This window comes from Carassius carassius, chromosome 42, assembly GCF_963082965.1.
Source record: "Carassius carassius chromosome 42, fCarCar2.1, whole genome shotgun sequence".
Taxonomy (NCBI): Eukaryota; Metazoa; Chordata; class Actinopteri; order Cypriniformes; family Cyprinidae; genus Carassius; species Carassius carassius.
In genome coordinates, this window is record NC_081796.1 from 20,539,249 (window position 1) to 20,668,941 (window position 129,693).

The window sequence follows — 129,693 nt, forward strand, 5'->3', positions numbered from 1 at the left end:
GGTGAAGAAGTCAGCTGCCTACTAGATACGGGTTCCCAAGTAACAACAGTTTCCCGGTCATTTTATGAACAGCACTTTCCAGAGCAGGAGATTAAGCCACTACATGATCTCAGATCACTACATGATACTTCTCAGAATGAGAAGTTTGTAGTCATTGAGCAGCCATCATTACCCTCCTTGCCGGGTGGCTTGCTGGTAACAGCTAGCTTAGTCGACATTCCCCAGCAGCGGCCCTATAAGCTACCAGTGGTCATCAGTAATGAGTCTGACCATGATATAGTCATTCCTGCTAAATGTGCGATTGCAGAGATAAGTGCTTACCAGAGCATCTTGTTACAGGAGCACAGTGTAGTAAAACAATCAGAACCCCTCTCAAAGTCACCAGAGGCACAGTCAAACAACAAGCATGACCTAAACTTCAATTTCGGTGAGTCCCCAGTTCCATCTGAATGGAGAGAACGCATCACTCAGCAGCTCAACAACATGCCCGACGTGTTTGCACAACATGACTTGGATTTTGGCAGAACAGATAAAGTGGCACACAACATAAAACTCTCAGATGAAACTCCTTTTAAACAGCGTGCGAGACCAGTACACCCACAAGACATCGAAGCTGTTCGCAAACACATTCAGGAGCTTCTTGATGCAGGAGTCATCAGAGAGTCAGAGTCACCGTTTTCGTCACCGATAGTGGTGGTCAGGAAAAAGAATGGCCAAGTCCGGTTGTGCATAGACTACAGGCGTCTGAATCTCCAGACCATAAAAGATGCATACTCTCTTCCAAAGCTAGAAGACACATTCTCAGCGCTCAGTGGTTCCCAGTGGTTCTCCGTCCTGGATTTAAAGTCTGGTTATTACCAGATCGAAGTTGAGGAAGCAGACAAACCCAAGACCGCATTCGTGTGTCCGCTTGGGTTTTGGGAATTTAACCGGATGCCGCAGGGAGTGACTAATGCACCGAGTACATTCCAAAGACTAATGGAAAAGTGCATGGGGGACATGCATTTAAAGGACGTTCTAGTCTTTATTGACGACTTGATTGTGTTCTCAAAGACTCTGGAAGAGCATGAAGCAAGGCTGATGAGGGTGCTCACACGCCTTAGAGAGTTCGGACTGAAATTATCACCTGAAAAGTGTGTCTTCTTCCAGACGTCAGTCCGTTATCTTGGGCATGTGGTTTCCAGGAATGGAGTCGAGACTGATCCTGAGAAGATTGCTGCTCTTAAGACTTGGCCAGTCCCAAAAAAACCTGCGAGAGCTGAGATCTTTTCTTGGGTTTGCTGGGTACTACAGGAGGTTTGTTAAGGGCTACTCTAACATCGTTAAGCCCCTCCACAATCTAACCTCTGGTTACCCACCTTCTCACAAGAAATTAAAGTCAGATGAGAAAGCAGGTCAGTACCGCAACCCAAAGGAGGTCTTTGGGAGTCGCTGGACACCCGCTTGCCAGCAGGCATTTGACCTGGTTATTGAGAGCCTTACCTCCGCCCCGGTGTTAGGTTTTGCTGATCCCCAGAAGCCCTATGTACTCCACACCGATGCAAGCACCACTGGACTCGGTGCTGTTTTGTATCAGGAACAGGAGGGTCAGTGTCGAGTCATAGGCTATGCAAGCAGAGGGTTGTCAAGGAGTGAGAGTCGCTATCCAGCACACAAGTTGGAATTTTTAGCACTCAAGTGGTCAGTGACAGAAAAGTTCAGTGATTATCTCTACGGTAACCACTTCACTGTTGTTACTGATAGCAATCCACTGACGTACATACTGACCTCAGCAAAACTTGATGCGACAAGCTATAGGTGGCTGGCAGCACTGTCCACGTTCTCATTCAAACTTCTCTATCGTCCAGGAAAGCAAAATGGCGATGCAGATGGACTGTCCCGCAGGCCTCATGGGAAGCTGGCTGATGATCTTAAATCTCAAAAAGAGAGAGAACGCATAAGACAGTTTACTCAGGGTCACCTCTCTGATCCAGAAAATATAGATGCAGTAGATCAAGCTGTTGTGCAAGCAATCTGTGAGAGACAGCTCATTTACAGTGTCAGTTATGATGGCCAAGATTCTTCAGATGGTGTTGCTTTAGTTGAAACTCTTGCCATCTCAGCTACTGCTGTGCCTGACAGTTATGGGCAAGAAGATCACCTTGGTGGGTTGCCAGTTATCCTCCACCTAACTGAGGCAGAGCTTGCGAGTAAACAAAGAGCTGATCAAAGTATAAAGCATGTCATTTCCCAGATTGAGCAGGGAGAAAAACCACCCCCAACCTTGCGACATGAACTCACTGAGCTTCCACTTTTGTTGAGGGAGTTAAATCGCCTTGAACTCCGTAATAACATCTTGTACCGGAGACGCCAAGTGGGATCTCAGACCTTTTATCAGCTTGTGCTCCCAGCTGAACTGCGTGACACAGTTTTGACCAGCCTACACGATCATATGGGTCATATGGGGGTTGATCGTACACTGGATCTTGTAAGGACCAGATTCTTTTGGCCAAAGATGGCTCTGGATGTCGAGAGAAAAGTCAAAACATGTGGCAGGTGTGTACGGAGGAAGGCGCTGCCTGAGAGAGCTGCACCTTTGGTAAACATTAACACCACCAGACCCCTTGAGCTCCTCTGTATGGACTTCCTCTCCCTTGAACCTGACAAAAGTGGGACCAAAGACATACTGGTGATTACAGATCACTTTACTAAGTTTGCGGTTGCCATACCAACACCTAACCAAAAGGCCCGCACAGTGGCAAAGTGTCTGTGGGAGAACTTTATGGTGCACTATGGAATGCCAGAAAAGTTACACAGTGATCAGGGACGTGACTTCGAGTCCCGCACAATAAAAGAGCTCTGTCGAGTGGCCGGCATACACAAAGTAAGAACAACCCCATACCACCCTAGGGGCAACCCCGTTGAGCGATTTAATCGCACGTTACTAGACATGCTAGGTACTCTTGAAAGCTCAGAGAAATCTCGTTGGCGTGATTTTGTAAAACCCCTGGTCCACGCCTATAATTGCACCAGGAATGAGGTGACAGGTTTTACACCATATGAACTGATGTTCGGACGTCAGCCTCGTCTGCCGGTTGATTTGGCGTTTGGATTACCAGTGCAAGGGGGTCAGCAAACATCACACGCAGAGTATGTGCAAAACCTCAAGTCACGACTTGAAGACAGCTACAAGATAGCAATTGAAAATGCTGCAAAAATAGCACTCAAGAACAAAATGAGGTTTGACAGGCGTGTGACTGCTTCGGACTTGGAAGCTGGAGACCGAGTTTTGGTCAGAAACGTTCGCATTCGAGGAAAACATAAGATTTCAGACAAGTGGGAGTCAATTGTCCATGTGGTGGTGAGGAGAGCAGGTACCCTGCCCGTCTATACAGTCAAACCTGAAAATCAGGATGGTCCTTTAAGAACACTGCATAGGGACTTACTCCTTCCATGTGGTTACTTGCCTACAGAGGTCAGCAAGGCACCTGGCCAGCAGCCCGCAAGACGCAAGCCAGCAACCCGTGCAAATCCTACTGTGGATGAGAATCATTTCTCAGACGATGAAGATGAAATCATTCCTGTTTACTGTTTCAGAGAACCCCCAAATGCTCAGTTTCCCACAGTCCATGACAGTCTAGTGCAGCCTGATCCAACTATGTCTACTGTGCAGGATAAGCAGCATTCTGAACCTCCGAGCAATTGTCCTGTTGAGAGTCCGGTAAATGCTCAAAATGTTGATTGCACTCCTGAAATTAACAAACCACCTGATATGTCCAATGGTGCCTCGGACAGTCCCCTCACACATAATGATCCTAACTGTCACCACCACGACACTGAGGACCTACTTACCGAAAGAGTCATGCTTGATGAACAAGTTCATGACATCGTTATGACCGAAAGTAACTTACCTGCTAGTAAAAACCCTGTGGAGGAACAAAACTTACCTGATGATGACATTCAAATAGAGCAGTTTCCAGTGTTCTCTGAAATGTTAGAGAGTGAAAAGGAGATGAGTCACAATGGAGGTAAAGAACCAGAAGAGGAAATAAAGGATACAACAGTCAGGAGATCAGAGAGAATCCGTCAGCCGTCAAAGAGACTTGATTATACTGAACTTGGAAACCCCTTTGTCACAGTTGTTAAATCATTCTTCCAGGGGTTAACCACAGCTGTGGCTGACGTTTTAAGTGAGGGTGAAAACTCATATCCTTCTGTCCTGTACCCTGAGATACAAACAGTTCAACCATTGCCATGTACAGGGACGTACATGAGTTCAAAGGGGGAGAGTGTAGCCAGGTTTAATAATGAGAAGCCCTATTTAGCTGTCTGACCCAGCCATGAAAGGGTTAACTTTAATTTTGTAGCTTTGATGGACTTGTAAGTGAGCCAATGGGTGAATTGTATGAGGCACTGAACTAACCAATCAGCTGCCAGCTAGGCTCCGTTACAGTTACGCCTCTAGTTTTGCGTCACTGCACGTTCTTTTGGCGCTTGCACTTGAGCATAGGAGGCTGCGTTATCTGCTTGGTAAGATGAGAAAACAATATGGAGTGAATTAAACAAGTTCTGTAATCATTATTGCTTATACTGACTATACCTTGCTGTAATATAGAGTGTAAACGAAAGCTGTGCCTGAATCCACTGTTGTCATGGAGCTAAAGGCAGTGAATTCCGTTAAAATGGTGAGTTGTTTACCTAGGCATCTGAGTTCGCTAATATTCATGCTAACAGGCCAGGCTTTTGATGCCCATTTTTGTATTTAACCTAGTTGCTGAGTTTATTAGTTCGCTAGCATCTATGTTAATCTGTGTTAATGGGTGAATCAATGCAAAGTTGCTCATTGTGTAAAGCTAAAGGTGTGAAGCCTGCTTTGTGCATATGTTAATAAGGTAATTAGCCACAATAGGCTAGCGAAATACTGGTTAATGTCTTTGAAACCAACAAATTATTTTGTTTGTGGTTTATAAAAAAAGAAATGTTAACTTTTCATACTGTTGTTAAATAGTTAGTTTGTTAAATACTGATGTTAAAAATTGTGGATTTAATTGTGGTCACTGAAGTTTAACGAGGTAAATTTTTTAGTGCATTCTTTCCACTGTTACCGGTGCAGAGGGGGATAAATAAGCACACTAATGCCTTAATGCCTCTAATTGAACGTGATACAATTTGATTAATGGTTACATGCAATTCATGCAGTTTTATTCTGCATACTGTTAATGTTACTACCGTAAGGTTTCATAAAACTTGGATTTGAAATGTCTCTTTATGAAGGATGCAACTTATGGAAATTTATTTTTGATACTAGAGAGAAATTCATATAGTTTGATACCTGAGAAGAAACATAAGAGCTGTTGTACAACGAGAGAAATATTTTTATTTGCATTATGGGTGTACTGAAATATTATCTCATTTTATTTTGTAGTATCCTGTAGCAGTCCATTTATTCACTGAATGGTAATTGAAAGAAATTATTTGGCCTTATTTATAGGTCAGGTTTTGGTAAGAGTTGGGAACATCGTGCAGAGATCCTTTCCGTGGAGTGATACAGATCCAGACGTTCCAGACGTTCTTCCAGAGACTCATTGATTCCCAGTCCAGGTGGCTGGGTGGCGAGCCAATCGTGTTTGACAACGAATCAAATCGCTTTAGACGAACTGCCCGGATCATCCTCTTCATCTTTGTTGTGGTAGGACAAACACTAACTCAAACAAAAAAAAAAAAAAAGAAAAAAGGGCCCCAACGGTGAAACTGAACTCTTGTCAACCAAGGCAAGTTGAACCGAGGACGAACTGAGCTCAAAGATACTGAAAAGGAGGGTTTTGTTTTGTTTACGTGCGCACTTTATTTTTTTTGTTTGTTATTTTTCATAAATGTGTTTTCTTTCTTTGTATGTATGTTCCACCCTGTGAATTTAATACAGGTTATCTAAACTGTCATTCTGGTGTGGCATTTTTTTCCATATTGATATTCAATTCTCAGGCTCTTAACAATTTAGCATCTTCTGATTCTGGTCCAAATCATATTCATGATAACCTCTACGACTTCTTAGACTATTAAACCTATGTACATTATTTCTACTACTTCGTAATAAGGGTTACATATGCTTCAGACACGGGTCACGACGAGGCGTTCCCCATAGTGTCCCCTCAGAGGACGCAGTTAGAAGTTCCCTTGACAGCGAACGGGCATTGCGTTGTTTTCATATGGATTACTTTATCACAGAATATCTGTTTTCGGCAGCAACTTGTTTAGTTTAAAAGTAGACATGTCAAGCTTTCTATAGATATCTCTCTCATGTCTTTTCGTTGAGTATTCACAGAGTTACAGTTCATTTTAATGACGTGTTTTTAAAAGAAGATCAGCGCAGACAAAGGCTGCAGACAGCACACCTTGTTTGTTATCTTTATTTTATAAGTGCACAAAGTTTTGTTGTTATTATGTCTGTATCCAAAAAAAGTAGACCCTTTACATTGATGTATTGCTCTTTTCTGTACGATTAAAACTGAAAGTGTAATTTAAGTTCTTTTCGGGGTTATCAGGAGAAAATGACTCAAAACGTGTATCCGCGTTAATCGACTCCAGAAGGTTTTAACTGACCTCTGTGACGGGAGGCGGCTAGCAGACGGTCGGTTTAGCCAGTCTGTTTGCTTCCTGACCTGGGCCCCAGTTAGTCAAGTATAAACACTAAGACTATTTTCCATATTTCTAGAGAGAAGAGTGGCGCCACCCCAGGAGGGATGAAGACCATCTCTTTTAAACAGGTCAGGTCTGCCCCAAAAGCTCGTCCAATTGTCTATGAAACCTATGTTATTCTGTGGGCACCACTTAGACATCCTGCCATTGAGTGATGACATCTGCTATGCATCTCATCACCACGGTAAGCAGTGAGGGGACCAGAGCATATTACAGTGTCTGACATTGTGCTTGCAAGTTCACACACCTCTTTAATGTTATTTTTAGTGATCTCCGACTGGCGAAGTCGAACATCATTAGCGCCGGCATGAATAACAATCTTACTGTATTTACGTTTAGCATTAGCCAGCACTTTTAAATTTGCCAAGATGTCAGGCGCTCTGGCTCCCGGTAAACATTTGACTATGGTGGCTGGTGTCTCTATATTCACGTTCCGTACAATAGAATCACCAATAACTAGAGCACTTTCATCAGGTTTCTCAGTGGGTGCATCACTGAGTGGAGAGAACCTATGGAGCTAGACGAGTCTCAAAAAAGATAAATGCACACACTACATTCACATATGCACACACAGGATTCATAAATACACACACAGGATACACAAATGCGCACAAAATTTACAAATGCACACACAAAATGTAAAAATCACAGAAGATTCACAAATGCATACAAAATTCACAAATGCACACAAAATTCACAAATGCACACAAAATTCATAAATGCACAATTCAGAAATGCAAACAACATTTACAAATGCACTCAAGATTCAGAAATGCACAGGACAAGATTCAGAAATGTATTTCTGATGCACACACAAATATACCTTGATTTACAAACTGCTTGCCATCTGTGAACTTCACTGCATTTGTGTGTGAATTTTGAGACTCCCCTGACTTGGCTCGACACACAAATGCATTTTTTTAAAACGGGGAATGATCAGCAACCAATCAGATATCTCCCTTGTTTTAGCCAATCACAAGAACGCACCCCACGCGGGGGATTGTTTACTTCTAAGCCAATCACATGAACGCGTTCACACAGCGCAATATGCCTGTGTCGCGAGCGCGAGCTAGCGCGGTGGAGTTCTTTTGTCTGTCTCTCGGCTGGTTGAGACCTCAACATGGCTTCTGGCAACGACAGGGGAGCGGTATAACTTCGTGTTTAGCTAGTTATCTCCTTGTTATGAAATGTTGTTTAATTGTTAATGTTAACCGGTTTAATTGTGCAACTATCAACATAAGCTAGCCAGCTGGCTAGGGTCAGGCTAGTATCTTTCCATAAAGTTGACATTCTTGTGAATTAAGTGACTGACAGGGTCTGTCGCCCCAATCCGAGGTAGCAGCTCAGGCTTTTGTGCAGTTATTGGCCCCAATTTTGTGTTGTAACGTTAACTTATGTGAAACAGGTGTTTCTAATTCTGACTCCCCTCGCGTGCACGTGCATGACGCCAGTTGCGAAAACAGACAGTCGTAAGTAATACATTGCAATTTGTGAATTGGGGTTTGATGGTGTTGAGGATGAGATGTGTCTCAAGAATGAGTTTATTTATGAATTTGGCAGTTGACAAATGTCAAATAATGTATTTCATGTAAATTATATTATGTTGTATGAAGCACACGTGCATACAACCATGTACATAATATCTGTGTATTTTATTTAACTGTCTGTAATTGGTTCAGTGTACTGCTGTTGTTGTATCTGTGTACTTGAAAGCTCTTTCTGTTACAAGAAATTATTTAATTATCTTTACAAACATATTTGGCAATAAAGGTCTTTCTGCTACCTCTGACTATAGACTGTAGTGTCCTGATGACCCTTATAAAATATTTAACTATTTAGAATTGTTTTCAGGCAAAAGCTGTTTTATTTGCTACTAACACTGATACTGTCTATCACAGAACCATTTACACAACCCCAAATCATGTTATGTTACTCTTCTGTTTGCAGTTATCCTAATAAATGTACTTTTAGTACCACCTTTTCATATTTTTATTATGATTTCACAGTTCTTTTGTGAATAACATGAGATGGGAAAATCATTAAGTGTTTTTATTTACAGTTTACACAGTTTTACAATCAAATAGAAATTACAATAAGTAAACAATATTTTCAAATAAAACTATAAAAGAAATAAAACTAAATACTTACATTACATTAAAAAAATGATTGCAATAAATCAACATGAGAGTGTGCACATCAAGGTTCACAAATGGGGCAGATTAACTTCGGTCTTTCCTTGAGTGTTGGACACCGTTGCAGTGAAACCAACGTGGGCACACATCACAACCAATCTATACATCTTGACAAACAAATATTGAAGTTAAGCATCAAGTTTACTGGGTCAGGGGCCAAATAAACTCATTCTGAAGACACATCTCATTCTATAGAATATCTGCAAAAAAGTGTTTAGATTCAATAAGCATTTAATAAAGGAAAGTATGAATTCGCTGAATTCATATGACATTCTATTGAGAAAACTCCTGAAATTGTTCTGCTCTCTAACAAACACATTTTGTTTCATGAAAAGGAATATTGCAATAGAAAAAATGAGCAGTTTTTTTTTATTGTTTTACTGCAGTAAAACACACAAACGACAAAAGCACAGCTAGACAGTCCAAGCTGTAATTCAGATACGTTTAGTTAAATACACGATCAAACACCGATACACAAATTGCAATGTATTACTTACAACTGTCTGTTTTCGCAACTGGCAACTTCGTATATGACGCCATGCGCGTGCACGCGAGGGGAGTCAGAATTCGGCACAACACCTGTTTCACGTTACAACACAAAATTGGGGCCAATAAATACACAAAAGCCCGAGCTGCTACCTCGGATTGGGGCGACAGACCCTGTCAAACAGTCACTTAATTCACAAGAATGTCAACTTTATGGAAAGATACTAGCCTGACCCTAGCCAGCTCGCTAGCTTATGTTGATAGTTGCACAATTAAACCGGTTAACATTAACAATTAAACAACATCTCACAACAAGGAGATAACTAGCTAAACACTTTAAGTTATACCGCTCCCCTGTCGTTGCCAGAAGCCATGTTGAGGTCTCAACCAACTGAGAGACAGACAGAAGAACTCCACCGCGTTAGCTCGCGCTCGTGACACAGGCATATCGCGCTGTGTAAACACGTTCATGTGATTGGCTTAGAAGTAAACAATCCCCCGCGTGGGGTGCGTTCTTGTGATTGGCTAAAACAAGGGAGATATCTGATTGGTTGCTGATCATTCCCCGTTTTAAAAAAAATGCATTTGTGTGTCGAGCCAAGTCAGGGGAGTCTCAAAATTCACACACAAATGCAGTGAAGTTCACAGATCGCAAGCAGTTTGTAAATCAAGGTATATTTGTGTGTGCATCAGAAATACATTTCTGAATCTTGTCCTGTGCATTTCTGAATCTTGAGTGCATTTGTAAATGTTGTTTGCATTTCTGAATTGTGTGTGTATTTATGAATTTTGTGTGCATTTGTGAATTTTGTATGCATTTGTGAATCTTCTGTGCTTTTTACATTTTGTGTGTGCATTTGTGAATTTTGTGCGCATTTGTGTATCCTGTGTGTGTATTTATGAATCATGTGTGTGCATGTATGAATCCTGTGTGTGCATATGGGAATGTAGTGTGTGCATTTATCTTTTTTGAGACTCGTCTAGCTCCATAAGAACCTGACCATGACTACGCTGCCTCACCGTCACCCAGGTTTTTACATCCCAGGTATTTACATGGCGGAATTTGTTGGCGGAAAAGCTGAACGCTTCTCAAGCGAAGAAACCGATCTGCTCGTGCACGAAGTTAAAACGCGTGAGCAGATCATCTACGGGACAAGCAGGAATCCACCAATGTTCCACTCGATGAGTCAGTTAATATATATATATCTATCTATCTGTATGTGTGTGTATTGGTACGATTGTTCAATTAATTAGCCAGTTTCATTCATCATTATAAGTTGTAATAGGCTGAATTGCAAATAGGTAGCCTAATTTTAATACACGCAATAACTATCCATCATTAAATTTTTATATTTATGTAGCCTACACAATAATATTCTTTTACACTGTAATCCTTTTGTTTTTAATATTTGGCATGTTTGTGTGATCGCATCCCTGTATGTAATAAGCAAAGTCAACGCCACTGTGGACTTGCCCAGAGGCGCATTTTCTACCAACGTGCTCTTTAAATCACAAAAAAAATGTCTATGGCCCAGTCTATTTCCAGCTCCTTAAAATAGCAATGCGCCAGCAATGCGTCTGAACACACCTCTTTTTTAGACCAACACTCCCATTGGTGCACAAATGGGCGCAAATGCATTTGCTAATTAAACGATGTGGCGCTGGACGGGAAAATGCGAATTGCCCCAGGTGTATGGCACATCCTGATTTTGCTGAGTTCGAGGTGTTCCTGGGTCAACATATTTTGTTGACCCTGGAACAACATTTTACTCCAAAAATCTATTCTTAACCATATCCCTACACCTAAACCTAACCTTAACCATGAGTAATCCCTAAAATCAGGGGAAATGATAGATGAATGACACTAATGTACAAGCACCAAACAGTGATTTTAAGCGTAAACTTCACAAAATCTATAAACTGGTTCTTCAAATCTGATTGGTTAATCACAATGTTGTTCCAGGGACAACAAAGATGTTGTCCCAGGAACATGTCTCACTTGGTAAAATCAGGTTCTGCCGGTGTATGATAGGGCCCTATGTGTCTGTCACGTGATGAATGAACGACTCAAAAAACCTGAAGACTCAATAGATTAACCAATCAATTCTCTTTCCAGCTCAGGACTGCATTGACTGAAACAGGTGAACTACTAGACCAATTCCAGTACTGAACCTATATAAAATTTGTGCATGCGTGACTGAACGATTCACTCCCCAAGACAACTCATTCTTCCCGAGTCATATTAAAGATTCATTCAAAATGACCCATCGCTAGTTTTAACACAGTTTTAAAGTATATACAGTATAGTGCAATATAGTTTTTTTAGTTGAACTTAATTTTTTAGAAGAAGTTGCCTTAAATCAAAAAAATGTACGCAAACTGTTGAGTTAATTTTTTTTTTTGTGTCCAAACAATATTTTTTTGTTGATAGTCTTGGAATAAGAGTCTTTATTCTGAAAGCTGCACTATTTGTTTGTTTATCTTAACACGTTAATTCGACAGCCCTAATAAATAAATAAATAAATAAATTTTAGCAGTTTTTTTTTTGCATGATTGTTTGTTCTGTAGCCCCTGTCCCCTAGCATGATGCATGAAACTCTCCACAACTTGGTTAAGAGAAGGTGGAGTAGAACACAGTGTGGGTTTTTTTTGTGAGAAAATGTGGGTGCTTCAAGAATAGATTGGTTGGTTATGTGTTTTCCATTAAGTCATGCTCGTTTCTCATGTTTTCAGAAAAATATAGAGACAACTCAACTTCTCTCCTTCACCGTCCATGTCCAGGAATCGTGGGTGGAGCTTGATGGGCTGGTCTTTGAAGATGTCCCCAAAGCCGACCCCCCAAACCTTTTTGAGATGAATCTCAGAGCTGGAGGACACACTGCCCCTGTGTCAGACCGCCAACTACTGGAGTCAACGACATCACTCTCTTTATGCCTGCAGATACACAAACAAGTTTTAAAGGAGGATTTGAGCATTTGCATGCATCATTCTCCCCAAGCTGAACTGTTAGAGTTGATCTGTCCAGGAATGCTCAGTGAGGGAGGAGCCATGGTGGAGATAGGGCTGAAAACACCAGGGGGCCAACTGACGGAGATGGAGCAGAGCAGCTGCAGAGCCAGGGTGACACTGAGGATCTGGAAGGCCCAGGCTTAGAGCAGAAGGCTTTGGCAACTGAGGCAGAAGCCAGAGGGACATGGGAGTCTGGTGGAGCTGGCGGTGGAGGTAGAGTCCAGTACTCGAAGACTGGAAGGGAAGACAGGGGATCCTCACAGCAAGGCGGAGCTGGAGACTGGAAGTCCCGAGGATGAGCTGAAGGACTGACCAGCAGAGACAGAGCTGAGGTGGGAGAGGGAGGCTGGGAGGGAATGCAGGAGGACTTGACCAGTGGCTCCACTGGAACCAGTGGAGACACAGGAGATTCAGGGCTGGATGGAGCCAGTGGAGACACAGGAGAACTGGGAATTATCTCACCAAACCAGTCTATTAAGTCCATTTGAAAAATGTCCATCAGTTCCTCCCTTTGATTACCCAGAAACCAAATGCAAGGGAAGTGAGTAAGATACGCCAGATCAATAAAGTCCCTGGTGTGGTCTTCCAGCGGATGGACCTGCTGCTCCAGGCAAAGCAGCTGGACTGCGGGCAGGTCCATTTTGGTAGAAGGTTGAAAGAAATAAAACAAACAAAAAGAAAGAAAAAAACGCCACAAAATGACTCACTTAGGTGGTCTGCTATTCAGTCATGTGTTTTTGTGCAAAACAAAGAAGTTTAATCAAAAGAGGTTTTTTTTATAATCCACAGGAGGCACAACCAAACACAAATCCAAACGATAGTAGACAAGGGAACATAGGGGAACACGGATTTAAGTAAAATATACTTAATTAGGGAGAACTGAAACAGGTGTGGAGCTAATTAAATAAAAAACCAAAAACAAGGCTAAAATTATTTTTTATATGATTATTATGTTAAATTATTGCCCATGTATCAGTATGCTCTAGTAATAAAGTAGCGGTGGTAGCGGACAGATTTTAATTATCAGTTCTGTTTAAAAAGATGCAATCTAATCCTGTACAATTGAATCCAGCTAACTGAGTTAGCGATGTACGAAGAACGGGACCACGGTCTGGGTTCAGTAAGATTTTTTAAAATTTAATTAATTCTTTTATTGAACAAGGAAGCATTTAAAATAAAACAGAACAAGGAAGCATTTTAAAATAAAAGCAGGTCAGTGAGGTATTTAAAAACCTGGGCCTCGTTTTTATGGTCTGGGATGACGGTTGCATATTATGATGGTTTCTGAAATAAAATGACATTGTTCATATGGCCCATATCAGAATTATCCTATTCTAAATGATTCAGCTTTTTATTACATAGCAAACAAATATGACAAACAATATAGGATAAAAATGGCTTTTCCACCAAATTTCTTTAATTATGCTACCCATCTCCCACAGTAAAGAGACTTTCACACAGACACATAAACACAACAGAACCTTTTATTAAAATAGGTTAATAGATTAGTTTGCAGCTGAAAAATGAAATTACATTTCTCAGTACTGTTTGCTTTTTTGAAGCAGTTCATCTTACAGCTTCATGTCCAACATTATTGAGAGTGCACAGACTCAAGTAATTCATCTCTTTCATAAGTATTTTAAGGACAAAAATCTGACAAATGTGTTGATGTGTGGTATAACCGTTAAATAAACGGACTCCGGTCCGTTTAATTATTGGACAATGGGTCAAAGGTAGTAATGCAGCCACGACTTGAAGTTTTATTATGTGTCTTTAATGTTTAGGAATAAGTTTATTTTCAACTGAATCATTCCTGACTTTTGCCTAATGTCTCTATGGCAAGGCTGCAACCGTGTCTTGAATGCTAGGGGTCCAATTTGTTTTATGAAGTACAGGTGCTGGTCATATAATTAGAATATCATCAAAAAGTTTATTTATTTCACTAATTCCATTCAAAAGGTTTAACTTTTATATTATATTCATTCATTACACAGAGACTGATATATTTCAAATATTTATTTATTTTACTTTTGATGATTATAACAGACAACTAAGGAAAATCCCAAATTCAGTATCTCAGAAAATTAGTATATTACTTAAGACCAATACAAAAAAAGAATTTTTAGAAATCTTGGCCAACTAAAAAGTATGAACATGAAAAGTATGAGCATGTACAGCACTGGGGCTCCTTTTGCCTTAATTACTTCAGCAATGTGGCGTGGCATGGAGTCGATCAGTCTGTGGCACTGCTCAGGTGTTATGAGAGCCCAGGTTGCTCTGATAGTGGCCTTCAGCTCTTCTGCATTGTTGTGTCTGGCCTATCTCATCTTCCTCTTTACAATACCCCATAGATTTTTTCCATAGTCCTGTTGGAAAATTAAATCTGCATCTCCATAAAATTGGTCAGCTGCAGGAAGCATGAAGTGCTCTAAAACTTCCTGGTATACGGCTGCATTGACCTTGGACCTCAGAAAACACAGTGGACCAACACCAGCAGATGACATGGCTCCCCAAACCATCACTGACTGTGGAAACTTTACACTGGACCTCAAGCAACATGGATTGTGTGCCTCTCCTCTCTTCCTCCAGACTCTGGGACCCTGATTTCCAGAGGAAATGCAAAATTTACTTTCATCAGAGAACATAACTTTGGACCACTCAGCAGCAGTCCAGTTCTTTTTGTCTTTAGATGCTTCTGACGCTGTCTGTTGTTCAAGAGTGACCTGACACAAGGAATGCGACAGCTGAAACCCATGTCTTGCATACGTCTGTGTGTAGTGGTTCTTGAAGCACTGACTCCAGCTGCAGTCCACTCTTTGTGAATCTCCCCCACATTTTTGAATGGGTTTTGTTTCACAATCCTCTCCAGGGTGTGTGGTTATCCCTATTGCTTGTACAGCTTTTTCTACTACATCTTTTCCTTCCCTTCGCCTCTCTATTAATGTGCTTGGACACAGAGCTCTGTGAACAGCCAGCTTCTTTTGCAATGACCTTTTGTGTCTTGCCCTCCTTGTGCAACGTGTCAATGGTTGTCTTTTGGACAGCTGTCAAGTCAGCAGTCTTCCCCATGAATGTGTAGACTGAGAGACCATTTAAAGGCCTTTGCAGGTGTTTTGAGTTAATTAGTTGATTAGAGTGTGGCACCAGGTGTCTTCAATATTGAACCTTTTCACAATATAAAATTTTTTTGAGATACTCAATTTGGGATTTTCCTTAGTTGTCAGTTATAATCATCAAAATGAAAAGAAATAAACATTTGAAATATATCAGTCTGTGTGTAATGAAAGAATATAATAAACAAGTTTCACTTTTTTGAATGGAATTAGTGAAATCAACTTTTTGATGATATTCTAATTATATGACCAGCACCTGTATAAAGGATTAGAACAATGAAAGAAATTATTGGTCTAATTTAAATCTAATTTCAGGGAAGTAATCATTTTGAAATATTTGCAAAAAATATTTTGAAATATTCTCACATTCACTCAAATTTTGTATTTAGTTAGGAATTGCACGAATCGTGTAAATGATAACCCACATTATTTTACATTTATAATGCTGAAATTTGAAGAAAAAACTTGAGTAGTTTACATTTCTGGATATTACATTTCTATTGTTCAACAGATGTTAAATATTAAAAGTTTTGCTGCTTCCTTCTAACCTCACTCTCGTCTCTTTTAACGTTAAACTGTACTGGAATTTGTGAATTTAGACAGCTAAGGCAGATAGCCTAAAATATAGCTTGATGTGATGACCATTTCTAGGAGGGATTTCAGAGTCTGTGTCTGGTGATTATGGCCCTGCTCTCTGGATTTTCTTCTGATCATGAAGCAACATGGTGAAGCATTACATCTGTAACATAAGTTGTAGGCACTCTCACGTGTCATAAAAGTAGTTTTGTTTTATAGTTGGGTATGTATTCTTGCAATGCAACTCCATTCATCTACAGTAGCTACCCATGCTGTGGCGAGTTGTGTGGGTGAAAGACCAAACCGACAGCTCATCACTAGCATCTTTTTCCACTCATCAGATAGTGGCTCATTCGAAAACGTTCTTTCACACACATACACTTTACCCATTTTGGAGGTTGAGGTTTGTGTGTATGTGTGCACAAAAGAGCAGAGGAATTGAAAGTGTGAAATATTAAAGTTGTGTAAGGAGTAGTTCAGTCAGTTTCTGTCTGCACAGCCATCATGAGGTCGCTCGTCTGTCTTCCTTTCTGCCTGGTGATGTTTCTGTTCTGTCTCATTGCAGGTGAGTCTCAATTTAACTTTTGTTACTCATTCCTGATTCCTGGAAAGGGTTAAAGTGTTGTCAATTTGAATGCTTGAATAAATCAAAGTTAAATTTGTTGAAATCTCTTTTTAGGAAGTTCTGAAACAGTTTAATGTTTCAACTGCAGTGTCTTTTTTTGTCATGCAGAAACAAGTCAACGTCCTTCAACCTGCTGTTTGCAGACGAGCAAAAAAAGAATACCCATAAACAGAGTGTTGAGTTATACAGTGCAGGAAGCAGGAGTTTGCCATATCAGCGCAATTGTGTAAGTCATCAGATTCTCATACTAAATGACCTTTAGTCATAGTTGTTTGTCATAAATTTCAAGATGTTGTAAAACCAAAGTCAACAGTGCTTTAAACAGTAATTAACACTAAACATGGAATTTTAATTTTAATTTTTTTGTTTTTCTTTGTAGCTTGTGCACTTTAAGACAGACAATTAGGTGTATTGATCCAGACTCGGAGTGGATCACAGATCTTATGAGAACAGTGGACCAGAAAAACGGACAAAACAAAAATCCTATTTGCCGAGCCAAATTGCCAAAAGACAGAAGAAAAAATAACAGAGGAAAGATACGCAGACAGAAGAATCAAAAGAAAATATAATACAATTTTTGTCAACGTTTATAATACATTGTTTGACATGTCCCAACTGACATAAACCTGAATTGATGTCAAAATAAGTATTACTTTTTTTTTTATGCTGACATCTCTTTTGTAATAAATTTATTTTGCTTTGCAAATTTTATAATCTCTTATCAAGAATGTGTTTTTGTATTTTATGATAAAAAAAATGTCATGTTGCAAAATAAACAAGATTTTTTAAATAAAGAAAGAGTTAACTGAATAAATAAAAGATGTATATTTATGATAATATTATATTTCAAATAATATATCAAATGTCGTAATATGAATGAGCAGATCTTTTAACCACAAAGCCACAGCTTCAGTCTGTTTCATGAACACCTGATACTCTCTTTTTCAATATGCAGTAATCAAATCCTATTAAGAGAGATTCAGATAAAGTAAAAAGAGGTATCTGTATCTATAATCTAAAACACAGTATGCATCCAGGCATTTAGTTACTGTCAGGTTCTTGTAAATCCTGAACTTGGTGCTTGCTTTTATGAAATGTTGTTTAATATTGACCACCAGGTGGAGATGTATGACAGAGGATACAAACCCCCCATAACTGGAGTCTTGGTATTTAGTGTTAAAAATCCTGCTATGTTTGCAGCAAGTCAAATCTCTTAAGTTCACTTACAGCTCACAAATAATAATAATAATGGTAAGTACTCACAGTTTGTCCAGCTGTATGCCTGATTTTAAATGGTTTCACTTCTCTTGTGAGAAATGCCTTTTATAAAATTGAAGGAAATAAACTATGGACATTCTATGAAATAATTACAATATTTTAATGCACTGATGTAAGTAACAACACCTAATATTTACTTTATACAGTTTTCATTTCTAGAAATAGACATAAAATAGCTTTTATGTAACATCCCCTTGAGACGGGCTTCTGGGCAGATGTCTTTCTGGACAGGAACTTAAGGCTTGACATGGTTTCTGCTTTTGGTTTGTGGTGAGTTTCTTTATGACTGTGAGCACTTCTCAGCTTAATGCACAACTTTCTAACACTTTTTCTTAGCTTGTTTTTCTGTCCAGTTGCTTGTCTTTAAATGTCCTTCAGTCATGCGAAATTGTGGGCTTGTTATGGAAGTAGTGTGTAGGATGTGTGGATGTGAGCGTATGTAGGAGAGAGGCCGGGTGAAATTAGACACCTTCTGCTTCGCTCTGCTCTCATCAGAGTGTGTGTAATGCAGTGGAAAACACACCTGCTCCCTGTCAGAGGGGCAACATGGACGCCACACTTACGACGCAGCAGATTCGTGATAGACTCCATTGGAAACAAACACACATTTGTTTTACAAAAGATTTATCATAATGTAAAATGTACCAGAAAGACTTGACAGAATAAGAGAATGCTCAAATAAACAAAGAGCTAAAATGGATGGCATCACTTAAAATAAAAAATTTAGCTTGATAACACCAATAATTAAGATATGAATAAGTTACCACAGTAACACCATGGTTTTTGGATCCAACCATGATTATATTACTTATATATGAAGTACCATGAGTGAATATGGTAATCCTGCAGTACCATGTTGCATTACTACCACATGCCACCAGTTCTTTCAGTGTAATTATTATTATTATTATTATTTCTGAAGAAATTAATCTTACATTCAGCAAAGTCACACAGTGATAAAGGCATTCAGATTGTAAAAAAAAAAATCTGGTTAATGCTTTTAATAAATTCCATTAATTAAAATTAAAACAAATTATTATGGTACCCCCCACTCCATCCAAAAAAGTAAGTTGTATAATCAACAACACTGATAATAATAAGAAATGTTTCTTAATCAGCATATTACAATGATTTATGATAGGTCATGTGACAATGAGGAATGGAGAAATGACTGCTGAAAATCAGCTTTGTCATCACAGAAATATATTTCCATATACAGTATTCAGATAGAAAACAGTTATTGTAAATTGTAATAATATTTTTAATATTACTCTTTTTACTTTATTTTGATCAAATAAAGGCAGCATTTTTAGCACAAGAGACTTCTTTGAAAATCATAACAATCAAACTTTTGAACAGTAATTTATATATTACCGTTTAATGGGTATTGAAACATCCTAGAAGCAAGATTTACCTGTATTCATTTTAACTGTAATTATAATATTTTATATGATATTAAAATAAATTAGAATAATAATTTAATGAAATATTACACACTCTCTCTCTCTCTCTCTCTTTTCTTTTTCTAAACATAAATATAAAAAACAATCATGTTTTCTTCCTCTTCCTTCCTTCCTTTTTTTTTTTTTTAATGACATACACTAAGAAAATAGATTTTGTGCATTTCACCACTAGACGGACACAGGCTGACTTTGTCCCTTCTGACATCTCAGGCTCTGGAGAGCCGGTGTTATCAGGGCAAGTTATTAATATCGACTATGTACTTTAGATCAATACAGAGACCTTTCACACAGACCACAGCTATAATACAGCACAGATGAGGCTGCAACATCATTCTCTCTCAGGACACTCAGGTCGAACATAGAGACTTAGAGGCGTCTGCGCTCTGTTCGACTGGACATCCACGTCTCATAAATGTCCTGGAGCTAACATTAGCCTTACTTAGACATCTTTATAAATAAAACACAGCACAGGTTTTATTCCAAAACAGCAGCATATTTTCTGCCTGAAAGGCCTCTTTAGACAACATTTTGGTGTGATTACAGTACAAAAGACTACAAAATTTAATCAAACTTCAGGGTCTGATTCACATCCTGGTGTCTTTTTTGTTCCTTTCATTCTCTTGATTCCTCTTCCCGAGGCTGGCCTTAAGAGGCTGCGCAGAAGAGATAGGAGTCTGGAGTTTGCTTTAGGGATTTTCCTGTGTTTTAAATAGAGAGGTTAACTGGGGTCATGGCGGGCCAGTGATTTTTTAGGGCAGAAAACGCAGCTGTGTGCTTCTGATTAGGAAATTTGGTGTGGATTTGAGGCTCCGTCACAGGACCCGGTGTGTTTAGGAAGAGATGGGGTTAATAAAGTCAACATATGGCTTAAAACATTGTCATCCCGATAGAGAGAGGAAGAGAGAGGTCAAATAATGTGTTAAAGATAAGACTTCATTTCACTAGATCCAATAAGAGCAGTGTAAATGCAACAGAAATATCTGCCATGCAAGGCAATATATCTAATCCAATTGCAGCAGCAATAAAAATATGATGTTCACAGTCCAGACGTATGCATTCTTAAAATATCCCTCGTTCTCTTGTGTATCTTGAATCACTGTAGTCCAAAAGCCTGAAGTTGCATAACTCTGAAGGAAAACCCTGCATCTTGACCTACTTAAAGACACTGTAAAAACTGCCTGGTACCTTTTTAATGTCGTCCCGCTCTGTAGCTGAATGCATGCTGTAAATCTTATCACTAAATATTGATTAAATTAAGTAGAGCAGCTGTTTGATAATGAGATCTCAAATAATTACAAAGACTAATCCGCACCAGAGCATTACGGATTGATCCGTTTCTCTGCCTCGAAATGGAGAGAAGCGGGATTCTTGTTCGGTACGTCTTTGACAGGGACGATGGAAGCAGAAACCCAATGAACCCGAGTGATGTGCAACATCACAGAGCCGACACTGAAAAAACATTCTCTCTTGATAATTACATAACCACGTCAGAGGGACGGGAGTCTTTTCTCTCCTCTGTGATCTAAGAGAGACACCAGTGCCCTCTAAAGCATTGCAGAAGAAGACATATCCAGAGACATTACAAAATAAACAACTCTGACAAGGTTTTGTTCTTCCAGGGTGTGTTGTGTAAGTGTCTGAGGAAGCACAACAGAGAGGAAAAAGTGATGGAGATACTGGGAAATGGTTTTGTTAACGTTTTAGGTGTTTTTAAAGAGGTTCGTATTATTAATACAAAGTTGAATTGTTTTCTTTTTTAATAGTTCAGTACATATTAGTAATACTTCCCGGAAATATGCTCTTTCAACAATGTCTGTCAGCTGTTCTTACATACACCATGATGCATTTATAATATAACATTTATTTGAATTAATTATCGAGAGAGGGAGAGAGAGAGAGAGAAAGACTTCAAACAAAAATATTTTATTGAAACCCATTAAAATGCTAATCCTGCTGCAAATAATAGTGAAAAATCAAAACAAACCCAGTATATACTGGCTTCATTGTTGTTGTTTTTAATTCCCTTAGTAATTTAATTATTCATTTTTTCAATTACTGCTGGCCTGTATTTTTTTTTAAACGCCATTAAAAAATTACATCATAAAAAATCATTCAGACTTTACCTTGCACCTAGCAACCACACAAAACACCCTAACAACCACACGCTAAAACTATTTAAAATACCTTATCAACCACATAGCAACACTCTAGAAAATGATTAAAACATTAAAATTAAGTTTTGGGCTAGTGTAGCTTTAAACATCCGTCCATATTTAAGAGCCACAAAATAAAATAAAAAAGTAGAGACGAAAGTCCTTTATTTATAGATTTCACTTTCATTTCCTGTTTCTTTCTAATTCAGATTCTCACAGTGTGACAGATAGTAAGCCACTCATTTATTCAGCCATACAATATCAACGATGCTTCAGGTAGTGCCAAGGAATGAAATAAACAGAGCACTGAACTTTACTCAGGCATGTTGCCTCACATTGTCTGCATTCACCGAACTCTCACTGTGTTGGGCCAGTTTTTTAGCTGTAAAAGACTCTAAACTAGTTGTCAACAAGACTTTTTTTTTAACTCACTATATACTTTACTAGAAGTAGCCTAGTGCATGCTCAATGTAACTTTACCACATAAGAAAAACCTTAGCAACTTCTAGAAACCTGCAGCAGACATGCAAGCAGTCCTTTTTCTTTCTTTGCACCAGACACTTTTATAGAGCTGCACAAAACCAAACAAAAACAAAAAAGCGCTTTTGTGCTGGCTTGTGGTGCATCAGGGACTGCATGCTGGCTGATTGACAGGGGTCCAGGCTCCACCCACCAGAGGTGAGCAGGAGTGTGGGAAGAGGCAAGTGCACAATGCTTGCTCTCCAGAGGGGCGGGAGGGACCTAAGACTCGGCCCCCGCTCCATGGCAGACAGGGCAAGGCTCTCTTTCAGTAGACAGAGCCCTAGGGTCAGTATATGGGGCCCAAAGCAGCAGATCTGTGTGGAGTGTCACGGCCCTCGTTTAACCTGTCCCAGATGGCTCTGTTCTGTGGACAACACACATCAGCCTGGATAGTTAAGCCTAGGAGTTGCCAAGTTCAAAGAATAAGTTCACGAAAATAATGTAGAAGTGGACTAAATTTGTGTGTATGTAATGGATGACATTACTAACTACAGTCATTGTCACGTAATTTGGAATCAGACTATTTGTGAGTAACCTGCCCACTGTGCCAAGTATATACATTATACATCTATAATAAAGTATATATGCAATTTATTATTTATTAAGATGAATCATATTTAACAATACTTTAACAATCTTTCTTTGAGATATTTAAAACGTTAAAATCTTCAGTGAAACCAGCTCATAGTCCAAGTGTGGGGGGCTTAGAGAAGGATAAAGGCTTTTTCTAAGAATGTATTCATCACAATTAAGCCACTGAAACCAATTCAGAAGTATTTTTCTCCATATTAAATGCTCTTCCCATATATAGCAGCAGCAGGGTTCTGGAGATCCAGAGGGGCCCCTTCTCAAAGTTCAAGAGCTCTGTTGCAACCCCCCTGCTATTCCCATCCACCATGGTTACACATACATGATAGACAAATATGAAAGCATGTGGCTCTCGGCTGAAGCTGAAATGATCATTCGTGCTCTGTCTGGCCTCTGGAGTTTGCCAGCGAGCCTCATTTGGTTCAAGCTATCTGTGCTAAACAACAGGAGGTCTTAGGTTAAAGGTTGATATGTATTTGTCAGCCTTGTTACACCTGTCAAAGTCCCTCTCTCTTTAATAATAAGAGCGGGCGTGAGGATCTCGGATCTGCCACAGCTGTTGGATTCTCTGGCTGATGGGTAAAGATTCTCACTCCTCTGTGCTAAACAATCAAACAGGTTTATGTTGGGGATGTGGTGCAGCGGGAGACAATGTGGAAAACACGTCGTGACCACAACTTCCCCAAACAGGATGGTTCATCTGACAAGTCACTAATGCATGCAGCGGGGTTATTTAAAAAATTCAGCATGCCTTTAAATATTTTTAAGTAAAGGGATACGACATTCAAAGAGAAATGAAAGAAGAAAATAAAAATCTGTCATAATTTATTCACCTTTATGTTGTTTTGGACTTTTTAGGCTTAAAATAGTTCCTGTAATTATCCCTGTTTTCTGGTTAATTCATAACAGAAATTACAATGTTTGAGTCAGTGGTTCAAAAAACAGTATAAATGATTTGTTCACAAATTGGACTTATTTGGTTCTTGGGTTCAACTCTGAATACTTAAAAAGGAAACTCCTATGAATTTTAAATTAGGGATATACAATATTTAAAAGAGAAAAAAATATATATTTATTCAACTTTATGTTGTTTTAGAGCTTTTGCACTTAAAATTGTGCAAAACCAACATGAAAGCATAAAATGATCCATATAAAATATAGGTCAATTCATGGTAGAAATTGCAATGTTTGATTTGTGTATGAACAGTTCTTGTGAGCCAAATTTGTCAATGAATCAAATTTTGTTAGCGATATGGTTTACATACAAAACCAATATGAATGATTTGTTCACAAATTGGAATCATTTGGTTCTCGGATTCAACTTATTGACTCGATCCAATTACAGGGTTCTCGAAAACATGGAAATGGAAAACTTAGTAAGTTTAGAGTAGGGAGATACAACATTTAAAGAGATATTTTACTAAAAAAGGAATGTTCTGTCATTATTTATTTAACTTTATGTTGTTTTGGAGCTTTCATACTTAGAATAATGCAAAATCACCATGAAAATATCAGACAATTCAGACTAAATGTAAGTCAGTTCATGACAGATATTGCCATATTTTCCTATTTCATTCGTAAATGAACTATTTTATGAGTCAGATCTGGTCAATGGATCTTTTAATAGAGTTCACAAAAATAGTATGAATGACTTGTTCACAAATCTGACTCATTTGGTTCTCAGGTTCCACTCATTAAATAAATCTAGTCACAGTGGTTCTTGGAAAAGGAAAACCTTTGGAATTTTGCAGTTTAGAGATACTATATTTAAATATGTTCAAAAAGAAATCTGTAAGTCAATAAACAGTTTACAGTTTACATAAAAAAATCATCATTTACTCACCTTTATGTTGTTTTGAGGCTTTCAAGCTTAAAAGTATAAAAAAACCTTTATAAATGTATCATATTAAATGTAAAATGTAAATCGATTTATGACAAAAATTGCAATGTTCAATGTTGCAACTATTCTTGTGAGTATTGAGTGGTTCTTGTGTGCATTCATTCGATCCAGTCACAGTGGTTCTTAAATACATGAAAAAGGATAATTATGAGTGAATAATTTGGTCTTTTTCTCACTTATCACCACTGTATATGGAATCAAAAGACTTTTATTACACCTTCATGGTGGTTTTACATGCTTTATGAGGATTACAATCTTCATTCTCCATTCAGTGTAAATGCATGGAACAGCATAATATATATATATAGGTCCTTCTAAAAAAATTAGCATATTGTGATAAAGTTCATTATTTTCCATAATGTAATGATAAAAATTAAACTTTCATATATTTTAGATTCATTGCACACCAACTGAAATATTTCAGGTCTTTTATTGTTTTAATACTGACGATTTTGGCATACAGCTCATGAAAACCCAAAATTCCTATCTCAAAAAATTAGCATATTTCATCCGACCAATAAAAGAAAAGTGTTTTAAATACAAAGAAAGTCAACCTTCAAATAATTATGTTCAGTTATGCACTCAATACTTGGTCGGGAATCATTTTGCAGAAATGACTGCTTCAATGCGGCGTGGCATGGAGGCAATCAGCCTGTGGCACTGCTGAGGTGTTATGGAGGCCCAGGATGCTTCGATAGCGGCCTTAAGCTCATCCAGAGTGTTGGGTCTTGCGTCTCTCAACTTTCTCTTCACAATATCCCACAGATTCTCTATGGGGTTCAGGTCAGGAGAGTTGGCAGGCCAATTGAGCACAGTAATACCATGGTCAGTAAACCATTTACCAGTGGTTTTGGCACTGTGAGCAGCTGCCAGGTCGTGCTGAAAAACGAAATCTTCATCTCCATAAAGCTTTTCAGCAGATGGAAGCATGAAGTGCTTCAAAATCTCCTGATAGCTAGCTGCATTGACCCTGCCCTTGATAAAACACAGTGGACCAACACCAGCAGCTGACATGGCACCCTAGACCATCACTGACTGTGATGTTGACACTGGACTTCAGGCATTTTGGCATTCCTTATCCCCAGTCTTCCTCCAGACTCTGGCACCTTGATTTCCGAATGACATGCAAAATTTGCTTTCATGCGAAAAAAGTACTTTGGACCACTGAGCAACAGTTCAGTGCTGCTTCTCTGTAGCCCAAAGTGGCTTGACCTGGGGAATGCGGCACCTGTAGCCCATTTCCTGCACACGCCTGTGCACGGTGGCTCTGGATGTTTCTACTCCAGACTCAGTCCACTGCTTCCGCAGGTCCCCCAAGGTCTGGAATCGGTCCTTCTCCACAATCTTCCTCAGGGTCCGGTCACCTCTTCTCGTTGTGCAGCGTTTTTTGCCACACTTTTTCCTTCCCACAGACTTCCCACTGAGGTGCCTTGATACAGCACTCTGGGAACAGCCTATTCGTTCAGAAATTTCTTTCTGTGTCTTACCCTCTCGCTTGAGGGTGTCAATGATGGCCTTCTGGACAGCAGTCAGGTCGGCAGTCTTACCCATGATTGCGGTTTTGAGTAATGAACCAGGCTGGGAGTTTTTAAAAGCCTCAGGAATCTTTTGCAGGTGTTTAGAGTTAATTAGTTGATTCAGATGATTAGGTTAATAGTTCGTTTAGAGAACCTTTTCATGATATGCTAATTTTTTGAGATAGGAATTTTGGGTTTTCATGAGCTGTATGCCAAAATCATCAGTATTAAAACAATAAAAGACCTGAAATATTTCAGTTGGTGTGCAATGAATCTAAAATATATGAAAGTTTAATTTTTATCATTACATTATGGAAAATAATGAACTTTATTACAATATGCTAATTTTTTGAGAAGGACCTGTATATATATATATATATATATATATATATATATATATATATATATATATATATATATATATATATATATATTTTTTTTTTTTTTTTTTTTTTTTTTTTTTTTTACACAAAAGAAAGAGTCTGAAACAGCATGAAAGTGAATAAATGAACTATTTCTATAATTTAACTTTAAAAGAAAAATAAAAGTGTGCAAGGAAGGTTTGTTTTTGTGGAAACTTTCAAATGTAGCTTCTTGGTGGCTGCATGCATGTTTTTTCCCAGACTTTCCTGCATGTCACCAAAAAGTGTGATAGACATCAAGAGAAGAACAGAGAAATGCGGATAAAAAGACAATGGCACTAAAAAACCTCACTGCATTTATTTTTTTAGCTCTGGTGTCTACAGGCTTGTCTGAGCCATTATAAACACCCCCGCCACTCCTCCACACACCCTGGGCAGTGAGCCTGATTGTCTGTCAGCTATTGTTGGAGAGGGCTTACATAGAAGAGACATCTCATTTACACTTCCTGCCATCACATTCAACCACATGAAATGTGATCTAATTTTTTTTGCTAGGTGACAGAGCTTATGAGGGCTCCTGCGTGGGAGAAACCAGCTGGCAGAGGGGGAAATATGGTGGCCTTTTTCCAAGAGCAGTGAGAGTATTGATTTGACCTTCATCTTTAAATTCCAAACATTGGGGTTTTGGGCTCTCTTGTGTTGGTTCACTTTGCGTCCCCATTCCTATGATATGACAAGGTCAGGTGAATGTGGCGGCAAGTTGCCGCAGCAGGGCAGTAAAGTGACTTTGACCCTCTGATCTAAATATCCATAAGCAATCTATCTATCTATCTATCTGAACTGAACCCAGGCAGCAGCAATCATCTCTCTCTCTCTATCTATCTATCTATCTATCTATCTATCTATCTATCTATCTATCTATCTATCTATCTATCTATCTATCTATCTATCTATCTATCTATCTATCTATCTATCTATCCAAACTGAATAAAACCGACAGTAACTAGCACTTTTTACGCAATTTTCATCTAAAATAAGTCCTCTAGCAATACGCGCTCACCCAAGCCTACTTTGACGCCACGGTCACACGCGTGACGCCCCCTTCATGCAGCTTGTTGTGGCCAGAGAGTGCAGCTCGCGCCAGTGTCGGATCCTCGTTCAAACAGGCGCGCTGTTTCCTCTCCAGCTCAGCTCAGCTCAGTTCAGTTCAGTTCTCCAGCGCAGCCACCGGCTCACCAGCCCAAGTTTACGCACAGGGATGCGAGCGCGTGGAGCCGCCTGAAAATGGCTCTCTGTAGGATTTACTTTATCCTTGCTCATTTTCATATATTTGTGTTGTGTCAAGCCTTGAGGAATTATCCAGATAATGAAGGTAAGGCATACAGTCGTTTTCGTATTTGTGCGCTTGGGATGTTCTTGGATTTTATTGGACTTTGTCAATGAATCATAAACGAATCAAGGGGAATTCATGTACATTCGATATTAATGTACAAATATGATCTAATGCTACCCAAAAGTAAATTTTTTTAGGACTTTGATTTTGTAGTCTGTTTTTGAAAACCATCATGAGCGGTTGACACAGGTGATGCATAGCCGTGTTGTTTATATAATGGATATGCACAAATAATGTTTAATAGAAGACAATTCAGAAACTAAATCAAGCTGTATTTATATGTTGTGGTTTGATGCGTTTTTACGGTTTGGACAGGCAATGCCAGCAGTGACAAATGGATGTGAGACACTCATTTGCTTAATTAAACAATTAATTTGTAGCTATCAGAGAGAGCTGTTTCCACAGACACTTAGTATTCTAACTTATCCAGACCTACATATCATAGCCTATACATTGACCCATGAGTGCAATCTAACTTCTTTGAAACTGCTCTGCGAGTGAGGGATATGAATAAAAATTTAAATTTCAAGTGAACCAGTGATTATTTATAGACCTTTGTGATTTAGAAATCTCTATTGTCGTTTTAAATAACTTAAACAGATAAATATCACACATTTTCAGACTATATGTTCAAAGATGCAGGATGTCAGTTTACAGCAATCCACACTGACTTATTTCACTCCGAGCCTTCAAAAATCAGACAATAAATTAACCTCACTGGATTAAAATGGGTTTACTTCTCATTGTTATGAGATTAGGATTAAGACACCCATTGTGCTGTTGTCAGAAGGAAGGTTCAATGGTGGGTTTAATACACATTTAGGTGGAATCTATCAGATAGGATTTTGTGCAGAGCATTTAGGCATGATGTCTTTGGCTGACTGGAGGCTTTGCAAAATTAAAATACACTTTGCTGGGCTTTGACAGTGGGAGTCAAGTCTAAATTTTGGGTGTTCTTTGGCACTTCATCGATTTAGCACATCTCAATAATCATTATATTTAAGTAAATCTTTTAGCTTCACATATGGTTGTCATTATGCTGGTGTAAAATACAGCTGTTATAGAGGTGTGCACTTCCTCTAACTACCAGCTGGTGGTATCCCTGAGGTGACTTTTTCAACATGTTTCTGAATGTTTGTGTTGTGAGCAGATCTACATCTGTGTTTGTGTGGCAACGAACTGTTTATTAACTTCTTGTTCTGGAGTTTTTGTCTTGTAAGCATTTTCTGCACTAAGGATGGTAGACAGGTCCCATATCGACATATGCTTGATATCTGTCTTCTGGATGAACTAAAACACAGCACATATTTAATGTTAATGACTAAATTGTTTTTTTCATTCAGGGTCCAAAAGACTGACTTCCTCAGCACATTTTCTGTTTTTGGAAGACATTACTGCAGTGCTTGGATATTTACACCCCTCTGGAGATAATAAAGACCAAGATGTTGCAGAAACTTTTTTTAAGTTGCTAAAAAAAAAACTTAATTCTTACAAGCTCAAGCTTAACCCATGTAGTAAAAAACTGTTGATTGATACCGTGGTTCTTGACTAGCTGGTTAAAGACCAAAAATGGGTCACTGATCTGATAAATAAATAAATGATATGCTGTAAACTAATTATATATAACTGAGCATAGTTTGGATAGAAAAATAAATTAATTGACACTTAGTAGATGCTAGCCAAATTAGATCGCCTAAAATCTGAATTACTGGCAACAGTGTGAAACCATCAAAATAAATACATTTGGAACCTAAATATGTTCATATTTTTGCTTCTTGTTAGGCTTAGGCAGTTTATTGTGATATTAAGAGACATTATTACATAAACGGCAAACAATTTTGGTGCATTTTTGGGCCATTTAACTGTAAAATCTGGATCTCCAAACCACTGATCTAGGGGAGGTTTGACTATAAATTTAAAGCATAGGAATCTATCGGATAGGATTTTTTGCAGAGCATTTAGGCATGATGTCTTTTGGCTGACTGGAGGCTGGAGGAACCCGTGACAACCTTTTACACTATATAAAGATATTTTTATTTTTAATAAGTGCCTTCTGTTGCCCTCTTGCTCTTCTAGTTAGCGCTAAGGTCCCCCTCATTAGCTTGTCCTTTGTGCACGTTCTTACTGCATTTAGTGATGGTTTCTCGTTTGCTTTTGTTTCCCTCCCAGGCACTCTGGCAGGGAAATTAGCATGAGAAAACACACTTTTTATGTTCAATTCAGCTGTGCTCAGAGGCTCTGTTTTGCTCTCGTTCTTTCACTCTCCCTTTCACCATCTCTTAGTTACTGACCTAAAGAAAAGCCTGAATTTACATCTCTCTTGTTTGCGGGTTGTCTGAGGAAGTCTGTTGATTAGTCTAACCTGTGGCCTTCTTTTTGTTTTCTGCAGGTATTGGTTATTTTTCCCCTTCTAGTTGATAGAAAGATGGTTTTGTACATGAATACTTTAAGTGCTCGACTGGTATTTACTTTGCTTACAGATTTTAATTAGTCGTGACATTGCTGCTGTTCTATACCTGCCATGCAGTTCATTATTGAACATTTCAGTTTAAGAAACTGGGTTGGAAACTTGGAGCTAGCTAGCGTTACAAAATCAAATTTTGCATGGTTATATGACATTTAATGGACCAGTCTGATTTCCAACAGATGTATTTGCTGATATAAAGCTCAGAGAAAAGCGCTATTGATTCCAACTTGGACACATTGGAAACATGTGTCTGTGGTGAAATTTCTTCAAAATTATGTTTCATTGCTTCTTGAACATTTCACGACATTAAGGCCATTTTCACATGTAGGCTACACAGGTATTTTAATAAACTGAGTTTTTCCTTCTTCTGTTTAAAAAAAAAAAAAATCTCCACATGAAAAAACAAACACATGCTATGAATCACTGTCAAGAGCATGCCAGGCCAACAGGTGGCAATCTCATCCGTAAAGCCATGTTGGCCAATCAGAAGCCTAAAAAAAAGTTTAAAGTAGACGGAGATAACAGTGCTGGTTCTGATGTCACAAGCCAAAAAATGCCAGTTTTGCTCTCTACACGATAACACTGCCATCCTGAGTTTTTGAAAATCTTCAGCCTGGCAGGCGTTTTCAAAAATGTTTGGTTTCAGTGACCTGGTGCTGCGTTTACGTGTGGACGAACAGCCAAACCACGTAGAAAAAGCTGCGGTTTTAAAAATAACCACGTTCATGTGGAGTTTTATTCGAAACAGATGGATGTGAATATGTCTACATTTCATTACATTGGTTGTTGCAGGTATCAATCTAAAAGATTAATGCTAACGTAAGACTTTTTGGTTTGCTTTTACAAATCTTTGAGCTTTTTTATTGTGACTCAGGTTTCTCAGGACTCTGATCATTCCACAATGCTGTAACATTACCAGATGAGCTTCCAAGCAAGTTTACTACATCAGAAAAGCAATACATTTGGAAAATAATTATTTATAATTTATTAATCTTCACTGTAATCATAAGTTTTGTGAAAAGGAATAAAAGTTGCTGCTGTTTTACTGCCTCCAGTGTTCATTTCAGCTGGAAATGGCAGTGAATTGTATAGTAGAGTTGTCCTGTAGAGGTTGATTGAATCAGTTGAATAAGTCAATTGATTTTATATATATAAATAGTTGATTTTATATAAATAACTATGAGTCAAAACCATTAAAATGAGTGCTCTTACATTTTTCTGAGTGCTGCTGCTCTGAATTGCAGACCTTATCGCCCACGGCTGCATTCAGACTCCTGCAGATCAGACAGCTCATGCGGTAGAATGAGTCTCGATGCCTGTGGCATTTAAGGACAGAGGCACATGAGTGCTTTGGATCGTGTCCGAGAAGCTGGGTGCATTCCATTGGGTTAAAAACCATGTGAATCTCCTGAATGAGACGTTTCATTATTGTGCTATTTACCTTTACTTGAGCATCGTCGTTGAGCTTGTGAAAAGTAGAAATGTAATCTTAATATAATCTTCTTCAGCTTGTTGAAGGAATAGTTCTGTAGAAAATCCTGTCATTATTTATTCACCCTTATGTTGTTCCAAAGCAGAATGTCTTTATCCTTTGTGGAACATAATAGAAGATGTTTTGAAGAATGTTTTAACTGCTGCCTTTTGCAATGCAAGTCAAAGGAGTCCAAAACCCCCAATGGGACCTCATTGACTTTCTTTGTATGGACTAACAAACACTGAGTCATTTATCAGATTCTCTTAAAAATTATTCCATGTTCATTTCAGTTGGATTTGTACATTCTCTTGTTAATCAGAAAAAAAAGATCAACGTAAATCCCACCTTTCCATCAAGGGTTAAAGGCATTCTATTTTAACAGCTGATCTTTTGTCTGATGCCGTTTTTGCATTAAGGACATTTCGGTCTTGGTAAAGTAATGAGACTTGATTAAAACAGATCTCTTGTGTGTTCATGTGTGCACAAGACCTTTAAGCTGACAACAGCTTTGATCTGTCCTTATTGTGTGACCCACTCCTTCACCTTCATTAACATGCTCTCTACCCTCTGTACCCAATACTCTGCCCTAATGTTTTCTAATGTCTGAGACGGTGTGAATTCTGTTGTGCATATCTCATTAACAGCACTACACTTATCACTGATGTTCTGCTCTCCTGGGGATTTGAAGCTCGTGTGCTATGAATCCTGGGAGGTTTTATCGAATTGGACCCCTGCATTTCATTAATGCAAGACTTAATTGCATTTAGACTCATTCCGAATTTGAAAACGGCTGTTTCATGCGTATTACCAAGCTTTTTTCCTTGGATTGAAGTTAAAGAATTTTGTTAATATAAATAAAATTTGTTTTATGAAATATGCTCATTTGGGAATTGAACTGATCCCTAACCGTAAGTATTATATTTAGGTTCATAACTTTAGGTTCATGAACTAAGTATTTTAATATTTAATTTTTTGGTAGGCAAATTGTATGATTCAGCCCCATCTTTTTTTATCAGCGGTGTTCTGAGAAACTAATCTCTTTAATCAGCCTTTAATTATAAAGGGTCGTTATGAAAGCCACAAACTCAAAGGTGAATTCATCCATTTCTGATGTGTCCCAGTTTAATCTCTCTAATTATGACTTGTGCTGTTGTGTTGTAACCTGTTTCATGCCCTCTTGGGATTTCATGTCCAACGTGGGTGCAGTTTTGTTTGGATGTTGTGCGTCTCCGCACACACATCCAGACTCATCAGTGCGGCAGGTGTGGTCCGAGCCGTGTCTGTGCTTCTAATGAGACATCCCAAGAGTGTCTTCCCTGCTGTCTTCCACTAACTAACACACAGGTCACCATTTCATGCCATGTCTGGCAGCTGCTCTTTTACACCACTAATCATGAAACAGACTTTGGCATGGCCGGTCAAACGTTATTAGGTTTGGAAAGGGCCCTTATGTGTTCACTGTAATTCACAAGCTTATGTGGTTCCTGTCTTAAAGAGATGTGTCTATTTTTTTTCACATAAGTAAAAAACAAAAACAAATGAATACTCCTAGTAAGATCTTACCTAAAATAATCAGCTATAGTTTGTACCTCTTTAGCACTTTATGTAGTGCATTCAGATATGAATTTAAAAGTACATTGATATTTAATTCCTTTTTACTTGACACTTCTTTTTTCTTTATTGAGTGGGCGGAGCTCAGTTTATCTCAGCAAAGCCTGTTTGACAATATGATGCTGTGGCTCTCTGGTATTTGTGTGGGTGATAACAGTGATTGTGTGGTGATTTCTGTCTCGGTTTGTGAGGCTTATATATCTCTTGCTGTTGTCTTTCAGCTGTGGCTCCAGTGTGAAGGTCATGATCTTGTGTGTGTGTATGTATGTGTATATATATATATATATATATATATATATATATATATATATATATATATATATATATATATATATATAAATTAGTTTGTTGTGTTCGAGTGCTTTGTTGTCAGAAAGATTAGGAGTCATGTAGGATACAGGTTCCTTCCTGCCTATTTCTTGAGGAAATCTTATTAAAGACGAAATGTATTGAAAAATTGTTGTCAATATCCGATGGATATGGGTTAGAGTAGTGTCCTATTCATTGAAAGCCAAATAAATGATTCTGTAGTTTCAGTAAAATAAATGCATCAAATGGTTGTTTATATAGTTAAATATAAAAAAGCAAACATAAAAATGTGAGAAAGCAATATAGATTTGGCGGGAAAACAAATAAAATGTAAGTCACTACAGTAGTATTTCTTTTTTTTTTTTCATGTTAGAAATTTACAGAAATTCAGAAACACTTTATCTATATTATCTTATAGTTTCCCATTTGTAAATACAACTTAAGAGGCCTTTCGTGTCCAATTTCTAACTAGGAAACTCATATTTAAGGTAATTCCGATAGCGTGTGAGGGCAGCCTAAAAAAAAGCAAAAAATCTCCATTGGTGTGTTTGGACCCATGTCTGTTTAGGAAATACCAGAACATCTTAATTTATATGTGTTAAAAAGGTTTGTCAGTGGATATCAGGAGATCACTCATGGGTGTCACGCTGTAACTCGATGGCTTTTATTTTGGGCATCGAGTCAAATGAGTGTGATGCTTGTGCCAGACAGCCAGGATCTCTGTGGCAGGTCTCATCAGTCTGTTGAGACAGAATACCACCTCCCAGTAGAGCAGACCTCTGACGCCCCACCAGCAGTGACTGACAGGAACTGCTGACTGCATTTCAAATACACCCCACCACTTCTGTCAAGACGACTGTATGATACCGATCTCTTACAACAGATATGCTTTCCGTGCTTTGAGTGGATGCTGTGGAAACTGACATATCCGTCTTTGCAGGCTTTGTGTTTTGTGCATCAGTAACCCCAGAGTCCTTTTCTACGAACCATAATTTATTTTTACAGATGTGAAAGACTTATGAGACTTGAGGGAGAAGTGTGTGTGTTTTTTTTTAAACTGAAATACTTTTCAGTCTTAATATTTAGAGAAAAGTCAGCCCTAATTTTTAAAAAAAAAATTTTTATACCAGGTTGGAGTTGTACACTGATTTTCTATCATGGACCTCCTGAATTAGCCTTGGCCACCCACTGGCCACCCCATGTATAAAACTCTCCGCCACTGTGACCACTGCTCTCTTCCTAGTGTTAATGGTAAATCTCATCTATTGGCCTGAGGTGCTGAGATCTCTCAGCCACTCCGAGGGATTCCAACATTTGCCATATCAACAGCTGCATAACCTAGAGCTAATGATGAAGAAAAGCCCCCCCCCCCCACAACATATAACCAGCTGTTTTAGTAAAGATCACATGTATTGGCCTGGTCCTGTACAAGACTGTAACCATATTTGAGATAATGGGGGCTAAATATTATTGGCTGGTGAAAAGGAAACATCCCATACAACCATTATTAGAATGAATGCTTCACCCACAGTGTATGTAAAGTTTACGATTTTTAATTTAATGTGATCTCTTAACATCATTTTGAATTCTATGGTACCTAGTTAGGAAATCTTGTCATTTTATTGTGTGGGACTGTCATGTCTTTTGGTGAGCCTGATTATATTCTTCCTTAAGGACTGCAGAAACACCAGCTTTGTGAAACTATCCTTTCTCTTTTTCTTTGACGGGTATAGATTAAAGGGATCTTTCACCTTTTGGATTACAAAGAATTGAAAGACTTTCTATGTGTTTGAAAACTTGACTTCTTTAACATTTGGTCTTTTGTGACATCTGGTTTGCATAAAGTTTGCAGTTAAACTTGTCAGTTAGGTAATATTAACATAAATGAGTTTTGTTGAAATTGCATAAATGGCTTGTGAATGTGATAGATAACATCAGTAAGAATGGTTTGATAATTACAAAACAATCTTGTTTTGCCATGTATGCCATTAATTACTTTGCCATTATTTCTCTCAAAATGTCCTATAATATTTCTAATAACAAAATTTCCAGCAACTGTTATTTGTCAGTAAAATAAGTGAATTGTGTGAAAATTGTAAAACAATCCTTTGAAATAACTAAAAAATAAATGTACACATTTTATTAAAACATTATTAAAGCAAATATGAAATTATACATTTTAAGTTTATAAATCTATGTTTATTTTTTTTGTGCCAGTTTAAATCTGAGCTGCTGTCCCAACTGAGCAAGTGAATAAATGATCTAGCCTGGGCTCCTTGCTTCTGTGATCTGTAGATTAAAGATGTTCATGCTAGTTTATTCTGGTTAGTCACTGTTTGGTGCTTATCTTGCTGAAAGCAGCAAAGCAATTATGTTTACTTGTAAAACAATGTCAGTTAAGTTGGTTACACCTGATCTTGCAGGTGCAACTGGTTGACCAAGTGGTCTTGCTGCAAAAAATGGTCAGATAGTTAACATAGACCATCATCTTGCTGGTTTAGAAGTTTGAGCATATTAGTTGTTTGTGATTTAATAGCCTGGTGTCCAAAACACAACATTTAAGTCTTTTCATCAGGGACTGTATATCAGTTGTTTAAAAAATGCTCGCTGAGCCAGAACTGATGCCTCAGGTGTTACATATTTTGCCTAGCTGTGAGTTAAATGTTACCTGCTGTTTGCATTAATGGGCTGTGTGAGGCATGTGGCTGTATTCATTTGTTTGTTTTATTAAATGTGTCTTTGAAAGGCTGAGCAGAATGATTTCCAGATCGTTTGGACTGATATATTGGCCTGTCTGGTTTTACCCCTTCATCAGAAAACAACCACACGAGCACCAGCGGTTAATGGCATCGTAATCTGTATTCGGTTAAGAAGCAATATCCTGCTTTGACTCTACATATGGTTTTCTCTTCGTGCATCGTCATCAAATTTACCCAATTGCTCTGTATATGACCCATAAAACCAAACATAATCCATGTTTCCACATCAACCAACCATCAAAGTGTGATTTCAAACTGCACACTGTCTGCATGTCACACAAACTCATTGGCAGTCGGTTTTAATTAAAATTTGGATCCAGATGGTCTTTGATTTTTCTCATTTTCCTTCTTCCTTTTTTTTTGGAAATTGTCACAAAAGGGCACACACATGTGCCAGGAGAGGGAGAGGTTGATATTCAGCGAGAAAGAGGAGGAACATCTGAGGTTTGGATGTGATTAAGAATTAATCACCCTGGTTGCTAGCGATGTAATTGGTTTGGAATGGAGCTCAAAGTGGGAAGTTCAGGGCTCTGACCAATGGGAGATTGAAAGATTGTAGCAAAAATAGCACCATCAACCTCTGAAAACATTGATGTGAGAACAGATGTCAAAAAGACTGCGTGAGGAGCTGGAAATGTTCACAACTGAATATCTAACTCCATCTGATTTTAGATTATTGCGCTTAGTTGTAGAAGTTGTTGAGGTTTAAATCCACTGTATATGTCATGTACCATCTAAATAAAACTGGAATGAATAACCTCAAATGCAAAGTGTTGAAAAGACTGTTACAAGTGATTCTGACATTTGTAGAGCTCCGTTGTCTATATTTTATTCAGAAATACTGTAGCCTTGAATGATTCATGCTTTACATGACATCATGCTGTGTAAAAACCCCATTGTTGTTTATGATAAAACTGTAAAATATGATGTTTTCTAGTAAGTATACTAGCACTGTGGCTTTGATTAACTGTGCATCTCTGTCCTTTTCATTCTTTTACAGTTACTCTACTCGACTCCATGTCTACCCCAGGTGATCTGGGTTGGGAAGCATATCCACCAGAGGGGGTAAGTACTTGTGAAAGTCTGTAAAGCACAGCCAAAATAGATCAATCATCTTAAAACAACAACAACAACAACAACAAAAACCTATGATTAGGAGCTCTATGCTTGTGAAAATTGCCTTAGGGCTTTCTCACAGTACCTTTGCCAAAGATTTGTACCAGAAATCAGTTCAGTGTGGAAGCCACTGTCACAGGTTTTGGGATGAGTGCAAAGTTTTTTATGCTTCAACATCCAATAAAAGGAATTTAAAGAGTAACAGTTCAAATCAATTCAAAATAGACAATGCACTCTGGTAAATTAAGTGTTTTTTTTTTAGATATCTAAGTATGTATCTATTGTTCTAGCTATCTGTAAAGCCTACAAACCATCAAATTTCAAGGCTTATAGATATGAAGTTTGTCTTGGCCACAGTTTTTTTAAATGTAAGAAATTTCTTTGAAATTTCATTTTACTTTCTGTACATTCTAATTCAAATTTAGCAACTGAATTGGAATTTAAAAAAGCATTGTAAATTCTGGATGCTGCACAACCATTGTAACGTCTTATGGTTGTCCTTTTTGGGGTTTGAACTTAAAACTTTTAATTAATAGGCCATATATTTAACTGTTTCTCCTTATCCAACCAGTGCTGTTACACCCCAGATTTAAAGTGTACTGCTTGATCTTTTCTTGATCTTTCTGACTGTCAAAAATGCTCACCGCTCCCCTCTGTGAATATACAGGCTATGGGGGGGTCGTAAGAAAGTCTCATTTCAAACAACCCTGCCAACCCGCTGAGTAACGATTCTCTTTCTCCTCTGTGGGAGTTGGTTCTTATCCCACGCTTTCGTTTTATTCATTCAAATCCATTTTCACATGATGATGAATTGTAATAGTGGCCTTGGCACAAGTAGTCATGCTCGGATTCATGAGTGCCTGTAAAGAGAAATATCTCATGCTTTTGTGTGATGCTTATAAAGCAGGGGAAGTGTTAAAGGTTTGTCATGTTCAGCAATATGCATACTACACTTTTAAACTGAAAGATTTGAACGATTCACATTGCTACTTTTTGTGCTATTATTATTATTAACCTACAGACTTACTGACGTCAGTGCCAAACCAAGTTATTTTTCATGGTTTTCGCCTTTGTTGTTTACCTTTTAACAAATTAAGTTTACAAAGTACAATTATAACATTTTCTCTGCATAAACAATGAGTTGATTTATGCATGAACAAAATAACTGAGACAATGCAGTTCATAACTTGGAGCTGATTGTCTGTCAAATGCACTTTCCTCCTGCTGACAGTTAAATGAAGCCTTTTCTCATAATGGGACCATCATGTGTCTGTCAGAATCTTTTAGAACCCACTCTAAGAGCCTAGAAAGATCAGAACCAAAGTGCAAAGTGCAATTACCAAAGCATTAAGGGATGTGTGTCTCTTTGTATTGATCGACTTTTTTGTCTGTTTGTCAGTGGGAGGAGATCAGTGTTATGGATGAGAGGAACATTCCTATGAGGACGTATCAGGTGTGCAATGTCATGGAAGCCAATCAGAACAACTGGTTGCGCACTGGACTGATCCAGCGAGAAGGTGCGCAGCGTGTCTACGTGGAGATCAAATTCACCCTGCGTGACTGCAACAGCCTTCCAGGAGTGCCTGGAACCTGTAAGGAGACATTTAACGTGTACTATCACGAATCCAACAATGCCGTCGCTGCACCTTTGCGCCACATTCGAGAGAGCCAGTATGTCAAGATTGACACTATAGCAGCTGACGAGAGCTTTACGCAGACCGATGTTGGGGATCGTGTCATGAAGTTGAATACGGAAGTGCGAGACATCAGTGGTCTTAGTAAGAGGGGCTTGTACCTGGCATTTCAAGACCTGGGCGCTTGCATTGCTCTGGTGTCGGTGAGAGTCTTTTATAAGCGCTGTCCTCTGGCGGTGCTCAATCTGGCCCGGTTCCCGGACACGGTGACGGGAGGCGATTCAGCGCTGGTGGAAGTGCGTGGTACTTGTGTGGAGGATGCGGAAGAGCTCGAAGCACCACGGATGTTTTGCAGTGCCGATGGAGGTTGGCTGGTGCCCATCGGCCGCTGTGTGTGCCGGCCAGGCTTCGAGGAGGTAGATGGACACTGCCAACGTAAGTATTATTGCTTTTACTGTCTCAAATAATTGCTTTAGAAAACATCAACATTTTTGTGGCTAGCTGGGTAAACGTGCTCTTGATCTAAAATGATTCTGTTTGAAATTGATTTTTGTGACCACATTAGTGGTTTTGCGTAGCAAACATTTCCAAATTCAGAGCTTTTTTATAGGTTCTTTCTGCTTGTTTTAGCATTATACAATCGGTTACACAACAGAAACTTGAGGTTACACAGTTAGATACTGTAGCAAATAGGTTTGGAGGTTTTGTAATGACTTAAAGACAAAGTACTAGAGTGTTCAAAAATGATCTAATGATTGGATGGAAGAGATTAAGATTGATTATTGTTAGATTATTGAAATGTGACTCCATCTGCAGATCCTTTTGTTGAACAATAGATAAGGATGGGTAGGTAAGTGGATGAATGGATGAGTAGTTGGGTAAGTAGATGGGTAGATAGATATAGTTAAGCTTTAAATGTAGGAGTGGAGATAAGATAGATGGGTAGGTTTTTAGATAGATAGGTAGGTGGGAAGATAGATATATGGGTAGATAGCTAGCTAGATGAGTGGATAGATAAGTATATATTTTTAATCTTTAAATATAAATGTACAGATAGATGGATAGTAGAGTTGTGCAATTAATTGAAAAAACGGTTTGATTTTGGCCTCCAACGATCATGAAAATACAATAATCGAGATAAAACGATTATTGCGCCCCATTCTGCCCCCTTTTTGCAACGCTGCACTTTCGTTCCTCCATAAAAGCCCAATTTCCCATGCAAATCAGTAAAATCATGTTACATGACATTTGCATAATGGGACATGCTTTATTTATAAAAGTATATTTATTCATGTTTTTAAAAGCGTGAAATAAACTTTCACTGCTCCTCAGGGAGAGATATGCGCTTAGAGACAGAACAGAACACGGACATGTAAAGTCATCATTTAGCCTAAGGTGCGCACCTAAATGCTCAAATACACGCAAAAATGTGTCAAAATGCTGCGCTTAGTGATTATTCATGTATACCTTTGTCGGTCATGTAATGAATGAACGTAAAGAGTTGAGAATGAAAACACGTGTGTTACGGTAATTTGGATCCATGCGGCTCTTAAAGTAACAGCGGGCTATTTTCCTGCTGCGACTGTGTGTTTATTAATCAAACAACAAAAGACAAATCTATAATCACACACTGCTCTTGAGTGAAGGACTTTTGTAGCTTTAAGAAACAAAAAAGTTTAATTCTTACAGTGAAGACTGCTGTTTTATTTTACATTTGACTATTAATTTCTGTAGTAGGCTGTAAACTGCTTGAGACTTGCATAAAATAAACATTAAAGCACAGTTTGTTTCATTTGTATCTTTTTAGTCTATTGCTGGTCCTTTGTTTTTTATTACTGACGGTTTGATTATTTTCAATAATTTTCAATAATTTTGTGGACTTGTTTGTTAGTTTGAAATTCCGCTGGTCTCTACAATGTAGATGTCATACAGTAGCAACCTTATTTACAGAGAATACATATTTGATACGCATCACTTTCTTTAAACAAATCACTCATATAAAGTGTTGGTCATATGGCCCCCTCATAATCGTGTTAAATAATCGTGATTACAATATTGACCGAAATAATCGTGATTATGATTTTTGTCATAATCGAGCAGCCCTAATGGATAGATCAATGTAGTAGACCTTTGTGTTAACTACATACTGTACCTCAATCAAAAATTTGCATCATAATCCTTTAGGGTGTGTTCTGCACTTTGGTGTCTTTCATACTTCCAAACAAAAAAATCCATTAAAAGGAGAAAATGCTAGATAAAACCTCACAAATCAATCTATCCCCCTGAGAAAGGTAGACTGCACACTTTATTATCGCATGTGCATGTTAACGGGTTTAAACTCAGGTCTTCACTGTTCTTTTCATCTCAGAAGGTGCTAATGGCTTCATTAATGTAGCTTGCTTTCTAGCCAAGATGAGGGGTGCTCTGTATTCATTTATTTATGTTGCTTTTGTTTCTCACTTCGCCTTTGGTGTTTTAAAGCCCTGTCACCTCTTAGCCTCTGTTTGAGGAACTTGTTCGTATGCCACCCCAGGACAGAGAAGGCTGCAGCTTTTAAATATTCATTCAGCCATTCTGGAGCGTTTTCTTGTGGGTGGAAGTGTAGATCAGGAAGGAGGGGGTTTGGACGGCGTTACAAGGAACATTTGAGTGGCATGCCTAGGAAGTAGACTGGAGAGATGGGGGTGGGATATCTATCACAGCCAGACTGATAGAGTCCTACAGTTAATGTCAATGATTGTATCTGTTAATTAGGATGTTAGCAATAGGGGCTAGTTAGATTTGATAACCCTTCTTTGCTGTGTGTTGTCATGATAGTGGCAGAAAATAGAGAAACAGGAAGTTGGGGTGGGATATATCCAAGGGTCTGTTTTAAAAATTAGCCAATAGCCTTTCGTTTACGTCACATTTGCAGTGTTGGGAAGGTTACTTTGGAAATGTAATAGGTTACAGATTACAAGTTACCCTGTTTAAAATGTAATAGTAGTGTAACTTTTTCAATTACTTTATTAAAGTAATGTAACTAATTACTTTTGAGTACTTTTTGATTACTTTTCTAAATTTGTGAAAATTAAAGAATAATAAATAAAATCATATACATCAACTTAAATACAGTTATCTAATAAGCATGTGACGTATTCTGTGTAATAAACTCCTGAAACATTGGTGTTTTTTTTAAACTGCTGTTTCTTTGTATATGATGATAGTTTTCTCAAAATAAGTAAAATGCACATGAAGTGACACAGAGCAGTTCTAGAAATTATGTTTATGTGCTCGTGTACTCCTATATTGAGGCAGCAGGGGTTGAAAACACTGCGAGCTTCAGTAGGCCTATATATGTGTAGTAAATGAAACCATGTCTTTGCCATTAATTTACAGGAGGGGCGGACTGGGAAAAAAATTCAGACTGGAAAATTCAAACTCATACAAACAAATTCATGGACAAAACTATTTTTTTGTATGGACCTGACATAAAAAAGGTTTAAATCTTTAATTTGGGGACATGCAAAATAATTAAAAGTTTTCTCCTGAACTGCACCTTCACTTCCATTTTTCTCTTCAGTCTCTTTATTTTGCCCTGTTATCCATCTCTCTCGTGACTTTAATACTCAAGATTGAACAAAACTATACTTTACAATACAATACCCTACAATACTACAATATTTTTATAGAAAAATCCTAATACTGTACACGAGTCATGTTTTTCCCTTACAAAAAATTACCATGCTTTTATTAGCCTATATAAAAGTAAAATAACCTTGTTTTTTTTTTTTTTGCAAATGGATTTGTATTTATTTTTAAATAAATACATTTGTAAAATAATTTTACATTTTTGGTTATCACAGTTAAAAAATAGTAACAATTTTCTCTGGATTTATAGTTAAATATTAAAATGTTAATTTTCGTAAGGGTTGTGTTGTTGTCTGTCGTAGCTCCCCCTAAACCTATAAAAAAAAATCTGATTTTTTTTTCAGCTAAATTCCTACTGTAACATTACAACAGATAATAATGATGTCCTTTATATAGTATTTTGAGTGATGACTGATGAGCAACGTGCTGCTGCTTGATTAAATACATAAAAAAACAAAGACAAAAAAGTATCTTTACAGATGAAACTGACCTGAAACCCTGAACAGTAGTTCTGCTTCTCTGCTCCAGCAATTCACTCTATTCTCTCTCTCTCTCTCTCTCTCTCTCTCTCTCTCTCTCTCTCTCTCTCTCTTAGTGATGGGATTTATGGCTCTTTGAGGGGATCCGGATCTTCGCGATCCGTTCCTTTCAAAGAGCCGTTCAAAAGAATATATATATAGTCAAATAGTCAATATAGTCAAATAATTAAAACTCAGATATCACACACCAATATCTGAGTTTGAATTATTCTGAAATATTGATTATTACCTCGTTTGTCATGTGTGGACTATATTCCATAGGGTTGCACAAATCCCTCTGCTTAGACAGTGACATCACTATTTTGGATTTACCTTTAGTACAAAGTGTGTGTGTGTGTGTGTGTGTGTGTGTGTGTGTGTGTGTGTGTGTAAAGCTACGTTGACTTATGTTATTCATACAATACCTACTCAAATAAACATCAAAAACAAAGCCGACTGCAATGAATTTCTGTGCAAAACAGCTTTTACTACAAATACTTTCACACAAGAACATTGTTATCACACAAGAACATTTTGATAGAAAACAAAAAATATTGAAAGTAGATAAAATTAGAATAAATAAAATGGAAATGTCTACATACTACATACTATTACTACTGTAAACTTTGCAAATAGGACATCAGCCCCTTCAAGTCAATGAACAATAACAAAGTGGGCTGCAATGAACATGCACAACTAATAACTAATATCATCACGCTATAAAGGGTTGGCCTGCGCTGGGTGCGCCCCTACCCCTATAACTGTTCTGTCTCGCGGAGGAGCTCATTTGTGTGCATCTGTGTGAAATACGCATAGGAAAAAAGAACGACAGAAAGAACGGCTCCCCTCCAGCCGCGACTCGGCTCCCATCGTTCATGTTTATGAGCCGTTCAAAAGAATCGGTTCGTTCGCGAACGTCACAACTCTACTCTCTCTCTCTCGCATTGATTACCGTTTGGCGGAGGCGCGGAGAGCGCGCGAGTCATGACTAACACTTCATGACTTATTAGAGATTTAATTATCAAATGGCGGATTCGCAAATGATCGCTTTAGTACATTCGGCAGGCAATTATACAATAATGATATTAAATAGCGGGCAAAATCGGCTGCCAGGCCACGGGGAATTGTCCCGGTTCTCCCGCGGTGTCCAGTCCGCGCCTGATTTCCACAGACACGCAGAATTTGCAAGTCATATATTGCATTTTTGGGGCTATATATTCACAGACACTAGTCGATGTCATGTTTTGATTCAAGTGTACTGACCTACTTTTGATTTAGTGATCCAAAATGTGGCATAATCCGTCCGCGTTAGGCATTTCGTTTTTATGACTGGATTCTACGAACCAGACTGTATTTCCGCATCCCGGAAATTATTAGGGCGGTATGTCTCAGAATAGTCAGTGCAATTTGGGAAAGAAATCAGTTAAATCTGTATGTGGATGTGTGTAAATATTCAAATGTAATCCCCTTTGTAATCGTAAAAAATTTCATAAGTAACTGTAATTTAATTACTCATTTTTTCTTAGTAACTGTAACTAATTACAGTTACAATAATTTTGTAATTACATTACGTAACGCCGTTACATGTAACTAGTTACTCCCCAACACTGCACATTTGTTATGTAATTTTCTAATTGCTGTTGCTAGTCAGAATCTGATGGCATTAAGGACGGACGTTCTCATTCTAAAGAGCATTTGGTTGGATTAAAATGTGTTTAGGAACATGTATTGGTTTGTTTTCCCAACAGAGAAAAGCAGTGCATTTTATGTGTATACATGCAAAAAGATAATTTATACTGGCATATAGATAATCTCAAAGCTACTAGGCAAAAATCCCCAAAAATCCAGTTTTGAGAGTATATAAACGGTCTTAACTATACAGTTTTATTTTAGTTTTTATTTGCATGCAGCCTGTGAAGACATCTCATTAGAAAATGTTGTCTATATATTTTCTTTATGCTGTCATAGGACTCAGTGTATCTTGCTACTTTCTATTCAGATAACTTTATCTTTTAAATCTCACTCAGGAAACTCACTCTTTGTCACGGCACAGTACTTTTAGTTCTGTGCCGCAAGAAATAATCAGCACCAATGGAAAAAGGGTAACATTTTACAAGCCATTCATTACTAAGAGTGAACGAGACTGGGCTGCAACTCAAAAATAACTTTTTTACTCCAAATGCAATATGAAATTGGTTCATTCATATCAGCCCAGTCAGCTGACAAAACATTAATTTCTCTCTGGCTCCATTAGCTCCTTGAAAAACAGGGCAATGGCAAACGAAAGGACTTGAAAGTGAAGCAGCTTGTGGTCTGTTTTCACCTTGCGGTCTAACTGTGGGTTCTGGAACTGCTTGCCGAAGCTGGCTTTCTCCACTTTTCATGCTGTGAGGGCTTTTATATTTACTGTAAACCGCATTTAGTAGAAGGACAGAAGTATTACAGCTAAATTTAGGCTGGTGTTTAACAAACATTTCTCTTTTCCTAATCTTTTCCTCAGTTTTTCCATCTAGTCTTTTCTTACTTACTACTTTTCTTTTTTTGGTTTTCTTTTCGTCATGTGGATTCTTTCTAAATCTCAACAGCACCTCAGTCTAGCCCACTTACTGCTCAATGTCGACCCACAAGGCTGTAATAGAAAGACAGTGAAAAAGAGAGGGAGACGGCTACTATTTAGATACGTCTTCTCCCACAACCTCGGCTCAGTGAGCTGCCTCTTATATTTATCCCCTCCATTCTTTTCTTTTCGTCTTATTGTGGCAGCTCTCGAACGCTCTCCAACAGAAACCTCCTTCCATCCACTCTGGTTTAACACTTTTTCCTGCCGTCCGTAAATTCATCCTTTTTCATTCTCCATATCCCCCTTAACCTTTTATTCTGTTAAAGTATGTTGTATAAACCCTCTTGTGTTAAGTCCTTTCACCAGGGCTGTTCGTTCTTACCTGTATCTCTCAGCGTCGAGCACTTCGGTGTACAATCAGGCCCTTTTGTTGGATGTAAATGGTTTTTGAGTGGCTTGGTGGTGCTCAACAGACTCAGACTGAGTTTGGGTCTGGCATGAGGTCTGACCCGATGGCCCCACCAACTGTTAGCATGCCAGCTGGAGATGGGCACTCTCTTTTGTCTCCCAAGGCATATTCGCTAAGCTCACACGGTTGTGGCTGAATGGGGCAGGAGCAGCAGAAATGAGCTCTTTGTGACAGTAATCTCGCTGTGAGGAGCTCTGGAGTGTCTTCCTCCATAGGATTTGAGCTGAGAAACTGGGTCATGGGATTGTCAGCGCCCCAATGGTGATTCACAGTGGAGGCGGCTTTTGGAGATGAGCATGTGTGTGTGCTTTAAAACCAAATTTTGGAGTGTAGATTGGATAGGTTAACACGTTAAGAGACCTGAGCTTTCCACACACTGCTGCTGTTCGTTCGTCTTTATAGGGGCTCTAGTAATCACATACTTAGACGTTTAGTTAAATTTCCACATCTGTAATCTTCACCGTGTGATGCTCGGTGAAAAAATATCTTTCCATTTAAAAAATGCTGCTTTTTTGAAAGAGAAAAAGGGTATATTATATTTATTTATATATATTTAGTTGGTACTGCCAGTGAATCCGACCACAAAACATGCCTGTGGATATTTAGGTCCCATAACACATGAAGCGTGATATAGCGTTTCTGCACTGTGGACATACATACACTGAATCATTTAACCGTCACTGGTACATGCTGATAGCCCCTACAGCTCAGTGAACCATGAAGCTGCCTGCTCAACATTCAGCCCAACTCAGTGACCTGCGCTGTTTTCTTCCCCACATGCATAGCATATTGCTAGCTATCTGCTAGTTACTCATGGCCAGTTTGGAAGTGTGTGTATGAGCTGCATCTAGTGCAAGTTTTTCTTCCAACAGACAAGCTTTTATTGGCGAAGACAGCGTAAGACATCTGCAATAGCCATTCCATTTACCCCTGATAATAATATTATTTCTGGAACAAATTTTGAGGGAGAAAAACATGCTCATGTGTAGCTACATTGCCAACCAGTTTGGAGACACTCAACTGAATTAATGTTACTTGTGTTCTTTAAAACCATAGGGTTAAATGCTTAAAATTAATTTTGTGGAGAAATCTCAATTGTGCCTGCATTTAAAAAACAACAAAAAAAACAATATATATATATATATATATATATATATATATATATATATATATATATATATATATACACACATATATACACACACATATACATTACAGACCAAAAGTTTGGAAACATTAATATTTTTAATGCTTTTGAAAGAAGTTTCTTCTGCTCATCAAGCCTGCATTTATTTGATCAAAGATACAGAAAAAAATTTAATATTGTGATATATCATTACAATTTAAAATAATTGTTTTTAAATTTATTATACTTTAAATTATCATTTATTTCTGTGATGCAAAGCTGAATTTTTAGGATCATTATCACATGATCCTTTGGAAATCATTCTAATATGATGATTCGTTATCAAAGTTGGAAACAGTTCTGCTGCTTAATATTTTTTCAGAACATGTGATACTTTTTTTAGGATACTTTGATGAATAAAAAGTAAAAAAAAGAAAAAGAAAAAAGCTATGTTTTTAAAATATAAATATTTTGTAATAACAATATACACTACTGGTCAGTAATTTGGGGTCAGTAATTTTTTCTTTCTTTCTTTTTTTTAAATAAAATCAATACTTTTATTCAGCAAGGATGTGTTAAATTGATAAAAAATGATTGTAAAGAAAATATATTATTCGAATATATATTATTAGATTTTTTTTTTATTTTGAATAAATTCAGTTCTTTTTAACCTTTTATTCATCAAATATATTAGACAGCAGAACTGTTTCCAACACTCATAATAAATCAGAATATTAGAATGATTTCTAAATGATCATGTGATAGACTGATTGTTACATGTGACACTGAAGGCTGGAGTAATGATGCTGAAAATTCAGCTTTGCATCACAGGAATAAATTATTTTTTTTAAGTATATTTAAATAGAAAACTATTATTTTAAGTTGTAATAATATTTCACAATATTACTGTTTTTTTCTGATCAAATAAATGCAGGCTTGATGAGCAGAAGAAACTTCTTTCAAAAACATTAAAAATAGTAATGTTTCCAAACTTTTGGTCTGTACTGTATATATATATATATATATATATATATATATATATATATATATATATACGTATTTATTTATACGTAATTATAAATATATATATTTTTTTGGTCACTAGCCTATATGTTTTAAAAGATAGTGCTGTTTTTATGATTAGCATCTAGTTAATCAGCCGTCTCAGTCCTCTATCATACTGTCTACCACGTCATCTACCTGTTTCTGTACCTCCAGCTGCTGTTTGGATCAATAAAACTACAGTAGATGATAGTAAACAACATGGAATGATCTGTCAGTGGATGGCAAAGTGCCAATCTGCAATTTAGGCTCATGGTCCAACTGTCATAACACAGACGATTCATGATACTTGTATTCTTTCATGTAGAGTTGTCTCAAAGGAAACTGTAGAACATGTTTGAGTTTCAGATTGCTGGCCTGATGAGATCTGGGTGGAATAAGATATAAACGATCAAGTAATGGTATCACTATTGACAATTACATGGCGCATAGACTTAATTTCAGGATGGTTCCTTTGTTGGTGTATTTGTAGGTTTAAGGACCGTGGAGATTTAAAATTTGGGCATTTCTTTCTCGGAAAGCAGTTAAACCGAGACTGTTGTGAGCTCTGCTGGGGAACCTCAGGATGGCTACCAGATGTATGCGGTGTTTTTTATTTATTTTTTTTTGTCTGGCTGCTGGGTCTTGGGTGTGGACCCCTGTTGGAAAGACAGGCGCTGGAATAGAGAGTCTCCACAGCCAGAGCATCAAAGACTCGGAGCACCATCAATTATACAGGGACATTGACAGCTTACAGAACTCTAAAACGTCATCTAGGGAGTTTAGCACATTGTTGAATGTTCCTTTTCTGTCTACAGGATGAATATATGAATGTTTTTGCATGCGTTTAGTAGAAGTTGTATTTCACAGTCTGTAAAACTGACAGTCAAGCTTTACTGTTTTTCTTTACTGAAAAGGAAAAATGTTAAGGAAACTAGACATTTCTTCCTCATACCTTCTAATCACCCTCAGCTTAAAAGTCACAATAGGACTATTATTCCTATTTGAAATATAAATATTATAATTTTACAGAGAAATTCACAAATCACATTATGACACTAATAGAGGATTGTGATTTTCACAGTTTGGTCAAGATAACCATAAAAAAAAAAAACTCATAATGGGGAAATGGACATTGCTGTTTAAGTTCAGCATGGACAGTTTACACTTCTCACTACAGTGTTTACCAGTTTGGTGATGTGTTCTTTGCTGATGCTGCCTCACAGTGACGGTATAATGGGATTTGTTTCTACACCTGTTCTGTCTCTTATTGGCACTCCAATGTATTTTTTTCAGTGTGTGTGTGTGTGTGTTGAGAAGGAAGACGGCACGTGGAAGCAACCACGTGCAACCAACAGCCGTCTTGTATTATTTTTTTCCAAACTCTTTTAATAATTCATCCGGCGGGCTGCAGATGACAAGAGGGCCTTACGACCAGAAGAAACAGTCTGCTGGTTGGCTCAGAGTCCTTTTATTTTAAAGTCAGCATGAATTAGAATGGATGGACACTATTTACTTGACTGCATTTTCCTGGTCTTATTGTCAGTGACTCATTATGTATAATAACGTATTATATATAATGACATTAACTGGTTTTAACAAACTCCACGCTACGTTGTTTCCCTCTTGTAGAACATTCCTTTTCACCCCAAAATAAATCAGATTTTGGAGTTAAAATCTTTTTTAGTTTAATTTTTAAGGGACAAATACTTCACTGTGAGCTGCTCTGTTAGAACGCAACGTCTAGAACGTCTTGGCCATTAAAAGTTATTCCCACTTTTAAAAAACAAGTGGAGCCATAGGAGAGACAGGAATTAAATATCCAGTATATTTCCACATGTGTATGAAATGGAGCCACTATCAATAAAATGAGAGGCTGTCTTTTAAGAGGAGCCAGTTTCCAGTGCTGACTGGTTTAAAGACCTGGTCTACATTTTGTGATTACAGAACTGCACAACCTCACATCTCCCAAGTAAACCTGGATTTTGCTATCAACCTGTATGAATAGAGAGTACACACATCTTCGCAAGCTAAATTCTAGACCAATATGAATAAATCTTTTGGATTTTTCATGACACAGAATGTTAAAAGACAACAGTAGTAAGAAAAAGACTTCAGCAGCTATTTTAATGGCTGTTCTATGTTAAAAAATAATGCATTGCTTTGGAAACTCAGCTTCAAGTAGTTTTATTTTATATTCCTGTGATTTTAAATTGATATAGTGAGGCTATAGCTCCATATGCTCACACACACAGCAAGAAAAAAAAGCTTGGATAAGCAGAGAAGAATTTGTTTTATTGCTACTTTTCTCACATGTATGGATAATCTCTTTTTTATAGCTCTCCACCCAAGAGCTGTGGTCAGAGGCTCCCCTTGCGCCCGCTCCGTAGCTCACCCCAATGAAATAACAGCAAGACCGCTGGTTTCCAAACACACCTGCTTTTCATTTCAGCCTCTCTGATTACAAAGGCTGCTGGAAAACTGAAGTATTGAGTACGCTGTGAGTTTGAGTAGAATGAGCTGGATGCAAAGCACATTCGATTATGTTGTTCCCCAAGTACTGATGCATTTCTAAGATAAAAAAAGTTGTTAATTTCTTAGAAAGCACTACATTACATATTTTATTACATTTTTTTTCATTTATTATATTACATTTTTTGGTGGGGGGAAAAATCCCATTGACTTGTACTGAAGAAGCCCTATCTAGGCACCAGATGGAGCAGATTTGATCTAGCAACCACCTAACAATCTACCAAAACACCCAAGAAACTATATATAGCTATAGAAATGCACTGGCAAGCCTTGTACAGACAAGTACCATTCATATTCATGCAAATCTAGTTATTTCATAAGTGCGTTTGTCCGTAGCCTTTGTAATTGTATCATTTAAAAGTGGTTTTATTGTGTGTGTGTGTGTGTGTGTGTGTGTGTGATTCCTCTCAAGAGTTGGAAAATATGCTGTGGGCTGAATTAATGGTTGAGGAAAACTGTAGAGCTCTGCTTTTGGGTCATGATCAAGTTGTCCACCTTGTTTCTATCAGTTGTTTCATTGGATTAAGTAGCCATTTTGTCTCTGGCTCAAGTGGACGTTATATGCCACTAGGTTGATGGGATGTTCCAGCTAGGCATACCGGCAAAGCCTTGGAGATTGGCTCTGTCACGCTGTGCATGATGGATGGAAAGCGGGAAATAGCCTTTGGAAAGAAAGGGCACTCCAGGGAGATTGAGAGCAGATTGAGACAAAGGAGAAATCCATCAGTGGAGATGTTCAAACTCTCTCTTTACACCTCTGAGGTAATTGGACATGTATTTTGGATGTTGAAAGCCAGGTAGAAGTTGCATTATGTGACTTTAAGCCATTTATGCAACCACTTTTTCCATAGTTATTGGAGAAGGTAAAGAGTTTGACATCTGAAATACTGATATCCTCAGTTGCTTCTGGGATCAAATCTTCCTGTTTAAGGGGTTAAAGATGTGGCTTAGGCCCAGAACAGGCTAGTTCTGTGTGAACATTGCAAATTACCTTTTAGCCTTGTTTCTAGCAAGTGCATTTTGAGGAAAGTCTGGCTCTACCATTCTCCAGTCATCAGCCTGGATAGGCTTGATTTTTTTTTTTCCTTCTCCAATTGCATAATTGCCAGGGTAAAAATGGCTGAAAAGACTTAAGAAGTCTCTGCACTGCAACTGGACACTAAATCAGTACAGCGCTATAATCACAAGAACACTTCCATTCCTGTAGGAGAGATCATCGAGTTCTGCTAATGTGAAGAACCTTGTTTATTCTTGTATGTCAAAGGGCTAAGCAGGTTATTTGCTAACCAACAGAAATGCAAACATGGGTATCGATAAATAATCTGAAATACCCTAGAGGCTAACATGCTAGCCTCGATTAGCATTTCATGTGGAAACTTTGAAATTGATGCTTTTTGCCTGTTAAGCTTCAGTGAGTCTTGTTGTAAGAAATTTCACTGATATATAACGCCAACACTTACTTTAACTTTAGCGGCTTTATATAGTCAGCCATCAATTTTCATGTTGTATGCATTAAAGAGAATGCCTTATGATTATACTTCAAAATACTAACGCAAGCTAGTCTAGCCCTTATGAAAGGAAAATATATTTACCAATATATTTCTTAAAATATATTGTGATATATTGTAATATATTATTTTCCCTTTTTATTTTCTAATATATAATATATTTGAATACATTTAATAATATATTAATGATACATATATTATATAATATATTGTAAAATATACAAATGATTGCCGCTTTCAATATATTGCAATATATTGGAAAAAATTAATATATATAAGAATATATGCCTAATATATTACATGATATTTTCCAATATACTGCAATATATTTTTGTTTCATAAGGGAGAAGAGCCCATATTTGTCTGTTTAAAGGCCAAGCACATTAAACATGCCTCTGAAGTGTTTGAGATTCTTTTATTTCCAAGTGCTCTTCTGTGCTTTAGTTTGCATGAATCCGTCGCTATGTGTGGATAAAATTAACCTCTTCAATCCACCTGGAGTTCTATTATTTAAAGTCTTGATTCACACTCAGTGAAGGAAATGTTTTGGAATTATGTCGCCATGGAAACTAGTACATAAGCCCCTCTTCCTACATAACAGAATGCTTGGTTTCTGTGGGTATGGGACCCTGTGGTCGGTGTTCCACTGACCCTACCTTTGCTACGCTGGTCTGCTTTTCAGAATAGGGGAAGCAGGGATGTAACTCTTACCGTTTTACTTTCTCCCTCAGGAAAAAAAACTTCCTTTATTTTCTTCATTGAAGACTGGTGTATATAGTCACCTAACTGGATTGACTAGACATGTTCAGTTCCATTTTTTGTGTGTGTGTTAAATTGTGTTGTCTATCCTTACAAAAAGTACTGTGATGATGCCATGGTATTATACTGTGATTTGATTTGTTTGATTTAACCTACAGTAAACTCTGTCTCAGATGTTTTCCCCCTTAATTTATAGTAAAATATGACTTGATTGCAAATGGATTGTTAGATTTGAGGAGTATATTGTTTTTTGTATTAATTTGTTTTTTATTACATGGTACACCAAATATTATAATTTCAATTTAAATGTCTTACAGTATATAATATTTATATGTTTGGGTTTAATTAGTTTTCACTTTTTCCACTTTCATGGCTAGTTATACTTTTTACTATTCTAAGACCCTTGTTTTTATTTTAGCTTTAATGTTTTGTATTTTAGGGCTACCAGATTTATTTTATTTTAGTTAGCCTTTAAATGTCTTTTTAGCTTCAGTTTAGGTCAAGGTTTCCCAATTTTTAACTCTGCTTTCATTTTAATTTTTTTTATTTTTTTTTTGAATGATAGTAATACAGCATCCCTGATCCATGTGATGGAGAAGGGTCTCTGTTAGCTTTTCAGGTGGTGGGTTGATGTGTATTGATCTGCCTCATTCAATATGAAGCAGAGGCTGCAGACAGAATGAGAAATACTCTAATAGCATTCATTCGTCCCCATGGACTAGGGCATTAAACACACTCTCCAAACATGTCTCTCATCCTCCTCCTTGCAGGACAAAAAAAAATAGAAGCGCTCCGCTGTTCATTTTTCTCTAGCTTGCTTTGCTGTCCCGATGGTGCTGCTCTTTCTGGCTTTTTGTCTGAAGGTGTCATATATAAAAGCTATTGATTCTCTTGAGCCAAGGGGACACCAATCAAACCAGTGTAAATATTTGATAAGGAAGCCATCTGAAATCTCTGAGATGTTTCACTTTTCTGTCTTCTGCTCATGAGCAGAAGTATGATCTCAATATGTTCTGTTTTACAAAACTGAATATTTTCGTCCCCCATAAACAATTTGTGTTGACATTTTGTTGCTCAATGTAAAATCCATGACTCTGATTTTGGTGGTTAAAAGGTGGTTTTTCAAATATTACTAAAAAGTGAAGAATTACATTTTTTTTATTTAATTTTAACAATGCTTAAAAAACAAAAACAAAAAAAAAACATATATTTATATATATATATATATATATATATATATATATATATATATATATATATATATATATATATATTAAAAACATGAAAATCATCATAAAGGAGGTGTATTCAGGTCATGAATTCCATTTTTTTTAATAAATGAATTGAAAATGAGTGTCATTGATTAATACCATGAATACCAAACCGCCATAATCCATCGTTCACTTTTTTTTTTTTTTGACTAAAGTAAGATTTCATTATGATAGACTTACCTTGCTATAGGATGTTTTCAGTCTCTGATGATCTCAGATAAACCAATTAATCTGGAGCTTTTTCAGCTCTCTGCTTTGGGGCAGATTGCTTCTCCTGGATCTGTCCTTCACAGCATTTCCATATCCTCTAACATACTTTCATTTGCGGTAAGCAGGCATTGTCGAAATCTGCCTTGTTGCTATTGCGCTGGCTTTGACACACTTGACCATTTGGTTTCCACAAAAGGCTGGGCTTTCCAAGGGCTTTCTGGTTTGGCATCGAACACAGAGAGGGTGCAAAACCATAATACACACATGCTGTTTCATTTCAGGCCTTGTTTCAAACCACCACAGGGACTTTACACCTCTTAACTCACACTGACCACCAGAGGTGATGGAGAAAACAATCACCTGTTCTTCAGGTCTCAGCTTAGCATACTGTAATTAGTGTTTCTATGGCCCATGCAGCAGAACTTCACATCATAACCCTGAAAACTATGTTTTAGCTCAGAATTATTTAGGTCAGTGAATACTGCCAGAATTCAGTGAGCCTGTTAGCATAAAGCTTAAGTGAGTACAGCAGTGTAGACATTTGGGAAAATGGCTTTCCATTGAATTTCCACATCTTTGTATATACTCCTTTTGTACTGGTGTACAACAGAAAAACAGAAACTATGTATCGCATTGAGCTCTGGCATTAAAAATAAATAAATTGCTTTTTGTGTATGTGGTCATGCGGATTACAACATCTCCCTAAATAACAGGAGAGCATGCCTAGATAACAAAATACTGTCAATGTGACACTGAGAAAATAATGATTTAGTATTTTCACAGAGTGGAAAAATAGGAGTTTTTCCGTCCCGACTTGAAGTAAAAGCATTTAGAGCAAATTCTTGTTCCTTTAATCTCTCAGAAAGATCTCCTGCTGAGAGGGCCTTATCCTTACTAAAGCATTATCGGTTTCATGTTTTCTCACTCTATATGTGTGTATGTAGCTGTATGTGTGTGTGTGTGGTTATGTCAATTGTCTCTAAATTGAGATAGATGGAGAAATTTTGTCATTTGTGTTGAAGAAAGCCTACCTGTGGTACATCGTTTTTTAAGCTTCTGTGTTTACAGAAATTTCATTTTAGGCCAAAAATGTAAAATATTAAAAGGCAAAACTAAACTGGACTGGTCAGAAAGAAAATAGTGTTTTACATGTACATTACATACATACATTTTACATGTATTATGTCCCATTAAATTACATCTGATCATGTTTTGACCCATTTGACCTTTTCACGCTTCATACCAGCAATAAACTGCTGTTGATTGGTTGGTGGGGAAATGAAAGATGTTGATGAATTAATTAGGAGGGACAGCTGTCTTATTGATTATGAAACATTTCCGGCCATTAAGTAATGGTAATGTGGTGGTAAATCAGAGCATCAGTTAATGGATTGAGGTTGAGGATGTGAGTGTAAATTATAAAGCATGCAATGTAATTCATATTCTACTGCTATTTGGGATTCTTCTGGCTCGTGCATTGCACATTGTTATAATGAAAAAAGACAGGAAATGGAAGCAGGAGATGTTGCAAGCCAGACTTGAACTCCCTCCACGTTTACCACTAGTGATGTGATGTAAATCTATTTTGCATAGTTTATTTAGAAGAGTTTTCATGTGCAGATTAATTACATTACATACAGCATAGAGTCACTTAACATTGTTAAATTTACATGCAACACCTCTCAAAACTACATCCAACCTTTAACTGCTTCTCAAAGCTGCAGTCACTCTACACTCCTTTTGCACGGTACAAAGTTCAGTATTAGTCGCTTTGAAATGCCTCTCCTGAAAAGGGAAATATGTTGGAGGCATTGTGCTGTGGCTGATAAGAACTGACATGTTTCGGATGTGTTTGCAGAAATATAGGGTTTGCTTTTAGTTCAGGGGCAACATGGGAGCCTGGCACGGTGTCCCTGAGGGGAAGTGCTCTAATACACACACACACACACACACACACACACACACACACACACACAACACACACACACACACCAGAGTCACTCAGCTCCAACTTAACCCATGCCTCACACATACAGAAAACACAGCTGCCACGTGCCTCCAGTCAGTCTAATGCTGCAGCGGGATGTTAGTTATGAGCAGTGTTGGGTATAGTTACTTTGGAAAGTAGTTAGTTAGGTTACAACGTTACCATCAATTAAAAGTGATCAGTTATGATACAGCGTTACCTATTCATAAAAGTAACGTGTTAGAGTACTCATGCGTTACCAAAAATTAAAAGCTGTTTGCAGCGGCTCACACATGACAGACACAGCCCCCGGCCCCTTTAAATGCACCTAGAAGTCGTGACTCCCGACAATGAATAACGTCAGACATCCGACTAAATTAACACTGCAGGATAACAATAACAGGAAAGACAGTCAGCAATAGGCTATTCCACATGGCGTTTTATTTATTTATTATCACAAAAATATTATTAATCAAAATTCACACCTACCCAGCCCGGGTAGCCTAGGCTACTGTATATTATGAGCACCACAAGATAACTCCTGATTTTTCTTTAACTTTAAATAATGCAGTTATCAAAGTACAAGTATGCTTACTTGTAAACACAACCTTAAACAGGCTTGCAGATTTAAATCGATTTAGAAATGATGAACAACCAGCCAGCCAACGATCTAACAGAAATTAACAGCTGCCTGTCAAACAAAAATGATAACAAACCGAATTAAATCCTTCACTGCCACACAGGCAAATGGCAAATCGCTTAATAGCCGAACTAATTATTATTAAAGTGTCACTCACAGTCACTAGCCTAAATTCGCTTTAACACAGTCCATAAACCAAACGCTGTCCTCTCTGCCATCTTGCCGGGAGTTCGAAAAAACCCCCCCACACACACAGGGTCAGGCACAGGGCATAGACGTATATCACAGCCATTGACTTTACGATCACAGAGCTTCGGCTCCGCTGATACATCCGCAGGTGGCACAAAGCAGGCTGCAGTCAGGATTTTCCTTTCCTTAAAATAACGGATTACTTTTTTTTTTAAAATAACAAAGTTACTGATTACTTACGCACGAAACTAACGCGTTAAGTTACACATTTCAGGAAAAAAGTAATTAGAGTACTCTAACGCGTTACTTTGTAACGCGTTACCCACAACACTGGTTATGAGTCGATGGAGAAGTTAACGAGAGCTGAGAGGAAACCTCCCTCAGATAACATCACAAAACTGCTCTTTTCACATTGCTGCTTTATTTTATTTTTTTAATTTATATATGAAAATAAATAGAAAATTACTTATAATCACTTACTGACTAATGGAAGTCAAGTGTAAGGATTCTTGCTTCAGATCAGTCGTTATGTAGTTTTACTTTAACCATTTTTCACTCTCTTTTAGCCCTAGCACGCAACATTTTGCGTTTGCTACTGTAGCTTTAAGAATTTCTATATGCAGACTACATACATACTTAACATTTTTCCTCAAGTAATAATTCAGTTATTGTAGTGATATTTATGAAAATATTAAAATATTTTAATATACAATATATCAGTGTAATACAATTGTGTATTCTCTTAACCATTTGTTATAATTCAATAATTTATTGTAATTATATTTCTGAATTAAGATATATTTATATACATATAATACAATTTTATTTCTCTGTTACATTTTCTTTTTCTTTTATATATATATATATATATATATATATATATATATATATATATATATATATATATATAATTTAAGATTTAATTGATTAATTTCATACAATTTAAGATTTAATTGATTAATTTTATACAATTTAAGATTTTATATTTACGTATAATCTGTACTTTTTTATGTGATTTATAATTTGTGTCATTTATTATAATGCAAATATTTCTGAATATAAATAAATGAAATAATTATATTTTTTTCTTATTGATAGCATGTCGTTCAGGTTTCTACAAGGCCTCCGCTATGGATGCGTACTGCGTGAAGTGCCCCCCACACAGCTACTCTCACCAGGACAAGGCCTCAGAGTGTGTGTGTGAGAGAGGCTTCTACAGGGCCAAATCAGACCCTCGCTCCATGGCATGCACGAGTAAGCAGGGTCTTTGTGGCTTCTTAAATATCATAAAAATAAAGCATTAAAACATCCAGTTCATTATTATGTTTATTTTATTGTCAAGATATTATTTGGATAAGTGCACAATTGATGTGCTTTACTTGTGTGTACGTCCATCAGGACCACCTTCGGCACCCGGCAATCCTATTTCCATGGTGAACGAGACTGCAGTCAATCTAGAATGGAGTCCTCCTCGTGAAAGTGGGGGACGTGGAGATGTCACCTACAGTGTCCACTGCAGGAAGTGCTCTGGAGAAGCAGGGGCTGGGGAAGACCGTGAGAGGTGTGTACCCTGTGGCAGCGGTCCGCATTTCAACCCCAGGCAGTTTGGCTTGATGCACCCCAGAGTTCTTGTCACAGAACTGCAGCCTCACAACAATTACACCTTCAGCATCGAAGCCCTTAACGGAGTGTCAGACCTCAGCCCCAGTCCACGTCAACTAGTGTCCGTCAACGTCACCACCAGCCAGACAGGTGAGATGTCACACGTCTACATTCTGTGATTCTTCATTAAAAGACTTTTCTGTTTATTAGTAGCCTCTGATTTTCAAAGCTTGTATTTGAAGGCTAATATATATATATATATATGTATGTATGTATGTATGTATGTATATATGTATGTATATGTATGTATATATACATGTATGTATGTATGTATATATATATATATATATATATATATATATATATATATATATATATATATATATATATATATATAATTATTGGTATATAATATCAACAATATAATATATAATACAGAATATTAATGTAGTCATTTAAATATAAAGTAATATTTTATTAAATGAATAAATGCAAATGTAATCATAAATATAATTATGAATAAAGGGGTACCTTGTAAGGTGGTGGTTATGCATGAAGGACCTTGGCATCAAAAGCCTGAAACCATTTGTTCTAAATGTTATGAACATTTTACAAGGACATACAATATTTATTTCCTTTTTTTGGGCCTTTTCATTTGATTCATACAAAATAAATGGCATGATACATGACGTAGGTATATTTTGTAACACTGTCAGAAAGGTCAGGGTTATGCTGTATTCAGTGTCTTTCAATAGCTTTAAATGTACTCAAGTACAGATTTTTCTGCTTGTGCTCTTAAATTCGCTGAAGCTTTAGTCACAAATTTAGTCTCCTATTTCCTGCTTTTGAATTTAACATCGCTGCGCTTCATTGGGCTCCTCTTCTATCTTGTCTGACCTTTAAACCTGCACTCTGAGCGCCTCGAAGCCTGTCATTGGTCGAGAGGAGGGACGAGCTCTCTTGATCCTGTGGTTAATGATTCAGCCCCTCAGAGAACAAGAGAATGAGCTAGACAGGCAGAAGCGAGATGCAGCGTAATGAGAAGCCTGAGAGGAGAGTTACCCAGGATGCCCAAATCAACAGCCCTTCGCTCTTATGAGAGCTGACATGCCTGTAACCGTGGAGACGCCATCTAAGGGGCGGGGACTGATTGAGGTATACGTAACTCTGATTGGCCTGTATTTTGAGCACTTGGCCTCTGGTCCCCACTGCTTGAAATATTCAAGATACAATCCACCGTGTGTCGAGAGGAGACTTCTGGGATGATGTAGTGCTTGTTTTGCATGTTTCGCATGATGCGGATATTGACTAATGTTTCAGCGCACATCTTTCATCATCGACAGGTGTGTGAAAGATAGCAAACAGATTATTTATAAATGCAATTTGTGAGGGGATATAAAGTGACAAATACATCAAATAAAGCTGACAGATTCACGACTTCATAGGAACTGAATGCAGAGTGTTTGTGATGAGTGGGCCGGTGGAGTGAAAGTGATGATGAGTGACACCTGCGCCACTCACTGGTCTCGAGTCCCACAGAGGAGCTCCAGAATGATAAAAGGAGGAGTGATGGCAGTGCAAGACGAGAGAGGACCAGGCCTGGATTTTATTTTACATTTTGGTTCTGTTTTGTTATTAAAGTTTTATTTAGAATGTTCGCCGGTTCTCGCCTCCTCCTTCCGTGACTACGAACTGTGTTAGTGTTTTAATGCTACATATATGAATACATAATGCAACTAAATTCTTGATTCAATAATCCTGAAACTGCATCAGTTTCCAAAAAAAATATTAAGCAGTACAACAGTTTTTCGCATTGATGATAAGAAATGTTTCTTGAGCATCAAATCATAATATTAGAATGATTTATGAAGGATCATGTGACTTGGATGTAGGGCTGCATGATTTATCGAAATTATCGAAATATTGCACATGTAAATATCACAATATGCATATTGCAATGGTGTGCGATATCTGAATTGTTTTAATAATAGGCTACTTAAATCAAAACGTTGCAAAAGGTCAAAGTTTTAGTTCGACAGCGCATATAGCAGAAAATTGATTGACGTTAAAAAGAGTTAAGTGAAATAAGTTGCAGAAAACCACTCTTTGGCATCTCGTCTTGCTGTCTGACTTACACATGAAGTGCGCACAAGCCACATCTCACACATCTCACATGTCTCTTCAGTTCTGCCGCATATGTGCAAAGCATGCACACCCACACACACACACACACACACACACACACAAACACACACACACACACACACACACACACACACACACACACACACACACACAGATGAGTTTCAGACACATACACACAGAATTATGTCAATAGTATCCGTCTTGATGATCATTCTCATAAACGCAGTCAGTTATGTGTTAAATGAATGTAAACAGCTGAGAAAGAAATCGTATGTGTATCATTACACTGGATCTGTGCAGTCGGATTTAAAGGGACAGCAGGCCCTAAATATGTGCTGCTGAATTTGTCACTAATGTTAATCAAACAACAAAAAGGCTATAACAAAGATTAATCTAAATTTAATTCATTAAATTAAATTAACACAATGCAGTGTTATTTTACACTTACACTTATTAATTTTGTGTACCTTAATACTACTGTTTATTTAATCTATGCTTGTAAATTGTGTATTTGCCCCCCACCCCCCTTTCTTTTGACTGTTCACTTGCCTTTAATCATGTTTGAACTTTCTCAGACTATAGTTTTTGCTTTGGTTTATGAAAAAATAGTCGATGTATGGAAAGCAAAGTGACAATGTTATAAAATTAGTGTCATCAATTTTTGTTTTTGTATATTCAAATTGATGTTAAAATAAAAAAATGTTATGTACTGCTAAAACACCTCTGGTCACTTTCAGAAAGTGTAGGGATTCTTTCTTTTCCAAGAAAGAATGTGAAACAAATTGGATACATAATTTTCATTTTAAATATTTTAAAATATAATTGAAATTGCTTTTTCACACTTTAAGCAATATCGTAGCGCGATATCGTAAGTTATCATGTATCACATTTTTTTTTTAATACATCACACAGCCCTACATGGAAGACTGGAGTAATGATGCTGAAATTTCAGCTTTGTCATCACAGGAATAAATTGCATTTTAAAATATATTAAAATAGAAAAGCTTAATTTTAATTGTAGTAATATTTCGCCACATTGCTGTTTTGATAAAATGAATGCAGCCTTGGTGAACATAAGAAACTACTTTCAAAAACATGAAAAATCTTACTGACCCCAAATTTTAGTGCAAAAAAGCATCAGGTTTATCAGTTTATTATTATTATTATTACTGACCATATTTATATTTAGATTTAGTTGTTCACATAATGGTCAGATCATATAGTCTGTATATAAATGCCTTATTTTCCTGTTTCTAATGGTTTAACTCCCCTTCTACATCATTTCCTGTGATGTTTTGAGACACTTTCCTTTTCATTACTCTGAACTGAAGCATGTCTGTTCTTTATCTGCGAACCAAACACATGCTGAGATATCAGTGTAGCTGTTTGTTTATCACTTTAAGAGTGTTTGTGTGTGTACTGCAGTTAACGGTGTCACTGTGTTAGATCAGAGCACGCAGAGTTAAGACTCACACAGCTCATTAAAGATCGAAACGTCAGCTCCTTCATTCATCACTAGCTGCCGGGGCCCAAACCAGGAGGCCCTCGTTTGTACTCTCAATCTGACACCATCATTAGCACCTCTGTCTCTCTCTCTCCCTCTTTCCACTCAGGGCGGCTCGTGAACTGCTATTGTACGAATGAAAGGGCTGAGGTGCAGTATGTAGTATGGGGTGAAAATGACTCGCAGAATAATTTATCACTCCCAAAAAAGACAAGACGCGCTCTGCCAGCCGTCTCATACTCTTTAATTAGAAGTGTAATTAATCCTCCTTTTTTACATGGAAATCAATCTCAATTCATCTCTCTCTTTCTTTTTCAGTGAGCGTCATCTTAAAGGAAAGGAAGGGCACCGACAGTGTAACGCTGGCATGGCAGGGTCCAGAACCTGCCGATGGGACTGTGGTGGAATATGAAGTCACCTATTATGAAAAGGTTAAACACTTTGGTCTTTTCTTCAGTGTACTCTGATCTTCCTGACCTTTTGACCCTATGTCCACTAGTCCTTCTTGCACTGATTGGGCATATGGCAGCTCACTTTTATCATACCCTGGGGAGGGATGTAATGTTAACACAGACATGCTTCATTCGGTCCCAGTTAACATGCATAGATCTCCTGTCTGCCAAAAACCTTTGAGGTTGTCAAATTTTAGACTTGATGACATTATTGTCCTGAACAAAATTACAGAGGCTTTGTTGAGACGGGAAGCAAAAATAAAAAAATCAAGCTCAAACCTGTTTAGTTTTTATAAGCTAAACAACCCGATATATCTGAAATCTGATATATTTGCAAATCCACGTGCGATTGTTTGAAATCCGATTAAAACCTTGTCCATATGTGGTTCGAAATCTGATTAAAATAAGATTCTCATTCCATATGATCAAATCTGAGTTCAAGTAGTTTTTCTGTCCAGATTCTAAATTCTAAAATGTCAGATTCTACTTTTTTGTCATTATTTTCCTGCACTGGGAGATACTCACATCATGGCCTATAACATATAAATATATATTAGCATTCCAATATAATATTAAAAGTATATTACCATTCTATTATCTTAAAATAATATACTATTGTGTAAATAAAAATTATAATTTAATATAATGAGCGTGCACAATTAACAATATCTCCAATATCACTGATCTGATATTGTACTGATGTATCGCGCATATCTAGTGTGAATTACTTTCTGCAGTGACATTTCTATACACATGGTAAGTGATTTTGAGCAGTTATTTGTTTCGATCCCTCCCATACCACTGTACTTGGCAGTGTGGCATAAAGACAGGGTGATGGGTAATTATTATGATTTATTCAGGTGATTATGGGCTATGTGGCTTTTAGATGGAGCGCACAGATGGACAAGCTTGGCTGCCACTGTGTCCACGATCCGTTTGATGCCGCCTGTTTGGCCTATCTTGGATTTAATAGCACCACAGGAAATATGACTATCCCTCTCTTGCAGGGCGTGGTGTTCCTGTCTGGAACGTTAGATTTCCTTAAACGAGCTGCCATGTGCCTCTTTTGCAAAGGGCTTACATGAAGGAAGATGAATGGATCTTGTTAAGCTGTGAAATATTAACATGAGCACACTGTATGGAATTCTCCTTAATACTGGACAGTGAGAATTGGACAATGAGGCGACAGCTCCTAGTCGATTGGATTGATGTCCTTTATATGGATAAATACCAGTTACTGGAAGCTGAAAAGCTGTTAGGCCCTTAAAAAACAATGCAGAAATCTGCAGTTTCTTTTCAGTTCAATCCGTCTATGTGAAAAGCATTGTGATAGCCATTAGCAGGAGGTGCTTGAATGAGCACTAAATTCCATCTGAGCTAATCGTTATTGGCAGTTGAATGATTTGAATCCAGGCTGCATGTATTGTTCTTGTTCTTTGTTTATTTCTGTAAATGTGAGCTGATATATTATGGATGATTCAACAAAGTTCATGCAGCCTACTGGGGTTTGCAGGACAGGAAGGGATTCATTGATCATTTTAAGTGTTCAAGACATCTGTCTTCATTGAAAGCAGCTTTGTTCACTTATTATTCTATTCTTTCCTACTATAGAACCAGCAGGATCCGAACTACACTGTGCTGAAGACCAAATCCAACAGTATGACTGTGGATGGACTCAAGCCAGGGACCACATACATCTTCCGGATTCGAGCCCGTACGGATGGAGGCTATGGGAACTACAGGGGAGAGATTGAGTTGGAGACAAGCCATGAAGGTGAGTGGAAAACCATCCTTCATACACCGTCATAAATCAACCAGAAATGTTTTACCTGTTTAAGATCTCTTGCTTTCAACAGTGAAGTGAAGCCCTTCTGAACTTTTGATGATTAGCCAATATGTTTTTTCTAGTCTCAGAGAACGGACTGTAAAATCGGACCCTAAAATGTTCCTGTTAAAATGGACAGTTCTGCTCCTGGTTGCTGATTTTTCAATATCAACCATGCCAAAGTCCACAAAATAATTTCTTTACACAAAACACTTGTTGATCCTGTCACTGCACATCTGAAATGATTAAGAATTTAATAAGCTCATAAAATTACTATTAAATTGTAAGGAAGCCTGTGTTTGTACCATAATTAAGGGGGTTTTAAGCACATTACTTTGTGTTGTAGAAACCCATTTGCAGTGTCCTTGATTTTGTAGATCCCTCTGTAATTTCTGACTGTGTATGTCCCACAAAACCCTTAATTTCTCACTAACAGCACAATATCTTCAAATTTTCAAGGACATTTGTTTCAGCCAAACTGTAACCTGTGTCACAAGTATGTATTTCTCCATCACACGCCACTGATTTAATTTCCGATCCACCGCGTGCATTGAAAGAGACTGTGAAATACACCTTCAGTTAGTCCCCTGAGGTAGACGAGGCTCCTCACACGCTGCAGTTTGCTCTCTTGCTGCTGTGTTTGAAGTCTGATCATGTAGATTTTCTGTCAGTGTTCCTCTGAAGTGTGAGCAGCTTCAGCCGAGAGTAGGCAGATGCCCCGCTGTGTTTGTCTCATAGTTTGTGTACCATATGGTACGCTCCACCATTCTGTGCACATAATCAGAGTGATGCTTTCTTAAATCTTTTTATTGGAACATTATCTGGAAAAATTCAGCTTATTTCACATCCATTCCCTGTTTCTCGACTAAGATATTAGTCATGATTATTTTTGTTTGTGATAACACTCATGAATAGTTGCCTTGGTTTTCATAAAGTGACTTTAACAGTTTCTAATTGTGTTTACAGTGTGCTACTTTATTTTAAATAGCATTGTTAGTTGGTTAAGGATGTAGACTGGTACATATTAATTTATTAATTTTAAGATTGCATGGCATATTTGTACTTTTAAAAAAAATGTAAAGAAGATGATTAATTAAAAAAAAAGTAAGCATTAAAAAATAGTTAAAAATGATTGTATAATAGTTAATAGTTATAAAAATTAATGGCGACATGCACATAAAATATGCACTCTCCCATAGACATGTACATTAATTTTAACCTATAATTAGCACTCTTATGCATAAACCATTGATTGAAGTACTGTGTAGAGCCATATGTTTACTATGGTCTAACTAAATAAATAATGCAGTTATATGATCATCATGGCAGGACTGTGGTAAATTTTCATAATTGCAAAAACCACTGAAAATAATCTCTGCTTGAATGTTGATTACTCTCACTTTCTATCAGATATGCTGGCTGTTGGAGATCCCAACCAGCAAACCATACTGGCCATCTCTGTGGCAGGCGGAGCGGTGCTTCTGGTGTTGCTGGTGGCCTGTTTTGTTGTGAGTGGATGGTAAGAGTAATTTACTATTATATTTTTACATTCAAAGCATACCTTATTCTTTAAAAATCTCCAGACGCCAAAGTATGCAGTCCTCTGTATGATTGAAAAGCAGTTAATTGGCAACTTCTACACAGACAGACTTGGATGAATCAGTGCTAATCTGGGTTGTTTAACCGTCAACAAATCCATACGAAGGATAAAGAAACCATGTTTCATTTAATCAGTAAGGAACCATAAATATACAAAGACAGAATCGAGCAAATGAGATGTTGTTGTGCATCTGTCAGTGTGTGTATGCCTTTGTATGAGTGCATGTGTGCATTTACACAAAATCAAAAGGACACAAAATTGTTTAGCCCTCTGATTGCATAGTGTGATCTGTAGAGATGAAAGCAAACACTTGAGAGAGCAACGGAAGAGACAGACATAAGGAAGAAAAGCAAAGAGTAGATGCACTGCACGGCTGAGAATGAGGGAGCTAATGTAATGGAAATGAAAGGAAAAAGTGGATCAGAGGAGACGAGGGACAGAAAGCAGAAAATAAACCGTTCTCAATGACATGAAATGGTCAGAATGAGTCATGAGCTGATCTTTGTAGCCTTTCGGTCTTACTAGATTGTTATATGCAAAATTGGGATTCAGTAAACTGTACTTGTAGCTTTTCTATTATTTTTAAATATATATATATATATATATATATAAAACTATGAGACAATATTTAATTTATTTTAGCAATACTGCAGAACGACTGGCATCGTTACAGCTTTTAGTATTGACCGGCACTTGCAGTCCTTTTTCAAAGGCTGATTTACTAGGAATTTTTCGACTGTTGGATGCTATATGATCCAGTATGTTGTAACACAGAATGAGAATTCCGTCTGCTTTGCAGTTTGTGACCCATTATGCTCTATGACAGAAAGGTCCCATAGGATGTGTTATGTCGGCCAAGTTTATGCCTGCAAGCCAAAACCTTGACGCTGCCACGTCTTATTCATGGTTTACACCACCCCCAACCCAACTGCTTGTGGGAAGACCCTCATGGAAGCAATAAAAACAGTTTTGATGCTGATTTCGAATGACGTGTTTCTAGTGTGGTGTGGAGGCCAATGAATCGTAATGGTGAGTGAAGCTAGTAATTGCATTCAGTCCATTGGCATTGGATTATACTGTTCTATGTATACTGGACTTAACAAGGTATTCAGTTCACTGTGCCCACGGTTCTTTTACTGCTTTCAGAAACTCAGCTGAGCTTTAAGAGTGTAAGGCCTTTCCATTATTGACAGTTTGAGGTCATTGATTTCTGATTCTCTTGCTGAATTGAAAGCATACATAAACAGTTTTTTGCAAGGTTTAACTCTAGTGGGAATAGTAAGCAAGATTTAAGGGTCTCAAATGTCTAAATTGAGTGAGGTCATGAAAGATCTAAAGATCTTTTATTTTTATTTTCTTTGACAGAATTTATGCAGCATTATTCATGACCAATCGGGGGAAACCTGGAAATGTCAAAGAATTTTAAATCTGTGATTTGTCTGATATGAATTTGTTAAAAAGTTAAAATAGAGAACATTTCAGTTTTTTTTCTTTCCCTCTGGAATTCTCTAGAGGTTTTCTTTGTGCATGTATTTCTGTGACTAGTAATCATGAAGAAATGGAACAAATCATGGTTCACTGGTCAAGAGTAATGGGAACTCTGGCTTGTGTGTTTGTCTTCTGTTGAACACCGAAGTTGAGGTTGGTCAGAGAACTATGAAGAGTTTAGGCATGTTTAGTGTGTTCAACTTTGTTTTTGAACTGATTTGGGCTCCCAGTGATTTGAAGTTGGCAAGCATTCTGGAAAAAAACATCTCTGATTAGCTGGTGATGATGCTGGCAGATGGTCTTCATTTGTCTTTCCTTTCCCCCTTATTTTCTGCTTCTATCCAGCAAAGCAATTAAAAATGGAGCACACACTTTAAAGACTTTAAAGATCTTTGTGATTTTGCCTGTGGAACATTTCAGTACAATGACAGATGCTGCAGTATGTCTAGCAGGTGCCTACTAACCAAAAACCCACACATTTGCAAGTCTGAAGAGCATTGTTTGGCAGCCGTTAAAACTAGTTGAAGACTTCAAGCTTCTGAAATTAAAAAAATCACTTTACCTCCGGTTGGACGGCCTCCAAACCATTCACTAAAGCTCATGTTGGATGAAATTATTTCAATTTAATGATGAAATCTAGAAGCCACATGGCTGTTTCCTGTAGGAATGATAAATTAATTGTTGGTTAATATTCCATTATTGGGGTTATTGCATTTATGATTACTGGTTATGTTTGTTTTATCAGAGGAAACGTTTTGGCTTTTTTGCCTGCCTGTCTTACTTAATCACATCAGGATTTGGCAGATTTGTAGTGTGCTAAATCATGCAAGAAGGGGGAAAATATGATATATTGTGTAATAATATATGTGCACAAAATTATAACAGTTGCTCTCTGATGGTTGAATATTCTATGAGACTCTTCAAAAATGAGTAAATGATTCAATTTTATCAAATTGTACAGCCGCAAAATTATCCAATTCAGACTGCAAACACCATTAGAACAAAAAATGGCAGACAGGCTTCTGTTTCTCTATGCTGTTTTTTTCTAGTTTAGAGAGCATCTCATAAACTATCAATGGGCAAAAAAAATGGGTTTGGTGGATGAAATCTATTGTGATATAGCAGCTGAAAACAGATATATACAATCATAAACATAAACCAAGAGATTTCAGTGCCACATTTCTAGTGAAAACCCAAAGTGTTGTGTAAATGATGCCATTTGGGGGAATTAGTTTTAATTCACAATCAACCAACGTGAGTGAATGTAGCTTGTAAATGTGTTTTGTTATTCAGTTCTTTGTTTGAGCAGTGTAGATCATACTTTGGAGGCACAGCTGAGGGCTTAATGGGTCTTGTTTGGTTGATTAAGTGGAGACATTACCTGTATCTTGCCCTTGGGTTTGATACCATACCGTGACTGTTTAGTCAGTCCATTTGTATGTGTTTAACAGAGAAATATAGCAACACATGCAAGTACACACACAAAATGGAATTACTATGCCATTCTGAAATGGTTGCATGAGCATGTTCGGCTGTTAAACAGGGTTGTTTTTCCGAACAATTCCATCTGGCTATTCCAGTGCCTTTCCAAGCAGAAATTGCTGGCCGTGTAGCCCCTGAGCACATCTTGACTCACTCACTCTCAGCATGCAACTTCACTTAGAATTTCATTTCCATTCGTTTGATGGCAGGCCAGCTGTAGATGTGTCTGAACGAGTCAGCAGAACATTCCGGAATATAGAGGTGGATGATATGTTGGATGCATGTGCATTGGCTGGAGATGAGAATAGGATGTGCCCTCAATCAGCTCGATTTTCTTCTGAATTTCAATTAGCGTAATGAACCCTTCTTAAATGATAGTCAGTGTTTTTAAAACAGCTGTCAGAGGAGCTTAGAATTTATGAGTGTCCATTTCCTCCAAACACACTATCATTTCCTGTTTTTGCAATTAGCCAGATTGTAAATCTATTTTTTATTCTCAGGTAGGAGGAAAGGTTTATAGAGATTTCTCTAGGGACTACACTGTAAATTTTCTAGTTCTAGATGTACTATTATTTGCCAGTATTCCTCGAAAAAAGAGAAAGTAATAAACAAAAAAATTATTTGGAACTACTTTCTATATTTTCTGAAACGCTTTGAATCTAAAGTTATTATTTACAGTATATATAAAAGACAGTATATCCACATGTTTTGTCATTATGTTGTTATAAGTTCTGTATTCTTTAACAATCTCTATTTATTTGTATGTTAAATCATAAGACTATACTAGGACCTCTCAGATATGCTTATGCAGAACATAATAACTTTTTTTGTAAATATTAGATTTATTTTGGTCTGTCAGTTTGTCTTCTTCAGATGTGTCAATATGTCTTTGTGCTTGTCTCTGAAAAGGCGTACAAAATTACAAAATTACAAACAAAAAGAGAAGTCATTAATGATTCATGATATTGACCAGCAAACGTTATGGCTCACAGATGCATCGACTCTTTCTTTACAGATTTTATTTTTATTTTTCAGATAAAATGCATGCTTCAGTGAACTGTTCCAAATTAGGACTGTCCTTTAGGAGAACAGGCACATGGTAAAATGCAAAGACATCAGTTGAATTTTGTTTTGTTGTTCATGGCACCCTACTGGGAAGTACTGACCATGCCAGTGGCTTGGCATGTCCTTGTAGCAGGTGAAAGCCAGAGCTGGTCTGCCGTCTGCTACATGCTCAACAGATCTCAAAACCCAGCTGGAAGCTGCTTTCCCTCATTATATCAATGAGCTGGAGTATCATTATGTAATGAACTAGTTTGAGGGTCAGAGGACAGAGTTGCCACATTAAAATGACAGTGTTTTATGCTCATAGTACACCATCTCATGCTGGTTGTTCAAGGAAACCACTTTGTTCTTTGTCTGATGGGATCTAGTTTATATAGCCACATTATTTATGTGCATATAGGCTCAAAAATTAATAACGGCAAAAGAAAAAGCTTGTAAATGATACAGTCAGAACATCTTGACCTAAAAGGTGCATAGTAGTATTTTAGAGTAGTAACATGTAGCATGTTAAAAATTGTGGTTTCTAAGGTGTTGTTACAGGTATTTAGTATTTCTGTATTTTGTGTAGTTTATATATATATATATATATATATATATATATATATATATATATATATATATATGTATATATGTTTCATTATCCACCCAGCCAAAATTTTACATTTGATCACTTTGAAAAGTACTAGCACACCACTTAATAGTCTGCACTAAATATCTTTCACCTTCATTTCTCCATTACATTTCCCCATTAAATCTTTCTCTTAATGCTTATGGTAGACTCATAGAACTCATAGTTCTGTCAAGTTGGCTAGATAGTTTAAGAGTCTCTCTGCTTTTGCACCATAACACTCAACATCCCTTTCTCAAAGGCACAGAGAAAGATGTGAACCCTGTCAGCAGATACAAAGCTGCACAAGCTTCAGACTGTGAGAACGAGAGAAAGACAAAAGAGAGGAAGAAGAAGAAAGGAAAAAGAAAATGGGTCGTAGACAAAGGGCTTCTAGCGGTGTATGGCTGCGAAACGTCTTTATCACCACACAAAAGGGATTATTTGAGGAATGCTTCGTAGTTGAAAAATGTGTTAATTGCAGAGTCCTAGACACTAGTCTGTCACATTTTTGTCCCCCATTTTATCTGCTGTTATACCAGAATATGCAAATAATGGCGCAGTGTGCATATTGCATTCAAATGAGTGACAGGAAGGTTGAAGGGTGGGATCATGCTTCACTTTAGAAGCTCCTGGATCTCCCGCTGTGGTACGGGAAGTGTTTCATCAGCGTGTTGTGCAGCGCTGCAGCAGGTGCATGGGGGAGGGATCCATCTGCAGGACCTCAAGGGATGGCAGGGTAGGTTAGAGAGCAAGCGGGGTTGTTTTCAGAGTCGATTTACTCTCCCTGATTACCACATGCTTCAGTCAGACGGCCCACCTCTGCGAACCCCTCCAGCTCTGTGCCTCCTGTGCAAGCTTGTTGCACTTAATAGACTGTGTTTCACACATGGGACGGTTAAAGATCGGAGGGGTTGTGGGGTTGTACCTGCACACAGATGCACTCTAGGCCCCAGGCATTTATTTAGAGGGGTGCATGTGTATGTGTGGCTGATGAACAGGTGGGGTCTCTCTTGAGACCCCCAGTCTCATTAAAAGCTCCAGAGAGGAAACGAAACGCATGTACGTCTGAACCTCCCACCAGACGGGCCTGTACAACAGCTGAAAGGGAGAGATGTACCCCCGCAGCTCCACAGGGAGATGCAACAGACCGGATTAGAGGGGGCATGAATGAACCCAGCGGTCTTCCTATTATGTAATAGACCCCCATGTCTGCTCTTGCCCCAACCCCGGCCTCAGGCCCCGATGCTTTGACCGTTCTGTGGCAACTGAGCACGCTCTGGCTCTTGAATGAGAGGGACCCTGTATCCTGTATTGATTAGCTTTGTTAAGTATGTATAAAATCAATACCAGAACCAAAATACTGGTAACACTGATGCATAATCGTTTCCACAGCTGCTCCAGGAGTATTACTGGCTTAGCGGTTTGATTGCAGGGTTTTGGTGATTTCTCACTGTCATTATGGTCTGATTGCAGCACAGAATTCAGAGTTCATGAGTGTGCATTTGAATTTAATACTGTCCATCTATCCATTTATCCATCTGTCGTTCTATCAGCCGCTCTTATCTGTTGATCTATCACTTGATCGTTCTAGATATTGTTCTGCCAATCTAGATCTATTTCTATCAATCTAGATATCATTCTGTCATTTTAGATATTTTATTGTTCTATGTGTCACTCTATCCTATCATTCTATGTATTATTGTATCTGTTGTCTTGTCTATCAATCTATAATTCTATAAGTCATCTATCAGTCTAGATTTAGTTAAATCGGTCTAGATATCATTCTGTTGTTCTGTCACTCTGTCCTTCTGTTTGTCGTTCTGTTGTTTTGTTGTTCTAACATTTCTGTCTGTCATTCTATATATCATTCTTTCTGTCGTTAGCACTAGATATTGTTCTTTTGATCTATATCGTTATATCGATCTAGATATCATTCTGCCGTATCGGCCGCTGTGTCCTTCTGTATATCACTCTGTATATCCGTTTGTTGTTTTATCCATTGTTCTATTTGTCATTGTATTGTCTTTCTTTCATTCTATCAATCGTTCTGTCGATTTATCATTTAATATGTAATTCCACCATTCTGTTGTTCTCTCCATTTCATTCTATCTATCATTCTTTAGTAATATACTATCATCCTATCATTCTAGATATTTTTCCAGATATCCGATTTTCTAAATCTGCAATTCTATCTACACCAAAATTTAAATTGCAGTTCCGCATCCCTCATTTTAAGTTCAGTATTTGAACTGGAATTAAGGCAGCATAGTTAATTTGATTCTGAATTGCACCCAACCATGGATTATAGGTTTTCTAAAGGGGCATTTACACTTTTCATTGTGGTCATCTGTGAACACATTCATCCAACAAGCCTTTTTGACAACTGTGTGGTATATGTCTGCTTGTTGCATTAAAAAAGGGTATGTCAGTTTAAAAATATATTTTAAACTGATAACTTAAAAAAAAAACTCAAAAAAACTTCCATTCCCTTGCAATCTAGCATGCTTTTGGATTCAAGAACAAGTTCTGTGTGAATTCCCCCAAAGGCTTTTGACTCATAGCACTGCCTCTCCATAGTTGACCTTTTAGCTTTCTTTACCCGCAGTTATAGGAAATGCCTTGTATTTTGTAGTCCATTATAGCACAATAGAGACTCCAGCTTTCATTTCTATTTCTAAATAGATATTCACCCATATTATTAAGCCAATGTCCTCTAGAAACCCATTTAGGATGGCTTTCCCCACCTGGTCCCCATCAAATGTGCCAGTCTGTAGACATTTTGCAGCCATTCTCCACATTTCAACATGCTGTATAATTACTATGGCTAGTCAGCCTGGGACATAAAATTTTTGGCAATATGTTATTGTTAAAAACATGACAGGAAAAGGGAATGTGTGAGCGTGTGTCAATTATCAGGATTAAATGAATAATGAACATAATTATAAGTCCTACGCTGACCACCTTTCCTCCCCAGTGTATTGGAATATTCATTATCTGGGAAATTTCCTTATTCATGATCCCACTGTGAGAGGAATGATGTAGTTAATGATAAAGTCAGAGGTGACAGGATTGAATTTTCCCGGTGCTAAAGAGCGGATTAGAGCAGTGAAATCCTTTACTGGGTGGGAAAACCGGCCTCTGAAGATACATTATGGTTAAACTACACTATAAAAAGTTGATATATGTGACTAGACCAAGCCGTTGTATATTTGATTATACAGTCATCAACATTTTCTTAGTCTTGGGTAGGGATGGGTATCGTTAAGGTTTTAACGATATTACTACTCTTACCGATACTGCTTAACGGTCCGGTACTTTAACGGTATTCTTATCGGTACTTTGTGTTGTGTTACTTTGTGTTGTGTTAGGCAGTCGAAAACTTTGCATTTCTCTGTCTGCACATAATGCACTTTTGAAAGATGCTTTGACAGATTGCTTGTGTTTCCGCCCTTACATGCAAAAATTTTGTTGCACTTATAACAACCAGCGTTGTCTGCATCAACTCTAGTGAAGTATAACCACACTTTGGAACGTTTTGCTGTCTCCGCCATCGTCACTCTTTGTATTAAGCAGGAGTTTTCTTACTGTAAGGGGCCGTTCACATATCGCATCTAAAAACGCGTGGAAAACGCTAGGCAAGGCGCTTTCTGATTTTTTTTCCCAAAGCCTTTGGGAACTTGCGCTCCTGAGGAGTCTGCCGTTGCTAAGCAACCATGACCTGCTCTCTCCATGAAGACGCGGAAATTTCAGCAATGGATAAAATGGATTTGCAGCACTAAAAACTGCTTGCAGTAGCACTGCTACTAAAGTAATTTAATCAGCTGTTCCTTCATCTTGGCTGAGCTTTCAACGTTGTTACGGAAAAGGTGAGGAAGTTACATGACCTGCGGTGTGCTTGCGGCATTCTGAAAAGGTGAGATGTTTTTAACTCGATGTGGTGCAGACGCGTCTGGAAAAAACGAGCTCGTCGCACCGCGTGCGCGTCGCGACCGCATCGCTTCCATTATGAGCGCGCATACCGCGCGCCTACATTTGAAATAACGAACTTGAGTGCGCAAAAGACGCGATATGTGAACGGCCCCTTATGTGTGTGTGTGCGTCGCGCTCGTTCTTGTGTGTGTGTGTGTGACTGACAGACAGCCTCCGCGGCGTGCATGAGAGATCTCGCAGATTTCACAGACAAACGTCTTAATAATATCGCAAATTAGAAATGTTTGGTGAGATAAAATGTGCACGATAACATTATTAAGCAAAAATACATAGTACGTTAATTTTTTCCCCTCCAGTACCGAAAGCAGAACCGATACCGTCAGATCTTACTGATACTACGGTCTTTCATAATTTAGCCCCGGGACCATTTTAATACCGGGTTTCGGTACCCATCCCTAGTCTTGGGGGATTGGTTAATTTAGTGTGAGAGAAAGCATTTTATTTCATTGTGTCAGTCTGTTTTAATTATGCTTATCCTATTGTTCCAGGCGCTGTGGATATATTAAAGCAAAGCAAGACCCAGAGGAAGAGAAAATGCAGTTTCAGCATGGACGAGGTAATACACACAGGTTTTTTTTTGGTCTTGGAAAAGAGCTAAAATCTTTTAAGAGTAATCAGCAAAATATTGGGCAAAACTTTTTAAGATGTCTAATGTAGTGCGTTCAAAGAACATAGTTTGAGAAATGTCATCAAATCAGTATAGTATTTTTTCTGGCCAGTCAGATGGTGAACATAATTCGGTCTGGCTGGATGGTTGAATAAAGAAATTGTTGGTTAGTGAACAGAGCTTTTGATGCATCTGTTGATGTCTCTGATCGCACTAGTTGCCTAATGTGTGTTTTGTCTAATGACACTTTTCCTGCCTGCCAAAGACAATGTTTAATGAGGTTGAAAATGCAGCACTCCCCTCCTTTTAGGAAAATGGATGGTTCAGTCTAGGTAACTAAAGTGACTGTAAAACAATCCGACCGTTATCCTCACTCCGTCCGTGTTCTTGCATTGCAGTCAAACTTCCCGAAACCCGCACATACATTCACCCGCATACGTACGAGGACCCCAACCAGGCGGTGCGAGACTTCGCCAAAGAGATCGAAGTTTCCAACATAAGGATTGAAAGAGTTATTGGGGCCGGTAAGTCAAAATGAATCACTCAAGAACATGCCCTACTTGTGTAAACCACCTGGACAGCTCTCCAGGTATTGTAATGAGATGAAATTAGGGATTGAGTGTAAATTCAGTTAGTTGACAGGCTCTTGTTTGACTCCCAGGTGAGTTTGGAGAGGTCTGCAGTGGCCGTCTGAGGCTGCCCAGTAAGAGGGAGATCCAGGTGGCCATCAAGAGTCTGAAAGCCGGATATTCAGAGCAACAGAGACGTGACTTTCTGAGTGAGGCTAGCATCATGGGCCAATTCGACCATCCCAACATCATTCGACTGGAGGGAGTCGTCACCAGATGTAAGCATTTACATCCAGAACACATTTGAGCACGTAACTTCCATTGCTGGAAATAGTTTGTACCGCCTGTGTTTTCCACAAAGAGATAATTGACTTTACAATCTTATCTTCAACAAAAACAAAATAGCACGAATATCATGAATATTCATTGGTTTAATAATGTATGACAATATTTATATCAAGTGATTTTCTGCCCTACTTAGAATACAAATGTGCTATGACGGTATGCCTTTGAATTTGCTTTTATCGCTTTGAATGATCACTCTAGCTGTTAAGATAATGTCTTCGGAAAGGTCACAGATAACTTATCATGGCGAGAGTTGGCTTAAATAGTTTGAAGTAAAGAAAAAAAAAAAGATTTGTTAGACTGTGGATTTTATAAAGGCATATTTGGTCTGTATTACCTCTATCTGATTGCTTGTATCACCACTCCTGAGAATCTGAAATTGATGTGCACTGCTCGTTGATAATGAGGATGCTAATATTTGCTGTGATTAGAATAGCGTTACTGAACCTTACCTGAATTTGCCAGCTTATTGAGAATGATGTTACAATTGTGTTCATTTCAAGGCTTCTATTGTCTTTGTGTTTAAAAAAGCAGTATCTTGCAACAGGTGTTTTGGTCACTGTTGAGTGTTAATTTCCTCTGCTGATCTCACTTATGATTTTTTTCCTCCTTCAAGCCTCCGTGAAATAGACTGACAGGCTCTGTAACAAAAGGACCATCCATATTCATGCCAGCTGCATGAATATCGATTATACAGACATGTAATTGGATGTGAGTTTTTGGAGGGATCATGAATATTCAGTGTCAGAATTATTAACATTAATCCTCTCTACATTTCCTCCCAGTTCCTCGTACTCATGCAAAATGCTAATGGTGTCCTTTAGTTTGATTCAGTTCAAATAGTTATTATTAATGTTGGCAGTACAGCTTTTCCTCTCTTATTAATTAAAAGTACAGTAATTTTCTAATTGTTTTAATTCTGTGCTGTTGCAACATAATTATGAGGTTATGACAAATATGTCAGTGAAAGGCGTTTATTATTGTAGGCATGGATTTTCCAAAGGCACACATAATTCCTTTAGCCCTCATAACGTCTCTCGTTAATAAATTTTATGGCAAGATGAATATTTTACATGGACATAGGAATTAAAAAAAATACATTTGTTTACCTGTTAACCCCAACTGTATTGCACACACTCCCTAATTTAGAAGAATCCTGATTCATAAACAAGCGAATAAGAATACAAACAAAATGTATGAATGTACTTTTGGAAAGCTGAATGAGAACCTTTTCTGTGCACATATGTAATCAAACTTTTGCGAGTGAGGCTCAATGAAACACAGACTATGTATCTTCCATATTGCTCTTTCTGGCAAGTAATATAACACACGTGTGTAGGTTTGCGAACGTGTCCTTGCCTGCCGCTGATTGGGTGAGATATGATAGCCGGAGTAATTTCACAGGTCACAGATCAGCCTGATGGTGTCGGGGATGGGAATAGGAGAGGTCAGCGACCCTTCAGCACTGCATTACTCAAACAGCTGTCAATCCAGCCCCCTCCTCGTATGCACAGACTAATCACAGCGCTGATGGAGCTGAGCAGAGATGCATTAAAGAGGCTGAAGAGAGTTTATGCTGCCTGATGGAGCGCCGGCGAGAAAGACAAAGAGTTTTGTGGTGTAATATGAAAAGCATCTGTCACATAACACAGCTTTCAGAGAGGCGCTCTATCATTACCACCTCAGACGACAAAAAATTAGACTGTGATTGAGCTTTTTGTAATGCAAATGTGTCAGCAGCTCAGAGAATGGAATCAGAATAGACCTTAATGCCCCATTCAGTTCTTTATTCCCATCTTTACAAAAACACAGAGCTGTCATCATCTCTATTATAAACCCATTGTGCATAACCATCAGATTAGCGGACTGCAGTCTGCTGTCTGATAACGTTCGCCAACCTCGGCTCTATTTTCAGGTTCATTCCAGCTGAGTCCTCAAGAAAAGTTTTTCTTTGTGCCATCAACAATAGATAAGAGGATGTCTTTTCTAAATCATTGAAAGTATTGCTTTGTTCAGAGTAGTGTGTGCTTTTAAGATAGAGCATTACTTGTTTAGAGCCCTAAAAATTCCTTTATCCTCTGATATTTCATAACAAATTGCTGTCATTTCATCAAATGTCACCAAAGCATGTGATTACAGATGATGCACAGAGTACATACTGGAGCTGCAGGTCTTTTAATGGCAATCAAATTTTTACGGAATAGTTTTCTCTAGAAAATGCATGCATATTAACTGGACAAGCATGAACTTTTTATTAAATTTTTTACTTTATTATCTAAGCATTCCTCTTATGTTAAATGATAAATTGCTTTCATTTAATAAAATGCCGCCAAAGCATGTGATTACAGATGATGTGCAGAGTGCAGTACATACTGAATTTGCAGGTCTTTTAATGTATATCACCATTTTCAGAATCCCCCTAAATACATGTAGTGATTCCTTGCTCCTGTGATAATGACCATAATTATGTCCTTTCCACAGTGATAAGACATTTAGAGTTGATAGGCTCACCTTGGGACGCAATAGACATTTGAGTCGGTATTGCCAGATATGGTACAGGATTTCCAGCCCAAAAGCTTACCAAAACCCACACAGTCCAACTAAAAACTGCCCAAACCTTTAACTGTCAAAATCTGATAGAATTTTATTGCCATGTCAATGAAAGTTGATAAGGACCAAGCCTTCGCATAATCTCCCTCAACAGGTGAAATTCAGTTTCTGAGAGTCGAGTCACTCTCCCAATATTTACTGTGTAACTTGTATTAAGGCAACTCTTGCATTGTGGTCGCTTGAATATACAGCTATACATTCAAAATTGGCTCAATGGCTAGAGTGCAGAAATGCACATCTGTTTGGTCTAATGCGACCAGCAGCAATGCCAGGGAGATGTTGCGGTTTATGTTTGTATGCGCTCTATATTTCAGTTCTGGTGGCCAAACAATTGTAGGTTGAGGCAGGTTGGCCACGTCATCCAGCTAGCTTAGTGTCAAAGTAATTTGTCCCACGTTGATAAGCTAATGTGCAATCCTTTCAGATATCCTTCGCCACGCTTGTCGTGTGGCTTCGATTCTAAATGATGTGACTGATTTTATTTCTGATTTACTTACAGTGACATCTAGGACATATATTGCAACCACCATTCATCTATACCACAAATGGCAATGTCTTAGGGCTTGGTGCTATAAATAGCTTGTTAGGGTTGAATGGGGTTTTATTGGATTCAATTGGGTTTCTATTTCTTTGTGCTTTGCTGAAGTAAAGATTACAAAACCATAATGAAACCATTGACTCTTTGCTTGTAGCCTCACTCTCCAGTCTCCAGTCTGCATATTCATGAATTTTGAAATTGATAGGGCAGATGTCTTATCTTTGTCCTCAAGGTCTTCTGTTAATATTTTCTTTTCACTTGTATTGCAGCTAGAGATGTGCAAAAGTCACAACGCAGAGGCCAGTGATTTCTGCCTGTGTTCATATTGCTGTAGAAATGGTGCTTTAATGATGCATTTTTTATGCTTTCCATGCAAACTGTTTAACAGCTGAAGCACAATATAATAAATTACAAAAAATACATTATACTATATGAAATATAACAGGAAAAAAAACTCATTCATAAATGACCTCACTAATCAATTAGTCAAAGGAAAAAATTGTTCATGACTCCGTTTATTTATTTCTATAAATTCTTCAATTTTTTCAGATTTTTATTTTTTCATTCTATTGAATTTAATTATTTTAATTTAAAAATAAAATGAACGAAAATAAAAAACACTCAAAATATAAATTTTACAGGAACAATTTATAATAATAATAATAATAATATATATATATATATATATATATATATATATATATATATATATATATATATATATATATATATATATATATATATATATATATATAATATATATATATAACATAATAAAATAAATATGAAAAAAACATCACAAATCAATTAATCATATAAAAAAAGTTATTTAGTTAGTTATTTAGTTATCCCTAGAAAATGCAATCATATTAATTGGACCAGCCTATTTTCTGTTAATTTTTTTTTTCATTCAGTTTAATTTATATTATTTTGAATCTAAAAAAAAAAAGAATGAAAATAAATATAAATACAATAACCTTTGCATTTACTGGAGCAATATAATAACAACAACAATAATAACAATATATTATTCATAATGTATTAAATAAAAAAGAAACCACTTTTTGAAATAAATGTTCATATTATTTATTTGGTTGGTTGGTTGATTGTGTTTTCTCTAGAAAAAATGCAGATTATTATTCTTATTATTTTTTAATTACATATAGTAATTTACATAAAAAAATCCACATGGAGCAAACTGCATTTATGTTGTTTCCTCAATATCACAATAGTTATACCTCAAAGATAACCTTGCAGCATTCAAACCTGTCACCTGTAAGACCACGCTACAGGCTACAACATAAAGGGCTGCTCACAGAAATGGTTAACATCTCTAGGGCTAAAAGGCATCTACGTCTGGTGCCACGAGGTGAACATTTCTGCTGTACAATACGTCCATCAAGCATCTCTGATGATCAGGGTGGATTAGCATGTGCTTTTCCCTGTCACATGTGAGTTGAGAAGGGGGGTCTCTCTGATTGACAGCGTGTTATTTGGGTGGAATCAAGGGAGAATTTTAATTACTTTCAGTAACGCAGGTGCGAGCTCCCCATATGAGCTTCAGGAAAGAGTTGAATACTTTTCCCATTAGCAGATCTTTACACCCCTTCATCTTCAAACCCCGCCACCCCCAGGGCAATTAATCAACACACCCCCTAAAAACCTCCCCCCTCACTTGCCCCCCACCCCAACCCCTTCATCATCCTCCCTCCTAAAGGAACTCATTACCATTTTAGGTATTTCTGGACAAAGATATTCTCAGTGGACAGCTCACTCTAATTATCTGCCTGACTGTTATTGAGAGCCTTGATTAGGGGCTGTCACTATGAGTAACAGGCAGCAGGTAGAGGCGAACGAAAACAGGAACGAGGGTCTGTGATGTCGAAGCAAGTGGGGGAGGTGTCCGCTCTCTTTATCTGCATGTTTTTCTCTGTCATCTTGGAAATTAATTAAATATAGGACACAAAAGTGCCAGCCTCTTCCTGCCTCTCTGCTGTGTCTTTTCTTATTCGCCTGTGAAAAAAATTAAATGTCTTTCTCTCTCTCTCTCTCTCTCTCTCTCTCTCTCTCTCTCTTTCTCTCTCTCTCTCTCTCTTCCACAAAATTTCACACTTCCCATTTTGTCTCCTCTTTCTTTGTCCCCTAGGTAAGCCTGTGATGATAGTGACAGAGTACATGGAAAATGGATCTCTGGACACTTTTTTGAAGGTGAGCATACTCTATTTTGCTGCGAATAATGGAGGCCAATTTGCACCAAAGGAAATGCTGTGAATATCACAGGAACACAAAGCAGTCATACGACTCTTCCAAACTGGGCTCCACAGCTCGCATGTTTACCCCTCTCTATGCCTGGTTCTTCTTTGTGTCCCTCAGCTTGTGTTTTGTTTCCCAGCTCAGCCCACCATGGTTTATGCTGGTTTGGATTATTATGTTCGCAAGCAAATCTTATCTGGTGGAGATAGTCGACCAGCATGGTCTTTCTGATAACGCCAGTTGACTTGCCGGTCAAGCTAGTTTAGAAGCTTTGAGATACTAGCCACAAAAGGTTTATCAGGCTTTTTGATGCCAAATTACTGTGTAGCTGATATGCAAAAAATGTGTACTGTCTGAGAAAAATAGTAAGAGTGGTATTATAAAGATATTTTTCATTTTTTTTTTTACATTATTATACTACAGTCAAAGCAAAATAGTGAAATATTATCCTACAAATATTTACTTTCTGTTATATTGATGGTGTCTTCTACCTATTATAACTTAGAAATATTTAACATTTACATTTATTCATCATTGCACTTTTCACAGTAAATTGATTATAAAAAAGGGATTTTACAGATATTATTGTCCCCTTTAATAAAAACTACAGAAATATTTAAAAACGAATAAAAACTGTGATTTTATTATATTTTGAATAAAAAAAATCATTAATAGTCCTATGATTTCTGACCAACCTTTACAAGCAGAATGATATCGAATTTCATACATATCTTAAAGTATCATGATTTTATTACATTAAAATATTCAATTAATCTAACTACATACACATAATAAACAAACATAATTTAAACATGTTAACATACATAATAGGTATTAATTGAAAACCCCTGCTCTTAACAAACCAGCGTCCCATTACTACCCCAATATTACCATCCAAACGTATTTAACAATCAAAACATTACGTTTTCTTGCCAACAGGGTATAATGAAACATCATAATTTGGTTAATTGGTTACTTGCCATTGGTTGCATAAAAGCCTGAATGATTATACAGTGATTGCAGTTAATAGCTCTTGCCCTGTAACATGTGAGCAACACTATTAATTAGAGAGCCAATGAATTATGAATTACTCACGAGACACATTCGAACATGATCGACTGTGCCAGGATCCACAGAAGTTGAACAAGTTCCACAGGGCAGAATTTGACATGAGAACTCTTCATTTTGTGCAGAAACATGATGGGCAGTTCACGGTGATCCAGCTGGTGGGAATGATGCGTGGGATAGCTGCGGGGATGCAGTACCTCTCAGAGATGAACTATGTGCACCGGGATTTGGCAGCACGGAACATTCTGGTGAACGGAAACCTGGTGTGTAAAGTGTCTGACTTCGGGCTGTCGCGTGTGTTAGAGGACGATCCCGAGGCGGCATACACTACACGGGTGAGAGATCATGCTTCTGCTCTGGATGTTTGGTCTCCAGTCTCATTTTAACTAGATTTACTGTGCAACGGTTTTGTTATATGTTAAGCTGGTTCAGCTTTTTGTTTAAAAGAAATATGATTTGATCGTGTAGGGAAAAAAATCAGACACAATCTTGCTGACCTGTAGTCTGGAAATGAGGTCACACAGGACTGTCATAACAGCTATCCAGACTGATGGATGGCTGAACATCTACTCAGTGTACTCAGAAGGACTTCCTTTACCACAGCTGCCATGTTCAGTTTTGCAATTATGCCTAGTTATGTTTCAACAAGTGGTTTGTCTCCTCTTTAATTGTCCAAACATTCATGTTCCATATGTGTCCTCTGATGTCACTGTGGCATACTGATAATCAGTAGTTTTGGGCAAGGTACTTGCTAGCTAAGCTCCCAGTTAGCTAAGCTAAGCTAAATGCTCCCCTTTAGCAAAAAAGTAGCTACAACATACAGTACTTTACATTTCAAAAATAGCTTGCTATTAAGCAGTTCCACAACTTAAGATAATAAAATAGCTTCACTACTGTAAAGCTGCATTATTTAAAAAATAGCAGTGCTAGCTCGTTAGCAGCAGCTAATAGCTTGCTAATAGTTTTGTAGTGATGCTGCTTCAGAGAATTGCTAATCAATGATTTTTTTTTGTGCTGTTTTTTTAGGGGGGTAAGATACCCATTCGATGGACAGCCCCTGAGGCCATAACCTACAGGAAGTTCACTTCAGCCAGTGATGTGTGGAGTTATGGCATTGTTATGTGGGAGGTGATATCCTATGGGGAACGACCGTATTGGGAAATGTCCAATCAGGACGTGAGTAAATTCTGAATATTATGTTACCGTAGTTTCACTGCACAAAGATCTCACAGTAAACAAAAAAATGAAAGTTTTAAGAATTAATTTTGTGATGTATAACCGAGCGGCAACCTCCCGCTCTCTCTCGTGAGGCCAATATGGAAGTGACTAAAACTGTAATTCACCGACTGGCCGCTTGAGGCTGGCTGCAAAAGGGAGTCAGTCCCATAGACTCCCCATGTTAAAATGCCCAACTTTACAGCAGAGAAATCATGTTTACAGCCTGATGCAAAAAATAATTTTGGTCTATATAGCTAATTTTACCCTTCATGACAACTGTGAGGGGGGTGAATTTTTTTTTTATAACTCATCTGTTTATTTTATATTAAGCCTTAAAGTTCATAACTAAGGGCATGGCCACTTGAGTGACAGGTGGATTGCCGCTGCTGTCACCACCGTGGCGCTAGGTGGGCGTGGCTTCAGCAACCAGCTCCCGCCTTTTTGCCTATTTTTGATTACCCCAGAGTGACGCGCAGTGACGCACTGCCAAGATGGCAGCGGCCCGCTCCACCCACTTTTGGTTTCAAAAACTCTCTTCGGAAACCTATGGGTGACGTTACAGACGCTACGTCCATGTTTTTATACAGTCTATGGGTATAACCATTAGTGTTATTTTATTATGTACAGTATGTGCTATTATAGTATTTATTAATATTTTTAATTCACTTTTATTTTAATATTTTTAATATTTTAAAGTTTTCATTTTTGTTTAAGTTTTAGTCCTAATTTTTTTAGCTTTATTTTTATTTCGGTTTTATTAATTTTAGTACTTCAGCTATATTTATTTTAGTTAGTTGCCAAGGAAGTCTTTCTCCTTTTCATTTAAATCTTTTTGGATGTTTTCATCTAATATTTATATCTTATTTTATTTAAGCTTTATTTTCAAATAAAAGTTTTAATTTTAGTTAACAGTAACAACTCTGTTAACCATTGCCACTGGCTACTTTATTTTTTAAACTTGCGAATCCTCACTGATTTATAATAAAAGCACTCTGCCATAACACTTCACTGGGACTGGAATAAATTAAAATGCTTAAAAAGATTAAATGCATCTGGGGATGAACATTTTCAGGTTTCAATTCACAGGCCTCTTTAAAAGAGGGAATTTGAATAGGTGTCAATGGGTTCTTGGCAGATTTTCCACACCAGAAACAATTTTTATTTATTTATTTATTATCACCTTAGGAAGAGATCTTTGCTTGGGATTTGGAAAGAATGATTCGAGCCTGTATACTCAACATTTTAAAATGGAACGCAAAAACATTTGCAAGTTACATTCAAGGCATAAACCACAAAATCCATCTGTCTCCCTTCCCTTGCCATTGTAATAGGAAATGGAGCGTTTCGACAGTTACAGTCTTCCAGGCAAGAGTTAAGATAATACGAATGTTTACATCAAGCTAGTTTATTCCTTCCCTTACGGTGGTACCATTTCATAAAAGGGACTAAATTAAACAGCTCTCCTCTTGCGCTAACAAAGACGGTCTGACCCGAAATCTCATTCTCACAGTCACAGATGGGTAAAAAAATTAATTAATCCAACCTCACAAAAAAGTTAAATGCAGCCGGCAGCCATATCACCCTGGAGCCCAAGACTGGTTTCCCACTGAAGCTAAGCAGGGCTGAGCCTGGTCAGTACCTGGATGGGAGACCTCCTGAGAAAACTAGGTTGCTGCTGCAAGAGGTTCTAGTGAGGCCAGCAGGGGGTGCTCACCCTGTGGTCTGTGTGGGTCCTAGCGCCCCAGTGTAGTGATGGGGACACTATACTGTCAACAAGCACCGTCCTTCGGATGAGACGTTAAACCGAGGTCCTGACTCTCTGTGGTCATTAAAAATCCCAGGATGTCTTTCGAAAAGAGTAGAGGTGTGACCTCGGCATCCTGGCTAAATTTGCCCATTGGCCTCTGACCATCATGGCCTCCTAACAATCCCCATATCTGCTGATTGGCTTCATCACTCTGTCTCCACAAGCTGGTGTGTGGTGGGCGTTCTGGCGCACTATGGCTGCCGTCGCATCATCCAGGTGGATGCTGCACACTGGTGGTGGATGAGGAGATACCCCCTGACTATGTAAAGCACTTTGAGTGCCTAGAAAAGCGCTATATAAATGTAATGAATTAATTATTAATTATTATTATTAAGTGAGAGAATGAATCTGCTCCATATTCATGAAGCGTAGACGCTGCTAATGTATGATTTTTAATGTGAAATCTTCTTCTCTCCAGGTGATAAAAGCTGTAGATGAAGGCTACAGACTACCAGCTCCAATGGACTGTCCGGTGGTGCTTCACCAGCTCATGCTAGACTGCTGGGAAAAGAACCGCAGTGATCGGCCAAAATTCGGGCAGATTGTCAGTACCCTGGACAGGCTGATCCGGAACCCAAGCAGCATGAAGCAGCTGGCCAACACTGCAGTCTGGTAAGCCAAATGCCCTCCGCAGATTAGATCTGAATTCAATAGAGGTAATCCGCTGGGATGTGTGTGGCAGTTTGCAATATATAGCTCATGAAGTGTGTTAAGATGTTGCTCAGGTGTGTGATTTAAATAGTTTTTTTTTTTTTTTTTGGCAGTACTCCAATAAAATCAAAATAAATGAAACAGATATCCAACTAATCTAGATTGAAGCCAGATGTACGTCAGTACGAACCTCTTCCTTCCAGTGCATGTTTCTCTTAGTTAGGAGAGGGGTTTGCGGTAATCTTGGCTGATATCTGATTGTCTATCCCTCTGCCACATTTTGAGGGTTGCCAAACAGGAGGGAGATGGGCACTGGATTGTTTAGCCAGTGCTTGCCACAGTTAAAGCAGAATGTGAAAACTAAATTTTCTCACAAACCACTGGGAAAACTCTTCCTTAGTGCCCTTGCTGTTAAATAAAAAAGGTTTAAATCTAAATTACTCAGGATTGTGTGTTGTAGTGGAGGCTATGCAACTGAGAGCGAGAGAGTGACAGAGACATGATTTGGGGCAATCTGCCTAGCTTCTGGATTTGGAAAGCCTAACGTGTTCAGGCAATGATAAGCTTTTGAAAAGCTGACACAAACATGCACATAGTCGAATGCATAAAAAATGCTCGGTTCTTAACCATTACCAAACTGTGTTTGTAAGTGATCGCATCTTCTAAACACTTACTTTGAAACTGCAAAATCTAAATGGAATTTTACCAAAACACAACATCAAATGGATACATACATCTGACATCCTCACAGACCAATGCAGAATGCTTTCTTCATGACAATTCTGACAAATGCAATACTAGATGTGAAATGACATGGTTATAAAAGACCGTTTTTCTGACTGCACTTCCTGCTCCAACCATAGGGAGGACCCAGTGACTCCTGAGGCGGGAGTCAGCATGGTGGAAGACTGGCTGGACTTGATTAAAATGGGTCAGTACAAAGAACACTTTTCCAGCGCCGGCTATGTCACCTTGGACTCAGTTTTGTACGTCAGCACCAGGTAAATAAAAGCTACACTAATTCAAAAGACACTTGAATGTGTTCTCAATGGTATATTATCTGATATATTATCTGCATACTAAGAATCAAACTGAGAGTTTACAAACTGCGGTGTATAGAGCTCCAAAAAGTAGTACGGCATTCCAAACATACCATACTATGTTGGAAACCGAATACTTGAATACATTGTACACTGCCTACAATAAAAAAAAGTATGCAAAACCATATGAAATATACAGTGTTAACTGGTGTAAACAATATTGTTATGACGTGCCCTCATTACTTGGCATGTTTAATTCAGCAAGTGGCATCCAGTTATATTATAGAAAATAAACATGATGGGTTTGCATTTACATCCAAATACATGTAAGGATTATTTTGCAATCAAAATGAGTCCACAAAGAAGTTTCATTTGCATTTCTCATGGCATTATGGGAGTACAATATCCCACAGGCATTAGTATGCAACAGTAGTATGCTTAAATGTCACATGACCTCATGAGTTCAACTTAAATTACTATATTTGTTATTATATTATTATATAATATAAATAAATTATATATAATTATTATAGTAGTATAGCATTCCAAATATACCAGCTATGTTGCAAAACTGAATGTTATTAACTGCATATTATGCACTGCCTACTACTTCAAAACAGTATGCAGTACTAGTTTTGTGTAAAAATTTGTGTCAAGCAATAAATGAATGCATTGCATTGTTATACCATATTTGTGCTCTAAACATCTGCACTCAGTACATAGTTAACACACTGAATACTGTAAAAATAGTATGAGTGGTATGCTATTATGAACATAACCACCCTATGTTAAAGCATTTTATTCTGTAACTTTCCTTTCTCTCACAGTGAACTGGATAAGATGGGCGTAGCACTGGCGGGCCATCAGAAAAAGATCTTGTCTAGTATCCAGTGCCTTCAGGCACACCACGGGACACAGGTTCAGGTATAGCGCCCCACCTCAATGTCCTCAAACCTGTTCTGCTTCCACCGAGGAGGAGATTGGGAGCATTCTTGCCACATGGAAGCGTCTTGCTGCAAAATGACTCTGTTTTATCTCTCTACCAGCACTGAAGTTCATCAGCCCTACAGGAGAATGGGCTGGTACCTTCCCCTTTGTGATCAGCATCCAGAAAGGCAGTAGATCGCTGCGGATGTCTGAGATTGTGGACTGTGACTATCTATCGATCCAAGTGAAGTAAGGACAAGAATCAACACCATGTGACATCACAGCACTGTGAACATCACGCTTCACTCCTCTTTGTACAGAAGACCTTGAGAAGAAACACCGACTGTGTCTTGTGAATCTATCAACTGTTCTGAGAGCGATACTAGTAGGATCTTCTTCAATTAATGTGAACTGCGGGGATGAGGAAAGCTTCAGCGAGATGTCCTTGCATCTTGTGTATGTGGAAATATTTTTGAAACGTTCAGCTTCGTCTTTAGGACGCAATGAAGCACTGACCTCTCTTTCGCACATACGCACACATTTAAACGCAACATAGAAGGGCCCCTCCTTGACCGCGAATACCACTCCGGCCGGCTCCCATCAGGCCTTTTTTCAAGCGTCTTTGGAATATGTTAATTCCACTGTGGAGATCCTAGAGTTCAGAGTGCCCACGCTTGTCACTTTTGACAAGTTCTGACATCCAATGTGCAGCAACAGAGAAACAAGAGACATTTAAGGAATGAAGAGCAATTGTTGCTTCACAAACAATAGACCTGACAGCGTGATGATGTCATGAAAGGGGCAGATGTCGTCCTTCCTTTACACTGGCAGCAACTTTCAGTCGTCTTTTTCAACACATTGATGTGGAGCCGCTTCATCTGATGTGGCTTTCCTTCTAATTTCATTGCCTATTTAAAGTCATTTTTGCCTCATTACATGCATTTCATCAAAAAACATGAGCGCCTTTTTTGGAAGGAGGAATGATATGTGTTGAGCTTTTTATGAGGGAGACTTCATTCCTAAATCATCCTGGTGTTGATGGCGCTGCACTCAGTGGACTGTTGAACCTATATTTGTGCTGGACCTCATTTAGCATAGATTTCTGGTGCTTACCGAGTGCTTGGTACATTTAGATTACATTTCCATATGATCTGATAACAGAACGGAGGAGCTTAAACATTTTAGCATACACTTTCCATGACATTTCATGCACCATGTTCACAATCCCATGTAAAAAAGGTGTCCGCAACAGATGCTGGTGCTTTAAAAATAGCTTCATCCTCTATTTTCTGGTTTCTCGCCCCAAGTATCTTGGCAGTGCTTTGCTCTGTGCTTGGAAACGTGATTGAAGAAGAAACAATTCTATTGCAGTAGAAATTGAGACGTTGTACATTGTTGGTTATCGTATTTGTACAGTAATGACTTAGTGTTTTGAAGGTTTTTGTCAGTTGTAAATTAAGGCAAGGTGGTAACTCTTATTTTAACCTTCAACGCTTTGGACAGATGAGAATTGTGAGGCTGTCGAATGTAATGGATAATTTAGCTTTAAAGTGTTGGGGAAAGCTAAGCATTCTCAGGATTGTTGTTTGTCACTGATACACGATTTCAAGATGGCAGCAGATCAGACAGAACCACCAACTCGGTTCTGTTTTCTACGGATACACTTCCTGTTCGATGCCTTTCAGTTTCATTGTTCTTATTTATGTTTTGTCATTCATTCAAGTCCTTCATTTTTGTCTCGTTTTCCAGTAAAATATATCTAAACATCAGAATAGCTTTTAACACTGGTTTTCCGTAATATTACTTATTTTTCTGTTATGAATCGAAAATAAATGTGGGGGTTTTATGCTTAAAAAGAAAACATTTTGTCAGTTAAGTACAAAAAAAATGCACTCTCTGAAACACAATATCTTTCACAATTTACAACACTGTTCAAAAGTTTGAGATCATTTAGATATTTCTTTGAAAGAAATGAATACTATTTTCATCAAGGATGTATTAAATGAATCAAATGTGACCATAAAGACATTTAATATGTATTTTTGACACTGAAGAGTGGAGTAATGGCTGCTGAAAATTAAGCTTTGCCAAAACAGGAATAAATGACATTTTAAAATATATTCAAAAGGAAATGGTTATAATACATTCTAACAATATTTCACAATATCGCTGTTTTTATTGATCCAATAAATGTGGCCTTGGTGAGCAGAAGATTTAAAAAAAAATATGATCTACCCCAAACTTTTGAACTTTTTGAAGAACATTTTATTGGAAAACCAGACCACAAACCGTTTTAGGTGAAACTGTATTGATTTAATAAGAACAACTTGAGCACTCTGGGTAAGGAAAATCTAAATAAAAGATTAAGCATGTTTCTTTTTACATTATTTATAATGTTGGCAAACATTTTCTAAGTGATGCAGAAGAAACAAAAACAGTGTTATCCTCTCATTCTGTGAACTCTTATTGGAAAATGTTCGTTTGGCTTATTTAATTGAAACGATAATGAAGAATTTTTATTTCTTCTGAATATTTATTGATGACAGTCAAGGTTATAATTGTAATAATTGGCACATCTGCTCTCTCCTTTTGGTAATTCTTAATTAGGAGCTATTCCTAATGGTCAAATTACTGAAACATATGTGCCTATTCCGATTTGTAATTTCCCATGCGGCAACAATAACAGCGAATAATTTAATGAGGCGTTGCAAAAAGCATCTTCCAACCCAAAACAATAAACTTTTGAATTCTTGGAGTGATTTCAGTTCTCATCTATCAAATTTTTAGCTGATAGTCATCTATTGACACAAACATGCAGTTCAATGCTGTAAATGATGTCTTGAAGCACTTTTGACATTCCTTTTGATTTTTAGAAATAATAAATACCAGTTATTGTTTCATTTTGTGAAGTACTGTTATTATACTCAATAATATCATGCATACTTTGGTCTGGGAGTTTACACAGCCCACACTACTTGCACATTGCATCAGGACCTAGGTTAGACATTTTTAGCCAAGATAGTGACAAATGCCAGGTTTGAATATCAGCAGTGAGACTGGAGAATAAATGTATGTCACTCGGTGGTCGAGATGTGTAGCGCTGATTGAAAAATAGGAATTATGTGTCCGGAAGTCATGAATTAAACTGTAGGAGGCCACTCTCTTGTGGCCGAAAGATTCAGTATTACAAAATCATTGGATGGTTTTGAAGTCGGACTCTGTAACTCACTCTGTACCAGTCAGGACTGTTATTTTGTTGTATGGGTAACTGCACAGTGCATTTTATAATTAAATCATATATGGTGTGTACATGCGTTGAAGTGAACACGTTGCCACCCAAATCTAAACTTCTAAAGTACTTCAGCCCTGAGTGCAAAAAGCTTCTCTGGCTTGCACAACATTAGTAATGGATACATGATCAGATAACTCCATGAAAGGTCACTGAGTCATTGACTTTAGCAAACCGGTTCCTCAGTCAGTACCTGAAGAGGTTACCTCTAATTTTCGGTGTATCTTATCTTTTGGATTTTCAACATTGTGCTCATTTGTGTACCGGTTTGGTTATTATTTCATAAAGTTCTTGTCGAATTGTATGCATTTTAAACATTGTGTCCAATAAATATGTTAATATTTTTAGCCTTTTGTTTTCATCTTTGTCTGCTACAAAATGAATGTGAAATTAGTCATTTATTAGTTTGTGTGTGTGTGTGTATTAGCCATTTATTCTTAATAAATATTAAACCTTTTTAAGTGCTTGTTTTAAAGTATAAAACAGCAGATTGTTTAAAGATGATAAATTATGAATAAATTGTTAAAAAAATTACATGAAGCAAACTGAAATGAGTTATTAACTTTAATCTTGCTTACATCACACTTTTAAAATGATTAATATATGAAGAGTGTTTAAGTTCAAGTTGTTTAAGTTAAGTTTCATTTGAAATATTACCAATCCAGAATTATCATTGAAAAACCTTGAACATCTGTCACCAGAAAACGGTTCCTGAACCTAGACTCCCCAGAGCGATTGTGAATAAACACACAGGTAAACATACTGTCAGACGCTTGTCTCTCTCCCTTCCCTTCTACCTCTTCCAGGAGATGCTCGTGAGATCCATAACTGAAAACAAACAGAGCAGAGGTCTTTGCTATTCCCATCATGCTCCACTCTTCTTTGAATGGCAGCGAGGGTTTGCCACCTTAAAACAGCTCCTGGTTTACGCTTCTCATAGATGTCTCATTAGAGTTTGTTCTTCAAATTCAGCTAGTTATTCATTCCTGGCTTGGAATCAATGAACAAGCAACTCAATCAAAGATTGATTCAGGTTTTGGTGTATGTATGAATGGAATAAAATAATGTGTTGGTGTGGGTTATGAAAAATCTTGATCAACGGTGTAATGACATCAACAGACAAGCTGCAATGTTTTCAAATGTCCAATGAAAACCTGGTTTTATTCTTGGAGAATATCACATTATTTTTCCTCATGGCCAGTCTTAAGTAATCCAAGCATCTGCGTCTGTTGAATGTGATTAATGTTTTTGGGGCTATTATTTATCCTCTTTAAAGACGTTTCAAGGGCAGATCGTTATGGAGACTGCAGCCAATGATTCCACCTTTCATTTGATTACAGCACAGTACTTGATTAATGCTGCCAAATGAAACCAGCAGCTAGAGTCAAGATCTTTGTTCCAATACTAGTTCCAAACTTATAGTCAGTAATCTTGTAAGATGGCATCCCAATTAAAGCTGGGACCAAAATGGGTTTTGTGCATGTTGCCCACTTGGGTCCCACCTAGTACAAAGTACAATCCTACATGAAATTCATCTGGGCAATTAACATGGGGTCATTATGTAACCCGCGGACAATCCTACATGGGGCCCATTTTTCAGCCCATTTCATACCCATATGGGGCCCACATACAAATGATGGCTGGGTCCCATATAACCATAGATAAGTATATGAAGCTGCCACATCTGACCGCTCCGGGGCACAACAGTAGTGATTATGATACACCTTCTGTCATGATGATTTATGATGATTATTGACCTTTGACCTTTTGACAGGTTGAACTTCCGGTGACCTTATGATGGATGGGTTGAACTTCCGGAATGAGTTCAAGGGCTAACCTATGACCGTTTCCCACGCATCGATCATGTGGTTTTGACAGAAAGTTTTACCCTATTGACCTAGTTAGTACTAAATTATAGTTTTGATGGCTAGTTTAAATGGTAAAGGAAACACTCCCCACGCATCGATCATGTGGTTTTGACAGAAAGTTTTACCCTATTGACCTAGTTAGTTCTAAATCATGGTTTTAGGAAACCCTCCCGATGCATCGATCATGTGGTTTTGACAGAAGCTGTTTGAAGTTTGTGTCAGTTAGCTTGTTTGAACTTTATCCCAGTTATTACGGCTTCTCCCCCCTCCCATCACATTCCTGAGCAGTGTATAAATGGGATCGGTGTGTTCTACGTTTATATATAAAACATCCTGTAATTTATATAATATTTAAATAATTTATATAATATAATTAATTATCATGCTAAGGTTGAAAAACATTTTAGTTATTTCACATTTATATATAAAACATTATATCATTTATATAATATAGTAATTATCATGCTAAAGTTGAAAACATTTTAGTTATTTCACATATATATATATATAAAACATTATATAATTTATATATAAAACATTATATAATTTATATATAAAACATTATATAATTTACTAAAACAATTAAAGGTTTAAACATTTATATAATATAGTAATTATCATGCTAAAGTTGAAAAACATTTTAGTTATTTCACATTTATATATAAAACATTCTATAATTTATATAATATTTATATAATTTATATAATATAATAATTATCATGCTAAAGTTGAAAACATTTTAGTTATTTCACATTTATATATATATATATATATATATAAAACATTATATAATTTATCTATAAAACATTATATAATTTACTAAAACAATTAAAGGTTTAAAACACATTTTAGTTATTTCATATATGAGACATTCAGTTATTTCACATTTATATATATAACATTCTATAATTTATATAATATAATTAATTAAAGGTTTAAAAAACATTTTAGTTATTTCATATATGTGACATTCAGTTATCTCACATTTATATATAAAACATTCTATAATTTATATAATAGAATTATCATGCTAAAGTTGAAAAAGAAAAACATTTAAGTTATTTCACATTTATATACAAAACATTCTATAATTTATATAATATAATAATTATCATGCTAAAGTTGAAAACATTTTAGTTATTTCATATATGTGACATTGTTATTTCACATATATATATATATAAAACATTATATCATTTATATGATATAATTAATTATGCTAAGGTTGAAAAACATTTCAGTTATTTCACATTTATATATAAAACAGCCTATAATTTATATAATATAATAATTATCATGCTAAAGTTGAAAACATTTTAGTTATTTCACATTTATATATAAAACATTCTATAATTTATATAATATTTATATAATTTATATAATATAATTATCATGCTAAAGTTGAAAAACATGCCGTTCTTTATATTCTATCTTTTATATAATATACATAATCTGAAAGCAATTTAAATAAGGTTGTTAAACATTGTGTTCTTTTAAAAAGGTTATACATGAAACGTTTATAAAAAATATACTGAAACCGGCTGTTTCAGATAAAACAAGATCCATTTTTAGGGGGCAGAAGAAGCTGTTTTCATATCAGCTTTGATCCTGACCCTCTGTGTCCCACTGTCTACGTCTGCACGCTACAGTGCACACTCGTCCGAATTTACTACAAAATCACAATATCTTCAAAGCCATTGCTAATTAAAACTAACGTATCTCACGCAGGAGTACCGTGTTTTGACAGTTTTCTGACGGTTCACCTATGAATTACGGTTGGTGCGCGGCTAGCATCTCTTGTACCCATCTCTCTCTCTCTCTCTCTCTCCCTCCCTCTCATACATTCATTCGTCTCCAAGTCTTATTTTCTTCTTTTAATGAATATAAACACATTATACATTCGCAAACAATATAAAACAAAACATTTACATTCGTTTTAGTCATCACTAAAAATATACATTTTACCAGGATCGGGGAAAAAATATATAATTAAACAGAACAAAGAATATGGTCTATTGAGGAACCCGGATGTGTCGTTGACACAATTCAGTTAAATTCATTTCACATTAATCGTTGCAAAACATTTTCTATATTATATTTAAAACCTTTTATATCCATCTTTATATCATATCTTTTTCAAAAAGCTTTTTAATTATTTATTTTAACCGTACACCTACAGTACCACCACACACTAAAATGCTGCATGCACGTAAATTTTTTTTAATTAAATTTAGTTTTTAAGCGATCTGAATTATGACTACCCTATACTTTTAATCATAAACCACACGTACCCTGTTATATCACTATAATATCCATTCCACTATAAAATTTGGTATTCTGATAAACCAAATAAACAAGCGGACATACGCATGAACATATCAAGTTAAAAAGAGACTTATCTCTATTTTAAAAAATATGAAAAAATAAATAAATACAATTATATATGACAACGTGTTACTAAACCAGAACACACGTTTTAAACAAGTATTCATCATGTTTATAAAACACATCGCAGTAACAGACATGTTACTAAACCAAACCAAATCATTTATCATACATTTTTAATCATGTATTCAACATATACTTATAACACCAATGTCTGGGGGAGGCCAAAATACCTCCAGTCACCCCAAAACCCACTCAGACTCCAGGGGTTAAAGAATATGGAAATAAATAATTATATAATGACATCATCATCCTAAAGCAATTCATTAAACAAAAAAAGTATAACTTAAAAAAAAGATCACTTATTTTAAATGTGATAGCATAGTATATAAAATAAACATTTCTGATGATACATATAAAAAATATCCCTTACATTTTTTTAGACCGGGGAGAGATGTCCAAACATGAATGAAATATCCCAAAATAAAATAATACGACTTAATTAAAATAAAGTAAAATGTTTAAATCATAAACAGAATCTTACAGGTCCAAGTTGGGGTATTCTCCTGTATGTGAGACCTGAAGGGGTGCTTCACACACCCCGCGCGCGGCGAGGGTGGAGTTCCAGACCGCATGATCTAAGCCAGAGGGGTACATTATTTCAAAGTTAACATTAATGTAATGTTTGAATAATCAGTACCCTCACTACATCTGATGTAATTCATTACATCTGTTTAAATGTTTCTTAATTCAACAAAATGATGATATATATAAAATATTTAGATTTTTATATAATATTATATAATAATTATTTATATCATATCATATATATAATTATATTATATTAGATGCGTTATGCATTAATCACTTTAGATTCTTTAAAGTTCTTATTTTTTGCACAATCTTCAAAGTTTTTAATACCATCTTTCTGTCTCCCTCTCCCTCTCTCACACGGACACACACACACACACACACACACACACACACACACACACACACACACACACACACACACACACACACAGACAATGAAACATGATGCCAAAATCTTTCTGTATGTTTTAAAAATAAAGCTAAAAATATTGATTTTGCTTTAAATGTATGCTACATGTGTTTGTCGCAGCATAGACTGTGAAGTTTAGATGAAGTTGATTGATCTTTTAGAATAATTCTTTCAGAGAAAGACCCTCGATCGTATTCACCCATTAAAGATGGTTCAGGAGAGATGGGCTTCTGGACCCACGCATCCTAGAGATGTAATTTATGTGCGTTGCTACGGTCGTAAACCTTTCACATATCTACGGTACTTTCAGACACAGAGCAGGAAAGACATTTGCAGGGCCTCTGTTTAACCGTTCCAAAATACCTCCATTTAAAAGCAAAATTAAAATATAAAAATGACCGCCTGTACAGCTGTAGTTCTATTTTATATTAAAAGTATCCTTACTATCCATATTATATTCTTTATTTAAAACGATATATTTAACCGGCAGTATCCCCCCAACGTGTTTTCCATCAGTTGTTTGGCCTTCGGGCTTTTTACGTAGTACTTTTCAGTTACTGTAAGATCGCTTTACACTAGTGTAATGAAAGTTAACTTTTCTTAAAGTTTATAGTTGTATTTTACTGTATCCGCATCCTTCTATCCTGTAGATTGTATGCGTACTGTAAAATAACAAATATACATTTTGCTTAAAGTCAGTAAAATAATTACACCTACAATTTGAAACGTGTTTAAACACATTGTGTGTCACTAAAGCAAGGCACGCCGTCTATCGTCTTATTTTTTTTAAATAACCTGATGACCAGCATTGTTTCTTCATATAATTTATGCCCCCGAGTGCTTTTCTCACACGAGTAGAAAACTCTTTCTCTTTGGATGTGTTTGGCAGAAACATAATTTCTACATCAGAAATTTTTTTAAATGTACGACTGAACTTTTCTCATTCGACAGAAATACTATTTTCAAATTATTTACCCGGCCTATGACACTCGGTGTAAATGTTCTTACCTAGAACAGAAAACATACGCTTTGATTATTTTGTAGGCATCGTGTAATGTTAAATGGTTTACTAAAAAAATTAAAGCACCGGCAGCTGTGATTTTCAAAAATGAAAGACATGTACGAGCTAAGGATGTGTCAACTATTATCATCATTTCCTTTTGACCCGGATAATACGGTAATTAATTTTCTATGCGAGTGACACAATATACAGTTCTCATACTATTGGTGTAAATAGCCGTGCTAAAACATTTATGACTATTTTTGCAGGCCAGCAGATCATGTCAAGGGTGTTTCACATCTAAGAATCACAATGTTTTGTAAATGACATTTTTCTTACACCATGAGATTTAACCGTATCAAGATTTTGGATGGCCGTTCGCAATTTGTTTGTCGGACCGTACGTTTTTAGGCGATCTTTGTGCGGCGTCATCGTAATAGGAATAAATGAAAATTAAGCAATTAAGTTACAGTTTTTCTCTTCGAGATATTCTTTTAGCGCAACTTCGTGTCTGTCCAAAAAGTGTGATCGCATGAAGCATCGACGCAAAAATGAAGTCTAGCTGTTTTACACTTAAAACTATTACAACATCAAACGTTACACTCGTTTAAGTTTCCACACTCTTGTTGAGATACATTTTTTTATCCATAACCTTTCGTGTATTCGAGCGACCAAATCACTAAGAAAGACAGTATAGCAAGAAAACTAACGTTTACAACGCATATAGAATTCAGAATACAATCGTTAAAGTATAGATGCTTGAAGTTTTCACCGCTTACAGGCGCCACACTAACCTAAACCTGTAACTCTATCATAATTATTTAAAATAACTATAAACTTCATGCGTGACGCCTATGTAACTGACTAAAACTAATATGTATGCTAAACAAAACATTTGCGGTTGTGAAAAAATGAAGTGAATTAATAGATGTCAGAAACTGCTCGCCTCGTGTTTTCTTAAAGAACAACGGGTTATTTAGACGTGACAGAGCGCAGTTCCAGTCGTAGCGTGGTTTCCGGATCTGACCTTAAACACGATGAATGACTGAAACAGTCAAAATCATCCCGTCTCTCACTTAAATGAACGACTTATCAACAGTGGTTTATTGATTGAAGTACCATACAAAGACAACCAAACAATAATGTATACAGTAGTAGAAAAAAAAGCTATTTACAGAGTTGCATTAAAACTTTCACAATAGTTTAGAATACTGGATTTCACTATTAGGTATTTGTTATTCTGATACGCGTTTCCTGTATAAAAGAGTATGTCTATAACCTTTTCAGGTGAATGTAGTGCAATCTTATGGATCTTAAACGTAATCACGTTACAACGAGGTGACATAGTCCCTCTAGCAAATCCGTCAAAAGTGGACAAAGCAGAAAAATCTCAGCACGCGGTAGATGATAATGCTTACGACCGAAGGGGCATAGGTCTACTCTTTAATGTCAAGCGGAAATGTTGAAACGAGTACGACGAGTAAAATGTGAACGTCGTCATCGGCTATATGAACAAGAGCTCTAGATGTAGGGGTGATATTTTTATGCTGTAAAATTCCTATGAACAGGCAGTGTATGTTTGACCGCGGTCAGAGAAAACTCTTCATCACAAAACTGCAAAACAACGTGTCAACAGATCGGTCGACTATCTCTGGTAAAAATAAATAAATAAATAAAATTATTCATGTTTACGAGTCACACATTGACAATTTTTGTCTCATGTGCTCATTACAGCTAAAATCACTGAATTATGAAATGCAAAAGGGTGTATGGCATTTTTCTATAACCGTTACAAAAGTGAGAACATCGTAGTTCTCAAATGTGTTTGTATTACAATGGTAGCCCATCTAACAAATCTGTCAGAAGTGGAAAAGCAAAGATGTTTAGCGCATACACACGTACACCAGAGATGTTGCTTTATTTGAATCAAAGAAGATGGCCGTAGGAACTGATAACATTCTTTAATGTCGTCGTGTTGTGTTTTGTCAAAATAATAAAAAAGTTTGGGCAAATGTTTAATAATTTTTCTTAAATGAATAGAATGCGCTCACCCCTCTCTCTTTCCCACGCGAGAGTTAGCATGAACTTACAGGAGTCTTAAAACAGAATGTGAATTGTGTCATCGGCTATCCGAACACGATGACTAAATCTAACGGAGTAATAAAAATATCATTTACAAATCAAAAAAAATAACTTTAACGATTGTATTCTGAATTCTATATGCGTTGTAAACGTTAGTTTTCTTGCTATACTGTCTTTCTTAGTGATTTGGTCGCTCGAATACACGTTGTGTTGTAATAGTTTTAAGTGTAAAACAGCTAGACTTCATTTTTGCGTCGATGCTTCATGCGATCACACTTTTTGGACAGACACGAAGTTGCGCTAAAAGAATATCTCGAAGAGAAAAACTGTAACTTAATTGCTTAATTTTCATTTATTCCTATTACGATGACGCCGCACAAAGATCGCCTAAAAACGTACGGTCCGACAAACAAATTGCGAACGGCCATCCAAAATCTTGATACGGTTAAATCTCGAGGTGTAAGAAAAATGTCATTTACAAAACATTGTGATTCTTAGATGTGAAACACCCTTGACATGATCTGCTGGCCTGCAAAAATAGTCATAAATGTTTTAGCACGGCTATTTACACCAATAGTATGAGAACTGTATATTGTGTCACTCGCATAGAAAATTAATTACCGTATTATCCGGGTCAAAAGGAAATGATGATAATAGTTGATAATACTTTCATTTTGAAAATCACAGCTGCCGGTGCTTTAATTTTTTTAGTAAACCATTTAACATTACACGATGCCTACAAAATAATCAAAGCGTATGTTTTCTGTTCTAGGTAAGAACATTTACACCGAGTGTCATAGGCCGGGTAAATAATTTGAAAATAGTATTTCTGTCGAATGAGAAAAGTTCAGTCGTACATTTAAAAAATTTTCTGATGTAGAAATTATGTTTCTGCCAAACACATCCAAAGAGAAAGAGTTTTCTACTCGTGTGAGAAAAGCACTCGGGGGCATAAATTATATGAAGAAACAATGCTGGTCATCAGGTTATTTAAAAAAAATAAGACGATAGACGGCGTGCCTTGCTTTAGTGACACACAATGTGTTTAAACACGTTTCAAATTGTAGGTGTAATTATTTTACTGACTTTAAGCAAAATGTATATTTGTTATTTTACAGTACGCATACAATCTACAGGATAGAAGGATGCGGATACAGTAAAATACAACTATAAACTTTAAGAAAAGTTAACTTTCATTACACTAGTGTAAAGCGATCTTACAGTAACTGAAAAGCACTACGTAAAAAGCCCGAAGGCCAAACAACTGATGGAAAACACGTTGGGGGGATACTGCCGGTTAAATATATCATTTTAAATAAAGAATATAATATGGATAGTAAGGATACTTTTAATATAAAATAGAACTACAGCTGTACAGGCGGTCATTTTTATATTTTAATTTTGCTTTTAAATGGAGGTATTTTGGAACGGTTAAACAGAGGCCCTGCAAATGTCTTTCCTGCTCTGTGTCTGAAAGTACCGTAGATATGTGAAAGGTTTACGACCGTAGCAACGCACATAAATTACATCTCTAGGATGCGTGGGTCCAGAAGCCCATCTCTCCTGAACCATCTTTAATGGGTGAATACGATCGAGGGTCTTTCTCTGAAAGAATTATTCTAAAAGATCAATCAACTTCATCTAAACTTCACAGTCTATGCTGCGACAAACAAATGTAGCATACATTTAAAGCAAAATCAATATTTTTAGCTTTATTTTTAAAACATACAGAAAGACTTTGGCATCATGTTTCATTGTCTGTGTGTGTGTGTGTGTGTGTGTGTGTGTGTGTGTGTGTGTGTCCGTGTGAGAGAGGGAGAGGGAGACAGAAAGATGGTATTAAAAACTTTGAAGATCGTGCAAAAAATAAGAACTTTAAAGAATCTAAAGTGATTAATGCATAACGCATCTAATATAATTTAATTATATATATGATATGATATAAATAATTATTATATAATATTATATAAAAATCTAAATATTTTATATATATCATCATTTTGTTGAATTAAGAAACATTTAAACAGATGTAATGAATTACATCAGATGTAGTGAGGGTACTGATTATTCAAACATTACATTAATGTTAACTTTGAAATAATGTACCCCTCTGGCTTAGATCATGCGGTCTGGAACTCCACCCTCGCCGCGCGCGGGGTGTGTGAAGCACCCCTTCAGGTCTCACATACAGGAGAATACCCCAACTTGGACCTGTAAGATTCTGTTTATGATTTAAACATTTTACTTTATTTTAATTAAGTCGTATTATTTTATTTTGGGATATTTCATTCATGTTTGGACATCTCTCCCCGGTCTAAAAAAATGTAAGGGATATTTTTTATATGTATCATCAGAAATGTTTATTTTATATACTATGCTATCACATTTAAAATAAGTGATCTTTTTTTTAAGTTATACTTTTTTTGTTTAATGAATTGCTTTAGGATGATGATGTCATTATATAATTATTTATTTCCATATTCTTTAACCCCTGGAGTCTGAGTGGGTTTTGGGGTGACTGGAGGTATTTTGGCCTCCCCCAGACATTGGTGTTATAAGTATATGTTGAATACATGATTAAAAATGTATGATAAATGATTTGGTTTGGTTTAGTAACATGTCTGTTACTGCGATGTGTTTTATAAACATGATGAATACTTGTTTAAAACGTGTGTTCTGGTTTAGTAACACGTTGTCATATATAATTGTATTTATTTATTTTTTCATATTTTTTAAAATAGAGATAAGTCTCTTTTTAACTTGATATGTTCATGCGTATGTCCGCTTGTTTATTTGGTTTATCAGAATACAAAATTGTATAGTGGAATGGATATTATAGTGATATAACAGGGTACGTGTGGTTTATGATTAAATGTATAGGGTAGTCATAATTCAGATCGCTTAAAAACTAAATTTAATTAAAAAAATGTACGTGCATGCAGCATTTTAGTGTGTGGTGGTACTGTAGGTGTACGGTTAAAATAAATAATTAAAAAGCTTTTTGAAAAAGATATGATATAAAGATGGATATAAAAGGTTTTAAATATAATATAGAAAATGTTTTGCAACGATTAATGTGAAATGAATTTAACTGAATTGTGTCAACGACACATCCGGGTTCCTCAATAGACCATATTCTTTGTTCTGTTTAATTATATATTTTTTCCCCGATCCTGGTAAAATGTATATTTTTAGTGATGACTAAAACGAATGTAAATGTTTTGTTTTATATTGTTTGCGAATGTATAATGTGTTTATATTCATTAAAAGAAGAAAATAAGACTTGGAGACGAATGAATGTATGAGAGGGAGGGAGAGAGAGAGAGAGATGGGTACAAGAGATGCTAGCCGCGCACCAACCGTAATTCATAGGTGAACCGTCAGAAAACTGTCAAAACACGGTACTCCTGCGTGAGATACGTTAGTTTTAATTAGCAATGGCTTTGAAGATATTGTGATTTTGTAGTAAATTCGGACGAGTGTGCACTGTAGCGTGCAGACGTAGACAGTGGGACACAGGGGGTCAGGATCAAAGCTGATATGAAAACAGCTTCTTCTGCCCCCTAAAAATGGATCTTGTTTTATCTGAAACAGTCGGTTTCAGTATATTTTTTATAAACGTTTCATGTATAACCTTTTTAAAAGAACACAATGTTTTTCAACCTTATTTAAATTGCTTTCAGATTATGTATATTATATAAAAGATAGAATATAAAGAACGGCATGTTTTTCAACTTTAGCATGATAATTATATTATATAAATTATATAAATATTATATAAATTATAGAATGTTTTATATATAAATGTGAAATAACTAAAATGTTTTCAACTTTAGCATGATAATTATTATATTATATAAATTATAGGCTGTTTTATATATAAATGTGAAATAACTGTTATGTTTTTCAACCTTAGCATAATTAATTATATCATATAAATGATATAATGTTTTATATATATATATGTGAAATAACAATGTCACATATATGAAATAACTAAAATGTTTTCAACTTTAGCATGATAATTATTATATTATATAAATTATAGAATGTTTTATATATAAATGTGAAATAACTTAAATGTTTTTCTTTTTCAACTTTAGCATGATAATTCTATTATATAAATTATAGAATGTTTTATATATAAATGTGAGATAACTGAATGTCACATATATGAAATAACTAAAATGTTTTTTAAACCTTTAATTAATTATATTATATAAATTATAGAATGTTATATATATATATGTGAAATAACTGAATGTCTCATATATGAAATAACTAAAATGTGTTTTAAACCTTTAATTGTTTTAGTAAATTATATAATGTTTTATAGATAAATTATATAATGTTTAATATATATATATATATATATATATATATATATAAATGTGAAATAACTAAAATGTTTTCAACTTTAGCATGATAATTATTATATTATATAAATTATATAAATATTATATAAATTATAGAATGTTTTATATATAAATGTGAAATAACTAAAATGTTTTTCAACTTTAGCATGATAATTACTATATTATATAAATGTTTAAACCTTTAATTGTTTTAGTAAATTATATAATGTTTTATATATAAATTATATAATGTTTTATATATATATATATATATATATATATATATATATATATATATATATATATATGTGAAATAACTAAAATGTTTTCAACTTTAGCATGATAATTACTATATTATATAAATGATATAATGTTTTATATATAAATGTGAAATAACTAAAATGTTTTTCAACCTTAGCATGATAATTAATTATATTATATAAATTATATAAATATTATATAAATTATAGGATGTTTTATATATAAACGTAGAACACACCGATCCCATTTATACACTGCTCAGGAATGTGATGGGAGGGGGGAGAAGCCGTAATAACTGGGATAAAGTTCAAACAAGCTAACTGACACAAACTTCAAACAGCTTCTGTCAAAACCACATGATCGATGCATCGGGAGGGTTTCCTAAAACCATGATTTAGAACTAACTAGGTCAATAGGGTAAAACTTTCTGTCAAAACCACATGATCGATGCGTGGGGAGTGTTTCCTTTACCGTTTAAACTAGCCGTCAAAACTATAATTTAGTACTAACTAGGTCAATAGGGTAAAACTTTCTGTCAAAACCACATGATCGATGCGTGGGAAACGGTCATAGGTTAGCCCTTGAACTCATTCCGGAAGTTCAACCCATCCATCATAAGGTCACCGGAAGTTCAACCTGTCAAAAGGTCAAAGGTCAAAGTCATAAATCATCATGACAGAAGGTGTATCATAATCACTACTCACAACAACGTGTCTGACATCGTGTCAACATGTCAAGTCACATTCAATTATTTTTATTTATTTTTGTAAATGGTAAGAAGTTGCGAACAAGTAGGCTATGCATCTTAGGTTACTGCTAACTGACTACAAAGGTTGTCTGATTTGCCTAGCATGTAAACTTATATCCTTGTGGTAGTACTTGTAGATCTTTTATAGCAACATTTTTTATAAAACACAGCTTCAAAATTAATGTTTAAGGTGTGACTGTATCATGCCTACATTAGCCGGAATAAATAAAAAACTAATATGAAAACCCAGAGGTTTGTCTTGTCGGGAATATAAAAAGAACCGCTTTAGTGTCTAATATTGGCATGTTGCTAAGCTAATAACAACAACACACTCTTAACACACACAAAATACATAGTACACATAAATAATAAGCAAAAAATTCAATTTGTTTAAATTATATTCAGCGAATTTACTTTTGTAAAGACCACGGTTTACAGATAGTGACAACTTTTCTCTGTTGACATAAACTGAAATATTGTAAATATTTTGAGTTTGTTGCAGTGCATTCTGGGATTGATTTACCCTAAAAGGATACATACGATTCAAAACACGTGCTTGGAACAGCCTTCACATTAGGATTATGCCTATGAGGATTTGAAATGTCTAGTTAACCAGCTCATCGGTTTTGGAAAGGTGAGTACTAATATTTATCATGTTGTGACTTAAAAAAAAGGGCCTATATATTTAAACTGACCATGAAAGCATGATTTTGTATTCAAGTATTTAAGCTGAAGTAGCAGTCAAAACAAGAGATTGTAACCCTATGTGTGTACAGAGTAAACTCAGCAAATACCGTTTTATGAGTTGCAAATGAAGAAACAGAATTTGTGTGAAGACAAAACTTGGTTATCTGTATTATACAATAACATGCACAAGAAAGAGTGTCTACACGTTAACAGCGTGGACATGGACATGTTGCCATGGTAACAACAAAGACACCCAAGTCGCTCATTTTTCAATCTGTAACAACTCCATGTATGGTGAGAAGCAATCGAATAAATTCAGTTTGCATGACTTCAGGGGAATAAACATGTGAGAATAGGCTAAGATTAGCTGAAAAAGCCCCCTGAGACTTTGATTTATGATAGCATGTTTTGTTTTCAGTGGTGTTCTTGCTTATGTGAAAGTTGCTGTACTCTTGCTGTGTCTATCAAGTCACAGATTAAGGAGTTTAAAACCAATGTTTTTTTTGTTTTTTTTTCTCCAAACTGTGAGCTTCGAACTCTTTGTCCTCACAAGTGACACAAAAAGCTCTCCATGTCTGCTGAGTACACACACATTGCATAAAATTGCATCAGACTGACATATCTGGTAATGATTTGTATTTGATTTGTCTAGTCTGTAAGAAAACACAATATCCTATGTTTAATTTAAAACTGGAGTGAGCAAGTCTGTTCGTAGAATACTAAAAACCTCTCTTGGCTATGCTGGAAATAGCATGCTACTCACACCATTTCTGCAGAACATAGTATGTATACGGAGCACAGTATGCAATTTTTTGTATCAAATATAATTGTCAAAATGTGCAATATACTACACAAAACATTGCTCATAATACTGTTTCCCCACAGTGCACTGCACTCTGAAAAATGCAAAGTAACCATGTTTATTATTTTTAATATATATATATATATATATATATATATATATATATATATATATATATATATATATATATATATATATATATATATATATATATATATATATATATATATACACACACACACACACATGCTTATTAATAGATACATAAATACCAGCTGTTTTAATGCATGACTTTGTGAATGTAAAATGTTTATTTTAACTGGGGTCCGCCAAAAATTTGAGAGGAAAAAATATAATATAATATAATATAATATAATATAATATAATATAATATAATATAATATAATATAATATAATATAATATAATATAATATAATATAATATATAATATAATATAATATAATATAATATAATATAATATAATATAATATAATATATTTTTTTTCATAAAAAAAAATATATATATATATATATATATATATATATATATATTAATTAATTAATGATTATTATCATTCCTTGTTGCTTACTGTTAAATGTGTATATAAAGATGTATGCTATTCCATTCTGAACATACACCCCTTTCTCTCTCTATCTTTTTGACACATCTCCTTTTTCTTCATTCTGCTTCTCTCCATCTGTCTCTTTGTCTGTTTCTCTTGCTTTCTTTTTTCTCTCATAATGACAGCACTCTCTGGCAGCTGAATGTCTGTGGATGTGGATGTGCACCTGCGGGCTGGGTGGACTCTGACAGTGCTCTGCCTCTCTGGAGCCGCTTATAACACATCTGCGATGCCTCAGGCTGCCTGTGTTTCTGCAGAAGTTAATGGCAGGACTAGACCACAAATCCAGGCTGTGTAACTAGAACTTGGAGAGGTAGATGTTGCAGTCTCCTGAAAACATTATACATTTAAAGAAAAGGAGAAAGGAAAAAGAAAAGAGAAAATAATAAGAAGGGACGTTTAATAAGATCTTGCAGAATCAAGTAATAATGAAAATGTAGCCCAGGTTATATTTTATTCTCATTAAAATGCAAGCCTACTTTATAAATGGTGAAATTGAGTCTCAACGTGGTTCTCGATAAAAAAAAAAAAATCAATCACAGTTTTTCTAATATAATTAAAATGTGTGCTAAGGGACCGGCATGTTCCCTCAAGAGATTTGTGGTGTTAAGAAAAGAATATATTAATGTTGAGCTAAGTGACAGGACATGCCCTCACTCAATTAACCTTAAAGAAATAGAGAGACACAAGACAATGATGCTCCACTTAAAGTGTTAATGACATCTTAACGAGAGAAGTCAAGCCTACTTGATCTCTGACCTTTCAGAATTGATGCGAGACCAGGAGATCAGAAATATTGATCATTTTTTCCCTCATTAGAGTCTTTCTTTGTCTTGTGATAGTTCAGGTTCATTTTTGCTTTAAGGGATAGTTCCCAATTGCTCACCCTCACGTCTTTCCAAACCCATATGACTTTCATTGTCATTTGAACCCCAATTTGCTTCACAATATCTTCTTTTGTGTTCTACAGAAGAAAAATAAATAATAGTCTAAGCTGATTTGAAAAGACTCCCACAATTAGATAATTTATAGGATATTTAAGTTATTATAACTTGATAGGAGGCTTTAATAAGGGGTCAAAGTTCATGCTAAAAAAGGCTCCATTTAAGACCTGTTATTATGCTACATTCCATTAAACTCTGAAAGTCGGAATCAGACAATTGTGCAGAAATCTACAACTTTGATTTGTAACATTATGGCAGCCAGAGGGAATTTGAATCATTTAATGAGAAAAATGGCATTTTATTAAGCAAATAAATATTTAAAAATCTGTTTGTCAAACATTTGCAGAGGCAATTGGATAAGTACGGATAAGCATTGCTGTTTAATTTCTTAACATGACAACAAAAGGTCAGAAATCCTAGTTAGACATATTGAGGACAGAGGCTGACCACCGTTTTGAGGTTCAGCCCAGTTGGGCTCATGGCCTCTACTAGGATAAACGGAAAACCTCACAATCAATTTCCTTGGACAGAAAGGATTAAAACTAGAGCAGGTGTGCTGCTTTAGCCCTAACCGGACACACCGGCCAGCCACCAAAGCAGTGTCATCCATCATGCTTTAGTCTGTATCTGCAACAGCTGGGGGATTGAGAGAGCATCACCTTTTAAGAATCAATCTCCATTCCTTCTCCCTCTCCCACAGTGCACTCCCTCCACGATGTGCTGCTATTGCAAATTGATTGACTTCTGGTAAATGCGGCATTACCACAAAGTAAGAGGCAGGAATTTATCATCATTTGTGTCTCCTCCATCCGAGAATTCATTAGGAGGCTTAAACAAAAAACAAAGATGGGCCGCAACCGTCTGCTTGTGATGCACAGTATGAGGAAAAGTGCTGGAGGGAAGGTTTAAGGGGAGTGAAACCTTGCTGGATTAAATTATAGTGTTTGGCATCAACAAAGATACAGATACATATATTTACAGATGGCAATTTAATGGGTTAATATATATATATATGTGCAGTGCATGAAAGTGCAGTATAAATACAGCTGCACAAACTAACTTGGAAGCCAATTCTCTTTTTACTGCTAAAAACTAATTTCTCTTCTTTCGGCTTTCGTTCATCCAATTCTGCCTGCTGCTGCTAGATTTTCCCCCACCAGAGTGAAAATATTTGTTTAATATCAGTGACAGTGAGGGTAGACAGTGGAGACAGGAGGGGGGTAGAATTAGACTGCGGTGCCTTGCGATTCAAGCTTGAATTTCAATGTTGATGACAGTTTAATGAAATATATGGGGTCTTATGCCACATAGAAGCTGAATTAACAGACTCTGTGCCTCTGCATAATAATTGAGCAAATCTGATACTGTACCCTTGTAGAAAAGTTCAGAGATAAAGACATTGTGACATGAAAATTGTACCTATTTATTTATCCCTCATCTTAATACGAGGGGAAGTCGTGGCCTAATGGTTAGAGAGTCAGACTCGCAATCAAAGGTTGTGAGTTCGAGTCGTTGTGAGTTTGAGTCTCGGGCCGGCAGGAATTGTGTGTGGGAGGAGTGCATGTACAGTGCTCTCTCCACCTTCAGTACCACGAATTAGGTGCCCTTGAGCAAGGTACTGAACCCCCAACAGCTCCCCGGGCGCAGCAGCATAAATGACTGCCCGCTGATCCGGGTGTGTATTCACAGTGTGTGTGTGTGTGTTAACTGCTCTGTGTGTGTGCATGAATTCTGAGTATGTGTCACCATACTTGGCTGAATTTCACTTTTCACTTTCACAGTTTATCAGTCCATGCTATTCTAAACAATAAAGCATTTTTAAATATACTGTTTTCATAACCATCTATATAAAATGAATAAAGATTTTTTTTTTGAACCATTACTTCTAGCATCTGCCATATAGTTGAGTTACCGAGGCCATGATAACCAGCTATAATACTTTAACCCTTTGACCCCAAAGTGCACTGAAAAAAGGCAATGGATGTGTCTGAAACAGCAAGTAGGACATTGAATTCAACTTGAAATTTTAAGTAGAAAGACTTTAATAGAGCTTTCTTGTAAAACATTGTTTACAACTTATATACGTTTTTACTGTTTGTTGTGTTGTTATTTTTATTATTTATTTATTTTTCTATTTCTTGAATTGGTCACAGCTGGACATTGAGTGAGGGCAGAAGTCAAGAAGGAATCAGCTGTGCCTTTGTTTGGCCAGAAAACAGCTCAAGTTTGGCCAGACAAAGTTTTACTGTTAAGAATCATAGACCCCCGGCCTTCATATCCACTCTCACAAAAGAAGGAACAAAACTGCCACTGGGGTGATGCTAATAAGTAACTTTAAGTGGTAAATGTACCTAAATGTAGCATTTTGGGGTGAATGAGGTTCAAAGACAAAGGTGCCTTTTAGCTTTTGGTAGAACTCCAATGACAGTTTTTTTTCTAAAAGAGTGCACTCAGCCTCAGCAGGCATAGTTTGAGGAAACGTGGTTGCTAAATCAGACTAGCATCAATTTTCAGAGCTTGAACACTCTCTAACAATGCATGTTTTCAGCACACGTTGAGATCATGTGGTTAAAAGGGCAAGAAGAACTGAACTTTTTCCAGAAAGACCTAGGGAAACTGCGGAAGTCTAGAAGCTAAATCAGATCAGCATCCTCACTTTTCAGAGTTCGACACTCTCTAACAGATTTTTGTTTCCTATGCAAACTTTAAAAATGGAACAATCCTAAATGAATGTTTGATGGCAAACATGTTGAAGATTAGAATCCGAATCAGAAGACTTTTAATACCAAGTATGTTTACACACAAGGATTTTGTCTGGATGACAGGAGCTTCCAGTGCAGAAGAAAGTACAGACATATTGCGGAGATACATGATAGTGCAGACATACATAGGAATAACACATTCTTAAAAATAAAGGTGCTTTTGAAAGGTTCTTCAAGCGATGCCATAGAAGAAACCATTTCTGGTTCCACAAAAAACCATTCAGTCAAACGTTCTTTAAAGATCCATCTTTTTCTTACGTTTTAATAATCTGAAGAACCTTATTTCACTACAAAAAACATTTTGTAAAATATAAAGGTTCTTCAGATGTTAAAGGTTCTTTATGGAATCATTTAGACAAAAAGGTAGGGATGAAATATAATAGAAGATTAACTGCTAAGATGTCAATTTGTTAAATAATATTTTTTTTCCTCCTTCACAAAAACAGTTTGCTTTTTTACAGCACATCCAGAGAGTGTGTGTCTAAAAGGGGAAAAGAAGCAAAACTTTTCGAGAGAAAACTTGACCCTTCTATGTGGATCAAACTCTCTTATGGCTCCTGCAAGATATTCTTGAGAGTGTCTGTGTGCTATCCTGCCCTAAATCTCATCTCTCCTAGACTACATACCCATAAAACAGCAGGCTCAATATCTTTATAAATAGAAAAACTGTTCACAAGCCATAGGTGGGCACAGCCCGGTGTCGCCCATGGCTGCACACACAGTCAATCACTGACAGACTGGTGAGGGTGCTTTTATTATGTGCATATCTTTTTACATCCCAGGGAGCTTGTTACAGTCCGGCCCCATGTAATGGCATACATGACAAGCCCTGCTATGACAGCTTAAAGAGGGGATATGAATTGTCCCATTTTCACATTCTCTGCCTCATGGTGCCTGAAGACTGACAGTTGACCTTATCAGCGCTCCGCAGAGGATATTTACTGTGCTGCTCTTTTTAAAGTTTGCATTTTAAACGCCCTTCTCATTCGCCACTGAGGCATGTGGCTGTGTGTGTGTGGCTGCCTTTGCTGGGGATATGACAAGGCACAGCGCTTTCATGATCGGGGGTCCATCTAGGTGCAAGGCAACAATTGTGTCAAAGACAACTGGAGGCTTGCTTAACATCACAAGCTGTTGGTATCGGCACTGAAAAATGAATCATGAGCAGATATCAAGCCTGTTTACATCTTTACCTGTCAGTCAAATATCAGATCTCACAGGTTGATACAGATGTACTGTACTTTGGATGTTGGCTAGAACTGGTGTTTTTCTGTGTAAATGCTCAGGGGCTGAGGATTTACAATTTGTACAGATGTTTGTTCATGAACAAGATGCCAGATTCATTCGCAAACAAGACAGAAACAATGGGTCTTATTCACTGTGTTCATATGAATTTGTGAGTGAAATCTGCATATGACAAGTCATGATTTATCAATAACTTTCATACAAAAATCAGTTCATGAAAAACTGAAACCATATATTACATAAGCAAAAATCACATACTCCTAAAAGTAATTAAATTTTATACAGATATTTCATCTGTTTTATCTTATAAAATGAAAGTTGCATTATATCTTTGTAGCCGAAATGACTCGAACCAGACAAATTAAAGAGTCGATCAGGGCTGTGTTTTAAACATGAGCCGAATTCCTAGTCATAAAACATTCTGTGCCACAAGTCCCAAGCAAGATAACCAACCAACCAAAGCTTTCACAGAACAGTTTTCAACATTAACACCACTAGAACAATTATTGACAATTTCAATTCGGAGAAGAGATTTGTCAAATTTGTTGTTCGTAATTGAAATGCAACGCTGGACATCACATGTAAACCCATGAGAGTTAAAGACTTCCATTGACTCCCCCCCCCCCCCCACCTAGCAGAACCAGACTGAAATTCCTAAGGGGGAAGGGGCTTTGAACCTCCGGTCTCAGAAGTCTTTGTCAAGAGAATGGCACATAAACTGTCTTTTGTACATATATATGGACCAGAATGAACTCAAAAAGACTTATAAATGAATATCAGTCCATCGCTTCACTCCATATTCATTTATATGTAACCCACACATTTGACTATCATCTTATAATCACTTATTGTGTATGTCTTTTAATAACTATGGGTATAACTTAAGGATTCATAATCATGTTTGGTATGTTTGTGATGGAAACTGCTTGCTTGAACTAGGCCTGACAATCAAATATTTATCAAATGTATCATATTCGTGTTATAAGAATCATGTCCAAAATTATACACTACAAGAGCGGGAAAATTCGGACCACATGCTTGGTAAGATAAACATATGATTTATGATGCCCCCGTGCCAAGAAAATATCTGATTGGTCAAGACAACATTTGAGGTGTGGCCAACAGGCCAGTTTAAATAACCAGGACACCATAAAATCTTGCTTTTATTTGTTGGCTTTGCTTCTGCTACTAGTCATGCCAGCTTTTTAGTCTCTAGCTTGGCTTCTGCTATTAGTCATGTCTGCTTTTAGTTGTTAGCTTTGCTTCTGCTACTAGTCATGCCAGCTTTTAGTTCTAGCCTTGCTTTGGCTATCAGTCATGCCAGCTTTTAGCTTTGCTTCTTAGTTTTAGCTTTTAGCCATGCTGTTTGTCATCACTGTTCTTTGAGCGCGGTCCCAGCGTGCTTCAGCCTGTACCTAATATAATTTTAACCTCATTGAGGAACTCAATGCGAGGGTTAATTAAGTGATTGATGGTTGTTCATGTTTATGCAATTTAACATATTGCTGTAAACTTGGGATTCCACATTTCCATTCTCTTAAACTCATCTTTCCCTAACTTTCGATCTTCCTGCAACTTGTGTGAATGTGTGCGTGCATGCGTTTGTGTGTTAGATAAGTTTATATGTCTTAGATTTATCTAATAAAGCCTTATTCATATTGAAAAGAGAAGTATCTTGTGTTTTGTGCTTACAAGTTAATGTCTTAAACTGCCGATCTTGTTACTGTGCTAATTGATAGTGTTTTCACTATAGTTTGGATATTAATATCCAGCGCAGATTTGATGTTAAATGGCTCGTTCAGAGGTGGAAAGAGTACAAAAATATTCTACTCAAGTAAAAGTACCATTACATTAATGAAATTTTACTTAAGTACAAGTAAAAGTACCAGTCTAAAAATCTACTCAAGTAAAAGTAAAAAATAGCTCATTTAAAATTTACTCAGAGTAAAAATTACTTAGTTACATTTTAACAGTGGGAGGGAGTCAAAAATGGGACAGGCCAAGGTTGTCAAACTCAGTTCCTGGAGGGCCACAGTCCTGCACAGTTTAGATATAACCCTAATTAAACACACCTGATCCAGCTAATCTAATCATTTAGGTTTATTTGAAAACTACATGATATGTGTGCTGGAGCAGGGTTAGAACTAAACTCTGCAGGGCTACGGCCCTCCAGGAACTGAGTTTGACACCCCTGGGATAGGTCTATTAATCTCAAACTAGTTGTTTTTAATTAAAGGAATCAGTTATTTAGAATAATAAAACATTTGGGCTGTTACCAGGCAAATCAGTATCAACAAACTCATCTTTTAATGCAGAGGAAATGCAGAAGATTCATTGGAAGTGGCATTTAGATGTATTACACTGTTTAGTGCAGGACAAGAATGCATTTAACCTGCAGTTACAAATGCATGAATAATGTTTTGATATACAAGACATAAAATGTTTAATACTCATTTGAAATGATAAGAAATTAATTATTAAAAAAAAATCAAAAGATACTTTAAATGTGAAATTAAAATGGCCAGTATGTGTCAGCAAGTCACTGTTAATAAGTGAGTCATTGCGATTGAACCGAATCATTTAAACGGTTGATTCATTCAGGAACGAAACACTGTCACATTGCTCAGAGACGCAAAACTGTGCTTTGGTGGCTGTGTTTGGAATTATTTTCTGTTGTAGAAATAGAGCTAAAAAAGGCAATATAATGTCTAAAACGCAAGTCTCTTAATTAACTTGTTTACTGAACTGTTATATATATGTATGTATATATTCATGATGATTTTTGGAGGAAAAGATGGCATTCTTTGTGTGATTTTGATTTAATATATGAAATTATATAAATATGTGAATTTTCACTCCTCACCACTGTCTTTTTGGCTAATTTGTGAAAAACCTCTTGCTAAAATGTCAAAGCTTCATTTTAACCACCAATGCAACGATGCAATTATTTAGCTTACCTCTTCTTGCGAAGGGTTGATGTCTTGTCGAGATTTTATAAGCTGCTAGTTTGGTCTTCCTAGGCAAGTACAGCTTACACTGCATAATAGAGCATACATATGGCCATGGGTTCACTTCATTTCCTTCGAGTTCAACTTCAGAATATGATGGGGTTTCGTTTTCAGCGGTGTCTGCACCACTAACGCCTGTTTTGTCCGTCTGCATCTTTCTTGTGATTTTAGCGCCAGTTTGCCCTCCTGCCCATTATTTGCTGCCGTAGTTTCCAGGGAGCGATTTATTTTTTTTATTTTTATTTTTTTTACTCCGTAATTAATGTGTTTTAAAATGTAGCGAAGTACAATACTTCAAACAAAATATACTTAAGTAAAAGTAAAATTACAGATTTAAAAAATTACTTTAAAAAGTATTAGTACACAAAAAAGCTACTCAATTACAGTAACGCGAGTAAATGTAATTCATTACTTTCCACCTCTGAAGATAACTTATTCAATGTAATGGCATTTGATGGTTACTCTTAAGAGTTTGGAGGCTTTTTACCGCCACATTCACATAAAAACACATTATGTACAGAACAAAGTTCAGACTGTCACTTGGCTTCTATTTTTAAGCATTAGGCCCGCCCACAGTGAAATCTCATTGGCCCAAATTAATCAAATATGTTCTGATTTGCTGTGATTGTGATGCGCTCTGCAGAATTTTCACTGTCAGTATGGACAAATTACTTGTTGATGAATACTTGTGGAGTTACATATGTGTTGGCCTGAAGCATGCAGTGCTATGTTCTAGGGAGTGAGAGAAACATTTTTCTAAATATGAGAAATATTTATGGAAATCATAAACATCACTGTCCTCTTGTAACCTCTGTAAAATCCAATATCTGTTCTTCTAAATCCACTGACAGCATTTCTGAGATGTCATTATCCGAGCATTCTGAACGGCAGTTGGGATTTAGTCACTGCTTTGTGATATTATTGTCTTGCTTTTGTCTGTTTGTTTGTGGCGGTATCAGGTTTATTGTCCTCGTCATTCAGTTATAGTTATCTATCAAAACAAATAAATAATATTTTTTTCTTTTACATTTTTGAGTCTCGCTCCAGGTGTTTGACCGCTTGCCTTTAGAGGGTGGATGTAATAAAGTAGGGATGTTCCCTTTATTGAAGGAGTAAGAGAGTAATCTCACATGTATTGCATGATTTATGGGACACAAAAAGACAAAAAGCATCTTAACAACCAAAGCTGCTTTTATTTATTGTTAAATATTATTAAAATGTAAAATAACCGTTTTCTGTTTTAATATATTTTAAAATGTAATTTATTCCTGTTGCTGCAAAGCAAAATTGATGAAGAGAACATTCAAAAGAGCAGCATTTATTTGGAATAGAAATCTTTTGTAACAATTTTACTGTCTTTATTGTCACTTTTAATAAATGTAATGCGTCCTTGCTGAAAAAAAGTACATTTCTTCCTTTCAAAAAAATTAAATAAAATCTTAAATTTTTTTAAAAGCAGTATAAATACAGTATGTACAATTTAATCTTTATTAAGTTCTTGCACATTGGTTTGATTTGAGAGTGATGCATACACATGCTGTCATCTCTTCCTGTCATCCATCTCTCTCTCTCTCCCTCCATCACTTTTTACTGCTTTACACTTTTTTTTTTTGTTTACTAAAGCAAGGATGCTATACTAGTGTGACGAATCAGAGTTAAGACCCTTCAGGAATCCATCACCATAAGCTTTTAATGATTTACCTCATCCTATTTGTTCCTAGCAGACTTTCGGCAGATTAATGTCACAAGTCATTCACTGCAGTGAAGCATGGTGACTATAAAGGTCAGTCGGATTTCTCTGTCCCCTTCTGCAACTTCCAGGCTGCCCAGCTGATTTATTTGCTATTTCTGAAAATAATGAGAAGGTCTCAGGTTTCCAAGACTCATGAGAAAACAGCACAAATCTGGAAACCTCATCCTTCCTACATTGGTGTAGCTCACAAGCTGAATACTCAGTCATCGTAAAAGAAAGATAATGTCAGACAGGACCTCGGGTGGTAAACCCTGGCTGAGGAATTATGACCGGCGGTGAAATGGATAAAGTCGAGTTTACTGGCGTTCCATTTTTCTTAATAAGACACACCAATTATTAGCTTGCATGCTTGCTTGAGTTGAATTTGTTCTAGGTGACCTATTCTTTGTAGGGCAAAGAAAATTGAGCCTAAACTTAATTTATGTAATATGCCCACTCTGGTGGGACTGCTGACCCACAAGCTGGGAGGAGGAAAACTGATTTTGCATGATAGACACTTTTCTTTCCTCGCCTTGTTGCACACATAAAAGAAAAGGCTGGAAGCACAGAAAATAATCAACGGTCACCTTGAAGCTATGATGTGTTAAACACAAAGGTGGGTGTTGGTGGGGGGCCAGGTGTGGAACTGTTAGGATTCCATTAGGATACGGAAAGAGATTAACCCCTCAGGTGCAGGGAAAATTAGAAAACAAGGAATAATAAACTAGGATCTTGACTGCGATATGTGATGGATGAAAGTGTGAGGGTATTTAGAGGATCAGCCCGCAGAGCTCTCCAGAAAGCAATTACCCATAAAAAAGAGGACCATTTGAGCTAATGTGTTTTTAAAAACGAACATGATGGTTTGACTCTGAGAATTAGTTAGACACCACAGCAAGTCGGCAGAAAACCCTCAATTAGTTGCACTGGGTGAAATGAGTTTGATTCATTATATGTTAAACCCATGACCTTGCTGATGCGAGCGCTATATTTACCACTTAAAATATATTTATAGTATATATATATATATAGTTCAGACCTAGCATCAGAATGGGGAAGAAAGGGGATTTAATTGACTTTGAACATGGAATGGCTGCTGGTGCCAGACGGGCTGGTCTCAGTATTTCAAAGACTGCTGATCTACTGAGATTTTCATACACAACGATCTCTAGGGTTTACAGAGAATGGTCCAAAAAAAGAAAATATCCAGTGCTCAGATTGTGTGTGACAGTTGTGTGGACGAAAACGCCTTGTTAATGTCAGAGGAGAATGTGCAGAAAGTTTAGAGATCATAGAAAGGCAACAGTAACTTAAATTAACCAAGGTATGCAGAATACCATCTCTGAACGCACAACACGTTGAACCCAGAAGCAGATGGGCTACAGCAGCAGAAGACCACACTGGGTGTCAGCTAAGAACAGGAAACAGAGGCTACAATTCACACAGGCTCACCAAAATTGGACAATAGAAGATTGGAAAAACGTTGTCTGGCCTGATGAGTCTCGATTTCTGCTGTGACATTCAGATGATAGGGTCAGAATTTGGCGTAAAGAACATGAACGCATGGATCCATCCTGCCTTGTCTCAATGGTTCAGGCTGCTGGTGGTATTGTAATGGTGTGGGGGATATTTTCTCTGCACACTTTTTGGCCCCTTAGTACCAACTGAGCATCATTTAAACATGACAGCCTACCTGAGTATTATTGCTGAGCATGTCTATCTCTTTATGACTACAGTGTGCACATCTTCTGATGGCTACATTCAGCAGGATAATGCACCATGTCACAAAGCTCAAATCATATCAGACTGGTTTCTTGAACATGACAATGAGTTCACTGTACTCAAATGGCCTCCACAGTCACCAGATCTCAATCCAATAGAGCAGCTTTGGGATGTGATGGAACTAGAGATTCACCAACAAATCTGCAGCAACTGTGTGATGCTGTCATGTCAATGTGGACCAAAATCTCAGAGGAATGTTTCCATCACCTTGTTGAATCTATGCCATAAATAATTAGGGCAGTTCTGAAGGCAAAAGGGGGTCCAACCCGATATTAGCAAGGTGTACCTAATAAAGTGGCCAGTGAGTCTATATACACAAACACACTTAAACTCTGACAACATATCCCCATAAAATATATTATATATAATATATTGCTTCTGGGTGACTAATAAATATCCATAAGTTGAGTGTTTTTACAAGCTTCATATAACGTACAGAACATTTTTTGTGTCTTCCATAAAATCTGTAGTAGCTGTGGTTATAGCTGTTATTGTGTTGCGGTCGTCCACGATTGGCAATAAATCATTGTTTCAGCAGCTGCTATTCACAATTAGCCTTATCTACAAGACATGATTCCTCTTGTTTGGATTTTAAACATGATAAAGTCTAGACAAATTTTGTTACCTCAATGATAATATAACATCATCGTGTCAGCAGTATTGATGGCAATACAGTTATAAAAACAAACACAGAACTTGAATGAAAGGATTTAATAACATTTTGCTAAATTTAGCTGTTGGCAGAGTGTGTTAGAGAAGAGAAGAGACTTGGGTCTTTCTCTGTCTGCTTTAATGAGAAAAGGGAGGTTTGAGAAGGGTCAGTGACAGGACTCTCTCTACAGCCCATTAAATGTGATTATAAAATCTAATGGCAATTAGGGGGGTGAGATGGGAGGCCTTCGGCCTGGACCAGCGTAGAGTCCAGGGCTTTCATAAACAGATCTGTCCTTGCAGAGGTTTATATTAAACTTATTAGCTAGAGATGGAATCTTACTTTTAATGTGATATTCATAACTTTTGCCTGTATCTGGGTTTATGTTGGCTGCTCTATTTCAAAATGTAAAAATAAATAATAAGCAATGAATTGGTGTTCAAACTTTGACTGGGAGTATAATGGTACCCCCCAATCCCCCAATCCCCTCCACGCAAAAAAAAAATTTTAACTTAAAAATCTCTACTTACACAATGTTTTTTATTGAAATCTTATGAACATTAAATAGCATAGGCCTTTGCAGGTGTTTTGAGTTAATTAGCTGATTAGAGTGTGGCACCAGGTGTCTTCAATATTGAACCTTTTCACAATATTCTTATTTCCTGAGGTACTGAATTTGGGATTTTCCTTAGTTGTCAGTTATAATCATCAAAATTAAAAGAAATAAACATTTGAAATATATCAGTCTGTGTGTAATGAATGAATATAATATACAAGCTTCACTTTTTGAATGGATTTATTGAAATCAACTTTTTGATGATATTCTAATTATATGACCGGCACCTGTAAAGTGCTTTTGCTTTCTTTTTTGTAAGGTAATGGGAAAAGACTTTTATATAGTGTTTCTTGAGTATTTGTAGTATTTTTCATGACAGAAAAGTCAAGGGATGTGTTTGTCACATTATTCAGAACATTCTGTTCTGCTTATTATGTGTATTTAATATCACTGCTGCTACAGTTACATGCACAGAGAAGTGAAGATAAATATGTTGCAGGAAATATTCTATGGCTATCTCTTGGGTCCATCACCGAAGGAGACATTTTGTCAGCCTTGCCAGTCTATCTATATGTGTCAATGTCCAGGCCTTATCAAACGAATGTCCTGGCTCTGGATCTGATGAGCGCAGGCATGGCAGATTAATTCCATCGCTGATGGGCTTTCCATTTGGAGCAGATCCATTCTGCTTATTCAGGCCATCAGTGCACAAGGAAGGTATCAGATAACATCTGCTGTCTCAGACTGGTATATCTGGCCTCGAATGATGCACCACATTACTGTAGACAGTCTGATACATCACCACCTATAGATACATGAGACAGTCTGCAAGTTTGTCAAGCATATGCAAATGATATTTGTATACATGATGCAATAAAACAAGAAAGCTGGTCAATTTGTATTTGTATATTTTAAGTAGGTATCAGGTGTTCGGTTTTGTCTCTGGGCTATTTCAAGATGGAGAAATTCTCGGTCAGTCATTATTTGCAGAAATCACCTTGAAATCTCTCCAGGACACACTGCGGGCTGCCACTAGCACGTCAAATATTATTCCGCTGCCTTTGTCATCTTACAGACCTTTTCATCAGCCTCCCAGGCTGACTGCCGAAGTGCTGTCTGTCCCTGACAGATCACTGGTGCACGGGCTGATAAAAGCGTTTTGAGGGAGCTGGTGGGAACCTGTGGGAGGAACCTCATCAGTTTGTTGTCCTGGATTGTCTTTTGGCTGTAGACAGGACATTCAATATTCTCCACAATATGTTACAGGTATATGCTTAGAAGCTGTGGATTTGCTTTAAAATGGATCCACTGTTTGCATGGGAATTCTCATCTATCTATCTATCTATCTATCTATCTATCTATCTATCTATCTATCTATCTATCTATCTATCTATCTATCTATCTATCTATCTATCTATATCGCATATCAAATATCTATTTATTATTTGTAATATTTATTTAATTATTTGTCCACGTAGATCATTGAATTACATTCACTTATGGGTTCCTTTGTTTAAAGATGGATTAATGTTGTGGGATGCTGGTTGACATGTACTATTGTGTTATCATGTTATTGTGTTATGTTACGGTTGCGTGGTGTCTCACTAGTACAGTATTTCAGTATCTTGGTTTATTTATTTTTTGTTTTTCATATAAATAAACACATTGGTTCTTTCAGTACTCTGTGTGCTGTCCTGTGTTTTTTTATGTATATAAGAAAGTGTTATGTTTAAAAGAATTCAGAAGAGTTGGCAAGAACAGAAATATAATATAATATATATTTGCTCTTAAAATGCTCTGGTTCTGAAATGCAATAAATACAGAGGCTCTAAAACTGTGATTGTGGTGCTGGAAGCCACAATGACGTATGAGAAGAATCAAAACACAGAGATGCAGGGGAGATCTCACAATAACCAGAGACAAGTCAAGCATAAATCAAACACCTGGACAACCATCAGTGTTTTGAGTGTCTTGAAAATGTCAATGTTTGCTTTCTCTTTTAGAAGTTCTGTTATTCCCTATGTGTAGGCTAGATGAAACCCGCGTTTCTTTATATGCATGTGTTGTAATGGATTTGCAGCACGTTTCATTATATGCATGTGTTGTGAGATTTTGCAGCACGTTTCGTTATATGCATGTGTCGTGATGATTTGCAACACTTGTGTTGTCAAATTGATGAAGACGTTTTTTTTATTTGCTGGTGTTTTTTCAGTTTGCTTGTGTTTTCTTAAGTTGCAGTGTGTTGAGCTCTATCGGCCACCGTAGGTTTGTAGGTATCATCAATCCAAGATTTCAGCAAGTCTAAAAAAGGGGATAACATCTTATTATCTACTCTTTTTGTTCTTTTAGATGTTGAAAATGAGAGCTTACAACTCAGAAGAAGAATGTGGCATTTATTTGTTTTGTTTTTTTACACATTTTTATACACATTTTAGCCTACTCTAAAGCATGTTTGATTTTTAATATGTTGTTATCCTCTAACTCGCCGTTCATTCTTTTTGTTATGTTCTCTAATTCTTGGCATGATGAAGTGCTTTATGTCTGTCCCTGTGGAGTATGTCTAAATCTGATTTGTCATCTGAGACAGCTCAGAGGGAATCCTCCAACTAAGCCTGGTAATTGTGCCCATTGTCTCTACAGATCTAAGAGAGGCAGTTTGTGAACATACCCTCACTGATTAAGTTTCAATTCTGCCTCTGCAGTTAGAAAAACCCTGCTAAGCAGCAATTTCAAAGGCCTGAAAACAGAGCCTTGAGGAACCCCCATGTTTGTTTATTTATTTATGTTGTAGTACCTTTTAAAGGTTCTAATGTTTTTTAAAGTCTTTTAATGCTCAATTTTAAGTGGTAATGTATTTGGCAAACACTTCTATCAAATGTGACTTACACTGCATTCAGTTCTTTTTATCAATCCATATATTCCCATGGAATTAAACCATGTCCTTGTTATTGCTAGTGGTATGCCCTACCTTTCCAGCTATAGAAACAGTTTAAGTTTTCATTTGATGCTTCTGATTTTCTGTTCGGCTCACCCAAGGTAGATGAGCAGTGAGACCATTGGACTGTAACGGACATATGCATCATATGCAAATGCTATTCCATTGAAACACAGCAATGCAAGGCTAGGGTCATAGGTCATCCTAGGCACAGAATAACACAAGCTGTTCTGCTGGTGTTGTAATTCTAAAACTGCTCATTTAAATAGAACACTATGTGCAAGTACCTTTTGCTTTGCTTTGTTGGGCAAACTAATCAAAAACGCGATCAATAAGCTTGCAATCAATGTGTTTAACATATTATAAAACGCAAGATGCCAAACAGCTGTGATGCCCATTAAACAATGTGGCATAATAAACAGTCATCAGCTTCCAAATCAATACAGGTTTTAGGTCAGCGTCTAACAACAAAGAGCTGAAAAAAAACGATCAAAGAGTGATGTGTTCGACTGATTAAATTACTTTTGTTCAGCATGTAGGCGACACAGCAGGACTGAATAGCAAATCAAGTCACAAAGGGAATGTTACCTAAATCCACTGTCCAATTCTCTGAGTGTGAGCTAATGATGTGAGGCTTCCTCAGCTCAACCCTTATTGTGTCTGATGAGGAAAATTGCATTAATTACAAGCAATTTGTGGATTGAAGACGGCAGGTGGTGGAAAGAGTTGTGGGTAATTGACGTGGCATCTCTGAAACTAAACTGGAACGTGTGAAGTTTAATCAGTAAAGCAGTGGCTTTCATCTCAATGGATGGGCGTCCCTGCCACCCTTCCTCTGCTCAGATGGGGTTGCCTGCCGAGTCCACTCTCTCTGCCACGTTCTCTTTACTGCAATAATGTCTCTGTGAAGAACTGAGGAGAAGGAACCATGCGGATAAAATTGCTGTTATTCGGCTCAACTCTTTTTCACAGGTTTTTCTCGTATGTTGTACTTTAAAAACCCTTTTCATGAGGGCTTGTCAGATCACGACTGAACAAAGACAATTGCCACTTGCTTTTGAAATTCCATCTTATGGAAAGTTGAAACAGCACATAGGATTTCTTTAAAACAGTACATGTGGTTTTCTAAAATAACCATTAGAGTATCTGTTCATTGTTTCGATAATGTTGTTGTAAGTCTTCCTATTTATCCTTTATTTCCTTCAAGCTTCTTTCTAGAACATTTCAGAATAATTTTCATAACCTATACTATTAACATGATGTAACGTCTTAAAAATAAAGGTTTCCATGTTTTTTTTTTTTTGTAGCAATGCATTAGAACTATTTTGGATTCCATAAAACCTTTTTGTTAACAGTTTATAGAAGAACTTGTGTGTGTGTGTGTGTGTGTGTGAAGACACACTTATTAAATCGACAATCTCTTTGGAACCACCAACTTTCCACCTTCTAGCTGTGCGTTTATTCACTGCCCCATCACTCACTTAAAAGTTATTTACTTTATTTATTTATTTATTCTTTTGAATGGAGCAACAAATACTGAAGGGAAAAAAGTCAAAGAAAATGGGATGGATATGTGAACTAAGATCGATAATGTTCTACCAATCTGTGCACACCATATGTGTACAAAACAAATCAAAACAAAAAACAAAGACAGAACCAAATAATTGAGCATATCAATGTCAGAATAAGAGAGAAACGCACAGCAACATTAAGCAAAAAGAAAGAAAGAAAGAAAGAAAGAAAGGAAGAAAATAAGAAAAGTTCTTCAAACAGTGCAGAATTTGATAGTAAATGATTCACCACAGAGGTCACATGAAGGTCAAATATTCCCCACTGGTCCAAAGTACAATTTTAAAACCTTGTGAAAACACACAGATAACAGATTCAACAGAACTCCACTGGCTTTGAAGAAACCAAACAAATAGTTTGCTCACATTTGTTTGTCTAAAGATCTGTTCTTTTTTGACAATAAAATCCTTCCATGAATTTCATATATTATTTATTGTATAAGTAACGATATCTTATGTATTCTTACTGAAATATAATCATACATGTCACAAATAGACAAAGCCCACACCTGTAGCAGAGTGTCAGATGTTTTCAGTGTCGTGCAGAAGGGCATTTCACGGCAGAATGAATGCCGTTATGTAAAGGGGTGCTGGAGAGATTTTTTCAATCTCCAAATGCAAGCGTAAGCTCTCTGTTGAGAGACAGTGAGCTGACCCTGACCTCAACATGAACCCACCTGCTGCTCATCTTCCGACCTGTCATCACCATCAACATCAGCATGCAGCGTAGACGACACTCCTGACACCCCGCACACCCTCCTTCACCCTTTAACAGTCGTCTTCAAGAACGTCTGTTCTATTGTTCCTTAATTTCTAAGAGAAACTCTTATAAATGTCAGGTTTCGTGCTGTCACTCATTTATTTATCTAATGATGCTGTAAATTATTTTGATTTTTTAATGCAATTAACTTCTAATTTAACTCTTAAAACTTGAACACTTATAGTGAACTAATGAGCTGTGGAAGTATAAATTCATTAAAAATTTTACTGACCCCCAAACTTTTAAATGATATTTATTTATTATATATTTTTCATTTTATCTTGATTTCCATTTCAGTTACCAAAGGGTTGATTGCCATTTGATCCATGTAGCTGAACATTTTATGACACAATTTTTATTTATGTTGGTTTATTTATTTATTTAGTTTTTATAGGTCTAGTAGATCCAGTTAAGTTCAACAGACTGATCAAGCAAAAAGGTATGTGTTTATCTTTGCACAAAAACCCATTAACCTGTTCATGATGCTGTAATGCAAAACAATTCAGGGTTCCTGTAGCTGTTCCTGTAGCAAGTTTGGGGGTTTGAATCCCCGGGAACACATGATAGGTAAAAATTGATAGCCTGAATGCATTGTAAGTCGCTTTGGATAAAAGCGTCTGCTAAATGCATAAATATAATAAATATAATATAATTTTACATGATTCCTATTATGTGGGTTTCATCGTAATTCAGTTCTTGTTCTCTGAGGAGGTTCAGTCTCAGTCAGAATGGGGCTATCTCTCTCTCTCTCTCTCTCTCCCTCTCTCATTCGGTCCCTCGTCTTTAATTTCTTTCATGGCTGCTATCTAAATGCTAAACCATTCAACACTCAGGAGACAAGAAGCTCCATGAGTAGCTGTTCAGTCATTTTTCTCCAGATGATAGGGAGGAAGAAAGGTAATCATCCCATGAATTGGTATTCTAGCGAGGTATGATGGGAGTAACGTGATCTGTAATTGAAATGTGAGTAATGCGGGCCTGAATTCAATGCTGAGCCTCTGCCAGTCTAGACCCAAAGAAAGATTTTACAGATGTTAAATATACGTGTTTTACTACTATATTTTAGAGCTTGAATTGTTAACTCTATTGTTATGCTCTAGCTTGTTTTGTGTTCTTGGTTTTGCTTAAATGGGGCCTAAGGGTTACAGTATTTCACTTCAGATTTTGCCAGTAAGTAACACCATAGAACCTCGTATCAAATGCTAAAATCCCATTAGTAACCATGAACTAACACCCTGGAAAGTTGTGGAAACCACCAGAACACTAGCAATATGATAATGCCTTTTTGCATGTAAATGATATATATATCTTTTTTTTTTCAGAAAATGTTTTTATTATCTGAACTCATGCTGGCCACATGTTTCATGCTTATTAACATTTACATAAAAGCATTTTCATTCAATTGATGTGGCAAAATTATATTTAAATCACTATCCATTGTGCATACGAAAAGTTCAATCTTCCTGCACTTGCTATAGTTTATATTTCATTATTGTAAAAGTACTAACATTTGTTATAATAGTCATTTATTAAATCCAAAAGCAAGACGTGAAAAAACTTGGTAGTTGCAATGGCAACTGCTATGAGTGATCCTATGGTCATCTACTGGATATGATAGCAATTTCATGTCATTTCATCTTAAAAGTCTTTGTTTTCCGCCAGGAGACACATTATTGGCACATTTTGAATAAATGAAAAGTGAATAAATGAAAAGTGAATTTAAGTACATTTTACTGCACAGTGGTATATTTGAGAAATGATAAAAGCTTTAAAATATTATAAGTGTTTTAAAAATGTGTTCATTGTAAAAACAATATTTAAATTTTTTATTTTCTAGTTAATTTAATTTCAAGTTCTAAACAATGCTCTGTGCATGAATGTTCTTCTAAGGCCATAAATGAGAATAATATTTAAGATTTACCGATTCATTAGAACGAATCAATCTCTCGAACGCTACAGACGAGAAAGAGAAATTCACTAGAATTGACTTTCCATTGTTATCGTGGTGAGTGAGTTTGATAATTCCATCTGCTTGGATAATAAAAAGAGCTGAGTAGTGTTTGGTACATGTTAGAAAAAGTAGTTAGTAGGAAAGCTAGTTAAAATGCTATAGTACTGTCACACTACAAATGCAGTTCGTTAGTTGCATCGCTGCTTTCAATAGTCGTTTAATGTTATTCCCGGTTCTACCTATGTATTGTGTTTTGATGACACACTCTTGTCATTTACATACTCAAATAATGTTTTCTTCACACAGATGCAAAAATCCTCTAGAACCTGCCAGAAGAGCTGAAGGGACAAAAACACATACCCAGTGGTTTATTTAACAAAAGCCACATTCTGTGTTGCGAGGAAAACCCTGTCATGCGTGGAGCACAGGGAAGATCCACGAGGTGTGTGTTCCATGGCTTGGAAGTAACCCAGTAGTTCTGGCTGTAGACCATAAAGTTTGTGATTTGAGAGGCTCCTGTTCACCCAGATGGTGTTTGAGATGAGGTCAGTGGAATCAGTCTGTGTGTGCAAGTGTGAGGACGCTTAGACACAGAAATGTAATATTCATGGGCACGGCACACTGAGGAATTCATAATTCATGTGGATGCTGTTTGAATAAATGATTACATTCATGTGTTTAGATTAAAAGAGGACTGATTTAGATATGTAATAGCTAGAGTAGCGTTCAGGATGAAACGACTGAACTCTATCTAATGTCTTGTTGAAAAGACATTGATTCAAATGAGTCGGTTCGTGCTTAAAGGTCCCCATCTTCTCATTATGTAGCAAGTCCAATTCGTAGTGAATCATTTAATCGTAAACAACGCTCTCTTTTCGTTTAGACGGATAATCATGAGTTTAATTCACTAAATGCTTTGCTTTTAAATGGCAGATGTTTTATCATGTGAAAACTCAAAGCAAACAAATAGTATTTCCTCATTCACAGGCATACTTTGAAAGTGGCATCTGACATAAATGTTTAGACACTTTTGTGTTCCCGGATTGCTTTAGTATTTAATCATTATTTTAAAATTAAATCTGAAATATTTCATTTTTTTCTTTTTAAAGTCAGATAAAAATCGTTTATATATATATATATATATAGAACTTGACAGTTGGAGACACAAAGAAAATAAACAAATTCAAGAAAATATTTAACAAAGTAATTTTCTTGTGTCCCACTGTGTATCACTGTGTTAGTAGTCATCCTGTTAAAATACTTTCCACTTCTGAAAATGAATCAAACAAAATGAACATATCAAAACTGAGCCTATAGCTCCATCTTATGGACATTCAGCACTTATTTTTAGTTGATTGTCATTATTTGAGCAGGAATTAATCTCATCTGATGTCAGCGTCTTGTGGCCATGAAGGCTAAATTAATTTCAGTACCAGAAAATCTTCATTTTCACATTGCATAAACCCATCCCCACTCCTGCATCTGAATAGGTGTGCTTTTCTACTACACAGTATGAAAAAAAAAACAATGTCAAATAATAAGTAGTTCCAGTATTCATGAAACTTTTGTTGGAGGTGGTCTGGGTGAAATATTTTGAGTATTAGTATCATACAAATATAAATAGTTCCTTACAGTTAAATTAAACTTGTTTAACAAAC

General features: G+C 36.7%; 1 protein-coding gene and 1 long non-coding RNA gene across 2 annotated transcripts; both read left to right on the plus strand.

The window, feature by feature from the left end:
• The first annotated feature begins 16,475 nt into the window (after positions 1 to 16,475).
• On the plus strand, positions 16,476 to 17,474 carry LOC132124084 (uncharacterized). Its single transcript, XR_009426714.1, has 3 exons — positions 16,476 to 16,616; positions 16,785 to 16,902; positions 17,056 to 17,474. It is a non-coding gene; the product is annotated as an uncharacterized LOC132124084 (long non-coding RNA).
• A 10,119-nt stretch (positions 17,475 to 27,593) lies between these two features.
• LOC132124140 (ephrin type-A receptor 3-like) lies at positions 27,594 to 89,606 on the plus strand. The gene is made up of 18 exons (XM_059534993.1): positions 27,594 to 27,831; positions 37,473 to 37,537; positions 38,988 to 39,657; positions 58,740 to 58,895; positions 59,040 to 59,393; positions 63,211 to 63,323; positions 64,956 to 65,118; positions 66,580 to 66,688; positions 75,893 to 75,960; positions 76,410 to 76,535; positions 76,673 to 76,858; positions 82,220 to 82,281; positions 83,520 to 83,729; positions 84,421 to 84,570; positions 86,838 to 87,031; positions 87,934 to 88,071; positions 88,938 to 89,034; positions 89,157 to 89,606. Exons 1-18 carry the CDS (start codon positions 27,744 to 27,746, stop codon positions 89,160 to 89,162), a joined length of 2,955 nt encoding a protein of 984 aa, XP_059390976.1. The 5' UTR covers positions 27,594 to 27,743; the 3' UTR covers positions 89,163 to 89,606.
• The last annotated feature ends 40,087 nt before the right edge of the window (positions 89,607 to 129,693 follow it).

What these genes read in the sequence shown, in the direction of transcription:
- LOC132124140 (XM_059534993.1), top strand. Translation starts at nt 27,744, where the DNA reads ATGGCTCTCTGTAGGATTTACTTTATCCTTGCTCATTTTCATATATTT. An exon ending in AAGCATATCCACCAGAGGGG is followed by an intron (nt 37,538 to 38,987) that starts GTAAGTACTTGT and finishes TCTGTTTGTCAG; the next exon opens with TGGGAGGAGATCAGTGTTAT. An exon ending in GTTGGAGACAAGCCATGAAG is followed by an intron (nt 65,119 to 66,579) that starts GTGAGTGGAAAA and finishes ACTTTCTATCAG; the next exon opens with ATATGCTGGCTGTTGGAGAT.